This window comes from Chionomys nivalis, chromosome 12, assembly GCF_950005125.1.
Source record: "Chionomys nivalis chromosome 12, mChiNiv1.1, whole genome shotgun sequence".
In the NCBI taxonomy this organism is placed as follows: domain Eukaryota; kingdom Metazoa; phylum Chordata; class Mammalia; order Rodentia; family Cricetidae; genus Chionomys; species Chionomys nivalis.
Window position 1 is genome coordinate 36,036,859 of NC_080097.1, and position 144,179 is coordinate 36,181,037.

Sequence of the window (144,179 nt, forward strand, 5' to 3'; positions counted from 1 at the left end):
AAATTGAGTGGAGAGGACAGAGTTCCCATAATCCTTCAGCCCCCAGCTCTACTTCCCCTGTTATTAACACTTTGCATTAGTGTAGAATGTTTGTTATAATTGATAGGCTAATGTTGGTACACAAATCTTATCATTCTCAGGGAAGAGGTTAAGACAGGGTTGCACTATGTGGATCAGGCTGACCTCAAATTCATCCTCCTCTTAGATAATGGTCTTCCACTGAAAAGTTTGACTTTCTAGGATGTCTCCTATTTGGACTCCTACAGCATGTAATCTTGCACAGGTTTGTTTTGCTAGGTAATGTGCCAACAAAGGCAGCTATATGTCAACTCATACTTTGAAAGTGTGGTTCTTTTTATCATAGAATAATACCAGTATATGGACATACCATGGTAGGTTTATTTCCCTATTGACAGACATGTTGGTTTCTTTAGTTTTTTTTTTTGTTTGTTTGTTTTTTTTGTTTTTTGTTTTTTGAGACAGGGTTTCTCTGTGGTTTTGGAGCCTGTCCTGGAACTAGCTCTTGTAGACCAGGCTGGTCTTGAACTCACAGAGATCCGCCTACCTCTGCCTCCCGAGTGCTGGGATTAAAGGCGTGCGCCACCACCACCCGGCTGGTTTCTTTAGTTTTTATTATGATTAAAGCTACTATAAATATCATGAACAGACTTTTGTGTAGACATGTTTTCAACCACTGAGTGCTTTTTATTTTTATTTGTGAATGTGCTTGTGTGTGTGGATACATGTGTGTGTACATGGAAATGGATGGAGGCCCAGAGGTTCATCTGATGTCTTTTTCAATCTTTCACTACTATATTTTAGAGCGGCTCTCTCACTGAGAGAGAACTGGATGATTCAGTTACATTAGTTGGCTAGCAAGCCACAAGGATTCTTCCGTTTCTGCCTCCCAGCTATGGGATTGCATCTAAGCACAGTTATGGCTGCTGAAGATCTGAATTCAGGTCCTCATACTTGGAGAGGCCATGACGGTAGATGGGTGGTCATGAGAAGAGAGAGAAGAGATTCTTAAAGATCTCAGGGGGGAGGAGAGAGAGAAAATGACATTCAGGGGACATGAAACAAAAGATAAGGCTATATGACACATACATGAACATATGTGTGTGTGTGTGCTTGTGTGCGATCCACAGGAGGGGAGCAGGTCAGACAGGAAGGGCAGTGGGGCAGGGGATGAAGAACAAAGGATAATTACGTGTATAAAAAAAGCCATAATGAAGTCATCACTTTGTATGCTAACTTTGAAACTTATTTTACAGAGGGGAGGATGTCTCTATGGACAGTAACATGAGGGAGTCAGAGATGAGGGAGCCAGAGCTTCCTCATATAAAGAAGGGTGGAGGATACAGAGTACACAATGCTCTGTAATCAATACTTCTCAAGAATCACCATTTATTACCCACCAAAGGCGGCACAAAGTGTTTCATATGCACTGAATCGTTTAATATTCAGGAACCCTGATACCACCACAGAGAACATGAGAAGGACTGAGACTACTAAACTGTAACTGGGGGTCACCTGGTTGAGCCCCACTTTTCTGGTTTGAAATGCAGAAAAGTCAATGAAATACCCGCATGCCTTCATTTTTGAGCAGCCTTATCAAGGCATAGGCCTTGGCATGCAAACACAAAAAGCACAAGTTCAGTAAGTGTTTAGGGGAGAGTAGAAGCATATTTACATGTCAGAACATGCTCACAGATGGGCATGCATGGCTGTGGTTGCAGCGTTTATGCACCACCCTGCGCTGACAGGCTTTCTGTCTATTCCTCACATGTGACATTTCTCTATAAATCCATCTTGTCACTTGATAAAGAAGGTAAGAGGCATCTTCATTTCTCTGGCATCTTCCTACCCTCGCATCGCAGTCATGATTTGTTCTGTGATCACGATGGATTTTTCAGTCTCACAGAGACTTGAATAGTGGGTTTGAAGGCAGACAGCATAGAGGAGAGGTGACAGTTTGGAGATAGGACAGTCCTTTAAGAGGGCTTCAAAGTTCTTGGGAGCATTTGGGGAAGGTTATGTAGAGTTATGTAATGTTTCTAAGTCCATTTCCTTACGTTAGAAGGAATGCCGGAGAAACGATGCTAGCCCAATGGGCTCATTATGAGAATTAGAGTTAATTGCAGTGACTGCCAGTGAGATGCTTTAGATGATTGCATGAATTGTGGCTGGACAGAGCTCTCATACTCAGGCAGAAGCCATCTCTTCCAAGTAAAAGCTGATCCAGCGTTAGGAATTGTCTTTACTACACTTAAAAATGAGAACTTTGCTGAAGGGATAGATGGACTGCTAGTGACACATCTCAAGTCCCCAAGGAGGAACAGCACCTGACTGGAACACCCAATACATGAGAACATTCTTCTGTTCTCATCATGTGAGGCCACTTCTAGTTAAGAAGGTTCTGGTGTCCGCGGGCACACAGCTCAGATTTACCCTTCCCTTCACTGCTTTCTGTACTGACTTGTGTTGTTTCCCACCCGCCACTTGTAGTGTTGATGGCATTAAATGAGCCAAGGCATACAGGTCACTCTGCACCTCATTTGGTGTGGAAGAAATGGTACTTCTCAGAAGGTGTTGACTGCAGAGTGTTGTGCACCAAAGGGTGTATCTCACCCTCATTTAGAGGGTCAAACCTTGACCATAACCCCCATGTTACTGTCTTTAGAGACAAGGCCTTTTCTGCTCTAAATTAAGTTTCAAAGTTAGCACATAGAGTAGTGGGCCTCACTAAGACACAAATCCACACAAATCATCCTTCACTCTTAGCCATGCTGACAACCCATCTACCTGCTCTGCTCCCCATTGGCTGGTCTTCCCCGCTGCTCCGCACCACACAGCCCTTTCTTTAGTGTCCCTGCCATGTGAGTGTGGTTGACTTCTCTCTCTTTGCCCCTAAGATCTTTACAACCTTTCCCTGTCCTCTCAGGATTACCTTTCTTGACCTCTCCACGTACATAAATTTACATCGAGGTTCTTCTTACACAGTGATGGTCTTTCTGACTCTGAATTAGATGAACATGATGAGCTCCACTTGCGACCATTCTCCTGCAAATGTCAAGGTTTCATTTTAAAGAAACAAACTGAGTGAGATTCCATTGTGCATATGTTATCACATTTTCTAAATCTGTCATCTGTTCATGGACATCTCTGCTAGTTCCCTTTCCCAGCTATTGATACTAGCGCGGCAACAAACATGGGTATGGATGTATCTCTGCGGTATACTGACTTAGAGTTTTTTGGGTTTATACCCAGTCATGGCATAGCTGGGTCTCACGTTACTCCTTTTGCTTTTCTGAAGGACCTCCATACTGACTTCTACAGTGATAGCATCCATGTTCATTGACACCAGTAGTCTGTCCGTGTCCCTCCTACCCCACATCCTCACCAGCACGGGTTACTGTTTTCTTGCTCTTCACTGGGGAGATATAGAATTTCAAAGTAGTTTTAATTTGTATTCCCCTGATGACTAAAGATTTGTAATTTTTTGGAAACACCTACTGTGCCATTTGTGCTCCTCTTTTGAGAATTATCTATTTTTTTTATTTATTGACTGAATGACCTAGTTTTTTTTTTAATCTAATTCTCTAATACAGTGGTTTTCAACCTTCTTAATGCTGTGACCCTTTAATGTAATTCCTCATATTGTGGTGACCTGTAACTATAAAATTATTTTATTGCTACTTCATAACTGTAATTTTGCTGTTTCCATGAATCATAATGTAAATATCTGATGTGCTAAATATCTCATATGTGACCCCCCCCAAAGGGGTTGTGACCCATATGATGAAAATCAACTCCAATTTATAGCTGTCAAAGACTGTTGCATATATTATAGCCTGGGAGGTAAGACTTTTAGGAAGATAATTGAGGTTAAATGAGATCTTAAGGTTAAGACTATTGTCTGATAAGACCAGTGTTCTTATTAAAAAAGAAAGATACATCCAGAAAGTGTACACAGACAAACAGCTATGCAAGAACACAAGTAGGAGAGAGATATCACCAGACAGCAGCCCTGTTGGAGCACTGGTCTTAAACTTCTTGCCATGTGAGAATATTGGTGCCTGAGCCTTATAGAACATGGTATTGCTTATAGAACATGCTATCATCATCATCATCATCATCATCATCATCATCATCATCATCATCATCATCATCAGTAGTAGCCCTAGTAGTATATTTTTAATGTCAGCCTTAGAACATCACTGTGCAGGTTCTGAGGGGTGACTGAAGGGCATAGGTTACAGGGAAGCCAGATGAAGCTAATACAGCAGGAATCACTGTTTAATCATTGGAAACCCAGCAGTGTTGCTTGTTACAATCCCTTCCCATCGGATGAATTAAGACTTGACTTTCCTTCACTTAGAAACAAAGGGCTCTGCAAGTCTTGTGACTCTCCAGGATATCTTTATGAGTGGAATAGTTGCTAGGAGCGCGTATTGCATTCATGCGATCATGGCTTATGGAATGAAAATGTGCTAAAGATTTCTCTTCAGTGGCCCCACTCCTCACAGCTGCCTTAGATGCTCCTGGTTTAAACTACAAAGAGCTCCAGGGTGGAAACACTCCAAGAAAGGCACTCGCCTGCCCACCTAGAAATCACCCCAAAAGAATAAACTTCTCAAATGTGGTCCTTAGTCTTCTCATCAATAATTTTAGCTTCTGCTCTGTCAGACTCAATTGGTCTGGCTGTAAGTATAGCTTTGCAGGAAAGCTAGTTCTGCTTCAAGCGGCCATAAATCACTGATGAACACAGGGGAACTCGGATTTCTTCCCAGAATCTGGTCTCAAATCATCTCCTACACATGCCCCCGCAATGGGCATGTTTTAGCTGACTGCCGAAACACAGGAACATATCAGAAAGTCAATTGGCCTCTGACCGGCACCCAGTGATGCAATCTCTGCCTCTAACAACTTTCATTTGAAGTTGCAGAAGAAAATAAATGTAAACAGAAAATACAATAACATAAAAATTGGCCATGCAAGAGAATTCTTTTTCAACTATCTTCAGTCGTTCAGTTTTCCTTCACCACATGCCCACTATTCAGGAAAGGCAAACTCTCGATTGCAACTTCTTTGGGTTCAGTGCTCCCAGCTTGCCGTGACCCATTTACTGGAGCAGAAGAGGATTTAAGAGACAGAGATGCTGCCTCGGTTAAGACAAAGGGCTATGCATATTACATGAGGATTGTTTAGACTGTGGGTTATCACTAGTGAGTCCCAAACCCCAGAATGACTTTGTCCTGCTTCTGTTCAGCCACTAGCATTTCCATTAAGAATTATGAGCTTAGAGAAGAGATGTGTGTGTGTGTGTGTGTGTGTGTTAGTTATGCATGTGTATGCACACATGTGTGCAGACGTCTATACCTGTGTGTGTATGCAGAGGTCAGAAGTTGACCCTGGGTGTCTTCCTGTCTGGCTCCCCATCTTACTTTTTGAGATGTGATCTCTGATTGAGTTTAGAGCTCACTGATTGGCTAGATTGACTGGACCATGAGCCCTTGGGATTTTCCTGTCTCTGCCTCACAGCTTTAAGATCTCAGGTGCATGCCCCACGTCTAGCTTTTTATATGTAGATGCTGAAGATTAAAACTCAGGTCCTTTTACTTGTAGAGCAAGTGTTTGCCCACTAAGCCATCTCCTCATCTCAGAAAGACCAGTGGGGATTGAAAGTGAGGATCACATGAAAATCAGCACGGAAGAGGAAATGAGGGTGATGATGTTCAAGCTGACGCCTGGGTTTCAGGAGGCATGCATGTCTAAAGAGGCAGACAGACACCATAATTTAATTGTGTTAGAAAAAAAGTCATAACAGATCTGCTCAATTGCAAGGCAATTGGACTAGCGGATAAGATTAACTCCTAGATTGAATCAGTTGTTTCTCCTGGCATGCTCCTGCAGTCGAGGGACATACGTACAAGTCCTGTGTAAGAGACCAGGCTGCAGGATGGGAAAGTCAGGTACTTTCTGCCCCTGCTCAGTATAGGCGGGGCCGAGTATTATACCCCAGATGATGGTTCCTTGTGTCCTGAGAATGGTCAATTTTAGGATACAATCAACCTCTTCTATTCTATTTCTAGATTCCTACTTGACAGATCATCTTTCATTCATTTAAGACAATCCACACATCTCTCCAATGGGTCCCCTCAGCCTTGGGCACTGGTGTAGTAGAAACAGCTCTTGAGACTGTGTAAAACTTGGTCTTGGGTCTGATTTCTGTTATACACTATCTTGGATGACAAACAGTTCAGCGTTTAAAGTATTTATTTCTGAATAAGTACAGAGGGGGGCTTTCCTTGTTCTGCCATGCTCATGAAGTTCTGAGAAGAAAAATGAAACCACATGTTTAAGCATTTTGTGGTTCCTTTGGGCTGCAGAAAGGAAGGGTGGGGAAGACGGGCTGAGGTGTGGAACATAGCTTCTATCCATCATTAGCGCGAATCACACTGGGGACACAGGACAGTTTTGTGCCCTTGCTTTCCATTTCTAGTAGCAAATGGCTAATTTTGAATCAAATTTCATTCTTGTTCCTTTTAGTCACAGACTACATTTCCCAACTTTCCTTGCTGTCAGATATAGCTAACTGGGTAAATCCCAGAGAGTGGACTGTGGATGGAGGTGATGATTGCTACTTCTGAGATTGACTCTAAACATTGCTTGGAGCATCATCTATCCCCAGTTTATAGTGTTCCAAAGACTTATTAAAGATTTCTCATTCAGTGAAGTAACCAACAATTTAAGTTGCTAACTAGTCAAATCTAAAGAATGTAAGTATTATTGCCTTAATAACTTGATGCTTTAAAAATAAAACAAAAAGGACATGGGCATGTTTTGATGTCAGAGTGTGTTTCCTTGAAATGTCTGAGAAGCCACACTCATGAAGTCTCATCAACATGGTTGTCTAGACAAGACTCAAACAAAACAAAACAAAACAACAAAAAACCAACACACCAATAGACATGCTAACCTGAAAGGGGTAAACTGCCTGGGACCGAAACCCTAGACAAAGATCTACAGGAAGCTAAGGAATGGTGAGAGCAGGAGAAATAGTCTTCCTCAGAGAGAAGGCCATAAATTATTTATTCAACACCAAGGGGTCAACCGTGAAATCATGTACATACAAGTAACATTGTACAGACTGAGAAGGTTGTATTTATACACTTAATAATATATGTTTGTATATAATTATATGTATATATAAAATCAATGAAAAAAAGGTCATGAATATGAGAGAGCAAGGAAGGGAGGAAAGGGAAGAGAGAAAGGGATGCAATTATATTTCAATTTCAAAAAACCCAAAAGAAACATAAAAAGAAGAAAACAGAAGATTAGAATGGAAATTAACTGGAAATTGGATTTCCCACTCAACAGAAGGGAAATTGTGCCTGGCACTGGAAACCTACCAGGCTCCCTGGGCTAGTGAGGTCATGGACTTTTACTACGGTCACTTTGCCAGACCAGCGTAATTCCTCTCTGCATTCGAAATCTTATCCTTAGACCCCCAGACAAGTTTAACTACCACCCCTCACTCAAGAAGCTTCTCTTTATAGAAAATAGGGAGTCAGAAACCCACAGCCGGACACAAGGCAGAGAGCAATGGGTCATGGGGAGCTTAGCCCTAAGGGAAAGAAAGATCCACATCACATTTCTGGCTCAGAGAACACCAGGGAAGACCGCACAGGAAGACTGTAAGAGCCAGAATACCAGAAAGTCTCTTTTTGAAATGGCTGCATAAATAATATCGGAACAATAGCAATATCAATGTACATGTTTAAATGGAAGAGGAAAGACGTCTAGAGAGAGAACTACAGGCAGCTACTCTTGCTGGAAGGAGAACCAAGCCTCCCAGGCTGGAGATCCTCTGTTGTTTGTTCAATGCAGTGTAGCCAGCCTTGAAACCACACACACACACACACACACACCAAAAACAGACTCAGGAGGCTGTTACATATATTTGTCGTGTGTGTGTATCACATAGCGAATAAAATAGTCAAAGAGAAAGGCTGTCAATTCACGAGTGGGAAGCATGGGAGGGGCTTAAGGGAGGGCAACAGGGAGGGGCTGGAGGGAGGAAAAGAGGGAATTGATGTAATTCTATTTTAATTTAAAACATTAAAATATGACACCAACTCTGAAAAAAAGTACTTGTCAATGTAAAGCCAAATGGGAGTTTCATTTAATTTTTAAAGACCCATAATGACTCACTAATGGGTTATATGTGCCTTTTTAAGCAGGCATACATCCTTAAACCAGGGAACCTCCTTAGATACTACCTACCTCCTTTCCTGGTGCACACTGATTTTCATGTGACACTTACTCTTTTATCACAGCAATAGTTGAAGACTCAGATTCAAAAGGATATAGCATTATCAAAATTAATGTAGCATGATTTATTTGCCAAACAACAAAGCCACCTTGAGCTAGTCATTTTGCAGGGTCTGGCAAGATGCGCACTATTGCTAGGTTTCCTGTAAAATGTGGACTATCTTGTGACACTCTGTGAGGTCACTGCAACACCCTGGGATTGACACACAATTTAGAAATAGTGGCTCACTTCTCTTTTTTCATCAGCCAGGTGAATGGAATGCCTATTGGGGATATAAAGATGGTGAAAGGTCAGATGGCGCCTGGGTCGCTCCGTCTCCGTGGGAGAAGCATCCAGAATGCTTAACAAGTAGTGCCTGCTCTCATGTTGGCTTTTGACATGCTGCCATCAAGAGCTTGTTTATAAAACAACTGGTCTACCATGGCACGTACACTCTACAGATTTGTGAGCTATCACTGGGGCTGCTTTTGTAACCCTAAGCCATCATGCACAGTGAATATGTCTCTCATGGAGAGTTAACACAGGGTGACTCAGTCTCTAGCCTTGGTGATCTGGTTCATATGGAACACTCCAGTGAAACATAGGCGGTGTCCTAGGAAAGGGGGCTTTTCCTTGGAGGCTGCAATTCCTGAATCATTGGGACATTTGTAAAGTAAGCAAGAGTCGCCATGTGACAAACCAAAATGCAGGTGCGCTCGGTGATTTAGCCAATGCTTGTGTTGTGACAGAATAAAGCAGTCTAGGAAACAATGCATGTTCATCTTTCTATCCGTGTGAGGATATACTGAACAGCCAAAGGCAAAGTCACCTTCCCAGGAAGCCAAAATCAAGCAGACTCATAACCCTTTCCCCGCAGGACCATCAGAGCTTGATTGTGGAGCATCACTGTTCCAAGGGGCATGGAGGATTCAGTGCTGGGACCTTAGGGGGCGTCTCCTTCGAAGTAGGTCACATTTTCCATTTCAGCTTTGTTTCTTGACCTACCTGGAGAAAATGACAGTGCAAACACAGATAACCATTTCTGGGGAACTTTCAATTTTATCTGTAACATTTCTGAGTGTGTTCCCTCCCTTAGGAATCTGAAGCTGATTTTCCTTTTCTCCCTTCTGTCTTAGTTTACTTTCTGTCGCTGTATCCTACGCCACGACCTGTGAGGAGTGCACAAAGTCCTGAGTGAATGTGTGTTGTTGATGTGAACACAGCCATGCCAAGGACCCCAACACCTTAGACCTATGGGGATGGTAAAGCCTCCCCTGGGTCAGGCTCAGGGAAATCACCAAACATTCACCTAGTCGATGGGCAGTGTGTGCAGAAAGTGTGGACTGCAGCTTCCTCCTCTGAGATGTTTACAACTTGAGACTGCGCCCCAGTAGAGACCTCCTACTGAGATTAGACCTAAACCTGCCTCTTCCTCCAGCTGTGTACCATAACCCCCTGACTTGGTTCAGATGTGTATAATAAACACACCGAGGCCGTCTCCATCAGAGCCCATGACCCACATGTTCCCAGATCTTTCAAATATGTATCTATGTTTTTATCCTTTCTTCTTCACTTTGTCAGCTCCACCCCAAAGCAGTACAGTTCACAGCAGTGACCAGAAGCAACCTGGAAAAGAAAAAGTTTATTGGGCTTACAGGTCCTTCATGGAGGGAAGTCAAAGCAAGAACTGAAGAAGAGACCATGGAGGAATGCTGCTTACTGGCTTATTTCCTGGGCTTGCTCAGCTAACTTCATCTTATAACCCAGGCTTACCTACTTAGAGCTGTCATAACCCAGAGTACATCAGCTAGAAATCAAGAAAATGTCCACAGACATACCCACAGGCCAGTTTGGTGGAGGCCATTTCTCAATTGAGATTTCCTCTTCTCTTATGTCTAGGTGTAAGCAGAGACAGCATGTTTGTTTTCCTGGCCTCCCAGACCTGAATAATCATACAGAAACTATATTAATTACAACACTGCTTGGCTGATGGCTCAGGTGTATTTCGAGCTAGCTCTTACACCTTCAATTAACACATTTCTATTAATCTACGTATCACCACAAGGATGTGGCCTATTGGTAAGGTTCTGCCACCTTTCTCCTTCGGCAGCTACATGGCATCTGCCTGACTCTGCCTTCTTTCTGCATTCATTTAGTTTTCCTACCTATCTGTATTCTGCCCTGCCATAGGCCAAAGCAGTTTTTTTATTAACCAATGGTAATAAAATATATTTGCAGCACACAGAGGGGAACCACACATCTTCGAAGTATGTGTCTGGTTGACAATAGCTAACCAGCATATCTTTTCATGCACAGTCAAATGTGCTTACCTCCCTGTAACCTGCCAGCATATGTCTCCATTGCATCTTGATGATCTACACACGTTCTAGGGGTTCTTTGGCATTGCTTATGATGCCCAGAACTTTCACTTTTCACCTGGCTGGGGAACTTTCTTCATTCCCACACACCTCTAACACACTGCTTTTTGAAGATGAGACAACCCATGGAATTTCATTGGCCCCATGAGTTTGGAAACATTCTAGGAAGAATGTGGTTCTCCAGGAGTTTTCCCAGAGAATGGTTTGGGACGCCTATCTAACATTGATCATGTGTGCCTTTAAAATCTCTTTCCATTGTGAGTTTCTCCGAAGAGGAAACTCTACACTAGTCTGTGATTGTGGTGTGTGTGTGTGTGTGTGTGTGTGTGTGTGTAAAACTATACCAAAATCAAATGTAAGAAAACATGGGTACTTTTTATTTTCTGAGTTTTGCTTTCATTGCCATCAAATCAAGCTGAAAGGTGGAGAGGGAGGTACTGAGGGTGGACATTTGGTATTGAGGGTGACAACATGGTTGAAGGGTAAACACTTGGGTGTCTTAGGTGTTCCAGTTTCATTCTGCTGCTGGGACAAACACCATGGCCAAAAACAACGCAAGAGAGGAGCAGGTTTATTTAGGTTTGTATACAGTCCATCATTGAGGGAAGTCAGGGTGGAAACTTGAACAAAATCTTGAAAACAGGCTTGTATGATAACCCACGCAGCATTACCTCCAGCCAAGGAACTCCCTCATAGCCAAGAAAGTACAGCAGGACTCATGGAGGAAGGCTGCTTTATAGTTGGCCCATCGGCTTATATGCAGCTAGCCCTTTTATATCGTTTAGGACCACCTGCCTAGGGATAGTACTGCCCACAGTTGGACTGGGCCCTCCTTCATCAATTAAAAGTCAAGCCAATCTCATGCAGATGTGTCCATGGACCAATATGATCTATATTCTCTCTCTGGGGACTCTAGGCTGTGCCAAACTGGCAGTTGAAAGTTAAGTAGGACAGTAGGTAACACGCCTGGCATGGAATCCCAGGTGTATCAGAAGATGAGACATGGCTGTGGTTCTGTCCCTGTGAATTTAGGTGAAGTAGTTATTTAACACAGTTTTTAGATCCCTGTTTGTAGCAGGTAAAGAAGAATGACTTTCTACTTTGCTCATGAGCTCCACAGAATTTTGGCTTTTATGACCTTCACCCTCTGGTGTCTTACTCCTAAATACACTATAATATCTGGTAAAAAGAAAAATATCTCTGCAGAAGTCTTAGTTACTTATAATGAAATGAACCTGTACTATATGATTGAACCCAGTGTTGTCACATTGACCTTGAAAACAGAGATCATCTTAGTTCAGTACAGAAGTAAAAAAGATTGTAAGCGTAGGAAAGTCCTGATACATTATTTCTGGCTGATAGTGTGTGTGTGTGTGTGCGCTCGTGCATGCATGTGCATGTGTGTGTGGTGGAAGATGAATTTGGAAAAGCATATAAGCTCTATCAGCAACCAGCAATCTCAGAGAGGACCGTGCACTCAGAATGTGAAGGATGGCTGCAGTGGACACTTATATTTCAGATAGGAGACCTTGCACAGAGAATTCGGTCAAGCTGGCCTGGGACATCTCACCTACAGAAAGAGAGAGCTGATGGGCCTGTGTGGCTTCAATAAGTATTGGTAATTTATTACAGCAGAAGGAGGAAACTAATATTTGTCTTGAAGTTTATTTGGAGTCAGGGATTACAACCGCATACTAAAGGACCATGTTGCCTCGAAGCTTGGGGAGACAAGCTTGATGAATTTGGGTATGAACTGAAGTAAAAATATATGTGCTTGGCCAACAGTGTGCAATGATATACATTTGCATTTCCTTCTTGGGACCCAGTGGACATGTATTAGTCACCCACAGTGTACTATGGTACACGAAATTCATTAAAACATATATTTTACTTTTTACTTATTATTTATCACTCTGTGACTGTCTCCCACCCCCTCTTCACCAGTCCCTCTCTCTGTATGTGTGTCTGTCTGTCTGTCTGTATGTATGTATGTAGAAGTCAGAAGACACTTGTTACAGACAGTTCTCTTCTTCTCCAACTGACATTGGGAGTAAAACTTTCTACTAGAGAGTTTTCACACTCTCCAGCCACCATAGGAGAGCCAATATACAATATCTCTAGCAGGCTTTCAAGACTACAGATTGACTTTCTCTTAACAGGACTCGTAAATGCATACTGTGTCGTTATAAGATCATCATGACATCTTGAGAGGGCTTTGGCTTTCTGCCCGGACTTTGGAGGTTAAGAGGAACATTGGGGTGATGGCACCACTCTGTGGTTCATTGACTCATGAGGCTGTGAAAGCTTTCATGACACCCATCTGTCAGCGACAACTTTGGGGTGCCTACTGTGTGCAGAGCACTGCACAGTATGGGGAGCATCTGGGGCACCCACTGTGTGCAGAGCATTGAGCAGTATGAGGGGCATTGGAGCAATAAAAAGGCACAGCTTCTGGTCTTGAAGAGCTTTGGATTTACTGGGGCAGCGAGGAGAATGAAACAGAGCAGAGTAACACAGTATAGGAGCAGAGAGATGACCCAACACAGAAGAGCAAACTCCCAGGGCACTGACCACCCTTTTCCTGGCTGGTTAGCTGTGTGAGGTTTGCAAGCTTGGGTCATCAGAATAAAATGGAGTTAGATGGAAATGTGGAGATTTAGGAGAAGGAAGAAACCTGGGGTGAGAAGAAGATACAGGAAGAGGAACAGGAAAAGATGGAGCAAGGAGGAGAATTTGGAGGAAGGGAAGTCATACTGATATAAAGTGCAGGAGTTGGGAGGCCTAGGAGTTGGGAACGAGAGATGAAAAGTGAAGCAAACCACCGAAGTGTTAGGGAGGGAATCAAATTTCTCTTTGTCCCTCATAAGTCTGTAATTGGCACAGACCCCGAGAACAAAAGACAGATTAACAAGAAAAACACAGGCGGACTCATTAAGTCACACAGTATGAGTTATGAGAGAGAAACCTCTGTAACTCAAAGCAGTTACCCAGATTTATATAACACCCTGAAACAATAAAATCTAGAGAAGTGACAAGCAGGTTTAGCTTCTGGAGGTGGGAGCCCACGGCAGGGTAAATCTATGGGGTATGTGAAGAGAAGAATGCGTGCTCCTTCATTCTTCTGGTTCTGTCCTTGAGCTGAGAAGAGGAGTGGAGTTTGCGTGCCATTGTAGGTAGAAAGCAGGCAATAGGGTTCAAAGAGATCTTTTGCTATGTGCTATTACTTAAGTATTTCAACGGGTAAATATGTATGTCATTGAGGCATATTTGGGATGATACTTTTTGGTTTCCTTCTGGGCATTTTGTTGTAAGAGTCCTGAACCTAGACCTGGGAATTTGGTGTCAGGGTACAGGTATACAGTGGAAGCCAGAATCCTGACTGTTTACTTGTGGATGTTTGTTTGATTTACTATCATTACGCATTTCTATGTGTTATGGTTTCCGATGTTGTGTTTTTAGGGGGCTTCTGTGTGTGCCAATGTATACATCTCTACGTCTGTATGTGTTTCTTGTGCTTTTTCTTTGGTTCTTTGTTTTACTGTTCATTTGTTTTCTTTATCCTAATTCTAGTTTGTTTGTTTGTATCTTATTTTCTTATTTTTAAGTGCCTATTTGTTTTCTAATGAAAGAGAGTAAGAAAAGATGTAGATTTGGATGGGTGAGGTGAATTTGGGAGGAGTTTGGGGAAGGGAGCATAATAAGGATGAGTATTAAAAATGTGTTTTCAATTGAAAAGATAATAAAGCATTTCAAAAAGTTTTGAGAAATGTCAGCTATCATAGAATGGAGCCAAGCATTGAAACAAAAGAGAGGAGGCACCTTCCTCTGACACTCAAGGACCAGAAGATGGAATCAATCCACCCTTCCAGCGGGGAACATTTATGCTCCAGGCAATGTCTGGCAAACTGCCTCTGCATAGGACTGAGCGCTGAACCAGACTTTCCTCGGTATTCAACAAGGCGATAAGGAGCCATTTTCCATCTCTAGGAGGTTTGCTTCTTCAGAGCTGAGAGAGCCATGAGAATTCAAGAGTTCTAACTCACTCTGAAGAGCCAACTTGTTGCTAGCTGAAGTCAGGTGAACCATCAAGTCTACCTCTACATCACAAGGTCAAAAGCTGGCCGCGTCCCAGGGATAACTCCCGAGGCAGGGATAACTCCCGAGGCATTGCTTTCATAGCTCTTGTTACTGAATGGAGGTTCAAAGGACTGGCTAAACAAAAGAGGCCCCTTTGTACTTCAAAGCGTCTATGCAGCCAGGTTGCAGATGAAAGACATAACAATTAATTTTGAGATTCCTCTTTAATTCTGATGGATTTTCTGAGCAAATGATTCTGATTCCAACAGCTGCTGGGCCAGCGGTATGTACCTGGATGGATCGATCCATTGCTACCTCTAGAGCAGCAAAGAATATGTCTTTGTTAGTAGAGCAAAGACTCCCGCTTTCAAGAGGTAGAGTGCTGGGCACAACATGTATGTCATGGAAAAAAATATTCAAATAAAATGCACAGATGCTTTAAAAACAGTAATAAATCATGTGGCGGGCCAGCACCTTCCCATTTGCATGGCTGTCTGTTGAGTTGAAGGAGAAAAATAAAAACCTAGAAGCCAGCATAGAGCAAGGAACAGTTCAAGGTGTCTAGTTCTGTTTTATGGCTATTTCAGACCTGGCCTGGCCTTGTAAAACAATGTAAATGTGAGTGAATGTGGTCACTGTCTAGTGAACATCTTGATGAGAGGCGGTTGATAGGACAGGTATCCCCGGGGCTCATTTGATTTACTGTGGGTAAGGAGAGTCTGAGCTAAAAATGCCCAGGAATGGGAAGGGATGAACAGCCCTGCCCTCCAGCTCAAAACTAGTAACAAGTACAGCGAGGAGGTGGAGCAAAAATGTAATCACTTCGTGGAGGGGATGATAAAGCAGAGGCTATGAGAAGAACCAGAGAACGTGGAACCAGCAAAGGCAGGGAGTGTTTTATTTTAATTTTATTTTTATTTTATTCTTCTTTCATATTCTATATCATGACCACAGTTTCCCTTCCCTCCACTCCTCCCAGTCCCCCCGCCCTTGTGGGTGGGATTTTTATTTTCATTTTCAAAACTTATTGTCTTTATTTCGAGTCAACAAATAAAAATGCAGTGTATTTGTGGTATGTGGCATGGTATTTTGATAAACACACACACTATAAAATCTAATGATCATGGGCATTATCTTGTGATCTGTGGTGGTATGCTTTTGGTTATAACACACATCTAAGACGGGGTCATTTGGCTCACAGTTTTGGAGGTTTTGGTCCAAGGTCAGTTGGTCTTGTTGCTTTCGGTCTTGTGGTAAGGCAGTCCACATCAGGTCAAGGAGCTTGTAGTAGAGAAAAGGTGTGTACCTCGTGATTGGAAAGTGACAACAGGAGGGGAAGAGACCCCGCCTTTGAGAATCCAGCTCCACCTCTCCTGGTGAATGACCAGACTACTAACGCTAGACCCCCAGCTCTTTAAAGTCTCTCAGACCTTCCAGTTGTACCACTCTGGGGTCAGGTCTTTCATCGGTGAGCCTCTGGGAAACAGATAATGCAGATGTGGGTGATCACACCCTGCACATTTATTTGCTCTAGGAGCACTTGAAGTCTACCCTCCAAGCAATGCATTCCATTGTTCTGGAATACAGTGTCTATGTCATATCACGGATCTTGTGAGCTTATTGCTTCTGTCCAATTAAAAGTTTGTGTACCTCGACCAACATCCCTGAAAACTCCTTTCTCCGTCAAAGGCAGTAGAAGTTTTAGTGATGAGACTAAAATGATTCACGTTAGACTAAAGAGAAAGTCTGTCTAATAACAGAGCCACCGATGATCATCAGATGAGGAAAACTCTGTCTGCAGAATTCCTTCATATTTAATATGTAGAACTTAGTAAACATGAGCCAGGAATACTATATGGCTATTCATAAAAGGCCTGTTGCCTGAGCCTAAAAGGGAATCCTTTGGAACAATCAGATTGCTTACTCCTTTGATGAGGCTCTTGCTGCTTACTAGAGAATAGAAAGATGGCTTGCAGGCTTAAGGAATTTGTGTTTTGCATCAAAAGATTTTGATGCAAAAAAGCAAAGTGTAAAAATATGGAAAATAAATGAGCAAATGAATCAATGTATAGATTGTGAGCCTTTGGATGTTTCTGTTAAATGAATCCAGATGGCAGCAAGCTTGCAAAACACAGTGAGAGTGAGATCTGTACATCATCTGTGTAGACGTTAGAATAGGATGTGTCTTTCATTTGGAAAACTTTTATTTCATAATCTGAGTATTTATAGTGGTCAGTGGTATTTTGGTGGCTTTTATAGTGGTCAGTGAGACTTTGGTTGCTCTGCCTATCTAACTCCTATTAACTGACATTGGCCACATATGTCAATGCAGCCCAGAGTGACAGAAATGAAAGGGTGTGAAAAGATGCCTCCATGTGCCCTGAATCCATAGCTCTCTTTGTCCATTCCATGCAATGTCAGTCAGTGGCTGGCATTCCTTCTCCAGACACAAATCCAGAATCCAAAAGAAGTCCATCAGGCCCATCATTAAAACATGCTCAGCCAGTGGTAAGCTAGAACTTCCCGGATGCGCACTGACTCTGTGAGGCTGTCTGGGAACTGTTTTTGATAAAGGAAGAAGTACCTGCTGGAAGTTGTAGGCAGCACGTCGAGACCCCAGTTTGGCATGCATCTGCAAACTGCCAGCTTATCCAGAGAGGGTCTGGCTACAATTCTGCTCAGTGTTCTAGCTTCGAAGTCTGACTATGTGCGGCTGCATTAGTTAGGGTTCTCTAAAGGGACAGAATTGGTAGTGTAAAAGGAATTTGAGTGGCTTACAGGTCATGTAGTCCAACAGTGGCCGTCTCCTGACAGGAGGCCAAGAATCTAGTTGATTTTCAGTTCACAAGGCTGAATGACCTTGTGGTCCCAATTTGGTGCTGGAGTCCTGGAGAATTATTAAGAAAGCTGCTAGTTTTCAGTCCATATTGGAATCTGGAAGAAGCAGGTTCTGATACCATCTAAAGAATGCCACAGCAACAGGATGGGTTAGCTTTCCAGTGAGGGTTAGGGCAAACAGGCAATGATCAAAAGCTTCCTTTTTCCATTTTTTTTTTTTTTTGTGGGATGGCAGCAGAAGGTGTTGCCCATGTTTAGGGTGGGTCTTCCTACCTCATATAATCCAATCAAGTAATCTCTTACAGGCGTGTCCAGCTGTATGTATATTAATTGATTCCAGATGCAGTTGGGTTGGCACCCAAGATTAGCTATTACAAGGGGCCTGGGAGAAATCACTATCTAGGATTTAGTTTTCATAGGCATTGATAAAAGAACTTTGGCTTCACCCTTACTGGCTAGTGTTATGGTACTAGAGGGTGCCCTGCATGCTGCCAGAGGAGAAAGGAACATGCCTTTCATCTGTAATAATGACCTGCCTGAACGATATGTTGGTGCAATAGTGGCACAAAACACTGTGGGAGCAACCAATTATTATCTGACTGGATTTAGGCCAGTTCCGTGAGATGGAACCCATGTCTACTATGGTAGAATAAAATAATTCCTAATAATATTCTGCTATGCCCATAGATTAGTGTCATCACTGGTCTATCAGAGAAGATCCCTCCCTGCACTAGATGGGAACTAATACTGAGATCCAGACACTGTGCAGAGAGTGAGGGACCTTGGGCCACTCAGTCCTAAATGCTGTGTCTTCATCAAACTCTTCCGCTTAGGGTTTATGGGACCTTGTGGAAGAAGAGGCAGAAAAATTTAAAAGCCCAAGGGAATGTAGAATAACAAGTAAAGAAGGTTTTGTAAACACAGTAGGACCAATGCACATATGAACTCACAGAGACTGTGTCAATATGCACAGGGCCTACACAGGTCCAAGCCAGATGAGATCCCAGAGCTGAGAGGGGAATTGGGCACAGCTCCCATCCCTAACCAGAAGCTATCTCCAACTCACAACCTCTTGCAAAGGAAAAATTCGTTTTCTACAAAGGAATCTCACTGGTTACTTAGACCACACTTAAGGTCAGGTCCCATGCTCAGCAGCAGATGGACAACACAGTAAAATGAACGGGATGCTATTTTCGAATATTTTTGTTTGTTTGTTTCAAATTGCTTTGTCTGAATATTTCTTTTTTTCTTTTCTTTTCTTTCTCTTTTTTCCATATCATGACTTCCAATTTTATGTTTTATTGTGTGTGTTGGTTCTGTTTCCTTGTGCTCTTTCCTTGTATTTTTTCTTTTATTCTGCTTTTGTTGTTGTTGTTTGAGACAGGGTTTCTCTGTGTAGTATTGGAACTTGGTCTATAGACTAGAGATCTACCTGTCTCGACCTTCGTGTGAGGGAGGCTATGGCTGGGATTAGAGGTATATGCTAGCCACACTCAGCATTATTCCAGTTTGTTTTTTAAAAACTTGTCTTATTATTGTGTCCGAGAGAGAGAGTATAGATTTGGAGGGCAGGGATGGGGAGAAGGGGAGAATCTGGGAGGAGATGAGGGAGGGAAACCATGATCAGAATGCATAGTCTGAAACATTATTTTCCGCTAAAAAAAATTAAGAATAAAAAAAAAAGAGCTTGGATTTCTGAAATGGAAAACTTGATGCATAAGAACTTATTGCAAGCTCACACACAAACAAAGACGTCTTTGTACAACCATGATGACTCTTGAGAAACACTGACCTCACAGCAATCTGTCTTCTTCCTCCACCGAGTCTGCTCCATAGACATCACTCTCACATCCTTAGGCCCGGATGGCTCTGCAGTATGGGCCATAGTTGCACTACACTGTTACAGGCAACCTGGCCTTTCCCAGATGCGGCCCAGGCACTGTCCCTGGGTTCACCACTCTTTAGATACTTGCTAGCAAGCCTCTATATTTGTTATCTTTCTTGTTGCTGTAATATTAACACCCCACAAAAGAAACTCAAAGAAGGGGGTGCTTATTTTGGATAACAGTTTGAGGGCACAGTCTGTCACAGTGGAGAAGTCATGGCAGCAGGCGCTTGAAGCAACTGGTCCTATTGAAACAGACACCAGGATGCAGAGAACAATGAATCCTGCTGCTCAGCTCATTTTCTCTTTATTGAATCCAGGAGCCAAGCCTGCTGAATGGTGCAGTCCACAGTGAATGTTTAGCTTCCTAGCTCAATTAACATCATCTAGCTATTCCATACGGGAGTGCCCAGAGGCATGCCCCGAGGCACACCCAGGGGCATTGTCTCCCAGGCAATTCTAGAGCAGATCAAAGTGACAATCAGAATCGACCATCAGATCTCCCAACAAGACTTCATAGAAGGGAGCTATGATTTTTCTGGATTCTTTTGGGGGTGCTGGGAGAGGAAGGGTCAGCATTAAAAAAAAATGTCCTGAAATTGCTTCAGAAACTACCTGCGTGCCATCCTTCCAATGTTAAAGTTGAGGAGGGTTCCAGAGCAATTACAAGTCACTTACAGAGTGATCGGCTTCATATTATAGGATTGGAACCAGGAAGAGACTCATTTTGGCAGAAAGATAAATCATTTTAGCCTACATTGAAATCACTCTCCAGCTGCTAGAGAGAGCCACACCAATCCTCAAAGTGTTCTTTAACAAAAATCCCGTTACAACAGTCTCAATATTTCCAGAAAAATAATAAGTAATTTATAATAATTGTATGTTTTTTGTTCCAGAGATCTTTGAAAGATATAACCCATTTAACCCTGAATCACACCTTCATTCCAACTTAAAATAATATCCAGCAATTCAGGAGCTAGGCAGAGCGTCCCCAGCCAAGCGTTGCAGAGAGGTCTCGTATATACTGCATCATCTGTATCAGATGTATGCTTTCTTTGTGCATTTCGTTTAGTGTTATTAATTAGTCTTGTGCTGTGTTTGACTATCTAGACAGGTATATTAAAATGCTCAAAACAAATTCAAATGATGATTGCTGAGTCCTCAGCGGAGGACAGAAGTCTCATTCTTAAGTAATTTTCATGGGGGTAGGAAGTGTAGCTTCTTCCAGCAGAGGAATGCAATGACATAAAGTGATGTGACAGATGGCTAGGCCATAGCCCACCCTAACTAGCACTCATTGGCATATCAGGCTGTATTTATCACACTGAACACAGGGTATGCCACAGAAGCGTTGTCCCCATTAACCTCAGGCAGGAAAAAGAAAAGCATTGCTTTGCCTTGATGAGAAGACATGGTGGAAAAGGGTGGTCAAAGGCTGAAATTCAGCCATCCTATACTGAGGAGCCTCCTGAAGAGAATGGGGCTCAGAAGGGCACGGGCCAATGTGAGACTTCATGGCCATGAAGGACCTCAGGGATGGGAGAGGGCTTAGAAGTGGAAGCGAGGAAAGAAATTTATTTCTATCTTTGTCCTTGAAGAAAAGTCATTCCCTAGGACTGATAGGGAGACCTTTGGTTTACGTGACATTTCAGTGTATACTCTGTTATCTCTGTTGTAAAAAGTCTTTTTCTTTTATGAGGAAGGTAGATAGGATAATGTTTAAAGAAAACAAGTTCAAGATAGCTTGAACGTGAGAACATACAGCATTTCTTTATCACACTGCCTTTAAGGATGGTGGTATAAAAACAAGAAGACATTGTTCTTCTAGGGTGTGAGATCACCAGTTGAAGGGAAATGACTTCTGCCACTTGATTATTGTACAAACCATAGTTCTAACTTTAGATCCTTCCTTGGAGGTTCACACCAATCCATCTGGGGGCCTGTAGGATACACATTCTGGAGGGTGTGCTTGGGGCAGGGACTATGTAGCAAAATACCCATGTTGAATTTAGGAGAAGACAAGAAAAAGAAATTTTCATACAGTTGGAGAAGAGTAAACTAAACCTAGAAGGCAGGAGGCACCCTGCTTTGGTGCGTGGGGTTCAGGGTGGTCATGACATCAGAGGCAGGACTTGAGGTTGGAGAAGGGAAAGTGGTTCAGCCACGGGAAGCCATGGGATGTATGGGGAGACATGTTGGGATGACAGACTTTTCAAATGCCTGGAGAAAGTAGGGTTTCTCCCACATTTGATGAAGACACAGTAGGATTTGAGTTGGCTGATGATCTGGTACTCTTCAATGACTGTAAATTATCTACCTATTCCTCTCTCTTCTTATGAATGGCACCTGACATCTTCTCATTTGGAAGGAAACAACACATCTTTCCATTTTCCTTCTTTTTGCTTTCTCCCCTTAAGCCCCCAAATCCATCATCTTTCTTCTAAGGGATTCACAATGTCAATCCTTTCCCCTAAGACCTCCTATTCCTCCTGTAGGTTGCTATGACAACCTACACACACACACACACACACACACACACACACACACACACCCGCTTTGCCTCGATTCCTGTAATCAATAGTTTACATCACTGTTGGAGTGCTTTGTAGAAAATGGAATCTACCATGTTATTCCTCATCACTTAAGACTTCCTGTCTACTCACAAACCTCAGGATCAGCAGTCCCTTCACCTCTGAGTGTAGAAATCACATCATCTGACTTAACTTCTGTCCAACTTCACAGACATCCTTTGTGAGTGTGTGTTGCATGTGTATGTATGCACATATATATGTGGGTATATGGGTATCTCTGGAGGCTGGAGGTCAATGTTGAGTGTCCTCCTCTATTGCCTTCCACCTTATTTATTAATTTGAGCCAGGGTGTCTCACTGAACCTGGAGCTTATCATTTTGGCTAGACTGGCTATCTAGTAAGCGCCTGATATCTGCCTATTCCCATTCCCTCAGCACCAGGGTTAGAGATGATTGTGTGGATGGGTGCTGAAGATCCAAACTGAAGTCCTCCCACTCACACAGCAAGGACTTTACCCACCGAGCCATGTCTCCAGTTCCAAGGAAATCCTGTTTGCATCTACTCCCTTGTAAAGATTCTAAGATTTCCCACTCTGTGGACCTACCTTCATTTATTTGTCCAACTCTGAAGTTCTGTGTTGTGTGTGTTTCTTTCCTAATGTCCCCCTACACTTCCTCTTCAGCTCATTCTTTCCATGCTACAATTCTGAGTGGTACGTCCTTCCAAAACTGCATCCATGCAAGGTGGGAAACCCTACATGCTCTAGTCATGCTACACCAACCTCTTCCCCAGCGCCGGTCACACAGCATTTTTATAATAATATAAAATGTGATATGGAGGGGGTTCAGACTCTCCCTTCATAAAATTATGGTTTTAAAGGAAACTGTGTCATTTACATACAGAACCCATTTGTGTTCTTCTTCAGGTTCAAAGCACTGGAATGAACAATTTCATCATATATTAATCTGAGCAGTGTCCTCAGATACCACACTGATGGTAGATCTCTTTCTTCTCAAAAGATGTTCAGGACATGATCTCCAATGCTGGCAGCTTTGCAGGGTCAGGGTCAGGATATTTGTTCATTTTAAGTCTCATCCCTGATATACAACGGGTGCCCAATTTACTGTGTTTGTTGCTAGAATGAGTGAATTAATTGGTGTCATGTCTTTATTTTGGCATCAGTACAATTTTTCTTCACCATGAGAAATTATTACCCTTTTTTTTCAGTTTCTTGGACATGAAGATTTCTGGTAAGTATTCATTGGCTGTTTGACATTGAACAAATTATTAAGCCTCTCTCTGGCTCAGTTTTCCCTTCTGTAAAATGATGGACTTAAAAGAAACCACCTTATTAAATTTTCATGGGGGTTAATGAGTTTATCTACATTCAGCATTTAAACTGTGCCCAGTGTGTGGTAAATGCCCAGTATATGAGCTCCCTATTCCCCTCTTCCTTTTCCTCTTCTTCCTCTTCATATTTATCATAAAAGTACTTCCTTTTACTTTTATATATGTCACCCCTTGAAAACAATCCTTCAGTCCTGTTTTCCTCCCACAAAGTCTTTAAGAAATGATTGTCTCAGTAATGTAGGGGCTATGGGGCTGATCAGGCTTAGTTCTTAGCACAATGTTAGATGGCTCCTGGGCGCTAGATGAGAATGGCACTTCTGAGTTCTTATGTTTAGAATTCTTAGGCTTAGGTCATCCTTTTCAGATTCCCAGCACTGCTGTGTGGTGTCCAAGAGAAAACAGGTTTTGGTAAAATATTCTTAGCATGCCTCTACTACACTTCAGTGTTGGATAAGAGTTACGAGCAGAATAGCAATGGCGTTCTAATATTTGTGCATGGCATCCATCCATTTGCCTTCTGAAACTGACATCTAAGCCAGATGCATGTCATCTCAGATTTAGAAAGGACCTTCTGAGGCAGTGGGAGGTGCTTGGGTGCTCTGATCAGTACCTGAACACGTGATTACTATGGCACTTCTGTGGAGATGATAAAATCCCTGCTAGGGGTTGGAGGGATGACTCAGTGGCTAAGAGTGCTTGCTGTATAAGCATGAGGACCCAAGTTCAAATCCCCAGCATCCACATAAAAAGAAAATCTGGGCATAGAAGCTACACATACCCGGTAGCTTAGTATTGTGGGAGCAGGAACTGGAGTGTTTCTGGCTGTCAGCAATCCTCCAGGTTCAGGAAGACTCTCTGGAGAGTGATAGGTCAAGACATCTGATACCTTACTATGGCCTCTGTATGTGAGAAACAAGGACCTCCACCTGTATATGTACATGTTCACAAGCACACACACACACACACACACACACACACACACACACACTTTCCAAACAATAAGGCCAATCTGATTGTTCTAAGAGAGGTAAGTTGAAATGTACAGATTACACACATTTATTTTAGACATGATGGTTTGCATTTCCATTGCTGTGCAGTTTAACTAATGATAAAAAAGGATCTCGTTGCATCTGTGATGAGGCTTGTGGGAACCAAGAACACAGTTCAACAGGTATGTTAGTATAGATGTGTTGTTTGAGCATCATCCAAAAGATGGCACTGTTTATATTTCTATCATGTTTAATTGCCAGCTTTACGTTATCTGGGTACATTAATGAAGCAAATGAAGATGGAGCAAAGATATCATCCTCCACACAAATCAAACTTCCACCTTATTATAGGCCTTTTCAAACTCTTCATCTTCTTTCCCAGCAAATGAACATGCCCAAGCCGTTAGCAGCAATAACGCGCTGTCAGCAAAACTTTCGCTCTCCAAATACTTATTTCTTCTATTTTAAAGGAGATTATGAAACCCACTTTAAAAATCATTACAGATGTTCTGCAAAAGATGGGTTATCGAGACACATTTAACTTTTCAATCTTGAAAAGTTAGATTTTCATACGGAAGTACTAGTTACTAATCTTTTAAATGTGACAACGCAGGAAACACACTGGCAGCTGCAGTTCTCTGGCTATTTAAGAGCAGAGTCCTTTGAATTTGTTGTAAGGTGAAGATAAAAGCTCCTGGTTGGGGCAAAGAGAAATTAGCACTGCGGGTGGTGCATAATCCTGAGATGGAGTGAGGGCATTTCTGTACCGGAGGGGGACACAGGGAGGGTGGTTCTCTGGGGTCTTCTGGCAAGGCAGTCCTCATTTAGAGTTGACTGTCCAGCATGGCTTAAAATTCTCACTGTCCTTCTAAGTTACTCCATTTGCTGCTGATTGATCGACAGAAGCAATCGGCAACTCTAAATTCAACGAATCAAAAAGATGCAGGTGTTCCAGAGCTTCTGTGTCCTGGAATGGCTGGAAGCCAAACATCCTGATGCTGAGGGCGGTTGCTTACATTCAGTGTTTGTCTTGAGTTTAGGGGAAGAACACATGGTTCAATGTGAGGATACAGAAAATTCCTGATACAGACCTTTCTCTCATGGCAAGAATCATTGTGAGGGCACGGCCTGGATGTACCTTAGTGCACACACACACACACACACACACACACACACACACACACAGAGTGTGCGGAAATGGTAGCTACTTCACCTCTCATAACCACTTACAGTCTCTCCTAGACCAGAGCTTTGGAGATCAGAAAATGTTTCTCTTTAATACAGAGATGCTCCGGACTGCTGGAAAACAGTGCTAAGATGTCTTCAGTACTGGAGGAGGGGTTTGAAATGTGCCAATTGTCCACACTATCAGAGGGTAGCAAGGGAGCCGGCTGCCCAGGCCCATGTAGAAAATACTTTCTAAAAAACCAATAAGGGTATCTCTTACACATGCATAATAAATGCTAGTATTTTATGAGAGAAGATGCCAGGAAGTATGGCCGTGTCTCTGTGTCAGTGTCTTCCCATCTTGCCTCCTTTTAGTTCTTCTGAATAGATACAGCCATATCTACAACTCTGTGACATTCTCTCAGTGACTTCGGTATAGTTAGTAATGTGTACTGGAGTGACCTGGTCATATTTCATAGTTTTTGAAGAAGCAAGCATAAAGAAACAAAGGTAGGTGTCATCGTTGATCAGCTCATGTGTAGGCAGTCATGTTGGTGAGACTTCAGGGGTGTAGCTTCAGACATTACTAGGAGATGCAATCTTGTGATGGGGTGTGTGGAGGGAGTCCACAAGGGCTCAGTCCTACCTGAAGAGCTACAAGCAGCTAAGGGATGCTGAGAACAGGAAAAATAGTCTTTTTCAAACCCAACCCTGATTAACTTTTCCCATGGTGCTCATCCTGCTTCCAGCCTGACTATGGCCCTCTTCGGTCTATTTTAAGTCAGAAGCTTAGTTCCATTGGAGTCTGCCACACTGTTAGAATGGGGTTTGTGAACCCCTCTTCAGGGCGTGAGTGCTAGCAGACCAGGGCTCTCCTTCCACGGGAGCTGCCCAAAACTGGCAGTAAGACTACAGGAGGAGGTGCCCTCTGATCTCAACTCCTACGTTTCAGGTTGACAGTTGACTTCCTGTTTCTGGTTGTTATGTGATTTTCCCAGGCAGATAATCACAGATGTCCACCTACCCAAGACAGAGTACTGATGGCATACCAGACACATCCTACTCACGTCTAGGTTGGCGAACCAATGAGTCTATTTCGTTATCCATGGACGTGTCTTTATGATAGTATTGTCAGTTTGATGGACTAGAATTGCTTGGGAGACAGGCTGATAGGGGGCTGTGTCTGCAGGGAATCTCTTGGTTATATTGATTGAAGAGAATGTTGATTGATCCAGGCAGATCCATCGTGCCTGTGGTCAGGGCTGTTCCCAGGGCAGGGGAGCCTGGACTGTATAAAACTGGAAGTGTTTCCTAACTGTGGATGTGATATGAGCAGCTGCCTTTAGCTCCTGCTGACTCTCCTTCCCTGCTAAGATTGACTGTGCTTTGAACTATAAGCAAAAACAGATGCCTTTCCCTTCCGTTGTTTTTATTCATTTATTTATTTATTTGGTCAGAATATTTTATCACAGCAACAAGACAAGGAACTAAGATGAAGGATGAGGGGCTGCTTGCAGGTGCATGAGTGATGCTGGCAGCTCTGTCACCAAAAGTTCTCTCCAGCATCACTGGAGCTCTCTGCCCAACTTTCAGGCATTGCCACAAGGACATCTCCCCACCTCAGCGATGGTTTGCAGACACCACGGTACCTGGGAGCATCTCTGTGAGTCTTGTAAGTTTTTTGTGAGTTTTCGTGAGTTTCCTCTTTGTATTCCCAGGGAATGGTCCAGTCTGGGGAAACAACTACACAGCACACCATAGAAGACATTCGGAAGTGGCCACCATCCCATCACAAGCAGCAGAAAGTGAGACAAATGGAGGAATTCACAATTCTTTTTAACTTAATGTCAGCCAGCTGTCCACCACTATGACAAAGTACACCAATAATGAGGCCAATAAAGGAAAACGTTTAGTTTGTCTTTTTAGAGGGTTCAGTCCATGGCCCTTGGTCCTCTGGTGCTTGGCTTGTGGTGGCAGATTATACAACGGATGGAACATGTGGTAGAGGAGACCTGCTCATCTTTCTGCTACTGTGGATGGAAAGAGAGATACAGGAAGGCTTGGGATGTCAACATCTGTGTCAAGAGCATGTCTCCAGTGACATAATTTCTTTCCCCTTGATCCTATCTTCTCCATCTTGTACCACATATTCGGGATCAAGCCTTTAACACATGAGACTTCGGGGCACATTCAAATCCAAACCACATCCGTTCCCAAATAGAATGATGGCTCAATTCTGAGATGTACAACTAGAGAATAAATCTAGGAGCAAAAGGGAGGCTATGCTAAGGTGGGAAAATTCTGATTTGTGTTGACAAGTCTGGGAGTCAAGAACTCTGGGGAGCGTGTCATGGGAAACCTCTAAGAACTCAATAAAATACTTCCAGTGGCCATCAGAAAAACATACACTTGTACTCCAAGCAGGAAGAAAAGAAAAAGAACTGTCTGGACATATGTGTGAACATTCTGTTTTTAAGAAGGCTTACTCCCAGCAGAGATTGTTGAACCAAAGCCTAGCATATTGGACTTTTATCAGAATTTCAACTGTCCTAGAGGAAGAGATGCAATTCCAGTGCATATAGCCATCCTGTTACACTTTGAGAGCTTGAGCTGTTAAAGGACATTTAGCAACTTCATAACATACAGGCACAGGCCCAGAAAAAGATGAAACCATCATTTCATGACTGCAAAATGCTTCACTTGCCCTCACCACACAGCATTGCCAAGTCTGCTCACAGCAGATTGTTTACCAAGTACCTGTTGGTATAATACCATGTCTGGCTATGAAGTAATAGATTACAAGAGACACTTAAAGGAAAAACTCAGCTTAAAGAGAGAGACCAATAGTCAGAATGGGATTCGGGTTATGTCAAGGATGAGGGAATTAATTTATTTAAGAACTTAAAATAACTGTAATTGATATGTAGGGTCTTAATGCATGGATAGGATTTAGAAATGAAGGTTGGTGTAAACTGAGGCAAACATCATAAAAGACAAAAACAGAGTGACAACAAACATGATTCCATGACCATGAGTCATTAGTAGAACTCAGAAGAGGAATGATGGTTGCCAGGGGCCAGAAGAGTAGAAAAATGGGAAGTTATCATTCAACCAATGAACATGAAGCTTTAGTTAAGGGTGAAGATGTTCTGGAGATCTGCTGAGCAGCCTTTTCCTATAGTCAACAGTAACATGTGCACATTTAAAAATTCGTTGAGGACTTCTTAAATTCTCAGATGAATCGTTCTGACAGTCTTGTCAAATCAGCAAGACCAAAGACAATGACAAATTGTAACAGAAATGATGAATGTCTTCAGTGGGTGATTAGTAGACTAGACACAGCTGGATAGCAAATAGCTTGGCTTGGAGAGTTATTATTAGAGGCTCCTAAAACTGAAAATTGAAGAAGAGGGTATCAAAGAACTGTGGGGCAGCTACAAATGACTGCACATCATGGGATTTTAAGAGCAGAAGACAGACGAAAGAAACAAAAAATATCATCTAACAATAATGGAAAATATCAAACCAAAGAGAGAAAAAAGACTCACACATATAAATAACATATCATATTTAAATGATAAGAATTTGAGGTAAAATACACCCTGAAAGAAACCAAGAAGCTGGAGGGAAGCCGTTTCACTAACAGAAAAGCAGAGAATTACATCTGACTTCTCAGAGGTCAGACAAGCAAGAGAGAAGAGTGAAGTATTTATAGTGTTGAGAGAGAAAAAAGAAAATGCACCCTGAAGTTCTGTACTCCAGGAAATTATCCATCTCAGGAGGTGAAGAAATAAAGGCTTCCCAAGACAAATGAAATTGGAAGCAATTTGATGCTAGTGAACCTGCCTTGACAGATATGCTAAAATCGTTCTTTAGAGAGAAGGGGAAAGATAAAGATTCGAAACAGATTTCTACGTAGAGAGAGCACATGGCATGTTTGCACATTTCCTCAGGCCTAGGAAACCATAGAGTCACGAGCTGAGTGCTGGTGATGAACTCTGGAGAGTCATTTCCAGTACGATGAGCCTTGCCTTGCCTGCTCATCACCTGGCCTATCAGGTGCACCTAAGACCTGAGGTTTGTGTCATCTTTAGTAAACATTCACTCATTAGTAAATAGGTAATAATACTTAAGAGGTTGAAATTAGATAGTTGTGAAAAGAAATGCCTGGCTTCTGAACCCCACCAGAGACTCAGTAAGTCACAGTGAGCATCTGTATGCTCCACAGCGTTGTGTCCCCTCCACCTGGAAGGCTGCCTTAGCCCCAACTGACTTATAAGCATCCTTTAGCAGGGTGACTGCACTCTTCTTATTGAACATACATGTTAATTATATGTAATATATTTTTATCACAATTATGTATAATAATAAGTACATATAATAAATATATACAATTTGGTTTTATGTAACCCAAACGGGCTTTGAATTCAGTATGAGCCAGAGGATGGCCTTGAACTCCTGATCATCCTGCCTCTGCTTCCTATGAGTTGGCTTTACAGGTTTATGCCGTCAGACATTGATGTCATTTTCTACATTACAAAACATTATTTATAGACAATTTACTAGAATACGTATAAAACTACTACAGGATCCAGCAATTCCAGTTTTGAGAATCTACCCCAAACAACAGAAAGCAGGAGTTTGCAAATCCGTGTTCACGACATCAGTGTTTACAGCAGCCGAGTAAACGTCTCCCATGGTGAACAGATGAATATAATATGGTATCTAAATACAATGGCATATCATTCATCTCCAAACAGGAAATTAGTTTTACTATGTGTCACAAAGAAACTGTGATGGTTCGCATATAAAATGTGTCCCTGAAAGGCTCGTGGCTGTATTTGGAGGAGATTGGATCACGTCTCAGTGGATTAACTCATTGATGAGCTCATAGCTAAATGAGTTATTAGGATGTGGGGCCTGACTGGAAAAAATAGGTCCCCTGAGTGACCCTTAGAGATGTGCAGCTTGTCCTCGGACCCTTCTCAGAGCTGGCTCACCACGCTCCCAACTCTGTGCCCAAACCTCTGAAACAGAGACCAACTTGAGTTAAGTTCCTCGGGTATTTCGCTACAGTGACAAAATTTAACGCATGACTGGACCTCGAGAACATTATGTTAAGTAAAACGAGGCAGTCGTGAAAGGGTGGGTGTTAGAATAAGGAAGACAAATAGAAAGGCGAACAGTAGGTGCCAGGCTGAGAGGCTGGCAGGGTTTGGAGTTGGTGTATGACGGGTAAAGAGCTCCTTCTGGAAATGACGAAAGAGTCCTGATGCTGAATAGGGGAGAAGGTGCGCAATCGTGATAGACCTGTCACTGAGTTACGTGGTTAAAACAGTTAACTGTGTGTCATTTATGTTTTATCACCCACACCCACTGAGTCTAATATAGGATAGTTCCAACCAGCAAGGAAATCTTCTCTGCCCAACTGGACAGGGCAGGGAGTGGGGTACAGCACAGCAGCCCAGCCTGCCCTCCCGACTGCCTGACGCTTGTAATTAGCACCGAGCCTGCCTTCCTTACCACCTCACCGGGAGGCTGTCAGCCCCTGTCAGATCCTGGCTGGCCGGCAGAAGCTGTGATCCTGGGCTGTAGTTGTCTTTTTAGATTACCTTGTTGCAAATGTGTAATCATTTGCTCTAACCTGATTGTGTCCTCTGTGTACCCACGGACGCATGAGAAAGCGTGAGTGGAATTCCGCTGATTTATACTCTGGCTCCTCTCCTCATGTCCCACCCCTGTCTCTCCCTTCTACGTCTTTGGCTGTGTTACAAGCTGCCACGCCTTGGTCAGTGCAGGCCAGCTGTCAGGGCAGAATAAGCATCTTGACGCTCACGTGAGTGGTCGGTTCATTGACGGCATCCGTCTCAGAAGAAGCCTGTCGACTGTAAATCAAAATGATGTTTCCCTTCCATAGCTGCCAGAACTGGTCTTATCACTGAGAATCGAATCTGTTCTGTAAGCTCATAGATCATCATTACCTGCAATCTAAATCCCGAAATCAGAGTAGACCCAGGCATTTTATTGATGCCGAGAACGGAGCAGAGAGCCCAGGTCATCCTGAATCGCCTGCGCTGGCTTGGCTTTGCTGACAACAAACATGTCACTGACAAAATTACCAAAGAAAAGACGACGCTGTGAGTTCAGCGCAGAGGGTAACTCGTCGGTGACGGGGGTGGCGTATTTTTATCTTTCTGACTCAATGCTAATGAAATTGGTGAAAATATCATCCGACTGGAAGGGCGCTTTCCAGAGAGCAGGGAGAAGCGGAAAGCATTGAAGTCAGCGAGGTTTCAAAGTCGTTTTTCTCTATCCAGCCACGATTTAATCACAGCGCCTTAACAAGGGTTGAGGACTTGGGGGCCCGCAGCCATAACTAGCAGGCCAGGTCCCTTACTCTGCAGTGTAGCTTATGGGCAAGTCTGGGAGACCCAGACAGTCTGTCACCCTCGGAGCTCAGATGTTCTCCAAGTGCAGTGGGAAGAACCACAGTCCACAGCCCTGCACCATTTGGAGGATTAGGTTCTATTTGTCAAATGATTTCAGTTCTAAGAATAGAAAGAATTATAAACAGAGGCAATGTCTGCCATGTTACAGCAGTGGGTGAGCCGGAGGTGGGAAGGGGAAAATGCTCAACTTTGGGAGCTTGTTGTTTGCCTTATTAATGAAGTTGGGGGAAATTATAAAGGAAAGTCCCAAGTACCCCCTAGGGGACAACTGTTCATATAAGGAATGTCCCCAGACGCTTGTTTTGAAGGCTTGGTCTCTAGCTGGTGGCATTACTGGGAGATGGTGGGAGCTTTAAGAGACATGGCCTCAATGGAAGAAGCAGGTCACTGGACTGCCTTTAAAGGGTATATTAGGAGTCTGATCCCTGATCCTAGCTGGTTTCTCAGTTCCAGGATATGGGTAGCTTTCTTCTGTCCTGCCCTGTGGTTCTATTTCTATCTTGCCACAGGCCTAAAGAAAAGGAGGCAGTCAACCATGAAGTGACATCTCTGAAACCAGGAGTCTGAATCAATGCCCCTTCATTTTACTTGTTTTCTCAGGCATTGGGTCACAGTTAAAGGGACCCGACTATTGCAGTTCTCCTCTGACCTCGTCCCAGCAAACCCCACCCCCAAAGATTCCTTCAGCTTCCATCAGTACCACAGCCTGGTGACCAAGCTTTTAATACATGAACTTCTAGGGGACTTTATCCAAACTACAGTAACCACTTTGCACCCCCATAATACGCACAACTAAAATGTGTCAGTGTCTGATGTATTTAAAAACCTATATATTCAACATGATGGCTGGATAACATTAGAGAAGTCACATGAGCCCTTAAATAAGTCCTCACCAGCAACGTGACTTCGAGGTTGTGAGAATTCGAGATAATGAGGTAAAGAACCTGGCGCTTGGTGAGCGTTAAATAAGAGGCACCTGCTGCCAAACTTATCCCTTTCTTCCTGTTGGTTCCTGTTTGTCTTGGTTTTGGTTTTCTTTGTTTTGTTTGTCCACAGTTTTTTTCTGTTGTTGCTGGTAAAGCACCTGAGTGACTGGCAGGTGGAAGACTACACATGAGCAAATAACGTCCGAGAATCCAGGCTGCTCACTTTGTACAGAGGACAAGAGACTAGGTGGCGAGGATGCTCTGAGTCCCTTGAGGCATTGGTGTCAGAGCAGGTGCTTCGCCTGATGAGTACCCCAGGTGCCAAGATGCCCGTGTTGGAAGGCAGCATCAGTCTGACACATAGTTTTGGCTTCACTGACTTTCTGATCTTCGCTCCAAACTGCGCTGTAGTCGGAGACCTTTTCTCTAATCCTGCCTCCCTTCTTTTGTTTCCCCCTGGGGTTGGGATGGCACTGAGGTCTGACCACTTTTCCAGGCTCTTCTGCAACCACCCCTCCTCGTTTTCTCCTCACAAGCGTTCTCTATGCTGAGTTTCTCCTTTTTAGAATACCATAGCAGCTGCATCTCTAAGGCTCCATAGGGTGTTTGGCGGGTCTCTCCTGGAGCATAAGCCTTACCCACCGTGACTTTCACTATGCAGTCCTTCCGTGTTCCCCGTACTGGTTCCCCAATGGCCCACATGTGCAGTCACTCAGCACTCTCTTCTCGTTCTTTCTTGAAGCTCTTGGTCACATTCTAGAAAAGGGGCTGGTTCACACTTGGCAGCTTCGATTTTGGTCTTGAGGTAATCTAGGCAGGAAGAAGCTCCCTAAGGGTGTTCCCAGTCCTCGGTAGGTGGGTTGACATATTTAGAGGTTTTGATATGCGTGTGTATGGTTACTCTTTCTTTTCTTTAAACCAAAGGCCTCCCACCAAGGAGCATTCCTCCTTGACAGAATCGCGTTTTAATGCGGATTCTTCACCGTTCGCCTTTTCTGCCTTAATCAATAAGGCACGGGGAGCAAATAGCTTGACACCTATTAGCTAAACCAGTGTGAAAACATTTATTCTTGTGCCTCCAAGTCTGCTCCGGGAACTGAAGCTAATTGAAACTATTTTAAGAGCCCATGAATTTGGGACAGTTTTGTGCCACCAGCCTCAACTGGGACACCAGTTCTTTCGAGTGTTTCTGTCTTACTGGAACATGACTTGCGACGTTCTCACACTCCACCGACATCTACTGGTTTCTAGCTGAGCATCTCAGTCACGACAATGGTTCAGGCAAGGAAGGGTTTTCAACTGGAGTGAAGGTAAGGGAAGGCTCAAGTAACCTCTGGAAGATCATTGTAGAAAGGCAAGGCAGATGATCGGCAACGGGGACACAATGGGCCAACAGCTCAGCCTACAGGTACAGGGTACTGGTAGATGGTAAAAAAAAAGCAATGTGTAAGCACAGGGGTACCCAGTCTTATGAAGGTCAATGTGGTAGCTCTTTGTTTCTCGTTCCCCCGCCCTGCTCCGCATTGGTGATGTTGTTTTGGGTGGTGGGTTGTTGGCTGTGCCTAGATGGAGTAGGTCACTGGGGAAGATTCTTGGAGAAGTATTATTCCTGGCCTCTTCTTCTTTCATTCTCTGCTTCTTGGTTATCCATGCCATGAAGAACCCTCCTGTCATACACTCCCACCACCACAATGTCCTGTTCAAGCACATGGGGCAAGCAACCATGGACCGAATCCTCTGAGACCATTGAGCCAGATTAAACTCTTCCTCCTCAAGTTGTTTCTCTCGGGAGTCTGTTCATAGCAACACGGATGCAAATGTTTCGGGTGTCATTTCCTAAGAAGGAAAGGCATGGCCAGAGAAACAGCAGAAACAGCAGTGGGGACAGGGGACCAGGAAGTTAGCTCTCAACAGAAGACTGACAGAAACGCAAGACAGAAGGTCAGGAAGTAGAAATGCATTCTGAGGCCTGAGTGCTTGTGACAGCCGTGGGACAGTATTCAAGGAAAAGCAGTTCATCCACCTGAGAAGGGAGAGTGCATCAGTGTCAAACAGGGGGTTTAGAGAGTGACAAATGCCAAAGGCCTGTAGAATGACATGGGGTGGGGTTGAGGGGGACACATGACATTGCCATTGCCACTAAAAAGCAAAAGAGCCCAAGGCCTTTTAGGGTCCCAACATCATGCCATCAAAAACAGCACTTTGGATATCGATTTTCTTCCTTTCGGCTCTCAGTCCTTTGCTTCCGGATGGTTCCAGCACAGAGAACACGGAGGCTAACATGCACACAGAGGAATCGTGGCTGGCATTCCTCTGCAACTCATTGGGTTCTTTGCATCCTGGCGGTTCAGTCTCCCTCTCATTTGGATTGTGGTACGGTCTTTCATGTCTCAAGACCATTGAACATCTAATGCCACTCCAATCACGGAAGGCTCAGACTAGAGTTTCCATTGATGTCTCAGTGCTAAAAGGAGCACCACTCTTAGGAGATTTGTGAGTGGAAGACTCCATGACTGTACTGGCTGGTTCTGTATCAACTTGACATAAGCTAGTGTCATCAGAGAGAAAGAAGCCTTAGTTGAGGAGCTTCCATCTCTGGGCCGGTGGTCCTGGGTTCTATAAGAAAATCAGGCTGAGCAAGCTAGGGGAAGCAAACAAGGAAGCAGCGCCCCTCCATGGCCTCTGCATCAGCTCCTGCCTCCAGGTTCCAGCCCTATTTGAGTTCCTGTCCTAACTTCCTTCAATAATGAACAGCAATATTGAAGTGTAAGCTGAATAAACTCTTTTCTCCCCCACTGGCTTTTTTTTTTTTTTTTTTTTTGTCATAGGGGAAAGCCTAATTTGAGACCCTGACTATTGTGTGCCACCAACGTAGTAGTTGGTCTTTTTTCTTTCCACGGTGCATCCTTGTTTCCCTTTAATAAAGAAAGCAGAAGCATTCCTTTGTCCTCAACAGCTCCTGCTACTACAACTACCATGATGCTATGGGCTTTACTGGTTCCACCTATGCTCCACCCCCATTGGCTACTCTGCCTTTTCCTGCAGGAGCCTCCAGGTGTTCTGTCTCTGCTCCTGCAATGACACCCCACTGTCAGGCCTTTGCAAGCTCCTTCTCCTTTCCGAGAACTTCAATATTAACTGCTCGTTTGCTTAATTACCCCTGTTGCTGATATTCACAAAAAGACTGAAGCTGTAACAGATGGTGCCTAGGGATGAATGGATGTTACGGAGGCAAAGCCGTCAACATACCTATCTCCATCCCATTTTAAAGTGCACATTATGTCCCCCTGTGGACAGCTGGCAAGGAGCTAAGCTGATGTGTGCTGCAGGCGCCCGGATGCACATTGAGTTCAGTAATGCCTTTTCCCTCCCATGATTCTCCCCCGCATTTGGCTTCCCAGGGCTTTTATAATGATCTCTGTCTCATCTTTAAAAACCATTCCACCTCATTTAAAATGTGGCATAAATGATGTGGTTTTGACAAATTAAGTAATAATAAGAAAACATTTTCAATATTCTGTATTTTTCCATTAATCTCCAAAAAATAGTGATTATAAGAACGCCATTTTCTCTCCACAGTTAACGATGTGTTGGGCCTGGTTTCATTAAAAACCTCATTATTCAAAGATTTATAACTCAGTTCAAGAAATCGCTTTTGAAGTTGTAAACAAATCTGAGCTCTGTTTTGGAGCTCACATTTAAAGTATTTTGGAGGGGGTTGACTATCCATCGAGGGCACCTGTAACAGAGGAGTACATTGGAACAATGAAACGGTGGGGCAAAGTCAGTACAGTGGAACTTCACACAGACCCCAAAGGACAAAGGGTTAGGAAATAGAACAGAGATCTGGAAGCTAGGCACGGCTTCGTCATGGCTCTGGTTCCAAATATCTGCTTGCGTTTGAGTAATTCATATAAATAAGGGTGGGGCATAAGATTTTGAGATACTTTTAGACTTTAAAAAAATAGCAATTGATTATGGTTAATGTGGATATATGATGTAGGATTTCCTTCTGTATGCTGTGAATATCATTGGTTAATAAAGGAACTGCTTGGCCCATTAGCTCTAGCTTTTTATTGGTTAACTCTTACATAGTAATTTAACCCGTTTCTACTAATCTGTGTATCACCACAAGGCTGTGGCTTACCGGCTAAAGTTCCATCTGGCTTCAGTGGGGCTACATGGCTTCTCTCTGACTCCACCTCCTTTCTCCCAGCATTCCATTTAGTTTTCCCCACCTAGCTCTGTTCCCCATAGCTCTGCTATAGGCCCAAAGCAGTTCCTTTATTAACCAATGATATTCACAGCACATAGAGGGGAATCCTACATCACCTCCCCTTTTCTGTTTAAATAAAAGGGAAGGTTTTAACTTTATAAAGGATTGCTTTGAGCCTATAGCAGAACAGGGCAGAAAGAGTTAGGCAGGGAAAACTAAAATTAATGCTGGGAGAAAGAAGGGCGGAGTAAGAGAGACACCATGTAGCCCCGCTAGAGACAGGCACTGGAACATTAGCTGATAAGCCACAGTCACGTGGCAGTACACAGATTAACAGAAATGGGTTAAATTACTATATAAGAGTTAACCAATAAGAAGCTAGAGCTAATCGGCCAAGCAGTGATTTAAATAATACAGCTTTTATGTGATTATTTCGGGAGTCTGGGAACCAACAAGTGGCCTCCTCCAACAGATATAATTCCCCATTATAAGGAAGTAGGGACCATTGGAGAATAGAAGTCTGGGACCAGTGTCATATAGCTACGTATGGACTGCTGTATCCTACCCCAACCCGAAGGACTGCACACAATATGGCCTGTGAAGAGAATGCCAGAGGTAGCTAGAAGTACTGTCACTAGCCAAAGACAGGACAGTCTGGCAGAGAGGGGTGGGGGCTTCCGTGACAAAGCAAGTAGAGAAGGGTGAAATAATGGTCACTACGGGTAAAGAATACATGTACTATTGTTCTCAGAGAAAAAATTATTACCAGAGAGAGGGAGGGAGCACAAGCTCACATATATATAACAAGCAATATCCTACACACACACACACACACACCACATATATAACAAGTAAATTTACCTTAAATTTTAGGTTAATAAAAATAAGATACCTGGATGATAAAATGTACACTATGGATCAAACAATTCAACATACATAAAAGCATTCCTTCAAATGGAACATCACAAATATGGAGAGAGAGAAAGGCCCCGTTGAGTGGAAGAAGATTGCTCATAGGATGCTGTTCATTGATGGGAATGGAAGACATGGAGATGTGTTTGCAGAAGGATGTCAGAGCAGAGAAAGGGACTGGCATCTGCTGAAAAAGGAACGAGATCAGCAAACCACCCCAGCAGTAGAGTTTAAGAAATACTGTCATGGCTGTGGTACAGGAGCAAGGAACCTATCGTCTCTGTAGCCTGTGTTCTAGTTGAAGAATGGACAGTGGGCTGTAGTTGCAGGAGCATCCCTTGCTCCAGCATCTTCAGAATTCTATATGAGCACACCTACCTGGCCCAACCCAAGGTGTGCAGAAAATTATAGCTGCAAAAAAAAATGGTGCTTGGTCAGAGGAAAAGGCTGGGGACAGATTTACCACTGGGGAAAACAATGGCAATTTAGTTATTTCTGGTTTGTGAATGGATTGATGTGTCACTTACACCCAGAAGGGGCAGCAGGAGCAGCGTCTAAGGAACCCTGCTTTAGATCAGAGCCAAGTCAACTTTTCCTGGAAAAGGTGAGTTCACTCATTGTGTAGGCTGTGTGACTCATGGTCTCAATGGTAACTAGCTCTGCCACTATAGCAGGTAAAGTGATAATTCACAGGTGAATGAGCATGACTAAATTTGGCCCATGGCTGTAATTTCCAATCCTTGGTCTAGAAGATAATTTCTTATCTTAGAATATTATAACCCCCTACTCCAAATGTGCAAACATTGTTGTTAACTGCTTGATGTGGGATTCCCCTCTGTATGTGATAAAAATATTTTATTACCATTGGTTAATAAAGAAGCTGCTTTGGCCTATGGCAGAATAGGATATAAGTAAGTGGAAAAATTAAATTGAATGCAAGGAGGAAGAAGGTGGAGTCAGTCAGACACCATGTAGCTTCCCAAGAAGCAAGAGGCAACAAACCACAGCCTCATGGTAAAATATAAAATAATAGAAATAGGTTAATTTAAGATGTAAGAGCTAGCTAGAAATACGTCTGAGCTATCGGCCAAACAGTGTTGTAATTTTTGTGTGATTATTCAGGTGACTGGAAAACAAAAGCAGAGTTTCTATTTGCAGTTAACTGAGCTTCTAACTTAAATATGTATATCCAGGTGGGAGTGAGAGTGGGCAAAGACCGTGGAACTGGAAAGGGAAAACTGACGGTAGAAAAAAGAAGGTTTTAAGAGAGGAAGGAGAGTGAGGAGGACAACAGAATCCAGTGGAAAGAGGGAATGGCAGGAATGAGAAAGATCCAGTGGAGAAAGGGAGGGTAGAGGGGTTGGGGGGGATGGTGAGGAAGAATCAACTGAAGGGAACCACGTATCAACCCCCCCCCACACACACACAAACCTGATGTTCCGCAGGCTATTTTGAAACAAAACCATAGGAACCAGTGACTCCTATAAAAGTAAAGAGAATATTGGCAACAAGTTTATCTGACAATGAAATAACAGGCTCCTTGTGTCATCGGATTCAAAAGAAAATTAAATAAATAAAAAGACCCCTAATGTGCCGCTCCACTTCCAAATCTCTTGAGCCTGAAGACTTCATTAACTCAGACATTTTCAGTGGGACCTGTGACAGATCAATGGGCACTTTGCTTGTGTCTTTATCCTGGAAGAGGAAAGAGAATAATCTAAAATTGCTATGTTTGAACCAAATCACAACCTTTTATAAAGCTGTCACATCCCATCAACATTGCCAGAAGAGGGAAGCCAGAAGCATCATCCCTTTGAGGGAAGCGTATTTTTTTCATCATGTCGACTTCAATGTTGTCCTGGAAAATCACAAGTTTATTCTTCCACGTCTGCACATTCGCCAGCTATCACTCTGTCTCTGTGATTATTAATAAGGACCCCATTTACCTTCCTGGAGAAGGTCAACCAGTTCAGGTAAATTTATGGCCATAGTTTAATTACACAGAATTCAAGATTCTTAATGTGGAACTTCAGAACATCCATGTTTAGGCCTAAGAATGCCTGATGTCTGCACCCATGTTAGCTGGTCTCAGCTCACCAACTTGTGACGTCAGTGAGGAGGCAAGACAGACAAGGCAGAAGGTGAATTCTGACAGTGCACACATTTTTGGGTGGGTAGGCAGATATCTTCGTTATGGTTCTTTAGAGTCACAGAACTCTATCATCTATCTATCTATCTACGTGTGTGTGTGTGTGTGTGTGTGTGTGTGTGTGTGTGTGTGTGTATGGAAATTAGATTGACTTACAGGTTACCTACAGTCCAATTAATCTGTAGGTGGATTTTTCTGTACCTCCTGCCAACTCCCAAATCAAAACTTGGAAACATTATTAATTAAGAAAGCTCTGTTGATATCTTAGGCTTGTTTTTAACTAGCTTGGGCTTATTTTTAACTAGCCCTTATAACTTGAATTAACCCATTTCTATTAATTTACTTTCTGCCTTGTGGCTTTATTACCTTTACTCTGTACTGCCCATGCTGGTTTTCTGCTTCGTCCATCTGGCTGGCCACCCTCCACTTATCTGCCCTTCTTCTTCCCAGTTTCCTGTGTGCCTGAAAATCTTGCCTAGCTATTGAGCATTCAGCCATTTATTAAACCACTCAGAACGACACATCTTCACAGTGTACAAAAGGATTATTCCACAACACTAATCCACAGTGTCTGGCTGTGAATGGAAAGTCTAAGAATCTAGCAGTTGCCCCGTCCTACAAGGCTGGGTGTCACAGTTGGTCTTCAGTAGATGCTGAAATCCTGAAGAAGTGGGCTCTAATGCCAGTGAAGGAATGGATGAGTAGCAAGGCAAGGGCAAGCAGGCAAAAAAAACCAAAACCTTCCTTCTTCTATGTCCCTAGATAGGCTTCCAGAAGAAGCTGTGACCCAGATTAAAGGTGTGTCTTTCTGCCTCAATATCTGGATCAGAGCTGTGTCTTCCTGTCTCAAAGATCCGGATTAAAAGTGGATTCACTCTAGTGAATATAAACCAAGTAGAATATTTCTCACTGGTATACCCTCCATTTCTGGATTGTAGTTCATTCCAAGTATAGTCAAGTTGACAACCAACAATAGGCATCACAGGGGACTTGCAGAGGACCTCATTGCATCAATCAGTCTATCAACAGGTTACAGCTTATGGTAGTTACAAGACAGAAAGTATCAGAGAAGGGGATGGAAACATTTCTGGTTTGGGTTCACAGTTGGCTGTTGCCAGAAGTGAGCAGTGGGTGCTCAAAGATTGTTAGGTGTGGACACATCCTTGTTAAAAAGAATCTTAAGAAGAGACTCTCCGCCGACCCAAAATAACTCCCATTAAACCATGATGGAGGAAGGTCATTTGTCAATAAACAAGCTGCCTTGGCCCATTTGATAGGCTACCCCTTAGGTGGGTGGAGTAGACAGAATAGAATGCTGGGAGGAAGAGGAAGTGAGCTCAGATGCAAGGCAGCTCCTCTTAGAGACAGACGCCATGCTCTCCTCTCCAGAGCAGACGCGATGAAACTCCAACCCAGGATGGACGTAGGCTAGAATCTTCCCGGTAAGTGCACCTGGGGTGCTACATACATGAACAAAAATGGGCCAAGCAGTGTTTAAAAGAATAAAGTTTGTGTGTCATTATTTTGGGGCATAAGCTAGCCAGGCAGCCATGAGCTGGGCTGTGGGAAGAGGCCCACAGCTCCCCACTACAAAACCAGATTAGACCAAATTAAAATGCTGTTTAATAAAAGCAGTGCTCTGGGGTGGCTGGGAGAATTGGAGGGGAGGGGGCAGAGAGAGTGGAAGCACACACGGAAACCCAAAACCACCTGTTCCTTTTTCCAGCATGGAGCCTAAATAGCCTGTGGGAGTGGTCCATGGTTCCGAGGAAGGCAGAAATCCAGAGAAACAAGCTGCTTTGGTTCCAGGGATCAATAACTTTAGTTTCTACGATTGTCATTTTAACCAAAACAGAGAGCTTTCTCAGATGCTGTGCCTGTGGCTGACACCAACAGGGAATTTTACAACGCAACAGAGATTCTAGAATCAGCTGGGATTCTGAGATGGAGTGAGCCTGCATCTATGAAGGGTTATCCTGTCTTTGCAGAATAAGAAACTGGAGTCCACAGAGGTGAATTTACAAAGTGTAAGTATGAAGGTCCTCTGAACATCTCTAAAGGTCCCTAGTGATTATAGGCCCTGGTGATGCTATCAGGAGGGTCCCAAAACCTTTGGGAGGTGTGACCTAGAGGCAGCTCTTTCTGTCACCAAGGGATTGAAGTAGAATCATGCTGTTTTGTGAGAGAAATGTCTTAAAAAGAAAAACTTGGCCCCATCTGCCTTCTACTCTGAGATGCCATTTGATTGCCTACCACTGTCCACCAATGCTAACAGCATGTCCTTGTACTCCCCCCCCCCCATCCCCGCTGTGGTTCAAATAATCCTTTTCTGCATATAAACTTTATGTCTTAGATATTTCATTTTGCTTATGGAAATCTGACCAACACACATAACTTCTTAGAGTTTAAAACCAAATATCAAGGCATTCATTGATTAAATTTTCTAAAAACCAAACAAACAACCTCAGAAGTGTTTTAGCAATATGAAGATTTGAGAAGTCCACTTACTCGTTTTAAAGACTTTGATTAAAACTCAATTTTCAACCTAAGCTGTTGACTTTCCTCTTGTAGGCATCTGGTGAGTACTTAAGCTTCAATGCAATGTGGATTGCTCCTGCCTAGCTTTGCTATGTGTCCACTGCTGGAGTGCTTCATTATTTGCAAATGACCAGGTGTCTGTAACAATAAACGAAGCCTCAAAGGTAGTGCTTCAAACAGGAAGCCAAAGCATAGGCCTGAGAGGTTTTTGTTTTTGTTGCTGTTTATAAAGACAAAAAGTTTGTGTTTGTAGGAAAACAGTCCCCATTTCTTATACCCAACTGCACACTGTGGAGTGACTTCCACATCTATCAGCGCCAGGACTGAAATTATTATGCTCTGGGCATCGTAAGGGAGATCTCTACCCTGGCTCTCCTCTTCTCTTAGGTGGGTTCTTGCCAACCTCTTTGGGCTGAACATTTGAAAAAGGATCTTGTCAGCAAAATCCGGGAACTGGTTATCTTGGTAAATAATGGGAACATCCTGTCTCAAAAGAGGAGATTAATGCTACCTCTGTGGAATGGACTCTTGATGTCTGGAGAAAATTTAATACCAGAGGCCAAAGTTTCAGTAAAGCTCCTTGGAGAAAGCAGAGTTTGCTTGGAAATTTGGACTGTAGAAACTTGTGGTGCAGGATAGAAAAATCATCCCTTATCACAGGGTAGAAAGAGATCTAACTTCTGTTATATTAAAAGATTATTAGTTTTTCTAAAACCGAGACAGTGTACACTTGTGTAATTAAATGTGTCCAGCAAATCTAAGGAAAATACAGAAATATCACCAACATTTAAAAGAATGTCCTTGAGAGAGGAACATGAAATATATTTAATATAATGCTGATCAAATGAATATAAATCTAATATATATATATATATATATATATATATATATATATATATATATGACATAAAATGAGTCAAAAACCAGAACCATTTTTTTTTCTCAGAAAAAGTTGGGAAACTAAAATTTAAAACTTTAAAGATACATGGGATTTGGGGTGATTCATTTTCCTCAAATTAAAAAGAATGATAGCCTAGGGTTATTTTTTTTTCCAACTGGGAAAACCTTCCATTTTTTTTTATTGAATATTTTGCAAGTCAGAATATTGTCATAGGGCTTCACAAAAATCTATATGAACCCAGGAATTTATAAATAAGTTTAGAGATACCCACAATGCCATCTGGTGGCTCATTTATATGTATTAAAATGATGTCAGAATCTAAGAATGGACTAGAAGAACAAAACTGAAAGGCTGACCTGAAATACACAGTTTTCAAGAAAGTTAGGATGTTGACCTCTGAAGACTGAACATAGCTCTTCCTTCCTCCCTTTACTTCTTCCTCAAATTATTGTGACATTAAATACAAATAGTAATGGTAGTAATGGCAATAAACAAATAAGAAAATCAGAAATACCAAATTTATGGGCGATACACCACAGCTATATGATAGAGTAGCTAATAAATATAAAAATGAGAATATTGTCAAACAGCCAGGGAATCTGCCAACATCCTTCCCATAGGAAAATACCGTTTAAAGAAACAGTTGGGCAAGACTGGGCAATGAGAGGCAGTGTGTTCAGACTTACAGACACAAGGGAGGTAGTTAGAAATTAATTGAAAGAAATGCCAGCACAAGCTCTATGCAGCAGCCACAGGAAGGAGGGAGTCCAAGGTAGAGACGATGACTCCAGGCTGGTTGTGCCCAAGAAGAAAGACAGCATTGTACAAAACACAGGCGTTCTAAAACATCCCTTTTTAACAAGGCAAAAAGAGAAACTTTTTGTGGAGAAGAGAAGGCTGTGAAGAACATCAAGATTTATAAATTAAGAAAGTAAAATGGATATCAAGAAAATAAATAACCCAATTAAAATGCGATACAAATTTAAGCAGGGAATTCTCAACAAAGGAAACTCAGAAGACTGAGAAATACTTAAAAGAAATTCTCAATATCCTTAGCCATCAGAAAAGAAAATGCAGAAAATCAAAGCTACTTTGAGATTTTTATCTTACATGTGTTAGAATGGCCAAGATCAACAAAACAAGTGGCAGCTCATGCTGGGGAGAATGTGGAGCAAGGGGAAACACTCCTCCATGGCTGGTGGAACTACAAACTTGTACAGTTACTATGGAAATCAATGTGGTAGTTCCTCAGGAAGATGAGAACCAATCTACCTCAAGATCCAGCTAGACCACTCTTGGGCATATCCCAAAAGATGCTTCATCCTGCCACAAAGACACTTGCTCAACCATGTTTTAATGCTGCTCTCTTCATAAAAAACAGAAATTGGAAACAACTCAGATGTCCCTCAACAAAAGAACGAATAAAGAAAATGTAGTACATTTACACAATGGAATCATTCAGCAGTTAAAAAAAATGACATTATGAAGTTTGTAGGCAAATAGATAGAACTAGAGTGAACCTGAGTGAAATATTCCATACCCAGAAAGATAAATATGTATTTGCTTCTATTTCAATATAGCTAAGCTACAACCCATAGAACCACAGAGGGTAGGTATAAAGTAAGGGACTAAAGAGAACAGAAAGATCTCATGAGGAAAAGGAGATAGAATAGATAATAATTATGGATGGATGAGTGGGAACTGTAGTGGAAGGATCAAGTAGGGAGGGGGGAGAGGGAGTTATGGGTGGAATACAGGGAGAGACAGCTAAAATGGTGAGGTGTAGGAGCCCCACAAGGACTCAGTTCCATCTTGACTTAAGGTCAGAAAGCTCAAGCTTGTTCTTGCTCCTCAAGGCCAAATAACAGGATGGTGCATGTCTTTAATCCCAGCATTCAGGAGGCAGAGGCAGGCAGATTTCTGTGAGTTCGAGGCCAGCCAGGTCTACAGAGTGAGTTCCAGGACAGGAACCAAAACTACAGAGAAACCCTGTCTCAAAAAAACAAGAAACAAAGAAAAGAAGAGATGTTTGGCAAAAGATGTGGTTTCTAAATGTTTTGAGAATTAAGGAGGTGATTACGCTTGTTTGTTTCTTGAATCATGGTAAGGAAGTCTTTTGCCCTCCCATTTTTGCTTTGGGTATAAAAGGGTATGAGAAATAAACTCGGGGCTTCTCCAGTATTCACTGAGAGCCCTCCCGGTTTTGTCTTCTGTCTTTTATCTCTTTCTTTCTTAACCTCACTCCTCTACTCAGGTACTGACCCTGACAGGGGGCACTTGAGAAGAAGTATGGAAACCTAATACAGTAGAAAGTTCCTAAAATCTATACATATGTGAAGGCAATCTACATGAAATTGGTAAATAATTGGGGGGGGGGTATGAACAGAGTCCCAGCTGGCCGTCTCTAGTCACCACACAAAGCTTCCAGTGCTGGGAATGGTTTGTATTTAATTGTGTCGTTGGGAAAAGGAGCCCTATAGGAATTCCCAAACAACCCAGGTTGTTGCCAAGACTACAAGTTTCTCCCCACAAACTGACAGCAAACCCCTATTGCTGAAAACCACACCTACAAAATTATTGACTTGGAGATATCAAGTTCATGCCTACATAGAGCCTCCGTGTAGTGATACTTCATTTGTATTTTATTAAATAAAGCTTGTCTGAAGATCAGAGAGTAAACAGCCCCACTGGTCAGCCTTACAGACATGGCAGTGGTGACACACACCTTTAATCCCAGTAGAAATAATGCCATAGAAACTGGGTGGTAGTGGTGCATGCCTTTACTCTCAGCACTAGAGAGGAATATAAAATAGGAGGATACAGGTCTCAGACAGTTTCATTCTGAGGATTCATGGAGGTAGAATTGACATTTCAGTCTGAGGTAGAGGTAAAAGCCAGTGACTGGCTGCTTTGCTTTTCTGATCTTCAGGTTGAACCCCAATATTTGTCTCTGAGTTTTTATTATTTGTGCTACACCTCCACTCCTACGTTCCAGCATCTTTAGTTTAGGAAGGTTCTCTGTATATTATCAAAAGGGAAAAGTAAACACCAAGTTAGCCACAAACTCTTTTATCTACAATGGCGTAATGCTTGCAAGACATGCTGGGGCAACGGTGGTACAAAGTTTGTGGAAGTAACCAACCAATAACTGATTGAGCTACAGGCCCACTTCATGAGATGGATTCCATACCTGACTTCTTGGGTGGTCAAGGAGAAAGCCCAAGTACCTAGGGTAAAACCCAATAATACCAGTTTAAAAATGGAAGTAAAATATAGCATGATTTTGGATATATACAGTATAAGAAAAGTGACAGCATTATCTTAGTGGTTGCTGTATTCTCTTTCGAAAAGTAAGCATGGATACATGGAATTGTACTTTCTTCTTAATGAATCCAACCACAGCCCACCATTTTAATATATAAGAATTCCTTACATATTGCAGGATAAACTCTTGAAGTTAAAATACGTTCTGGCTTGTGCCTCTACAATGGCATGCCAGCATTTGGCATGTCACAGACACCCAGCAACTAGAGTCAGACTGACTGATTTTGGCAGTTGGCATTGCTTATAAAATAGAGATTGCACATTGGCCCTGCACCTTCAAAATTCAAAAATTACACAGTAGTTCTGAAAGTCAGATTGGAGCAATGTGATGTCTAATCTTGGCTGTCAACCTGACTGCATACGAATCTAGCAAAAATGTAAGCAGCTGGGGATTCCTGTGAGGGACTTTTATCAGATGACTTGAAGCATGAAAAATCATCCTGCCTCATGGAATGACCAGCTATGAACTTCTCCAACTTGCCAGTGTGAGACAGCCATTGCTGGACTACCAGACGATCAGAATGCATTCTGTTAGCCTAATAAATCCCATATGTCTGTATGTATATATATGTATATATATACATATAATACAACACAACTATACTACATACATACTACACAACTCACACACACACACACACATATATTCCAGCATTGTGTGTGTGTGTGTGTGTGTATTCTATCAATTTTGTTCCTAACTATTACAGAGAGTTTATTCTTTCAAGTTACAGATATAGCTGACTCGGAGACCTTTTGACTTTGATGCAGTCTCAGTTTCAGTATTTTTAGAACTTCAGTGAGAGACCTTCTGTTGACTATAGCATTTGCTACTGGAAGGAGCAGGTGCTAAGCTTTGTAATTTGCTGAGAAAGAATTAAAGAAGTTGGGGGTGGATGCCTGCTTTCCAGGTGGGGGGTCAAGACAGCCTACCTGTTAGGAATGACAGGCTGCCAATCGTGGCCCTCCTATCTCAGATTCACCCTATTTGCTGGACATAGTCAAATGTTAAGATACAAGAGCATGGAGAAAAAGACAGGCCTCTTAAGAGTTGCTCTTTTTGCTTCATTTTGTAATATAATTCATAGGTAAATAATCACCATTAGACAAGCTTTTGTTGTTCATCTGTAGAGGCAGGGAGACCTCCACCCAAACCATGCTTTAAATGTCACGACTGATGATGTGACACATTGTCTCAGGTGGAAGCAGAAGGCTGTATTATTCATATAACTGAAATACTGGGGCAATCGAGGCAGGCTTCACTGGGGATGGGTGGTATATTCGGGAAGGCAACAGGTTTGGGTCCTATTGCAGTTAGAAGACAGAGGCCTGGGTGAGGGGTTGCGTATATTGCTTGACTCAGTCAATGGCACCAAAGGATGGGATGCCATGGTTTTCTTCTCACCCAGTCCAAATGTAAGGCACAAAAAGAAGAGGGAGGGATGGGGTGATAAAACATTTATTTTAGGAATAAGGTTTCTTGTTCCCAAAGCCAGTGCTTTATGTTCTGTTTGCACCAGGGTCAGACAATCAGAGGTTTAGAACACTGGGTTAGCGGGAAAGAAGAGGATTCAGACTTCGCTATTCTTGAAGAAAGATCATGGACAAACATCAAAAGACAGGAGATGAGACAGGAATCACAAAAGCTCACATCTAGACAAAATATCTGCCATTAACCATTTTATCATTATGTTATTATTGCTAAGCAGATATTATGGAAACCTATTTAGTTATTAAACTATGGCACTGGCCTGGTAATGAAATGCCATCCTTGAATTCTCTAAAAGGAAGTAGGTTGCTAAATCTCTGTAGCTTCTGGAACTCTCTAACGAGCTATGGTTTTAGAGTGTGGTGGGAAAATACTAGATTTCAAAAAGTAATAATCAGAGCCATGAAGGACAATGGCAGGAGAGAACCTTCTAGATAGCAAAGATCGCCTGGAGGACCAATCAATGTCTTTTTTGTGAGTTTTACTGTCTTACCTTATTTCAGATGGGATCTTTAAAAAAAAACGAAAGCTTCTGGGGGCTGGAAAGATGTCTCAGTTGGTAAAACAATTGCTGAAGAAACATAAGGAGCAGGGTTCAGATACCATACAAAATCCAAGTAGGTGTGGTGACCGCCTATAACTTAAGTGCGAGGGAGGCAGAAGCGGGAGGTGTATGAGTCAAACTAGCTAGCTAGACTAGTTGGAATCAACGAGTTTGGTTGAGTGGGAAACTCCGTCTCAGTAAATAAAGCGAGAGTGACAGGAGACATATAACATCAACTTCAGACCTCACATATATACACACACATACACATGCACTAACACACACGAGCCTAACACACTTTGGATTTTCTTCTTCTCAGAGACTGACTGTGTTCTATGTAGAAAGCAGCATTTTTCAAAGACCCTGCATGGGGAAGAACATGGATTTGGAGAAACCAAGGTGGGCACTGTCGGTGGCCTGTTCAACAACTATTCCTTGTTTTACAAGTTTCTTCCAAGAATGCTCCTATCACAGTGCATCCGGGACTTCTACCCAGCATGGGCAATGTGTCAGCTAAGCTGACGTGACGGCTGTTCTCGCTTTGTGGCTAGCTCAAGGGATGGAACAGACTGTGATCCTGGCTAGTGAGGACCAGGGGAAATCTTCCTCAGAGAACTTATAGGAAAAAAAGTCTTCACTCTTTAAAAGTGACACAGGCAAGGACTTGATCCTCTCTGTCCTTGCAGGCTGTTTTATAAAACATGGTTTCTGAAACTCCAAGAATTGGGTTGTAACTATCAGGAGAAAGCCATGAGAATTACAGAAAATTATGCCCAAAGGCTAAGCATTCTTTAGATTTGAAATAACTAACAGAGCCTACTTATTATGTGAAATAATAAACCCTTTATTGTGTGAGGGACTTTCAGCTGGTGTCAAAAGACAAAATTACAAAACATTTAGTTAGAGATCTAATTGGTTTTTATTTGCAATTCATGAGTCCGAGGCAGCTCCCGCTCTCCTGAACCGAACGAGAGCTCCTGCTACACAGTGGTGGAACAAGGAGTTTTGAAAGGTGGGGGACAAAGAAATCGGACGTAGAAGAAAAGCTGCTTGGTTGGCATCAAGTCCCTTCAGGTTAGAGATTTGGTAAGGGCTGAACTGAGCGGTTACCCTTGCTCTGTGGACCCTGTAGACGAGCAGTTCCTGCTTCCAGGAAAAAGCAATCTGTTTTTCTATGCACTTGCATCCAAAAACTTCAATTGCTCATGTAGCACTTAGTAGGGGAGGTGCAATTTTATTTTGTTAGAATTTGGTGCAGTAATTCAGGTGTGAACAATGGTCTTCCATGGATTTTCATTTGTTTCGAGACTGGGTCTTATGATATAGCTCTGGCTGACCTGGAACTCACTATATAGGCCAGGCTGGCCTCAAATTCACAAGAGATACACCTGCTTCTGCTTCCAGAGTGCTGGCTTTGAAAGCGTGCACCCACCATGCCTGACTTTTGGTTTTTTTATGACTTTTAACACAAGATATTCTTATACCTGCTGCAGCCAGTGATGATCTATTGAAAAAGCTGTTGTAACATTGTCCATGCTATTTTATTTACTTATTTATTTAGTGAATAAGTGTATATGTGTTTGCAGGCTCAGGCATATGTAGAGGCCAGAGGACCATTAAGGGCATTGTTCCTTAGGTGCTGTGCACCTTTTTTATTTTATTTTTTTTTTGAGTCAGAGTCTCCTGCTATCCTGGAGCTTGCCAAGTAGAATAGGCTGTGTGACTGGCCAATTAGCCCCGGGAATCTGCCTGTCTCCAGCCTGTCAGCCCTGGGATTTTAAGTGCAGATCACCCACTTGGTTATTCTTTACTTGAGCTCTGGGTATTGAAGTTGCAGCAAGCACTTTACCAACTGAGCTATTCCCCAACTTACTTGCTTCTTCTAGTATTTGGAATTATCATATAGAAAGAGCATGGGTTACTTGGTAGTTATAAAGCCCATTGGAACCTTTGGCTCAGAACTCGAAATTTTGGCCCATTATTCTCAGGTACTTGCAAGCCTAGGTCTTATGAGTCCGTATGCATATCCATTCACTGGTGTTTGCCTCTCTTCAACCACATTAACACACCCAGCCAACTTGCTGGCCATATAGGGACACATGAGATCCTGCCTTTGTATGCCATCTTGGTGCACAGAGCATCGTTAGTGCTGACATTTGAATCAAACTTTGGACGGAGATTGGTCCATCTGCTTTTGCAGATGATGGCAAGCTGTCTCTTGTACACATGTGACCAGCATAGCCAGGGGCAGTAGAGTTTCATTAACATCTGGCTACCTGATGGAGAATTCAGTTTCAGGGAGACACAGCCTCCTGGAAAATTCTGTAGGATTTGCATATAACCTCTGCACAGACTGCAATGCAGTTTAAATTGTCTCTGGCTTGCAGTGAGAGTGTTCTCTAAATACCCGTTAGACTGTGCAATGGGGGGAACAACGACAAAAAGTCTGTCCGTGGGCAGTGTAGCCTCTAAGTATTCTGAATGGCATTTGACTCACAGTTAATTGACTCTGGAGATCTAGTACCTGTGGGTAGGGGGAGTGAAGTCGGTTCCAGAAGTATAACCAGCAACTGCTGCCTATCTTGTATGCCACCACAGCATCCTGTTGTTGGTTATATAGCATAATTGTGAGAAATCTATGACACTCACATATAGCTTCTTCTCACTGTTTCAATTTTCCTCCTTTTAGGTACCCAGTAGAATTATTTTTCCTCAATCTCTTTAACCTGAGAATAGTCATGTGGCATATGACAAGAAGTAAAACGTAAGTAGATTTAATATGGGGATTTCCTGAGTGGACCTGTGTAGTTAGCTGTCTAAGTCAAGGCAGTTCACTATTTGTCTGGGTAGTGATGGTGCTAAGACATGATAAAGGAAACCACCATTAATCTAGGTCCCTAAGTGAGCAAAACAGGCAGAAATTCCCTGGGAAACTGGGCCAATGCACTCTGTGAGTGATGCTGTGTTGAAGCATTGAGCTCTGAGCATTGCTGGTTAGCACAGTGTAATGGAGCCAGTTTCCAGAGAACCAGACTTATTTGGAAAGAGTGTTGAATTTGGGGCTTGAAGATGAAGGGGTTATCTGTGTTCTACCCAGGAAAAAATACCTTCCAGGCAGAGAGAAGAGCAGATACAAAGGCCCTGTGGCTGGAATATGCCTAGTGTATCCCAGAAGACCTGACCAGTCATGTGACGAAAAGAGAAGCAGGAAATGAGGTCAGAATCAAGAAACTGAGAGGAAACGGCTGCACATCCTCTAAAGTCATTCATTCTAGAGAGCTTGGCTTTTAATTGAAAGAAACACGGAGATGATTCAGGAGGTTGAGCAGAAGAATAACAACTGACTTAAGTTTCAATAGTGTGGAGGGTGGGTGGTGATGACAAAAGTGGGGGTGAAAGGTCATAGCTTCCATCCAGTCAAGGGATGATGGTGCTTATGGAGCAGCAATAGAAGTATGTATACATACACACACATACACACACACACACACATCCATGTGCACACATCCACATATATACACATATGCACACACACATGCACATACACCACACACAAATATGAATATACATACTCAACATACACATGCACTTGCACATATACAAGTACACACACATGCACACACATATAAGTGTGCATACATATATACAGATACACAAATGCATATTTACACACATGCATATGCACATGCACACATACCACACACAAATACATACACCCACACATACACACACACATACATACACATAAATACCCACATACACACATATGCATACACACATGCATATGCACACACATACAATACACTACACACAAATAGACACATGCACACACATGAACACATTTACAGATGCATACATAAATACACACACCCAGAGGTATTGATGGTAGAGTCTGCAATATCTCCTTGGCAGATTAAATGTGAAATGTGAAGGAATGAAGTCAAGGATGACTTCGAGATTATCTGGAGACACAAAGGATCTATAGATATGGAGACAGACCATGAAGGTTGCAAAACAAAGGCAAGGGAATTTGGATCAACTCATTTTGGTTTTGTGAATGAGTACATACATTTGGGGATTATGGAGTGAGATAACAGATTTGGAGGCAGATGACTAATTAGGTGTGTGGGGGTACTGATATTTGAGGGACTTCCAGTTAGCTCCCCAGAGCACTAACACTCAAGGATGAATGTAGGTGATGAAGAGGAGGGTAAGGAGGATCAAGAGAGGACCAGGCAGAAGGAGAACAAGGACACAAAGGGACCTGTAGAATGACATTGCATTGTGGGGATGAAGCACATTACTGCAGCTGTCCAGATGGTTCAGAGACATCTGGTTTGCCCTTTAAGCAGAAGATGCAATGATTTCTTGGAAATGAGCGAAAAAACCAGACCCACTGTGGAGCATGGCTCCTTTCTCTGACTTCATGCTGCTTTAGGTTAGGTAATGCTTCAAAGGCAAGTATTGGAACAGAAAGATACACAGATTCACTGGTTAGACTAGAGTAAGCCTGAAATAAATTGACTATGCTAAGCAATAAAGAAATAAATGGAGCTAATCCGCTGATAAAGAAAATATGTTGTGATCTTATCAGAGAAGCAGTAATAATAATCCTCTACCTTTGCAAAGTCCTGTGGTAGAAATAAGAAGGTGCTCGGGGACGTCCAAATGGGAGGCCTATCTTTAAAGTGCAAGCCGCATTTATTTTAGATACATGTGCTAATCTCAGGCACTTATGAAAAGAACAACAGCAGTGATAACAAAACAGCACAAACCATAGGCTGTTCAGTTGTTCAGCCTTAAACTGAAGATGCCCTGAACTCAGAGAATTCCAGCTGCGCAGACACTTGAAGCCCCCGTGCACACTGGCCTTTTCATACGTGCTGTTTCCTCTCAGATTCTTGGCAGGACACCATGAGTGGTGTTTCATGCCCATGATTATTAAAAATCCTTCATAAGGGGTTGGAGAGGTGGCTCAGCGGATGAGTGTACAGACCAGAGTCTGGTTCCTAGGTCAACTACTGGATGACCCACAGCTGCTTGTAACTTCAGCTCTAAGAGAACAAACATCCCATCTTCTGGCCTCAGCAGAACACTCCCCTGACCACACATGCACACACACACATATGCCCTCACACACATGCACAAACACATACACACACAAATAAAAGTAAAATAAAATTTAAAGTGATGTATAAAATTACTTTGGGCCTCATGTGCATAAGGTGCATAGAAATGAATCGTGTGTTGAGCCTGTGTCTCATTTCTAAGAGATCTCATTATGTGTATACTAATGTTCCAAAATATAAAAAATCTGTTACCTCACTCTGTTCCAAATAAGTGAGAATAATGGATAAATATAATACTGTATGTTAAAATATAATACTTGTATTGAGAAAATTTCCAGGCATTACTGTACATTTGGGGACAGAGTTTCACTCTGTATCTCAAGCTGGCTTTAAACTCTTGATTCTCCTGCTTCAGCATTCTGGAAGCTGAGGAATGAGCCACCCTGCCCAATATTCATTTCTGCTTTCCAACATCCTGGCTACATAAAGAGCAGTTTGGGTGAGCAAGTAGTCAGTCTTGTTTGTGGTCAGTGCCTCACAAGATCATCATAGAAGAGAATCCAAATGTGGACAGCCTCAGGGGCCAAGGATGGGAAAATGAGGGACAGTCAGGTCCTCCCTGATGTCACATTCTCTGTTTAATAATCTGCTCACAAAGGCCTTTCTGAACCATCCTGTCTGTGAAGGGTGTTTCTAGAACTTTCTCCCTGTACCTATGAGAGAATGATTATTTGTTATAGTGCTCTTTCCTCCTATTAGACGGCACCTGTCATGAAGACAGGGACCTATGGCTTTGCTCAGTCCTTGATAGTGTCACATGTTGCAAATACTCAAGAATCTACAGAGAGCAGAAGGGGACAATAAAGGAAAGAGGAAGGTTTATGTATGTAAAACACCAAACTTTTCACCTACTATGTGAAAGATCAAATACTAGTCAATTTTCTCATTAGACTTGTGATTCTTTGTCTGGCACCTTAACTATTCAGTGTCTTAGGTTATTGGATGGTTATAATTTATTTTGTAAGACTCCTGTTCCCTTGCCTTTTTATGGTTCATGTGTGCCTCTGTTGGTATTTATGTGCAAGTTGATATGACTACCTCTTCTGGCATGATTGGCACTCTTTTTTAGTGAGAGGCTCAACATCCAATATTACATACGGAGGAGGAATGGGGCCATTGTAACAGTAACAGAACTAAACCAAAGCAGATATAGAAATAGCCAAAGCTGATTAAGGCCAACTACTCTACAACTTTTACAACAGAAACAAAAATGGCAAAAAAAAAAAAAAACAACAACAAAACAAAACAAAAAACCCAAACCAGACCAAACAACAACAATAACAAAACCCTGCTTTATGAAACCATGAGTTGAAACATCAACGTGGGTAGAGGTAGAGTAATAACTGGACGAAGCAAAGGGAGACAGAAAATGAGGGTAAGCAAAGTTAAGTCAAAGAGGTAAAGGAAGAGGGAGGGCAAGGTAAGCAAGTGGGACAGGGAAGACTCAAGAAGAGTCGATGCTTCCACAGCAAAGAAAAACAATACAAAGTTAGATAAAGGAAAGGAAAAAACTTAATGACTTGAAATAATAAAGTTAAAATTATACCACTAGTGAAAGGAAAAAGAATAGAGAAGGGAAAACTGAAGGGCTAACAGCACATTAAGGAGACAAGGCTAGAGTAGCTTGTTTTCAGGAGTTTGATACTGAACCCTTGGGGTGTGGGAGAGGCCTCAGTTGGAGTGTTTTGTCTCACACGTAGACTGAGCCTGAGAGTCAAAGGGCAATTGTAGAAAAGGGCCTCTTCTCCTCCTTGATGTTACAACTTTAATCTTTGAACCTGGTTGTAAATGACATACTTTGAACAAGGTTTCTTCAAAAGTCATGGAATCACACGGCATCTAGTTTAAAAACTCCATTCTGTGTGTCTGCTGGTATGTCTAGAACCACTTCCTTGCTTCCTTCCCTTCTCCTTCCTTCCTTCCTTCCTTCCTTCCTTCCTTCCTTCCTTCCTTCCTTCCTTCTTTCCTTCCTTTTTTCTTTCCTTCCTTCTTCCTTTCTCCTTCCTTCCTCTCTCCCTCCCTCCTTCCCTCCCTTCCTTTTTTCCTTCCTTCCTGCCACTATTTTCAGCCCACTCTGTTGGCTTGCTCTTCCTCAATCTTGTTGACATTTTGAGCTGGCTCCGGACCTTTGATAGTGACTCACTGGCCCTAAGATCTCAAAGCAGTCTGCTGTCACAGCCTGAGAGTCTCACTGCACTCTGAGGTTTGCTCTCCTCTCTGTCTCAGTCTCAGAATCTGCACTTGGGGACAGAGGCACAGATTCTTCTTCCTCACTTCCTGTTCCGCTTCTCTGTCGGGTCTGGAGGCATTTCAGGCTTTCCGGTTTGAGCTTTGTTGGAAAAAGCTAAAGCATTTCTGTTTCTCCTTTCCTTCTCTGTCAAACAGTTGCTCTCTCTGGTGGCGTGTCACACTGTGGGGGCTAGACTATGGAGCAGTGGGACTGGGCATGCTACTGAAGAAGCACAGAATCTTCTGAAGAAACTTTGATTATAAGCTCACCTTTCCTTCCATATTGCCAGCTCTGTAATCTTCACAAAACGTCACCCCACTTCATGTCTGTTCTGTAAAACACACCACTAGGAATTCTAAACCATGGGTTGTGATGGCGATGTCTCACTGTGGTTCCACATCAGACACTTTAGGAATAAACTGAATTAAATGAACACAAGCTCTAAACATAAAGGACTCTATCTTTACAATCTTATTTTCAACACTTCTTCTTAGCTTCTTTCTCTAAGTCTGTCTCCCAAATCCCTTTATTTTAATTAAACCAGTTATGACGATTTTCAGCAGCATTTGTGGTAGGAAGTTCTCAACTTTGCTGTCTGGTTGAGTGATCCACACAGGCTGGTCGCCACCACCTTGCTTATTTATTCCTCCAGAAAGCTGGAAAGTCAGGTCTGCATTCTCCAGCTAGATGCCTCCAGCCTTTTCACCCAGTTCTCGGTGGTCCCACTCTTTGCTGGTAGTCTACCTGTTTCCTGGTAGAGAAGTAAAATCCATACTCATGCATTCTCACAATCTTACAATCTCGTCTAAATTCTCTCTCATGAGTGTGAGTCAAATCTCCAAGCATTGGAATCCTCTGTAGTGAAAGCCGCAGGTTTGGCCAATAGTTGTATGACTTTACCATGAATTTTGTTCAAAAGTTCATGGAGCAGGGGTTGTACCTCTCAAGCCAGAGTAGTAAATGCGGAGCTGCAAACTGGTTCAGACCCAGCCTGACCACTTGAACATGTCAAGCTGTGGGCATTTAACACTAACTGTCACTCTTTTCCTATGATTGACACAGAGACCATTTACTGTGCATCCTGTATAAAAATCACAATTTGAATTGGGAATATCGACTTCTCAAAGTGGAATGATAACCAGAAAGTAGATATTATATTGAAGTAATCTTCAATTAACACAATATGCTTTAAAAAAACAAACAAAAAAATTTGTTCTCAGTCTGATAAGCCTGGAAGTGTTCCTGGGCTTGTATAAGTAAATCATAGTAATAACACTTTCCATAGGGAAACTCCACCCTATAAGGTTTGGGAACATCTGAGATCTATCTGCTCGGGTAATCCATCTTGTCCACATCTTTGTCTCTACTAATGTTTGGAAGGATTGTGGCTTTATGTAAAACAATTGAAAACTCATTAGAGAAGTTACATTGTGAAACAAATACTTTATATATTCTAGCATATAATCAATAATATGCATATGATAGTATTCTATGACCAGTTTCCAGCTTCCCATTCTATGAGTTGGAGTTTGTGTTTAAGAAATTTCCCTGATGTGGGATTTGGTTGGACTCTTGAATCAACTATATATTGGTAATTCTGTATGATGTGGTGACAATTTTTTCGATTTTGATATAGCCACATAACTTTTTCTCAATAGAATTTGGAAGTAATGTCTTTCAGCATTACATACAAAGGGATTTGCGTCTTTCCACACTTTATACAAACTGCTCTCATTACACATGGTCTCCAAATTACGACCATCTGACTTGTCATTTTTTTTGGTTTTACTAGAGTGTGGAAGATCCATGTGTTCGTTCAGTGGAAGTTATACTTTGAATTTTGACTCCCCACTCCAGGCTAGCCGTGTACAGTATGATACCCTCTCACGATCCTGGGAAGCTACAGTGCTTAGTCGCCCACATGATCATATGAGAAGCCCACTGTCAGTCCAGAGTGCTGTGTTGCTAAGCTATGATGTTCAGCAGGTAAATATTAAATCTATTTCCAACTGAGAATGGGCTAAACTTATTGCAAATCTAGAAGTGTCTGTAGTCACTTATTAATCAGTCCAGGAATGTGGCATCCCGCTGTGTACCCCGGCAGCCCTGTGTGACCTACCTTCCGCCTGCATATCCTGTCTAAACTGTGATAAAGTGATAAAATTCTTGCCTCCTTTCCAGCATGAGAAATACTTTTCTGATTGAGGCTCCAAACTGAGATCTAGGCTCCCTTCTGAGTAGAAACATGAATGCTGCTATGCCTTCTGGTTAATTCCATTAAGGGTCTGGCCAGGCTGCTCAGCTCGTTTATACTCACAGCAATGCGACTTGAATTTTAAAATTAAGCATGTCCCAGATAACATCCCCTGAGATTCTTACTGAGAAACGATTCGAAGGTGAGGTTCACTGGACAGCCCTGTAGCACACACCAGCTCTCTTGGATACGCTAACTGTTCATTCGGGACTTCCAAGCTCTGGAAAATTCTTGAGGAAGGACATTTGGCTTAACCTAAATCTTCTCTGACTTAATTTGGGTTGGAAACTTTTCTTATTTGTTTCATCTTTGTCCAATCACCGTCTTTAGAGACTTCTGCGATACACGGGCAACGCCGCTGTAGGGTTTGGAGGCGAAGGAACGGTGCTGATGTGCGGTCTCGTCTGAACATCACGTTGTTTCTGAGAATGTGTTCTGAGACCGGAATCTGATTTTGTAGGAGAAGAAACAGATTATTCAACTAGCTAGGTAAAATGCAAATGTTTGTGTTGCCAGCTCATTAATAGTCACCCTGCAGGCTGAACGACATGCTGGTACGGCATTGTCTGTATAAGAAATATGAATTTTGTTTGCTCAAAAAGAAAAAAATTAAACCAGTAGGACTCACTCTCCATCTCTCTATATTTGTTTCTGTCTTCTGTCTGTCTGTCTGTCTCTCTCTCTCTGTGAATACATATGTATGTATAGACACTGACTTTGGGGTACATGGCCTTGATTTGAACCCAACTACAGTTCTGTAAAGATGCAGACAGGTCAACTTAATAGATGGCTTTATGACTCAGCATCTTAAAGTGTGGATCACAGCTCCACATTTACTATCCGCCTGTGGTGGTCATGAAAAGTTTGGCAACAACTGAAGGTCACTATGTATATAACCACCAAAGAGAACTAAAAGTTAAACAGGCAAAGGATCTGAGGTGTTTCTGTCAGTGTCCTACTTGCTGCTGTGTTGCACCATGCGGCTTCCTTACTGTTTTGGTTCTGAACATACAACGTAAACTTTGCATTGTGCTGCCACCACACTATGCCATAACAATGAGTGTTGCATGAAGTAACTCGGTATAGATTTGAGACGATTCTGTGTTGCAGACTGCAGTGCTCGTTATGTGGGATAGAATATTTGTTTAACGATGTGAAGATGTGTTGCGTTTGTCTTTGCTGCATTTGTTTAACTAGGTAAAGATATGTTGCTTCTGTTTATGTTGCTTCTGTTTAGCTAGGTAGAAATGCATTGCTGCTTTACCTTGTCTGCTTAAAGCACCTGATTGGTCTAATAAAAAATTGCTATTTGAGTTGCTTACTTGAGTTTCAAAAAAAAAAAAAAAGAAAGAAAAGAAAATTGTTATCATTCTTAGCATTGATGATTATAAAATCAAAATATCAATCAATTCTGAATTCTGAAAAACATTGAAGATCACTCCCTGCAGTATCAAATATTCAGTCAAGAATTAATTCCCTTAAAAAACAAGCACAATCATCTCATCAAGTATGCAAATTTGCTCTCGTCTTGAATAAATGGTAAAATTACATGTGTACCAAAGGATTATCTTAAAATAAATCTCTTATGATTTATCATCAGAAAAATTTTGACTTGTAATCCTATTTACTTCTATATACTAAGAGTCATGTAAACATTTCTCAAGAGCTAAGGGGCCCTGAGAAGGAAATGTTTAAGAAGCCCTAGACTAGAGGATGATTAAGGTCACAAGTCCAGTCCCCAAGACTTATACCCTCAGAACCTCTCATGTTACAGAAGTCATCAAATTTTTGGCCAAGAAATGGAAATTTTAACTGGTTTGAGCACATGCCCAGAAACAAAGACTTTCTTGGTTCTAACCCAGTACTTCAGAAATTTGGGGCTAGAACCCACGACAGCAATTCAGACATCAATCAGAGGAAATAAGCCATGAACTTCCTCCTCTTCCCTTTTCCTTGGATGCAGAGAGCTATGTTGATTAGTGAATCCTGCACCCCATAGGCTGACTGGCAGCCCCAGTGGGAGGCAAGCTGGCCAGACTTTCCCTCCTCCAACAGTAACCACCAAAGGGACATGCTGTGTAAAAGGCTTCGCCACTGTCAGTCAGCCGTCGAAGTGTCTAGCTTCCTGCTGCCGCTTATTAATGGGCCCAAAGCTTGTTACCCGGGAAATTTCCTCCATACAATCTTTCCCGAACTTGTGCTGATGGAACTTGAGCAATCCAATTGCTTTTTATGACTCTAAGTGATCTTTTAGCACAGCTTCATTGCTTTCATAGCCAAAAGCTGCTCAGAATGGAGCTTTTTTTTACCCAAGCCCATGTCTGATGAATATGCTTACATACCCATTATGGAGGAATTTTAGCCTGGTAAGGCATCCTTCCATTATTTCTAAGCAGATTTGAATGATTCATAGCAATGCAGGAGCAGAGACTTCGGTATTGCTTGTTTTTCTTCCCTGGGCCCTTGTGAGGATTTGGGTTAGGGTCCAGCTGAACTTCACAGGACACCATGTGCAATCCCGACTAGCTTGATACGGAGGCCACTTACCTCGTGTAGGCAAACGGAGTGCGTAGTCAGGCTAGCCCGGATATTCTGACTTCAAAGTAGTTGGGAAAATACAAAGACCTGACAAGTAGTTTTTGGGGTTGGTGGGGGGATTGATTTTCTTTTGGTTGGGATGCTCGCTGAGCATGCGTGCCCATGCTAAGGTGGGTTTGAGCCTCCCAGCCCATGGGCAGCGGGGTCTAAGCCTGGCACCCTGGCCACTACCTTCCCTTCCATTCACTGTCCTTATTTAACTAATCCCTCCCTTCGTCTCCATTCAAGACTGACTGCTTTAGCAGTTAGGCATAAAATGTGAGTTATACCTAATTGTAATTAAATTTAAAAGGTTCTACAAATACTTCTGTCATGCAGAAACGGGCTTACTGGGGGAATTGACTTGTCCAAAGTCACACATGAATTAGATGTCAGAGCCCCAATAATTCTCACTTTAGTCTTTTTTCCTCTCTACTGCCCTGCCTCTCTGTGTTGAGAAACCCCAGAGAGTGAGAGAGGAAGGTGTGTGTGAGGAAGGGCTTGGCTAGTGGGGGTGCTCAGAGGCGTGCTCCGTACCCCAGGCAGCAGGGAAGACTGGAGGGCTGTGTACAATCTCTACCTTAAAGCAGCAACACGGTAAAGTCACTAACTGCTCATGGCATCAGCATTCAAGAAGAATGGTCCCTGTGTCTTCATTCACAGAACGCTATCTGAAGAGCCATGAAAATGAAGGTTTTTTTCTTTTTTGGTGGTTTGCAGAAAAATCGCTGTCATTTATGATTTGCTGTCCCTAAGCAAAAATGGACACTTAAAAAGCTAATTATAGAAACAGTTTTGCCCTTTCCAGGGATATTCAGATTTCACCTATGGTGATATTAATGAGTTTGATTACAGGGTACTGGAGTCAAGACTGTAAGAACCACATTACCGAATCTTTCTAAAAACTTAAAAAAAAAAAAAAAGGTAATTTTGAAACACATCTGGTCCTAAGTTGTTTTTGCCTAAAATATCATTGGACAGATTTTTTTAAATAAATTATTATTACTAAAAACTATACATTTTCATTATTTTTTTTTCATTTTTTTATTTTATTTTATTTTTTTGTTTGTGGATTAAACATATAGTTTATTGTTATCCAAGATGTGTGTGAACTTTTTAGGGTTATTTCCCAGACTGTTTTATTTTTGGACATTTTCTCCATAGTAGCTCCTTGATATTATTTATTTATTTATTTATTTATTTATTAAAGATTTCTGCCTCCTCCCCACCACCACCTCCCATTTCCCTCCCCCAATCAAGTCCCCCTCCCTCGTCAGCCCTAAGAGCAATCAGGGTTCCCTGCCCTGTGGGAAGTCCAAAGACCATCCACCTCCATCCTGGTCTAGTAGGAGGAGTATCCAAACTGCCTAGGCTCCCACAAAGCCAATATGTGCAGTAGGATCAAAAACCCATTGCCATTGTTCTTGAGTTCTCAGTAGTCCTCATTGTCCGCTATGTTCAGCGTGTCCGGTTTTATCCCATGCTTTTTCTGACCCAGGCCAGCTGGCCTAGGTGAGTTCCCGATAGAACATCCCCATTGTCTCAGTGTGTGGGTGCACCCCTCGCGGTCCTGAGTTCAACTATGTTCATAGCAGCATTGTTTGTAATAGCCAGAAACTGGAAACAACCTAGATGCCCTTCAATGGAAGAATGGATGAAGAAAGTATGGAATATATACATATTAGAGTACTACTCAGCAGTAAAAAACAATGACTTCTTGAATTTTGCATGCAAATGGACAGAAATAGAAAACACTATCCTGAGTGAGGTAAGCCAGACCCAAAAAGAGGAACATGGGATGTACTCACTCATATTTGGTTTCTAGTCATAAATAAAGGACATTGAGCCTAGAATTCGTGATCCTAGAGAAGCTAAATAAGAAGGTGAACCCAAAGAAAAACATATAGGCATCCTCCTGAACAGTAACCTTCATCAGGCGATGAAAGGAGACAGATACAAAGACCCACATTGGAGCACCGGACTGAAATCTCAAGCTACATTTTCATTATTACTGCTCAAGCAATGTAGGAAAAATTAGGAGGAAATCTCTGGAAAGTTTTTGGATAGTACCACACAGAAATAATTACTAACGACATCTAAGAAACATTAACTGGACTATTTTTCTATGTACGCAGACAGCAAAGTCATGAGGCAGCTTTTTTCAAATAAGATTATAATACATAAACATCTTTTCATCATGAGTACTTTTTGTTTCCAAAATATTCTCCAAGAGAGCTAATGGAAACGGAATGAGAATAAAGTCAGACTGTGAGTGTGTATTTAGCAACATGCTTCAATCCCAACTAAACTCCCATTATAAATATAAGAAGATTAATCCTCTTATTTTTGCACCGTGTCCTCTTCTCTCAGCTTCCCCCTTTTTTAAAACTGGGATTTCCCTGCCATCTTTTCAAGTCTCACAGGTCTCTAGACCTAGGAAAGTGGGATCCATGCTGATTACATACATGACCCTTTCCCATGTACCCTTCAGTTATGGATGGATTTAGTCTCTGGCTGAAAAGGGAGCCCCGCTCAGAGATTTTTCTTACTGAGTCTCATGGCTTCTCTCCTGGCTGGAAGTGTCTAACATTTCTATGCTTGATTCAGAGGACAACTTTGCTAGACATGAAACTCTTGGAGCTTCAAGATTTGTAACAATATTTTAAACAATCATGGGAGCAATAAATAGACCTTAAAGCTATTCTGATTTTTTTTAAAAAAAAATTGCAATTTTCCATAGAGATTCTTGTAAGATCTTTGCTCATCACTTAAAATCACTATGTTTTCACAGACTCAGGGTTTTATTGTAAAGGGTGTTTTTCAATGATAGAATCAATCTGTATACTGTTTTTATCTGCCATAATTTTTTCACTATCTAAAAACTTACATTTAATTCCTTGCCTGGATTTAAACATTGCCTTTTTCAGTGGCATGCTTTCTGCTGTGTGTCTTCAATATGGTTTTCATTCCTAAAACAATTTCCATTGTTTTCCTGCATACCACCAGTCTATCTTTCATCTCCCAAAGTGTGGCTATCCCTTCGCACGGTCTTTTAGCATTTTCTTGTAGGCCCATATTTCTACATGGTATGGCGACCAGAATCTCAGGCCATAGTTTTCACCTGGTTTTCACAGGAGGTGGTCGATCACCTAGTCTGTCGCCATCCTTAAAAAGGGGTCAGGATGTTGTTCTGCTCCTTGTTTGTAATTTGGAGGATGCCTGAAAAGAGATGTTAATAGAGCCTGCATGACAGAGCTGGAATACAGAGCAGGAAGATAGGAGACATGACAAAATGGGCATAAAAAGGTGTGGTCAAAAGTGTGTTTGTGACCACAGCCATTTACCTGGTTACCTAGGAAACAAAATGCTAATAAATTTACCCTCAGTTTATGTTTTGGTATAAAGGCTGTTTGGAAAATAAACGGGGAGAAATTTTTAGGATGCAAACTCAAGATTTCATGAGGGACCACTGAGAATCTTCTTCCGGATAAAGCCATGTGAGTTGTATCTTTAATCCCATGCCTTCCCTTTGGTCTGGAGAAATAATTTAGGGTCTGGGCTGGCACTGGACCCCAACATAATGGGGCTGATTGGTGAACCCCAAAAAATGCCAGGGAAATGACCAGATGCACAGAGAAAAACATGAGGAACCCGCTAAAAAAAAAAAATTTCACCACAGGTGGATACGTGAGTAATGAGAGCTCAAAAATAAAAAAATTAAATTAAAAAAATGTGAAAAAGCAAAAAATTTAAATCGGGAGTAAAAAAATTATAAATAATAAGTTATATAAACGGGATAAAAAAGAGGATTCAGTTATATATGTTGATAGCTAAAACAGCTAAATAAAACAAAAACAATGACAAAAATATTTAAAATCTGTAGGCATAATAGACACAAAAATACAACTTTTATCACTTGCTTAAATGGGTAGGAAAAGTGAAGGAAATACGGCATTTGGCCCAAGAATTGCCTAGGTTACTGCTGAAATTAAGGTGCCAAGTACAGGTGCAGTAGCCAGCTAAATCTAACCCACCTGGGGGTAAAAGGCAAGCAAGAGTAAGTTTAGAGAGGAAATTTAACCCCAAACAGTCGGTAGCTCAGAGTCAGCCAATAGAACAGAGGAGGGGATTATGGTACTGACCTGATGATATTTGATATATGGGGTTGGAGAGATGGCTCAGTGGTTAAGAGCATTACCTGCTCTTCCAAAGGTCCTGAGTTCAATTCCCAGCAACCACATGGTAGCTCACAACCACCTGGAATGAGGTCTAGTGCCCTCTTCTGGCCTGCAGACATACACACAGACAGAATATTGTATACATAATAAATAAATTAATAAAAAGATATTTGTAACTTCATATAAGATGTTAAAAAAAGTTGATATTGACCAATTATGCTGAATAAGGTATCTTCAGTTCCTTTTGAATAACAACAAAATTATCTTGTATTCACGCATCTTTACCTTGAAACACCCAGGGCTGATTCTAGCACAGCCGTCTGTCCTTGCTCTAGCATCTCTCAGCTCTAATCATGCATTGTGCCAATCAGTTCTGTTTGTAACAAGTCACGTTGCTTCAGTGGCCCCCTGGAAGCACCTCCTATAGAAAGAAGCAGGCTGGTCTTTCTACTGGGCCAGAATGAGGATTCTGGGCATGAAGGCTTGGAGAGGACATAGTGTGCCAGGATCCACCAACTCTTTGAATTCCAACTTGTTGATCACTCTGTGATGAGGACATAGAGGCTAACCTGATTTTCTGCCTCATCTTGTGTGAATTCTATGTTGTCCATCTAACATCCCATGGGAATGGAGGCTGCAGCTGTTGGAGATCACTTTGAAAGCCAAGTATCCTAATTAGGGTTACTATTGCTGTGGTGAAACACCATGACCAAAAAGCAAGTTGGGGAGGAAAAGGTGTATTTGGTTCACACTTCAACATCACTATTCATCATTGAAGGTAGCCAGGAAAGGAACTCAAACAGGGCAAGAACCTCCCTCCAGGCAGGAGCTGATGCAGAGACCATGGAGGAACGCTGCTTACTGGCTGGCTCCCTCTGGCTTGCTCAGCCTGCTTCCTTATAGAACCCAGGACCACAGCCTAGGCATGGCACCACCCACAATGGACTGGGCCGTCCTCCATCCATCACTAATTAAGAAAATGCCCTACAGGCTTGCCTGCAGCTCACTGTTATGAAGGTATTTTTTTTTTCAATTGAGGTTCCCTCCTCTCTGATGACTTTACCTTGTGTCAATTGACACAAGCATCCTTCACAAGTGACCCAGTGTCAACTGGACACACAAACACATCACAGTAAAGTCACAACCTTTCCTTTCTCATTCATCCCTAAGACCACACACTAATATAAACACCACAATAGAAAACATTTTGCAGACTTAAAAAGTTCACAGTCACAGTGCACAGAAGGCACACATTTGTGATCTCAGCACTTGGGAGGCAGAGGCAGGAGGATCTCTGTGAGACTGAGGCCAGCCTGGTCTACAAAATGAATTTCAGGATAGCCAGAACTGTTACACAGAGAAACCCTGTCTCGAAGGAAAAAAGAAAGAAAGAAAGAAAGAAAGAAAGACAGAAAGGAAGAAAGGAAGAAAGGAAGAAAGAAAGAAAGAAAGAAAGAAAGAAAGAAAGAAAGAAAGAAAGAAAGAAGAAAGGGAAAAGAAAAGAAAGTTCCATAGTCTAACAAATTCAAACACTTTAGCAATTAAGTCTCTTTTAAAATTGAATATCTCTCAACTATAAACTTCTATAAACTCAAAAATAAGTTAAATATCTTCTTACTTCCAAAAGGGAAGAACCAGGCACAGTCACAATAAAATCAAATCAAAAAAAAAAAAAAAACCCAAACTCCAACTGTAACTTGGTACCCAGTACCTGAGATCAACTCGTAATCTTCTGGACTCCTCCAAAGAACCTGGGTCATGTCTCCAGCTCCATCCTCTACAGCACACACAGTTTGTCCTCTAGGTTTAGGCAGGCTCAACTCCCTGCTGCAGCTATTCTTGGTGATCATCCCACGGTACTGACATCTTCAAAATGCTGGGTCTATTGTTGCAACTGGGCTGCACTTTCCCCAATAGCATCTCTGGGCTTTCCTCAAGGTGCCAAGTCTAACCTTCTCAGCAAGACCCCTATAATCCTGGGCCTTTAACTGCCACTAAGGCTGCACCTTCATCAATAGCTTCTCCTGAACTCTCACAGTGTCAAACCCAGCTGCTCTCCATGACCCCTAGAACAAGTACCACTTAAATGACTCTTATATTGCCAAGTTCAGCCGCTAGCATGAGGCCACCTTGGCCACCTATTGGAATATAGCTCCTGTGTGCTGACTCAGAGAAAATACTTCCCAGAAGGTTCCACCTGGCTGATGCTCACCTCCTGTTCATTACCCTTCATTTCCCAGCTCCAGCTGCAGCCTCAGTTGTCCCAGCAAAGCAAAAGTTTGACTTCAGTGGTTCTGGCATCCCACTGATGCTGGTTCTTGAGCCCCAGCTAACCAGAAACAGAGATTTTCAACTCCAAATGGCAGATGGCCCTGACAGTGTCTTTAAGGCACTCTCCAACTCCCTCTGCGATGTCACAAGCTAGGCCTCCATCAACTAAATTGCTTTTAGCGTTCTTATCGTCCAAGCTCACACAGAATAGCTCATCAAGCCGTGAATGCTCAAAGGCTTTTCTAGGCCAAAGTTCCAAACTCCTTTCATTTCACAATCCTCCCCCAAACATGGCCAGGTTTGTCCCAGCACCCCATGATCCCGGGTACCAGTTGCCATCCTAGTTAGGGTTACTATTGCTGTGATGAAACACCTTGCCTCCAGGCTGGCCTGCAGCCCGCTCTTACGGAGGCATTTTCTTAGAGGACTCTAAGTTATGTCAAGGTGGAGTAAACTATACAGCAAGCAAGGGAGAAATTTACCACACTGATAACATGAGCTTACTTAAAAACTGGTTTTCTGTTTGTTGTTTCATACCTGAGGTCTGAAGGCATTTATGTAAGCTCTCAGCATCCTTCCCAATTTTGGTCCAAACTTTCATGGAGTCTGGAAAATATTCATTAGAATTTTTGGTTCAAAGTCACAATCATTTTCTTTGTTTGTTTCAAGGAAACTGTTACTAAATTGTCATATGTAAAATTATTTTGTTATTTTAATGGGTTCTGAAGTAAAGGAGAGTACAAAATGCGCCATATTTGAGCAGAAGCTTCTCTCTATAGCAGATGTTACTATATTTACTCCCTGGGTTGACTCAATGGAAGAAAACCTACTCTTGCTTTAAACTATGTTGACTGATTCTTTTGTAAACGCAAGTCCTTTGGTTTCTGGCCAGAGCACGATAGGAGGCTTGCTTACAACTCACTCCCAGTCCCCTGTGTCCTCCACTCCACATGGTCTCTGCTGGTGCAGAAGAGAAGGGCTGCATCCATCACATAAGCACAGGCTGATTTGGGGCTTGTTCCCTTCTCACATTGTTTCTTTGTAATTAAATACTTACTTAAATGTCTATCAAACATGCCTTTTGTTAAGCCTGTCATTCTTATCTGGAATCCAAAGGACAGCATAGTTTATCTTCTTGTCTTTTTTGTAGCTCAGAGTAAGTAAAATAACTATTATATGGCTTGGATAATAAATGGATATTTTAACAAAATGTTTAAAAATGAGGGTCAGATATTACCTCTAAATGTCATTCTTTCAGTTCCACCAATTTTAGTGATTTTTGTTTTGCTTTGTTTCATTTTGACTTTTCTTTCTCTTGCTAGCTATTTCCGCTCGTCAAAAACTTTGGTTGTTTTTATGGTCACAGGTGCATCAGTGGTCCAGGGCAGCTGTAACATGACGCATGGCAGAGAATAACAGAAATGAATTTTTCGGCAGACCTGTAAACTAGAAGACTGAATCAAGCTGTTTGCAGGCCAGGGCTCCTTTCACTGGATGAAGGAAAGCATCCTTTTTCACTCCTTGCCAACATCTGTTGTCTGCCATGTGTGGGATTCCTTGGTTTGTGGATGCGTCAACCTTGTCTGTGCCTGTGTTCTCTCATGGTATTCTGTTCATCTCTCTTAATCTTCTTGTATGGAAAATTAGGACCGTGCTTGGAAACAGAACAATTCCCTTTGCTCCAGTGGGACACAACTGCCAGAGGGACTAATTATTTCTCTCTGTTCACTTGGGTTGCTCGGGTGTAGACGCACCTGGCCCGTGATGGGTGCTCAATGGGTTTGTCCAGAATGAATGAATGAGTGCATCAGGAGTGTACATCTCATTAATCATGTGTGTGACAGCAAAGGGTTAGGCAAGTCACATTTTATGAGGAGCAGAATAAACATTCATTTATTCTCTAGGCCTTTAGAGCTGCCCATCAACTGTCATGTTATCTCTCTCCTGTAATGAAGGTATCTTACCGGGCTACATAGTGAACACAGATTAGTGGGGTAAGGGACAAGTCTCTTTTGCCCATCATGGTAAATGCTCCTTTCTCTGAAAATATCTTAAGAATGGTTTCCCATCCTCGGGAAGCTAGGTGCTGCTCTCTCAGGGAAATTCAGCTGTCCCTCGCCAAGGTCTTCTCATGGTTTTCCGAATACAGAAATGAATGAGAGGATGGACCTGAGGTAGCGGCGGATAGAGTTTGACAATGCTTGCTGAGTAAAGCAAAGAGATTGCTACATGCCATTGACTTCTGGATCTCTCAAGGGCAGGAGGAAGGAGGGGGAAATAAGATCAATTAGATAAGTAGAGGGGAAATTGCCACTTAATCAAGCACCTACACGGTGAAGCACACAGTTCTTTGAGGAGACACCATTATCTTAATGGAGTTCTTTAAAGCGTCTGCTATGAAGACAGAAAGCCCTGTCTTCGGCAGTGTGCTTCTCTTTGCTTGTTTGACCACAGGATTATCTGTTCCATTCAGTCCCCCAGGGAACTGATGCGCGCACCCATTGTTTCTCATAGAATTACAAAGAGAGGAAATCTGTCCAAATTATCTAATCAAATTGTTCTCGCTCTGGCCAATATAAGTGCTTAAATATCTGCTCCTTAATACTTCTTTCTCTAATGATACTCACTTATCTAAAATTACTCCTTAATTGATAAGATGTATGAGCAAAAATACTATTATGCAGGAATGTTAAATGAACTCAAACCATTTAGAATGTTTTCATGCCAACCCCTGAATTTACTTAATCTCTAGTGAGCAGTCTGAAAGATGGGGCCTAATCTTCACCAAACGGCAATCGGAAACAAACTGGAGTAGAGGCGTCTAGCAAAGAGCGAATATCTTGTTAACCTTCAGTGACTTTGCAGCACAGACTATAATTGTGCAGGTCTCAGTTTTTAAATTTTTATTATCTCATGTGTATTAGTGTTTTGCCTGAGTGTATGTGTGTGTACCATGTATGTACCTGATGCCCTTGGAGGTCAGAAGAAGGCTATGAATTCCCTGGGAATGAAGTTACAGGTTTTTGTGAGCCACAATGTGGGTGCTGGGAATCAAATGCTGGTCTTCTTTCTGCAAGAGCAACAAGTGCTCTTAACTAGTGAGCCGTTTCTTCAGCCTCTGCACTACTCAGTTTTGAGGAAAGCACCATCCCATTATGTTTGGAGGAAATGGTGCCTTATGTGGTCATGTCCTGTAAACAGTGAGGTTAAGACTTGCATTATTCGGTGACTATGGTAAACTGTCATTACGTCATCCTGGAATAGTGACTTACCAAAGTAAGACTGCTCCATCAGGAAATGAGTGACAGAGCCTCATGGAGCCAACATCGTCTAAGTGGTAGGTCCTTGACTGAAATGTTGTCATGTAGCACACAACTATGTTTCATTCAGTTGACTAAAAGGCTGCTAAAGACATTAGTTATGGGGCTGGAGAGATGGCTCAGTGGTTAAGAGCATTGCCTGCTCTTCCAAAGGTCCTGAGTTCAATTCCCGGCAACCACATGGTGGCTCACAACCATCTGTAAAGAGGTCTGGTGCCCTCTTCCGGTCTGCAGGCATACACACAGACAGAATATTGTATACATAATAAATAAATGAAATAAATATTAAAAAAAGATATTAGTTATCAAAAGTCTTACACATTGAATAATTCTAACAAGTTATTTTAAGCAAGTTTGATGAGGTATAATTTAAATTTAAATAGTGTGCAAACTCTACTTTGTTTTGGATACTTAGATGAATTTCACCAGAAGAACACGTCTGTCTTATCATCACCTCTACTAGGCCAAAGAAACTGAAATTTCCACCACCGCAGTCTTCAAGCTCCTCTCGCTTCTAGACTCTGTAAAAGGCTGATCAGTTGTTTTCCGTGTAATCTCCCCTCTTCAGAATGCCGGATTCATGAAATCTTCATAGAGTTTGTAGGCCAATTTTTCTCTCTCTCTTGCCAGCTCCCAAATCACCACATGGAAACTTCATATTAATTATGAAAGCTCAGCCCTTAGCTTAGACTTGTTTCTAACTAGCTCCTATAATTTAAACTAATCCATGTTTTTATTGAGTTATTTTCTACTGTGTGGCTTTTATCTCTATGCCATTTTATGTCTGATTCATTCACATCTCTCTGGTTTCTCCATCCTTCTTCTCAGCATTCTGTCTGCCATGCAAATCCTGTCTATCAATTGACCATTTAGTTTTTTATTAAATCAATCAGAGTGACACATGTTCACAGAGTAAAGGAATATTCAACAGCAATAGGAAACCATTTGAGTTTGGCATCTTTGATTTATCACAATGTAGTTAAGTTTCACTCATGTGGTGGCATGTGTTAGTAATTGACCCATCTTCCTTTCTGAGAGTATTTTATTTTATATCATACCAAAGATCATTTATCAGTCAGTTTATGAGCAATGGGTTTATTTGCAGGCTTTGTTTTCAGGATTATGAATTGATTTGGTTTGTTATTTTCTGCGTACATATGTTTTCGCCCCTCAGACTTAAGCCTGGGCTTGCTGGATAATACAGTAGAGAGGAGAACCAGAACAACTGGTGACTGGGATAGACCCTTTCACTCCTTTCAGAATGGTGTTTTGTAAGTTGTAGTCCTCAGAGTAGCACCAGCCTCACATGAGAACCTATAGATGTGCAGTTACTAAACCTCATCCCAGACCTACTGAGTCTGGAACTTTGGGGAGGAGGTGAGGCCAAACCAAGAGCTTTGCCAAGCTTCCTAAGGGTTTCTGCCTCCTAGTATTTGAGAACTATTAGTCTTAAACAGATTATCTCTAGCCACAAGCTTACATTCTCCATTCAGAAAAGCAGGAGACTTCTCTATAAAAGCCAGTTCCTTTCATATCTTAGAAGAGACTGCAGCATCACCTCTTGATTCACGAGCGTCTCTTTTGGGGTTCCTTTGCTTTGTCCTCTATTCTTGCCTCTATTACCACTACTATGGTCTATCAGAATTCACATTGTGAACAATTTTGGTAAAAAGATAAGCTCACCTAGTCTTTTTTTATTGTTAGTGACCCTGAAAGGCTTCTGAGAACCGTGTTCTGACCCTTCTGCCCTCTGTGGCTCTGTATGACAAAGTGGTGACTCTCCTGGGCTATACAGAGACTCCTAGAGAGCTGGAGGATGAGCAGGGAAGGGAGAAGAGCATGTCTATTACACAACCATTGGTCTGTTGGTCATCACTTCTCCAAAAGTAACCACGTTTGTGAATTCTACACTAGTGTCACTGCAGGAAGATGGATCACAGATGCAATGTTAAAGAATGAACTTCATAAGTGATAATCTTTTCTTTTAATCTGTATGTTGACATAATGACATTATGTTGACAGATGACAGGATTTATACATTTAGAAGAAGTCAGAGGAAGAAAGGAAGGAGAAAGATGGGACTGTAAATGCATCATTTAAGTCAGGTTCTATGCTAAATTATATATATATACATATATATACATATATATATATTAAGAAATAGCAGTAGCTTCAAAAACATGCACTCTGACTTTAACTTAGACTCAATATAATTTAGCCACATTCTCAAGCTGAATATTTTGCTAAACTACTAGTCATAAATAACAGAATGCTCTTAGTTTGTGCTCATCACTATTTCCTTTGTATTGGACAAACTGTTTTGAACTTACCTGTCACTTTCTAATACATTAAAACCCTGTCTTAATCTTTTCCCTAAACATATTTATCTTAAAATTCATTATGCACCAGACATAGTATAGTTCCTAACTGTTACCTCTGCAGACATGATAGCTCATGACTGTTATCTTAGTGATAGATAGGCTCTCCTAGTTTTCATTCTGTTTCTGTGATAAAACGTTTACCAAAAGCAACCTTGGGGACAAGGGTTTATTTCAGCTTACACGCTATAGTTCATCATGTGGGAAGATAAGGCAGGAACTGCCTAGGAACGCAAGGCAGGAACCTGGAGGCAGGACCTGAAGCAGTGACCGTGCAAGAATACTGCTTACTGGCTTGCTTCCATGGCTTGCTCAATTTGCTTTCTTATTTCACCCAGGACCACCTGCCCAGGGTACCACCTCCTACAGTATGCTGGGCCCTCCCCTTCCATATTAACTCTTTTCTTTTCTTTGTTTTGGTTTATTGAAACAAGGTTTCTCAGTAGCTTTGGAGCCTGTCCTGGAACTAGCTTTTGTAGACCAGACTGGCCTCGAATTCAGAGATCCGCCTGCCTCTGCCTCCCAAGTGCTGGGATTAAAGGCATGCGCCATCACCACCCAACTCCACATCCATCTTAAATTAAGGAAATGTCCCACAGACATATCCTTTTGTAGGTGGATTTTTCTGTCCCTTCTGCCAGTTCCCAAATCACAACACAGAACTTCTTATTAATTATAAAAGCTCAGTCAATAGCTTAGGCTTATTCTAACTAACTCTTATAACTTAACCCATTTCTATTCATCTACATGCTGCCATGTGATTCATGACTTTTACCCCTTTTCTTGCACATCTGTTTCTTCTCATCTACTGGCAATTTTACCCTTCTTCTTTCCAGAGTTCTCTCTGTTTGGCTCTCCCACCTATATCTCCTGCCTAGCTAATGACCATTTAGCTTTTTATTAAACCAATCAGAAATCACCTTGGCAAAGACACATCTTCAGAGAATACAAAAAGATTTTTCTACCACATCCCCAGACCAATCTGATGGAGGAGATTGATCAATTAAGTTCCCTCTTCCCAGGCAACTCCAGTCTGTGTCAAGTTGACAAAAATTAATCAGCACATAGTCTAAGGTGAGAGATTACCTATGAGTTTGAGGCCAACCTGGAATAGGGAATCCCAGAACAGCCTAAGTTACAGAGAGTCTGATTTGAATACAAACAAACAAACAAACAAAAATGAACAAATAATTTTCACAGTGAGCAATAATCATTCAATCCATTATATTTAAAACAAAACAACAACAAAAGTCAACATCTAGCTATTAAACTCCACAACAACAGCAAACCAGACTGGGACCAAGGAAAGTTATTTTCATTGAGTTGAAGGCAACCTGGCTTCTGCCAGTTAAAGAATCATTCTCAGCTTCTCCAATCTATATTGATCTTCTCTTCAATCAAATTATGGTTCAAATCACAGGCTTCCACATCTGATTATATAGCATTTCTCAACGATTATGCATTTATCACCTTTTCCCTTGTGTTAAACTGAATGTCTTCAACTCACCTGTCAGTTTCTAGTGCATTAAAATTATGTCTTAGCCTTTTCCAAAACAGATAATTCTTAAAATTCAATGTGCACTAGATAGACAGGGTGTTGAAGTTTACAAAAATGGATAGACTCAGGGAATTCTAGACTTCATGAATCTCACAACTAAACACATGGGGAATTAAAAATTCCCCCTAAAGCTCTTGTAGAAGGATAAGACAGCTTTTGTAAGGAACAGAGAAAAGAGAGGGGTTCATCTTACCTGTGGAGGATTGGAAATAGGTCGTAAGAAGTCACATTTGAGCAGAGCTGGAAAAACAATGTAGTGTTTTTTTCAAAAGTCCTCAGCTACTATTTATTAAACCTTCACCAAGTGCTATGATGTAGAGTATTCATAGGTTACATTATTTGGCCATTGTAATCACTCTATTCATTTTATAGATAGCACAGAGACAGACTAGAGTAACTCATAAAATACTATATGACCAGTAAATAAAGGAAAACAACCAGCCAGCTCTAGTTCAAAAGCTTAAAGATTAAAGTTTTTAATCTCCATATAGCAGGCATGAGGATTCACTCCTATAATCTCAGCATTAGAGATGCTGAATGAAGATGGAACTGAGTTTGAGCTAACCTGATATCTCTGTCAGGGTTTCTATTCTTGTGAAGAGACACCATGATCATGGCAACTCTTATATAGGAAAACATTTAATTGGAGTGGCTTACATTTTCAGAGGTTTAGTCCATTATAATTATGTCAGTATGCACACAGCCATGGTACTGAAAATGGAGCTAAAACTTCTACATCTGGATTTGCAGGCAGCAGGAAGTGAACTAGACACTGAGTGCACCTTGAGCATAGGAGACCCTAAAGCCCACCCCCACTGCGATAGACTTCCTTCAATAAGACCACACCTACTCCAACAAAGCCACTCCTTCTAATGGTGCCACTCCTGATAAGCTTATGGGGCCAATTACATTCAAGCCACCACACTTGGGCTACATAGAGAGTTCTGGGACAACCTAGACCATAGAGTCGAACCCTGACTCAGTAAAGATTGAACAAAGACATAATAAAACGTTTCCACATAGTTTCCACAATGAAAAAGTCAGTAGTACCTTCCTGATAGCAGGGAAAGAGTAGGTAAAATGCAGCTACCCGGAAAGACAGCTGTCAAATGATGAATTCTGCTGAGTCTGCAGTATGAGCAGCGGGCCAAGAAGTCGAAATGACTGCATAGGATCTGGTGGAGAAAAGTTATGAATGCCGTGACAAAAAGTCTCCAGTGCAGTGGTTCTCGCCCTTCCTGATGCTGCGGCCCTTTATTAATACAGTTCCTCATGTTGTGCTGACCCCGGCCATAAAATCCTTTCCGTTGCTGCTTTTCATGACTGTAATTTTGGTACTCTTATGAATCGTAATGTAAATATCTGCATTTTCCGATGGTCCTGAGTGGCTCCTGGGAAAACGGTCATTTGACTACAAGGGAGTCGCGACCTGCAAATCGAGAAACAGTGCTCTAATGCAAATTAGGAGAACAGCAGAGTTGGGGATGTTGGGAGCTTTGCGTTGGAAAAGCACTTAGTGATCAAATGGAAAGAAATGAGACCACTCTGTGACATTATTTACTAAAAAGCAGAGTAGAGAACAGGTTAAGGGCAGAAGGAACGGATGCACGCAGTTGACCATGTCGAGTTTTCTGTGCCTGTGGGACATATCCAGTTAGAGGAGCCTGGTGGGAATATAATCTAAGGAACACAGAAGAGCATCTAATGGCCTGTCAGCCCTCATTGGGTTAACAGATAAGCACCATTTTGAAGAGGTTTGGTCATGAGAAATTTGAATAATGGAATGTTTAGAACTCTGTTCTTTCATTCAGCATGGTGAGAGAAATTGTGAGTCGATGCAGTATAGTGAAATGAGTCCTTCTAGCGTTGTTTGTGGGTGAAACATCGGTCCTTTCTATATCAGTAAACAGATGCCAGCAAAAATGGAGAGGGGTTTAAAATGTAGATTAAATTAGCCTCTTGGCAATATTGCTTACAATATTTCTTTACCTAGCAAATTCCATTTTTAAGAATACTTCAAAGATTCTTTTGAGGAATTCTAGCTTCTTATTGTTTGGCCCAAGTTCATGCAGTTTTGCTACCATGACTTTTTCTTTTCCCTTATGTTGGGGTACCTTTCTTACCCCACCTGTTCTCTTACTGCTTGTATATCCTTCTTTGTTGCAGAATATTTGGTCACACTGTGAACCAAAGATTGCATTATTCATTGGGAGTAAAAAGGTTGTAGCTATGGTGTGCCACAGCCCTAGCACACAGCTTTAATCCAAGAGCTTTCTGCTTATTGTAAAGCCGATTAAAGTCAACCATAGGTCAAGTGGTTGAACAAGCAACCAGCTAACAGGAAATGAATAAGAAAACTCCATATATTGGCATAAAAATAAACACATGGATCAGTGGAATCACACAGAATACCCTGACATTAATCCAAACACCTATGAACACCTGAGTTTTGACAAAGAAGCCAAAATTATACAATGGGGAAAAAAAAGCATTTTCAACAAATGGTGCTCACATCACTGGATGAGGACATGTAGAAGAATGCAAATGGTAAATAAGACAAAAGGCAGCATACAGAATGAGAAAAGATCTTTACCAACCTCACATCTGACAGAGGTCTGATCTCCAAAATATATAAAGAACTCAAGAAACTAGACATCAAAATACCAAATAATACAATGAAAAAATTGGGTACAGATCTAAACAGAAAATTCTCAACAGAAGACTCTCAAATGATCAAAGACATTTATGGAATTGTTCAACATCCTTAGTCATTAGGGAAATGTAAATCAAAGTGACTCTGAGATACCATCTTACACCTGTCAGAATGGCTAAGATCAAAAATGCTGATGACAGCTTATTTTGAAGAGGATGTGGAGTAAGGTGAAACATCCATTGCTGGTGAAAGTGCAAATTTGTACATCTTCTTTGGAAATCAATATGGTGGTTTCTCAGAAAACTGGGAATAAATCTACCTCAAGACCACTCTTGGGCATATACCCCAAAGAATGCTCAATCATACCTCAAGGGCACTTGTTCAACTATGTTCATAGCAGCATTATTCGTAATTATTAAAACCTGTAAGCAACTTGGATGCTCCTCAACTGAAGAATGGATAAAGAAAATGCAGTACATTTTCACAACTGTGTATTTACTGAGCAGAAAAAAAAATGCCATCATGAATTTGCAGGCAAATGGATGAAACTAGAAAAAAATCATCCCAAGTGAGGTAACTCAGACCCAGAAAGACAAACATGGTATGTACTCACTCATAAGTGAATATTAGTTGTAAAGCAGAGGATAACCAGGCTACAATCCAGAACCCCAGAGAAGCTAGGTAATAAAGGGGACCCTAGGACACACATGGATTGTCCTAGGAAGGGGAAATAGATAAGATCTCCTGGGTAAATTGGGGTTGGGAGGAGAAGAGAGTGGATGGGCATGAGAACATAAAATGGTTGAGTTGGGGGAAGGACGGAGAGGAAGAGCAATGAAAAAGTCATCTTGATGGAGGGAGCCATTATGGGGTAAGGGAGAAAACGGGTTCTAGGGAAATTCCCACGACTCCACAGGGATTGACCCCAGATAAGACAATAGTGGAAATGGTGCCTGAACTAACTTACCCATGTAATCAGATTTGTGACTACCCTAAATGTCATCCTAGAACCTTCATCCCCTAAATGATAGAAGCAGATGTAGAGATCCACAGCCAAGCACTGGGCCAAGCTCCTGGAGTCCAGTCAAAGAGAGGAAGGGGGGATTATATGGGCAAGGGGAGGGGAGTCAAGATCACCGTGGGGAAACAGGAAGAGACAACTGACTGGGCTAGTAGGAACTCATGGACTTTGGACTCCCAGCTGGAGAGTCCGCATGAGACCTAACTAAGATCTCTGAATTTATTCCTGGTGCGTGAACTGGCTTTTTGAAGCTCATTCTCAGTGGTTGGGATGCCTTGTTCAGCCTTGATACAGTGGGGAGGGGCTTGAACCTGACTCAACTAGATAGGCTTAGTTGACTGACCATGGGAGGCCTTATCCTCTCTGAGGAGTGGATGGGGAGTGGGTGGGGGTGGGGAAGGGGAAAGGAGGAGAGGGAGGGGGAACTGTGGTCAGTATGTAAAATGAGTAAAAAGTCTAAAAGAAAAAAAAAAGAAAAACCATAGAGAGTAAGAGGGAAGAGGGTGAGGGGTTGCATAGGAAGCAGGAAAGAGAAGCACTGAGCTAGCTGGAGGAGTTTTGTTTGAGATGGCGTAGGAGCTGGGTCTTTTCTGTTCAGTGGCATCAGCGGAGGAGGAAGTTCAGCTGGGTGCTTCCTCTGTCTCTCTTCACCATCAGTCTTTCACCCCAGTAACTGGCTCCAGAATCTTTATTGCTAAATTCAAACTATCGAGATTTTGTTAAAAACGCTTCCTTATTCTTTGCACTCCCTCTGAAGATTCAGGCAGACCCTTTCTTCCATTTTGAAGCACATTTTCTCCTAAGCATCTCCACACTCTATGGCTAGCCCTCATGTGTCTCGATGATTGGCAGATAACTTGCTTAGAGGATTGGAAACAACTAAAAGTGACATTCATGGAATCAAAAACAACTTGGCTGGGAAATAAATCTTGGGCTGGGGAAAAATGGCTCTCTCTTTGCCAGGCAGTAGTGTTATAATTTATCATTTATTGAGGAAGAAGTATGCATTTTGAGAATTGCATCAGACTAAAACTGATTACAGATATTAAGCAACGTCTCGGTGAGCCATTACTCACCGTGTATGTGACAGCCGAGTGCCTCTGGAAGGCAGCCGCTGATGAGTCACTGAGTATTCGGCTGCACCGCTATAATTGTTAGCATCATAAACAACGGTATATGATGGGGGAGAACAGATTATAGAGAATGGAGTGTTTCGTGCCGGCGCTTCTAGAAAGAAGAAACAAGACATTATTTCACTGTGACTTTAACTATTGATTTGGGTTTTTGTTTGTCTATAGTTCCTAATGGTTATGGCAGCTCCAGAGACGTCTTTGTGGCTTATTCATTCCAAAGGCCACCGTAAGTGATGGCTTGTGCCGTCCCAATGATTGCTTCAGAAATGAAATGAAGGCTTTCTCAGTGCAGCATTAGGAAAGATCCAGGAGACTGAACAAGTACCATGTACTCAGAGTAGACCAAAGACTCCAAATCCGGGTGAAATGGACAACAGGAGCCGAGGGCTGTGGACATAAGACAGACAGACAGCTCACCCAGGGGCATCATAGGGCATCACTCACACCCCTGACTGAGGCTTGTCACTTTTTAATCTGTGTTATGTTTATTTCAGAGTATGTTTTAGTTATTACACTGGGGTATAGATACTTTGACAGAGATTTTATTCTGCTACTTTTCTAGAATGTGTTCCATGGTGAATAAAACCACAAATTCTCAGATAAATGACATTAGTTATTATGTTTACTGTGTATCATCTCCATTTTCTTGGTTTTCTCTCTCTGTATCTCTCTGTCTTATAAGCATATTATGTATCTATGTGTATATATGTACGCGCACAAACACGTATGCTAGATTAACCAATGCATAATTAGACCAAGAAGGTTCTTAGAACAACCATGTATATGGACTCAATTTCCTTCTAACAGTTTTTGAGGTTTACTGAATAAAGGCAGACTAGTACTTAATAACATGTATGTGTCATTGCTAAAAAGATTCATCTTTGAGGAAAAAGTTTACCTTCTAGAGAAAACATTTTAAAGTCAAACCTTTGTCACTTGTGCTGCTTGGCAGTAATTGGGACTACATAGTTCTTTCTGGGACAGCTAATTAAGTGAGAATATTTGCACAGCTAAAATAGCCTGTCAAGATAAGAATATAAAGGATCACAAATGTCATATTAGTGTCTTCTGTTTTACACACACACACACACACACACACACACACACACTGCAGCGCTAGCTTTTTAAGGAAACAAATATCTAGAGAACCTTGTGAACAGAGTCTAGAATCTTCTTTTAGGGGACCTCACTCACTCACTCACTCACTCACTCACTCATGTTAACCGTCTCCCCTCACACATTCCTTGTATCCTCTGGCCTTATCCATCCTAAACTTTCTGTATTGTCATATAACGCTCATGTTAATTCGGTGACTTGTTTTCTTTATTATTTGTGCCTGTGTGAGCAGGTAGCAAGCCCTTGTGTCGCGGTGCATGTGTGGAAGTCAGGAGATCACTTTCAGGAGGAAGTTCCTAGCTTCTGCCTTGCTGAGGTGGGGCCTCTTTGTCTCGTGCTTTCCATGGGGCTAGCTGTCTTCAGCCGCGTGTCCTGGAAATTCTTCCCTGTCTGCTTCTCACTTTGTCAGTCTGAAGGCTGCAGGTGTGCTGAGATCATAGACGCTATGCTGTGGCATCCTGCTTTGTTTGGGGGGCGGGTGGTCAAACTCAGGGTCCACAGGCTTTCAGAACGTGTGTTTTAACATCTGAGCCTTTGTTTCTGCTTGATGATGAATTTAAATAATTATGGCGAGCCAGGGAGAATTTTCTCTCTGCTCAGCTGTCAGGAGCTCAGACTCCAACCTGGTTATGTTTGCATGGGCAGGGTAGCCAAAGGGGCTTCCAGCCTTCACCCCAACCAGGAGGGAGGAGGAAAGACTGGCAAGAAAGCCCTCCTTTTCCTCAGAGGAAAGCATCAGAGCCTCGAAAGCATTTACCGGCCTCTTCTGTAGCATCCTGAGAGGACTGGCGTCGAGGAAACCGGCGAAAGGCACACACTCCGGGACTGACAATTGCCGCGAGCATCGGGCTGTTCTGAGCCTGGCCCAGATGCCTCATAGTTTTTGCCAGCATGTAGAATTCAGCAAAAGCTGAGCCATAGTATAGGATCTTTCTGACGCATGGTTTTAAAATAAGATAACTGAATCAGAAACATAGTTACACGGTAATAACATTTGGGGGGAACAAATATCAAAAGATGATATTTAAAAGCATATATAAGTGTGTTTATATATGTATATGATATGTATGTATACATGTGAGTGTATGTATGAGTCTATGTGTGAGTGTGGGTATGTATATATGCATTGTGTTGTATTTGTATCTATGTACGGGTGTTGTATGTGTATGTGTGTATATGTATGTGAGTGTGTGTATGTGTGTGTATGTATGTGAGTGAGTGTATGTGTGTGTGTGGACACAGTTCATATGAGAAAAGTAAAGGCAGACAATAAATGAGGGCACATTTAAGAAAGAAAGAACAAAACCAAATACAGAAAAATAGAAATTAAAAGTTCAAACAAGCAGAAATTATTCCATGAGAACATACGGGTGAAGAGGGGAAGGAGAGCATTCTTTGGGTAGATTGGAGCAATGTTTGAGCTTCTTGTTAAATGATAAAAAAAATCAAAGACGTCACAATTACAGCTATTGAGAAAATTTCACGAGAACACCATCTCCCTTGTAAGCTGGTTAAAAGACAAAATAAAATATAAAGACTGGAAAGGGGAACGCAGATGATATAAACCAGAACAATAGCCAGGGCCATTTAGATCATGGAAGGATTATTTCTTTCCAGCGAGAAGCTCTTACTTCCTGTCTAACTTCCCAGCCAGGATCACTCTATTAATATGTAATCATATGTAAGTGGATGAAGGTGAGGAGTTTGGAGCATCAACTCTCATGGGTGAGAATGAAGTTAAACATGAGCCATGGGTCCACAAGACCCGGCCTTTAAAATCCCCAAACCATACTCCAAGGCCTCTCTTCATGGGCCACCTCCTTCAGGCTGTTTCCTCTGATCCTTCCTACTGCATAAAGCCTTTTCCTCCTGTGAACACACACAGGACTGATGCATTTTTATGAGTCATAAGCTGCATGTTCACCTTCATGCTTATAACAAGCCTTATTACAAAAATGGACTGAATCTCATTCGGCTAAGTAATTCTGGTAATAGCATGCAGAGTGCTAATGATTGATCGCAGACCAAATGACACTTGATAGGTAGTCAATATAGTCAAAGAAACCGACTCACTTTAGTTAATGAGAACTACATCTCTTCCAAGAATTTCGGTGATCTTGGAATAGAATAGTCTTGTAAGAAGAGCAGACTCTAGAATATAATGTACACTACTCCATAAACAGGGAGCAGAGAATCCGAGCAAATGCTCTCTGCTCTCAAGCCTTTTATAGCACTTACAATAATGCAAGCATGCCACCGTAGAGAGCTAGCCTTTCTGTAAACAGTGGGGTAAAATTTATTACATACTCCCAAGGAATGCAGGAAAATGGATTCCAAAAGCCACATCCTCCCCAAACAAAGGAAACGTGGAGATTTCATCCGGGAACCTGTACACATCCATACAGGAAATAATTTTGTTAGGAAGCACATTTGGGAGCATGCTCAGTTAAAGAGTACATTTCTGAGCATGCTCAGATAGGAGTCACAACTCAGGAAGGAAAGATAGCAGTCCCATTTTCAGCCATGCTTTAGGTAAGGAACACACGATTGAAAAGTTAAAATGGCAGAAGGGAACGCCTCTGGACATCTTCAGCTTGTACCTTAAAAATTTATCTACGATAAAGGAAAGAATGTGTGGATGTTTATTAATATGGGAGTTCACCAAAGATGTCTATTTCAGCTATCAGCTAACAAATTACCCCAGAGACACTTCACTCTTCATTCAGTCAGGAATTTAACATCATTCTCCTGAAGTACTTACAGATGGAGGTGGCGGGGGTGGGGAGTCGGGTGGGGAAGGGTACTAGTCCAAATTAGAGAGTGAAAAGCCTTTCGGTGTTAATGTGAGACAGATCGTAGGCTCATCAGGAGAATTTTAACACCACAGCCTGAGGACCTTTCACAATCAATTTACTGTAACTTTTTAAATTTTCTTCTTCTTCTTGAGACAGTCTTAAGACATGAACCCAGACTGGCTAGGAAGTCATTATGTAGCCCAGGCTGGCCTTGAACTTTCGATCCTCCTGCTGAGATTCTAGACGTGTGGGACCCCTCCTGGATGCTTTACTACAACATTGTAAGGGTCATCTAAATGTGACGTAAGCCATGAATAACAACAGTGAAACTGACGTTCCTGACTTAAGTAACCCAGAGAATACAGAATTAATACGCCAGAGAACTCAGACCAAAGCACAAGCAAGCTGGCAAGACAATTTAAAGCACGAGGCAAATGGCTATTTACTGTTGAGTCTTGTAAAACAATTATGTTAGATGTGACTCTAAGCTCTGGCTAAGACACAAAACAGAGAAAACATCCAGATGACTAAAGATACATCGAAAGACAGACCAGCTAAGAATGGAAAGCAAAGAGAGTCAGTTACTGCTTGCTTCTTCCTTTTTTTTTTTTTTTTTTTGTAGTGAGTTTGTAACAGGCATTCACAGGTTTTTGTGAATCTTTTGGGTCACGCTCTTTACTCTGATAGGTTGGATGCAGTAAATCTAAGCTATAATATAATCAGATTAAATAAAGCCCTGTCCAAACTGAGTTAGGCTAGTCCTACTGGGATGCTGGTCTCCAGGTTTTTAAAGACACCCAATTCCACGAAGGTTTATGTGTTCATATCTCGTGTCAATGTTATCTGCCCTATATATTGATTATGATTAGTTTCTAGTTCAGTCTCTGCCTTGTGGCCTACTTTAGAACTACTTCTGCTGTAGCGAGCCTTCTGGATAGCATTTTAAGTGGTTGAGTTTAACTTTCCCTTAGGAGGTAGCTCTGATGTGGGTTAGAGCAACAGGCAGCACTTTAAAGCAGTTGTCACAAGCTTTTTGATAGCTTGCCTGAAGCATAATTAATAAAAACTTGGAGAGAAATTGGGGTTCAGCCTAAAGACCCGAAAAGCAAAGCAGCCAATCACTGACTCTTACCTCAACTTTAGTCAGAAATGGCGATCCTGCCTCCAGGAATCTCAGAATGAGATGGTGTGTTGAGAGCTATTTCCTCCATTAGATATTCCTCTCTAGGACTAGAATTAAAGGCAGGCACCACCATGATTAAAGGCATGCACTGCCTGGTTTCTATGGCAACTAGTGTGGCTACTGGGATTAAAGGTGTGTGTTACCATAATCTGGTCTGTAAATTGACCAATGGGATGGTTTTAATCTCAGATTTTCAGGCAGTCTTTATTTATTAAAATACAATTGAAATGCCACTACACTTGCCCAAAGTACCCTTCGGCTTATAGTTGGCCTTGAAGTTTTGTAGGGTGGAGAGGAACACTGGGCTACATATAACATCCCTCATACTCTTGGTGTGGGAAATCCTGCACGGCACGAGTGGAATCAATGTGGACCCACTGTTACTTTGAATGGATTGAACTAGCTGGATCTCGTAGTCGGTGCTTTTAAAAGTCTCTTGGTAACATCTCCAGCTTTTCCTATTCTGTATGGAAGGCTCATAGCCACCTGGAGAGAGTTTCCACAAAATCTCAGAAAGAAGTAAGTGTTCTTGGGTTACTAGCATGCTGGTAAAAATGACCTGACAGCTCTTCACGGAGCCATTGTGAAGTTGGGCAGTTCATCTCATTATGGGCTTGCCCACTTGTTGAAGGAATACCAGCCCACTCGAGCAAGTGGCTCTGTTAGGTCTTGCCTTTCTCTCAGACACCCCCAGACTTGCAAAAAAAAAAAAAAACCTGCACTAGATTACATTCTTAAAGCTAGTCCCCATGATCCCTTTTTTGTGCAATCCCCCCTTCTAAGGCTCACTACCAAGTTCCAGCTATCAATACATTGAAGTTCAGCAATCAAGAGACCCCCTTGGTTCAATTAATTAAAATGTTTAATTAAAATGAAACACCTCATCATAACACCAGGTTTCCCCTTGTGCCTTTATAAGCTGCCATTTTCCTATGGACCATGTCTTTCTCCTCTCTATCCAGAGACATCCTCTGTTCTCCAGGACAAATATCCCTACCCTTTCTTCTTGCTCCCTTCCCCTTCTCCCTCACTCTCTATATCCTGTCTATGTCTTTTATTCCCTTCCCTCTGTCCCTCTGGGACAAAGAAATCTTCTTTGGACTGAAAACTTGATCTTGGGGTTGCTGAGTCGATACTTTTTACGTCTTTTGTACAGGGTTGTCATCAATTATGTTTAAGTCATGGATCTCATTTCCTTAAGAAAATATGTCTTCTCTGAAAACTTCTTCTCCTGAATCCGACTTAGATATTCTGCCATATGTGTCTAGAACCATCTAACAGCTCCTTCTTACATTGTGCTGTGTTTATATCAGAATGTACTTCCAAGTCTGTGTCACTAGACTCCATAATTTTATGGCCTACATTATTATCATTAATGTTGTATTTATAGCATCCAACACTGTACCAGGGACAAACTAGCCACTCACAAAGGGTTGAATTGTGGAAAGAATGGATTTGGGAATCTGCTGTGCTGAGAAGTCCTGAATTTATTCTTCACAATAGTACGCTGGCAGAAACCTTTATTTTAAATTGCCCCTTGTGTAGCTACTTATGTAGCTTGGTGGTAGAGTATTTGTCTAACCTGAGGAGTCCCTGGGTTTAACCTCTATTGTTCTGTTTGTCTGCAAGAGTTTTATTTGTATTGTTCCTCTGAGTTAGCCACTTAAGCTGTTGACCCCACTGAGGATTGTTCCTTATTATGTAGATTTTATGTTTTGCTGCTGTGATATGAGAAGTGCTTGGTGTTTTCTATTACTCTAATCCTGTACAATGGAATGTTCAAAACTTTGCCCCCTGGCTACTCTATCCTAGAGTTCCTAACAACTCCGAACAGCCATCACAGTCTGATGCAAATAGGTTACTGCATTAGCTTCCTGTGTCTGTGTAACAAATGGCCACAGACTAAGTGACTGAAAACGTGGTGGTTTAAATGAGAATGGCTCCTATAAGCTCATAGACTGGAATGCTTAGTCACCAGGGAGTGGGACTCTTTGGGAAGAAATAGGAGACCTAGCCTTATTGTAGTAGGTATGGCTTTGTTGGTGAGGGTATGTCACCGGGAGTGGGCTTTGAAGTTTCAAAAGGCCAAGCCAGGCCTAGACTCTGGCTCTCTCTCTATCTCTGACTGATACCTGTGCATCTGAGAGTAAAGCTCTCAGCTACTGCTCCAGTGCCACGCCTGTCTGCTTCCTGCCACGATGCTCATGGACTAACCCTTCTGAACCTGTAAGCAAGCCTCCAATTCAAGGCTGTCTCTTATAGGCTACCTTGGTCATGGTTTCTCCTCCCAGCAATAGAACAATAAATAAGACGAGCAGCATTACGTTTGTATTCTCCCGGTTCTGGTATAAATCCAGCATCAAGGTTGCAGCAGTACCACCTCTCCAGAGGCTGTGGGGAGTTTACCTTGCATCTTCCACCTTCTGGTCTTAGAATTCCATGGCCAGGAGCTTAATCCCTCCCATATCTGACACAATCTTCATATTGTCTTCTCCTGCTCTGTGTATCTTTCATGTGTTCTTGCTCACAAAAGCTAAGTGTGATGGTGCACACCTGTGTTCTGAGCACTTGAAGGCTGAGGAAGGAGGATCGTGAGTTCAAAGCTTACAAGCTGGGCTACAGCTACAGCAAGACTTTGTGTCAAAGACTGTAGGGGAGATGAAGAAGGAGAAGAAGGGGGCAGAGAAGACAGAGCAGTATTTTCCATTTACCTACCTGCATAACCCAGGGAAGTCCCATATTAAAACCCTCTAGTACACGAGTAAAGACTCCTTTTCCAAATAAGGAAACTCTACTTCCCAAACATGTATAAGTTTGAGGGAATAGGATGTGAATATATTTTGGGAGGATCCCCTCATCCAGTGACTGTAGGCCTGATTTGCTAGCAGCATTTTTTACCCTCTCGGTAGTGCAGAAGTGCTCAGTAGCGGCAAACATTGGAGCATCTTTCTTTACACTTGTGATTTAAATACTATTTTCTATCACTTTTATGTCCTGAGTAGATCTAGTACTGGTGTGAGACAATGGTCTGTATTCTGTTAATTATATTTTAAATAAATACTTACTGGTCAGTAGTCATGCAGGACGTATAGGCGGGACAACCAGACAGGAAGTAGAGGCGGGTCAATGAGAACAGGAGAATTCTGGGAGGAAGGAAGTCCTAGTAGGCAGTCCTGTCTCAGCCACAGAAGAAGCAAGACGTGACTGTGTTGCCAAATAAGGTACCGAGCCATGTGGCTAACGTAGATAAGAATAATGGGCTAATATAAGTTATGAGTTAATAAGAAGCCTGAGCTAATAGGCAATCAGTTTATAACTAATGTAGAACTATGTGTGATTTCTTTGGGATTTAACAATTGCAGAAACCTGGCAGGACAGAAACCTCAGATAACACAGTACCTTTAAAAAAGTTAAGCAGTGCAGAAGTGCTTAAAAATAAATAAATAATAAAATTCAAATAATAATAATACTATCAATTATTACTATTACTGCTTTTCAGAGACAAAGCCTTACCTTGCTCCAGGACTGGCCTCAAACTCACTATTGCAGCCAAGTCTGGGTTAAGAACTCCGGATTCCCTGGCCTCTGCCTCCAAAGCACTGAAGTTCCAGGTCTGGGCCATCAAGCCCTGTTCAATATAATTATTCCTAACAGTGTTGACTGAAGAGCCTACAGGGACAGAGAGATAAGATTTCCCTGTGCTAAGTCAGTATATTAACTCTGAGAGCTGGATAAATCGCCCTATTTTGATGACATAATACCACTTTGCATGCTGTCTTTCTTTCTTTTTTTTTGTAAAGAAGTCAGTATCTTGGAAACGATGTTTTACTTCCCATGAAGGAACATATCTCTTGTTGGGGACATTTTTTGAATTTATTTATTTTTAATTCAGCAAAGATACTGCCACTACAGACTTTTGTGAGGCAGGTTCATATTTTGTTTCAACTTCAGCGTTAAAAGCCTATGTAGGAAAATAGGTCATGGGTAATCAATGATCAAAAAAAAAAAAATAGAAAGAGTGAAGACACTGTACATACAATGTAACAGTTTTTTTAAGAGAAATGTATACTTTGTTTTAAAATTGAAAGAAGCACTTGGGAAATAATATGAAATAATACTATCTACTGTAGTATATGCAGGGTTTGATCATAGGGATTGAACTATATACCCCCCATCATATGTCTTTATCTGCCATTTTTTATTAATAAGACCATTTATATTGAAATGGGTAATCCTGTTGAAAGTGAGCTGAGGTACAAACAGATGATCTGTGCTTGAGATGAGTTCAGACCTCGGCCTTGACTGTGCTTTCCTGAGAGCTGTGGTTCTGCTCTGCAGGGGTATTGTGGGGTATTGTGGCACCTGGGGCGGGGGGGGGGCGGCTTTGGCGGCAATGTGAGTAATTGCTGGAATGTTTTTTCGGTACATCAGAAACATAAACAGCCTGGTCCTCCTTTGGGTAGAATACTTGCTCTCTTCGTATAGGGAGCCATTGCCTTCAGTTTCCCCTTTCCCTTGGGATTAGTTTATATTTAGGGAAAAAGCCAGATATGTGCAAGATTGAGAATTATCACACTGGTGACTCGAGCATTCCAAATGATGTTTGTTGTAGAACTTGAGACAGAACAGGACTTCCTGGAAGGTAGTTTAACCTTTGGGTCTCACTGGTCTCTTCCGAGGCATCATGCACTAGCCTCACCCCAGCCTCTGCTGTTCGTTTGCTTTTATAAAGGTTGCCCAGTTTGTTCTGGAGGTACCTGTCACCTGGCTTTGGTAAACCAGACCAGGGAAGGAGCTGTACCATCTGTGATCAGGACAGGCTTTCTAGATTCTCAGCCTAAGAGCTTGGGCAAGTTTCCTCCAGAGAACTTTGAAGGAGAGGACTGGAAAGCCAGCAGAGCTCAGAGGGATGCAAGTGCAGAGACAGATCTGGAAGCAGTGAGGCATAGGGGGTGTGGCCATGAGCAAGCAGTATGTGTGGAAAGTGGGGGGAATGAGAGGGAATGGGAGAGGGTAGAGAAGGCGGGCACCAAAGTAGCAAAGAGAAGCGACTGAAGGGAAAAGCTGATGCAGGAGGGAAAATGCAAACTTTCCGTTCCTGATCTTAAGCTATTGTGAAACCACAAGGGAGGGTGTGGCGTGCTAGATGCAATGACTGGCACCTAGTTCTCCACACATTCTGGCATCATGCTCTCTGAGACAGTATCTAGCTTTCATACTTCACCTCGGACTCCAAAGCATGAGTTTTCTTCGAATATCATGTGTCAAGCAATATGTTTCCATGTTTCTTAGAAGGGCAAAGGACCTTCTTTGCAAAATCAAGTACTGAAAGCCAGAAAACCTGCTTTTATCCTGGGGCATGGGGGCTGGACTACCCAGCAGGTAATTAGGTTGTCCTCTGGGAACCTTTTAGCTAAATGTTAGAGTCATTTTAGAAGTTAAGCAATAGGAAAGGGTTCCCCCAGCACCCTTCATTTCTGTTCCAAGATCTCTCCATTCCAGATGATAAATTTATAGCACTCTGTCCCTATGGATCAGTCAAGAGCAGTTCGCCATGACAACCCGACTTCTGTCTTATGATCAGTGTTTCTGACCGCCTCAAACTGGTGGAAGTGTGGAACCAGCCATGTTGATTTCCTAGTGCTCTAGGTACGGCTACAGCTTCTTCTCTGGCCCCACACTCCGGCGCCTGCGGGTCTGTTATTTAAACAATGCAGTGCCACAGCATTTCCTGTTATGCACTGTAGTCTCCAAGTCACACTCAGTTTAAAAACATTGCCTCATTGTCTTGCTTAGTTGAGTTCCTCTTAGCAGTTGAAGGAAATTATTTGCATTTATTAACTACATTAGAAACAAATTTCATACTTCAGTGGCAATAAATGGTTCATTTATTCCTACTGGGACAAAATATCTTCTCTATTAGGAATAATTTCATTGTTCGTGTGCCTCATTATGTTTTGGGAGTGTGACATCTACTCTATATTGTTTTTCAAGGTGATCGCAAAGCTAGGAAGTACTGGCTCTGGAAGAGATCCTAAGACAGAAGGATAGAGATTTCTGTTAATAACCTAAAATACAATACTTATTCATAATTCAATCATTTTCAATGACAAGGTTTAGTAATTGGGATTGTAGGGAAAAGAGAACACAGGGTTTGAAATGAGAAGACAGAGGCTGAACCCACAGCTCTTCTAGTTCCCATATTGAGTCTTTGTGTGGTGCTGAGTGGCTGGCTCATTTCCTCCTGTTGGAGAAAGCTGCTGGGCAGGGCAGGGGTGCTTGTGAATCTCACAGGGTTGACAATGGAGGAGGCCCTGCAAACGGAAAGTCTTCTCTACCTATGAGCAAAAGGGGTTCATGGTGAACTCCATGACAAGAAGGTTTTCTTTGTTGTTTCTAGTAACAGAGGACAATGGCACTGTTCTCAGAACTAAACACTCAACATGTACATGGAAACAAAATGGCTGCTCTCCGCGCCTTCAGAACTTCATGTTTACCTCACTGTTTCTTTGTGAAGATTCCAGATTGAATCTGTGGAGACTCTTAAGCTTTGTTCATTATCCTTGTCTCTAAAGCCTTAGCAGAAATGAGTCAAACTCAGGAAAATGAACTAATAGCAATTTAACGTGTCTTGAAGGCCTAGACAAGGTGAAAAATGAGAATCATTTTTCTGATTCTCACTCATTTATGGAGTTACATTCACAAATTTTTACATTTTGAAGGAAATGATTATAGTAATCAGAATTCGACTTTTTATGAGCTATAAATTAGAGAAGTTGTTTAGGCATCAATATAATTTCATCTAATGTGTACCTTTAATCCACCAATTAAATAGCATATATCTAACCATCCAGATCTGTGTGCCCCCGTGTTTAATCAGTTTTAATGTTCAGGAATTGATTATGTTGACTACACAGATGTGAGTGGGTTATGCATAAAAAGCTACAGGAAAGGATGAATTTGAAAGATTATGTTTGAGAGGTAGAAGATGAATGAAGCAGGATATTTTGTTTTACCTGAGCACTTCTTCACCACAGTCCTCTAACATTTTGAGAGATTGAGGCCTTTAACATGCAGAGAAAGGCTAGATTGACAACCCAACAAGAGCTTCCACAGAAGGCCCTAGAGTCCAATGTAACAAAGGTACTACCTTCTAGCTCTATGTGGGGCATAAGGGATTTCCCCTCCTCCATCAAGGGAGCTTGACATTTGGATCTCACTTTCACATGGAAAACTGTTTCCCATAATACTTCATAACACATGTCTTAGTCGCTGTTTCACTGCTGTGAAGAGACACCCCAATCACAGCAACTCTTATAAAGGAAAGCATTTAATTGGGCCTGGCTTACAGTTCAGAGGGTTAATCCGTTGTCATCATGGCGGGAGGATGGAGGTGTGCAAGTAGACATGGTGCTGGAGAAGGAACTGAGAGTTCTATGTCTGGATCTACATGCAACAGAGAGAGACTGGGATGGCCATGTGCTCCTGAAACCTCAAAGCCTACCTGCAGGGGCACATTTCTTCCAACAAGGCCATTCCTCCCAATCCCTTCAAATATTCCCACTCTCTAGTAACCAAGCACTCAAATCTTTGAGTCTATTATATGGGCATCATTCTTAGTCAAACCACCACAACTTATTTTAAATATAATGTCTATTTTAAAGCTTATTTTGGGTGTGGGTATTGGCTTAGTGGGTATGGCACTTATTATGCAAACATGAAGACCTGAGTTTGGATCCCCAGAATTCATGTGAATATTTAGTGGGTATGATAGGCCCCATTCATTATCTAAGGTCACAGGAGGGAGAAACAGGAGCTTCTGGACACAAGATGCCTAAAAAGACCAGCAGAGTGATCACTAGGTTGAGTGAAAGACCCTGCCTAGATATACAATATAAAAAGCAATTGAGGAAGATGCCTGAAGTCAACCTCTGGCCTCCACATACATGTATATGCATATGTAGCTTCAAACATATCTGGACACACATGCATACCAAAAATAAAATAATAAAGCAAAAGTCAATGTTCCCAGATCTCCATGAGAGAAAAATTAAAGCATGCATTCATGATACATATTTTTATACAATTTATTTGATTACTTCTGGATACAAGCACAAACGTCTCATTCTTACCATAGTATGTGAAAGGTGTGTGTGTGTGGGGGGGGTTGCACCAAGAGGGAGTGGAGGTATATCCCACAGAGTTTGAGACACCTGAGCTGCATTTACACTCTTTCCACCACTAAGAAGGCAGTCTCAGACTTATTTTCTGTAAAGTGAAATCCTTGGGTTATTTCTAGAGTCCCTTTCAACAGTCAGTTTGGAGGATTCTAAGCATTCCTCATGTTTAGTCTTTATTTAGCACCTGCTAATGTGGGTTTGAATGAATTGCTTGATTTTTTTCCAGCTTGTGATTAGACAGTTTCCTCTGATTTAAAAAAAAAATGGTCAAATGCTTACACACAGCAAAAGATACAGCGGGGTGCAAGCACCCTTGGCAAAATGTCTTGGCCTTGGCCATGGAAGCCATTGCCTGGCAGATCTTCAGAGGATTATTGGGTTCTGTAGAGGCTACATCACCACTGGCTGTCTATTTACCAGGGTAATTTAACAGTCTGTAGAGACAGAGGGAGATTGTAGAAAATCAAGACGCTTGAACATGAATTTTGTCAGGTAAGTACATAGAGTATTTCTTACCTGTGGAAAAGATCAAGCCAAATATTGTATTTTATTATCTGGTAAGAGATTCTGCATTTGCTAGTAATTTCAACATCTTTCATTGTCTGATCTTCAAATTCCTTAAATTCACTATAACAACTTACTGGTTTCCCCTTTAGAGAAAGAAAGAAAACATTCAACTAGAGTTCAATTTATATTAAGACTTGTGATTTTTTTTATCGTTTTATAAATAGTACTTGAGCAGTAATTTAAAGAAAGGTGTATGTGTGTGTTGTGAAATGTGTGTGTGTGTGTGTGTGCAGGAAAGAACAGAAATGCAATGACGTCATCCTTGCCCATTTGTTAACTTTACCACCACAAATAATAAGCTATCCCCACTGGGCTTTAGCCATACCCACATTAAATCAGTATATAGTGTCTAATTTAGAAAGTTCATAGTAGCCTAGGTGGATTGCTTTACTGCTTCACGGAGTTCAAGAGAGATCACAGAAGCTAGCATTTAATGTAATTACAGAATAATGATTACCGCATGTACAAAACATTCTGAGCATCCGAAACATAAAAAAGCTGGAACAAAACCTGTCTTCAAACTAGATGGGGGTTAGGAAATGGCTAATTGGTTTAATTGTCGCTTCCTCCCACTCAAGGTGTTCGGTCCTTGAACCTTTCTCTTGCCTGGATGAGGAATCTGTTGGGGGGGGATTCTCTCAGTGGGGGCAGTGTGCAGAGAGAGGGCAATACGAAATGCCTTCTATTATCTGAACTTGAGAAATCAGAATGAACCGTAGCTTCCATCTGGAAATTTTGCTGCTTGTATTAGCTAATGAAATTCCAATTGGCCACAATCTTTCATGAACTACATATAGCTTTAACCTCTGTTTCTTCTGTAAACTCAAGAAAATAGGGATGGGACAATTATCACTTCTAATTTGGAATCAAAGACATTGCAATACTAAAGCAAGAATGGCATTCTGAGTCCCCTCCCTTTCTCTCTCCTCCCCTCCCCTCTTTTTATTATTTATTTATTTATCTATTTATTTTTTAGAGACATGATTTTACTAAGTAGCTTAGAATGGTGTTTAAACTCTGATGGAGGTGGTTCTTGTATTTTATCTGTTGCTTTCATTGGTTAACTAATAAAGAAAACTGCCTTAGCCCATTTGATAGGCCAAACCTTAGGTGGGTGGAGTAAACAGAAGAGAAGGCTGGGAGAAAGAAGCCGAGGGAGGGAGTCGCCATGATTCTCCCACTCCAGACAGACGCAGGTTAAGATCTTTCCTGGTAAGCCAGCTCGTGGTACTACACAGAATATTAGAAATGGGTTAGATCAATATGTAAGAGCTAGCCAATAAGAGGCCGGAACTAATGGGCCAGGCAGTGTTTAAAAGAATACAGTTTCCGTGTAATTATTTCGGGGCATAAGCTAGCCATGCAGGCGGCCGGGTGCCGGGGACGCAGCCGCACCGCTCATATTACAACAAAACTCCTCGAGTTTCTGCTTTCACCTCCAAAGTCAGTGAGCTAACATTACAGATTCGAAAGGCCACTCCTGGCTCTGACGCCATCTTAATTTGTCCAATCTCCATTAACCTTGAAATGTGCTAATTGCCTGTGCATCCCATCTGATCTTTAGTTCTACTTGCCTGGATTATCTGCAGGTAGTCACAAATTACAAATTAACCTCCCAAACCACTCTTCACGTCTAGCTAATAGGTTTTTGATTCATAGACTGAGTAGTTAGAACGCTTATTGAAATGGAAAGCTCATGAGATAATTTTCAGCATGGAAGGGGTGCTGGTGAGTAGATAACCAAAATATGATTTATTGTGCATAGATTATGATAAACTGTGTAACATCTATAGTACAAAACCCCAAATGAATGGATTTGTGAAATCAAATTTAAGGAGCTGACAATTGTCTTTCCTATCCTGTTTGGAAGTCTTAGAACGTGATGGGTGTTGTGTTGTTTACTTTCTACTAGGATAAAGTAGAAAATTGTTTACTTTCTACTAGGATAAAGTAGAAAAGAGAGTAGGGCCTTCTTGTTGTTTGATTTCTGAGAGCTTAGGGCACTTTCTTATTATCAAAAGCATCTGTGATCATAGGTCATCCTTGGGAAGGAAGAAGGAGAGTCTGAGGTGACTCCAGGACCATCATGAAACAGCCAGTTCCCTGGAGCTGTGCAGTGCTAACTTGTACAAGCATATCTTTCAAGTCTGGGTGAAGCTAAGCTTAGTGGCGAGAATCTGACTTTAAGCAGAATGGAACATGGGTCTCCTTGGGATGGCTAGATCGCAGAGACTCCTGTACTGAGTGAATCTGTCAGTACAGCCTACATCGTCTACCCAGCCATGAGCAAGACTGACTTGCACTAGCTCCTGTGGAGATGAAAGATGTAGGTAAACATCCCTGGGGCAACATGCATTCCTACCTTGATGCAGCTAAAAAATAATTTGCTCTGGGCAGCACCGGGAGCAGTGGAAACATGACCAGAAAGTTCTGTTTTCCATTCCCCAAACTGTACAAAATATTCAGAGAAGTAAAAAGAAGCCTTCCGGCACACACATCACTCCACACTCTAAGAGGACTCGGTGTACAGCCAGCCCCATGCCGTGTTAGTTAGCATCATCGATTTGGGCTCTTGCTCAAAACACGTATGGGTGAGAGAATCTGTATCCCTAACCATAAGCTTTCGGCAAGGCACCTTCCCCTGCACCTGTCTTCTTGCAGGAAAGCTCTTGCTTGCATCCATTCAAGGAAAATCATTTGTATTCTTTGCCTGTGTCTGCTGGCAGCTCCTTGTCACTCACTCTCCCTCTGAGACAGCCACCTACCAGCACATTCACGGAATCACAAGCATCAGCCACATCATTTACCTCCCTGATGAGAAATGTTGCTGTCATTTGTTGCTGTGTCCTAAAAATAGGAAACAGAAAATGAAGGCCAGGAACGAGGAGAAAGTCAGTGTTTTGACTATTACAATTAGCTGGATTCCTGCTAATGCAGGTTTTATGGATTTCGTCTTTTTCTTATCTTTTTGACATCTCTGCAAGACTGACTCCTGCTGCTGCAGAATATAATTATGGAACTATCCTCAGTGATACAGGATATTGATTTGCCTTCTCCGAGTAGTAAATTCTTACTGACAAGAATTATCTTCTGTCAATTTCTTTTGTACAATGCCTAGCACATGCCCAGACAAATATAGTAATTTTGGACATATGTTTTGATTTAAATCATTTTGATTTAGTGACTTAAAGGAAGTTATTGAACTTTTCTATTTTAATGTTTATAACAAAGAGCATAAGTAATTATGAATTAAATGTTTGAAAGAAACTTTCTTATGTCATAGAGCATTCCAATATATTAATTTATACAGACTGATTAGCATATAGCCCCTGACAGATAGCTGATGATCGATAAATTAAGATTATGTGTCATTATTTTAATCAGTATAAACTCAAAATGCTAGGATTAGCCTTAAGGATGTATAGTAAGGTCCAACGCCATGTATAGATATATACATGTATAGACATACAGACATGCTGATGTACAGATGAGGAGAACCTCTTGGGAAACACTTATATCCTGAAGGAAATAAAAGAAATTCAGAGCTTCTACCTTTCCACCTGTCAAGGCGGCAAAGGAGTTTGAGGGGTGTTTTTCTCTCTCCAATGTGAAACATTTGTCCCCTAGAGACATGTGAAGATGACCCGTGAAGGAGTGTCCCCCAAGTCCTGATTGTTGCTAAGGCTGGAGTTGAGAACTAGACTCCAAGAGCAATGGGTAGCTCCAGTGTAATAGATGGCTGATATGCGGTCTTTATCTTTATATCCATCTATTTAATCTTCAAAATAGCCCGACAACATACTTCCCCAGTGTTAGTTGGTAGGTAAGGCTCGGGACTCTACAGCTACATGAAGAGGTTATCACAGTTAATGCAGGTTTATCTATTCCACAAGCCTAATTTCCCCCTTCACTGTACTAAGGTGGAAAAAGGTTTATCTTGACCTCTTCCTTAGAACTCTAAAACAAGCATTAAATGCCACCGGCTTCACCTCCATGTTTATTTATTCTCGCTGCACTCTTCAGCTTTGACAACCCCTGCCATGGTTAACATATTAATGTGTGAGCTGAAGGATGGAAGGATGCAGTGTCCACGCCTAATGGAGAGGAAAAGTCCCCTGCTGTGCAAAGGCAGAGGACCGCTGCCATGGGGGGGGGGGGGGCGTGGGGCAAAGTCTGTCGTGTTGACAATCAATACATGCTAGTAAGACACTACAACTAATAAAATAAAAAATCTCACATGTTCAGAAAGAGGGGGAGGGGGAGGGAGGGAGGGAGGAAAGGACGGAGGGATGAGGGATGGAGGGAGGGAGGGAGGAAGGGACTGAGGGAGGGACGGAGGAAGGGAGGGAGGAAGGAAAGGAGGGAGGGAGGGAGGGATAAGGGACGGAGGGAGGGAGGGGGGAGGAAGAAGGAGAGAGAAAGGCACCACTGCCAATTCACCACTTCCCTGTTGTAACAGAACCATGATTTCCTTGTACTCAGACACCAAGACCCACACTCCCGCCTTCTCAGACCCATAAGGTCACATAAGATCATGTGCTGCTTGCTGATCACAATTAGAAAACAGCATTGAGAATGACCCCAGTGTTCTGCAAAATGTTTTACTCTTTTGCTCTTTGAACATCAACCCAGCTCCCAAATAAATCACACAAGGAGGCTTAGTCTTACTTATACGCATCAGGCCTTGGCTTGGCTTGTTTTCTCTCCAGTTTTCTTAAATTATCCCGACTGTATTTTGCCTCTGGGCTTTTACCTTTCTCTATTTCTGTATACCTTTCTTTATTACTTTCTCCATGGCTTGCTGTGTAGCTGGGTGGCTGGCCCTTGGTGTTCTCCTCTCCTTGTTCTCTTGTTCCTCTTCTTCCTCATTTCTCCTTCTATTTATCTCCTCTGCCTGCCAGCCCTGTCTATCCTTGCTCCTGCCTCGCTATTGGCCATTCAGCTCTTTATTAGACCATCAGGTGTTTTAGACAGGCAGAGAATCACAGGTTCACAGAGTTAAACAAATGCAGCATAAACAAAAGCAACACACCTTAAAATAATATTCCCCAATGATGTGGGATTCCCCTCTGTATGCTGTGGATATGTTTTATTACTATTGGTTAATAAAAAAGCTGCTTTGGCCTATGACAGGGCAGAATATAGCAAGGCAGGAAAACTAAATTGAATGCTGCAAGAAAGAAGGCATAGTCAGGCAGATGCCATGTAGCTGCCTGAGAAGCAAGATGTGAGGTAACAAACCACGAGCCTCGTTGTAAAATATAAAATAATAGAAATGGGTTAATTTAAGATGCAAGAGCTAGTTAGGAATATGCCTGAGCCATTGAGCAAACAGTGTTGTAATTAATATAGTTTTTGTGTGATTATTCAGGTCTGAGCAGTTGGGACTCTAAAGTACATTTTCTTTTTACACCCCAACACCATAGATCACATGAATAAACAGAAACATTTTGCAGATAGAAAAAATATTTTATGTACTAGATTGCTCTTCCTCATGAGGTTTGTTGAGGGCAGAGACTGTGTCTTTACCTTTAAAGATGCCCCTCCTCCACCTGCTATCAGAGTACTTATACATGGTGGGCATTCAGAATATTGCTAAGTGACTGGATCACGAGCAAGCACTTATTATCAGAGAAATGTCATCCGTAAGAAGGATTTTTCCTCTTTGTCTTTCAATCTGCGGGCTGTCTCACTACTATACTCTAGGGACAGTGTGTGTTTCACTCAGGAAACATCAAAAAGCAATTGAGAGTGTTTTATGGTCTCCCAAATGTCCTGCTATCTTTGTTGAACAGGCACAGTGGGGGTACTCATTTCTTAACATACATTTGTTATTGAAATATCATCATAACGTTATGGGTGATAAATTGGTAATATTTAATACTTGAGCTTTGGCTTAAAATATTCATACTGACTAATGCTCTCACACAAAAACAATTAAATGAACAAAGGGGAAATTTTTTCCTCCCCACTGTTACCTACTGGGATATTCATTGCAAAGGATACAGATATTCTAAGTTTACTCAGAATGCTATAACAAAATAGTTGAGACTATTAGCATTCCGAGCTAGGGATTCTAAAATCAAGACTTGATGTCTAATATGGACATTTCCCCCCGTCCAAGATATCACCTTCTTGATGTGGCTGTGACAAAAGACATTTTATAAGGACCCTAATCCCTCATGGACTTACAACTGTCTTAATTTTCACCTCTTACTGCGAATTAAACTTTAACATGAATTTTGAAGACATACAAATATTCAAACCATAGCACATATACAAGCATTTTTGCGTTTTTAATTCCCTCTCACCAACTATTCTTTTTCTAACATTAAATATAACCCATCCGTATATCCGATTGGCTTTACCCTTAACATACATCCACAGGCTGACTTAACTCACCAGCATCGCCACTACTGTGTGGTTTTTAGGGACATGGACTGATCGTGAGATCACATCCCATCCTTACCACTTACTCTCTGACTCTGTGCAGTTCCCTTTCCTCACCTGTAAGGTGGAGATTAGCACAGTAAGTCCCTCAAGGGGTTTTAGCAGCACTGAATGTACTAATATGAGTGAAGCAGTCAAACTAGCTCTTGGTCCCCCACCATCGCCTGGTCGTTATCATCCTCATCCTCAACCTCATTGAGTAGTGGTCGTCTCAGTTTTTACTTCCTTGCCCAGATTTTATGGGATCAGTTCTTCAAACTCTAGTCAAAGAAACCTTTAAAACAAAATCATGTCCTTCATTTTCCTAAGTCCCGAACTGCCTGTAGCACAACTATAAAGACGGTCAAAGTCATTATCACGCTGCCTCTGGCTTTGTTGGAGCTAGCTCCTGCTTACCCTCTGAGAACGCATTCTTTTACTCTTCCCTTAGTTCATAATGCCTGGCTGTCCTTCTTTCTGTCCTCAGATTTAGCACTTGAAATCATCTCTACCTGAGATGGCTTTCTCAGTGTATCTTTCTTGATGCTATTTTCCCCTCCTGTTTTCAGGTCCCTCCTCGAATGACACAGTTCAGAATAGAGTTTCCTTGACCTTGTTGCCCCGAACAGCAGTTTGTCACTTTTCATTCTCCTTTCTCTTTCCTACTTTATTTTCTTCCATGGTTCCCACCACTTCCTGACACCATGTATTTACTGCTTCTGTTTTTATTGCTTGTCTTGCCTAGTAGAATGTAAGCTGCATGAAGTTAAATGCCATTGTGTCTAGCATTAGCTTTCCAGGCCCTCTGAATTTAACACTCTCCGGGCCCCTTTCAGTCTCATTATTTCATGAACTTTTCCCCGTTACAATCAGAGCATAGTTACAACCTCTGGACATCATCGCTCGGATCTACATACAAGTTCATTTGCATATATACTTCATCTCTATTGTCCATCTTGCAGTTTCTAATTATTTAGCCCTCACATAAGTATTTCCTGTACCATTGCCTTAAACTGTTTCAATGGAAGACTTGTGTCTTTCTTTTGTTAATATGATATAAATATCTGATATGTATACTTGTGAAAAGTGCTTATTGGACAAATGAGTTAATGAATGAAATTAAAGTGTGCCCTGGTGATCTGAGCACTAGACTTTCAACCAACTTCTTCTCAGTCTTTAGGTTCATTCTAAACTTGGAGAAGGATATTATTAAACAGAATACATACTACATATCTGGTGAATATCCTTTTATTTCTCATGACCCAGTGGTACTCACACACCATCCCATAGACAGTGACATATACTCTCTCTCCTCCATCCGTCCATATATTTATGATAGCAGCGAAGTCAGGGTGTGTGCACAGGTGGAATTCTTGACCTGCAGTATAGCTTGGGGACTGACAAATCACATTGTCTCTTCAGCAGCAATTTGATGATGCACATCCCTGCCCCACATCATTCCATTATATAGACGAAGAGACCCCATCTCAAAAAGGCTAAGTTCAGATTCTAAAGGGGTGGCAAACATGTTAATAATAAACATAAATCCCAATCTAATGTGATGTATTAGGTATAGAAGTGAATGGGAGATCCTATCAAATCAAAGCATTCAGTTCCCCCTGTTGGAAAGTAGCTTGTTCAGAGGGGATTCAGGTGAAGTGACCTCTGTTTAACTTTGCTGAATCAATGGAAATGATCTAGACAAGTGCAAAGGCCAAGACCAGTGCTCACGCAGAGGCTCCAGAGCATGAAACTAGAGAGAACAACTCCAAAACGGTAATGGGAGCCAAAGCCATTTAACTTCAAGCCAGTAGACGAAATATTTCTACCACAAACACATAGTCTGCCATACTGTAGCTAAGTTCAGGAGTCCCTTTGTGGGGTGAAGTGCAGCTCTCTTCGATATAACTGCCCCACGCCCGCACAGGGTTCATGCTCTCAGCTTCAGGCTGTTTAGGTGGCTACTGAGATTTCTGTCTGGATTGATACTTAGAGATGCCAATTTTTGTCTGTATTTTCAGAGCATCTCCCTCTAAACAGACAGCCACAGGGTGATAGTGCGAGCAAGCAAGAAATGATCCCTACATAGCAGAACTAGGAAAATTCTGGGCTCTTGGATGAAGCATAGGCCACTATCAGGTCCTGGAGAGCAATAGTCCTCTCGTTAACTTGAATCTCTGTATATTGTGAAATCCATCCACACATAGATTCAGAAATGAGGTACAGTGAGGACTGTAAGACGCTATGAGGATCAAATACGCTTATTATATAAGAAGTGGAGACTCCAAAATGCCCTGGTTCACTAGCTAAAGCATCTTTTCCACTGTCTAATTTTTTCCCTTTCTAACTGCAGGCTGGCTGCTGGCAAGAGCTGCCCTCCACCCGCCAGCTTCTGCATTGAGTCGAGAAATCAACATTGTAATCATGCTTTGTTTCCATAGCAAGTGCTCCCAGGGCTCGGAGCAAAGCGGCCCTTTCCAGCTCCTGCCAGAGTGTGTGTGGCAAAGGAAGATTAATTAGCTGCTCACTAATTGACAGTATTTCCCACCGCATCTGCTTGTGCCTGATGTGAGTTGAAATGTCTTTATTTAAATGTGTGACGCTGATTGAATGTGTATAAAATTTAATGCCCTCTTTCAAACTTCTGAGTTCCCTAGTCCTGGGTTCTCGCTCTTTAGACGGCAGAGATGGTCAGGGGCGTGGGCCCAGATGGAGTCTGTGGGAGTAGAGGCCTGAGGTGCAGCCTGGTGACTGGCAGATCACACCGACTCTAGAGATTTTGTTTTACTAAGATGTTAAATGAGATTCATGGGTTCCTGTGTTTCCTGGTGTTCCAGAAGGATCAGGTCTCCTAGGATATCCTATACTTTGTAAGAATGGGGTTGAGTAGACTTTGTCACCCAGCAGAACTTTCTGTCATGGTGGAAAGGCTCGGCAACCGTACCATTTATCTCCCAGGCAGAAAACACCTGGTTTGTTTCTCCCTGGTCACACCTTGATGCAAACCCCAAGCGGTACAACTTGTAGAAACTTGATTGTAAAACTGGAGTTTAAATGGTATTTGTTTTTAATTAGTTTAGATTTAAATAGTCCAATGTGGAGGAGAGCTAACATTTAGGATCTAGTAGCTGCAGGGCTGAGGTTTTGGTGAAGACTTCGTTCTGCTAGAGGATGCTCTTCAGGTCAGATGATGTTTTAGCCCCATTAGCATCTCCCAAAGTGTCAGGCAAAATGTACAGGGGAAATGCACCAGGCTGATTTCTCTTCTCTCCACACCAGGGAGATGATGTTTGGTCCCTGCTAGGTAAAATAGTCAGTCAGGCTTGGATAATGGCATTAGCATCCTCGGTTTTAGGACCTAAGATAATTTAACCCAGAGAGTTTCGAGTACACTCCACCGGCAGAAGACTTGCCTGAGGGAAACTATCGTGGAAGTACATTGCAGAAAAGCAAAAAAGGTCAAGTGTACTCTGGTTGCAGCAAGAGTACAGATGTTCTGGGCTCTGTCCACCCAACTTGTCCCACGGGCTGCTGATGGACTAGGAAGCTTCTGCTGGCCCCACGTTTTCAGGCCATGGTGAGAGTAAACATCAGAACCTAGAGAAAGATTTAAATGAAGTTAATTTTCTCAGCCTGGTAAGTCTCTATTCTTTCACAAACCAGAAGGAAAAGTCAGGGATTTCCAAAGACAGATCAGAGCTCTGTCAAGGCTACCTCAGGACTTCAGGAGGCTCTGGGGATTGGGGATGGGGGAGAACTTTTGTTAACGTGGTCTTCAGAGTCTGTCGCTAAAGCCTGAGGGGTGGTGATGCTGCTGCAATGTGTGGGTAACTACATGCAGGACAAATTTGAAAAGCAGGAACCATCAGTTACACATGGTGAAATTTTGAGGGGCCAATGTCAAGGTATGACCTCTGAGACATGACCCAAGGAGGTTGCCTTCCATGAAAGGGGAATCACTCCTGCAAGGGGAAAATGTGAAATAACCAGGAACTAGGGGTTTCCAGCATCTTTTATCTCAGAATCATGTATGCCACACCATGTACAAGGAATCCCACAAGAAGTGCCAACATCTCTGTCTGTGGCTCCTGGAGAAAAGGGAGGAGCCGATCACACAGTTCTCAGAGCAGGCATGCAGGCCAGGGTTTATAGCAAAGGGGTGCATTGCTCCCTCAGATGGGGGAGGCTCTCATGGTCCCTCGATTACACTTCCCCAGATGTTAAGGTAAGCAGCTACCAGTAACCTTCCAGAAAGCTGAGTGACAGGCAGCATAGCTGTGATTTTTCAATCTTTCTCAACCACTATAAAGCAAGCAGTAGGACCTGCTAGACTCTAAGTCAATATTTTAACTAAAGACTACAACTGTGGCAGCCATGTTACTGTATATATGTTCCCCCAACTCTCATTTTGATTTAGAGCCAAAGTTGTTGGCAAGGGCTTTGTCTTTTGCCATATGTTTGGACAAGTATGGCATTCTGAGGAGGACTTATCACACAAGTGCCATTTGCGATTATTTTTCTTGGCTTTATCACATTTCTGATCGTCTTTTCTTGCAGCTCTCCCAACCAGTAACCTAATTACGGAAATACTCTTTCTATGATATTAAAGCCAGGGGTCTGTCACCCCAACTCTCTAGGCTCTTTTATCCAAGATGGCCATCTATGTCACTGTCACACAGAACAAATGAGCACCCTTCTCATTTGTTTTATTTTTTTAATGTAAACATTGCTTGCAATAAGTTAAGCATTTTGAGAAAGTCCTTTATTGCTTGCCTTAAAAGAATATTTATATTCTTATCCATATCAACATCTTTCTATTTTTCATTCAACCATATAGTGGTTTGAATTAAATGGCCCCCATAGGCTCCTATATTTGTATGTGTGATTCCTAGTTGGAGGACTATTTAGGAAAGATTAAGAAGCATTGCATTGTTGGATAAAGGTGATAATTGTTGGTAAGTTTTGAGATTGCAAAAGCCTATCCCACATCCTTCTCTCTTCTCTCTCTCTCTCTCTCTCTCTCTCTCTCTCTCTCTCTCTCCATCATGCTTGTGGCTCAGATATCAGCTACTGCTCCAGTGTCATAACTGCCTGCCGCCATGCTCCCCACCATGATGTTCGTGATTCATTCTCTGAAGCTGCAAGCAAGCCAATAACTAAATGCTTTCTCTTAAAGTCTCCTTGATCATGGTTTCTGTCTCTTCACAGCAATAGAACTGTAACTAAGACAAGCCAGCAGGTTGAGAGGCCTGTAGCAAATTTCCTCAAGATTTAACCTTGAAAACAAAAGCTGGCCAGATAGAACCCATCTTTGATTCTAGGAGACATCCTTGTGATGACTTCCAGAAAGACTCTCAGCTGAGGGCCACTGCTCTGGCCAAGGGCTTGGCATGACACTTTTTCAGGGAGTGTCTCTATTAATTGAATAGAGACATTCAATTTGATTCATTAGAGTCACTATAGTATTTCTTCAATCTCTAAGCCAGTTTCTTTCAGAAAATCATAGCACCGAATTATTTCTCAGGAACCTTTCAGAAGTAGAATCTGTAAGGAGGAGACTCCTATTTAATTACTCTTGGTCTTGTAAGAATTCTGAACCTCGTACATCTTTTTGTCACCAATACCTAACACAGGTTCAGGCCCATGGCTAATAAATTATGAAAATATAATGATAAATTGGCTAATAAATTGAATGCAACTGAAAACAAGGCGATATTTTAAAATGAAAAGTTGTATAAACTAAAGCTGCTATAGTGATCGCTTGGTACCTGTCTATAATCCCAGGACTTGGGAGAGGGAGGTAGGACAGTTAGGATGAGCCCCTGGCTACATAGAAAATTTGTGGCCAACCTGGGATACATGAGATCCTGCCTTAAAGCAAAACAAAGGCAAAAAAGAATTGAAATAGATTCTTTTCTGTCCCCACCTTCATCTCTGGGTTTTTCCTTGGGTTATAGTTAAGCAATATTGATTCTGAATATTTTAAATATGATCCAAGCAAAATCTTCCTAAGAAATAAATTGAAGAAGACACTAGATGATAGAAAGACTTTCCATGCTTATGTTATGATTGAAAATAGTACAAAACAGTAGTCTTACCAAAAGTGGCCTATAGAGTCAATAAATCCCATCAAAACTCCAGTGATTCACAGAACTAGAAAAAGGAACCCGAAAATTGGTATGAAAATGCAAAAGATCCTTAATAGCAAAGCAATCATAAGTAGAAATAACAATACTAGAAAGATCACCAATACCTGAGCTCAAATAACACTACAGAGCCATAGTAACAAAAGTGTTGGTACTGGTACAAAATCAGACATGCACAGCAATGAAATGGAATAGAGATCCAAATAAACTCACACCGACACAGTGATTTTTGACAAAGATTTCCAAAGACATTATCTTTAAAAACTAGTATATGGAAACTAGATATCTAGCCGTAGAAGAATGAATGAATCTCTCGCCCTATATAAAATTAAGTTTCTCATCCCTGATGTGGGATTCCCCTCTTTATGCTGTGAATTACCATTAATGAATAAAAAACTGCTTTGGACCTTTAGCGGGGCAGAACTTAGCTAGGTGGGGAAAACTAAACTGAATCTAGGAGGAAGAAGGCAGAGTCAGAGAAAAGTCATGGAGACACCAGAGTCAGACACGCTGAAACTTTGCTGGTAGGCCACAACCTTGTGGTGATGCACAGATTAATGAAGATGGGTTAAATTAAGATGTAAGAGTTAGCCAATAAGAAGCTAGAGCTAATGGGCCAAGCAGTGATTTAAATAATATGGTTTCTGTGTGATTATTTCGGGGCTGAGCAGCTGGGAAAAGAATAAGAGGCCTCCTTACAACACAACCTATATAAAATTAAATAAAAATGGATCAAAGGCCTTAATGAAGACCTGAAATGCTGAAACTTTAAGAGGAAAATGTAGATGGACCACTTAAACATACATGCACGGGCAAGGTGTTTCTCAAAAGGACTCAACTGATAATACAGAAAATGACTCAAGAATTGACCAATGGGGTTGCATGAAATTAAAAAGATCTTAACACAGCAATAGAAACCATCAGCAGATTAAAGAGAATGTCTACAGATTAGGAGACATAATTTCTCAGTTACATGTGCTGGGTTAACATCTAGGCTACATAAAGAACAACAGAAGTTAAAACACACAAAAGCAACCTGTCTAAACAGCAAATGGACTAGCCATCTGGATGGATGGATCTCTAAAGAAGAAACACAAACAGCCAATGAATATTTGGAAAGGAGTCCAACATCTTTACCTACCCAGGAAATGCAAATGGAAAGTCCTTCGACTCCATCTCTGCCTAGTCAGACTGACTAACATCAAGACTACAAGCAGCAACACTGGTGAGTATTGGGGGGAGGGAGGGAAGGCCGCTGGTGGGAATGCCAACCTGTGCAGGGACTATAGTAACCAGCACAGAGGTTCCTCAAAAACCTAGAACTGGAACTGCCATAGGAGCCATGTCGTACCTCTCCTGATCAGACACCCAAAGCCTCTTAAGTTTTACCACAGAGATAACTGCACATCTGTGTTGCTTGGTGTACTAGTCATGATAACTTAGATGAGTTCTCCATCAGCTGGTGAATGGATAGACTAAGTGTGGCACATGTTACCAATGCCATTTTACTCAGTCATAAAGGAAAATGAAGTCAAAACATTTGCAGGAAAATGAGTGTAATAGGAGATCATTACACGAAGTGAAATAATCCAGAAAGACAAACACTATATGGCTTCTTTTATATGTAGTTTCTATGTGTGTGTGTGTGTGTGTGTGTGTGTGTGTGTGTGTGTGTGTGTGTGTGATAAGAAGAGAGAGAGTATGCATGAGTGCATGTGTGTGTGTTGTGGTTATGGAGTTAGAAAGGGACATGTGTGACGGGGTAGAAAAGATCTTAAAGGGATGAGAAGAAAGAGAAGGGAGGTAAAGGAACATACATGGTGTGAGAGCAGAAGTGGGTGGCAACTGGACATGAGGAAAGAGACCAACAAGAGGTAGAAGGGGGAAGAAAGGAGGAGGGGAGTGGGAAGGGTGCTGTGGGAGTACATTCTACTCCTTCAGTCAATAGCCTTTAAGATACCAGCCCACTTGGGTGTGGTCTCTTATACTGTAAAAGCAGTGTAACCATATGCCCTGCTCTTGCCTCTGGCTCCTGCTTTGGGCTGCTAGACTCTGTTCCTGTTCACTCAGTGGACTGTTGTCTAGGACAGTGATCTCTAAGTTTTCCCTTTAAATAAATAATCCTTTTATTATTCATAATTCTGAACTGGTGTGGGATTGTTTTGTGACTTATGTCATTAGAAGGGAAATGATAAGAACAAAGTGTTGATATGTGTGAAATCACCATGATGAAATCCATGACTTTATATGCTAACTCACAAATACTAAAACTAGTGATGATGATGACGGAGGAGAAGATAAAAGACCGTCCTTTTGAAGTGACCTCTCAAGTATAGAAAGTAAGATCCTTTGCCTAGTGCATTCCATCCTGGGGTTCCACAGCTCTCATTTCTATCTAGGGATGGAAAGACCATGTTGCAATCCAGAGTATCTCCACAGCAATAATCCAGGACGCTGCCTGTGTTCCTTGGCTGTGCTGGCTTCCTCGGGGAGAGTTTCTGTTGGTGGTTAGTTCCCCATGGAGATCTGTCAGGTTAAGCCCTTGGTCTCCATTAGTTCATAGCTATGTGTTCCTGTAGAATCTAGGTTTCCCTCTGTCCCATTTCAGTTCAGTTTGTCGCTCCACCTGCCAAAGCAAGAGCTGTACATTCCGTCTTGTTGGTGAGCTCCCTGCTCCTAAAAGATGTAGGACAACTGCCTAGTCTACCAAGGAAGGACTGCAGTAAAAATGGGAAGGACTGTAAGTAAAAATCTCAGCCAGAGTCCTCAAGCACCTTGGGGTAGCAATCATGTGTCAACTCTGGGGTTACCCTCTTAACACTTTGCTTTTGTAGTTGAGAATAGCTCTTGGTTATGGGCTGTAGCTGTTAATAAATTCGTCACGTGGAGCTGGGTAAGCAGAGGCAATTTAGAACTAAGGGGTTCGCATGGCTCATTAGTTTTCCCTCTGCCGCAGACCTCTGACTTAATAAATCTAACGTGTAAGGTACGAACTATTTCTCAGAGAAGACTGAGACCCAATGGACTGGTGACACCTTTTTACACACCTTCCTCCCTGGAACACTCTTGCTTGCCACCAGCTATACAAATAAACTCTTTGGAATCATTCCCCATGATTGATTGAAATGATAAAAGTGAGAGCTATTGAGACTCTAAAATGGAAGGAGAAACCTCAGGTTAGAAAAATGGAGAACTTATTTTTTTTCTTCGTTCCGTGAAATTACTTACATCCTCTCAGGACCCAGCAGAGGATTTTGCTTGATATCTGCCTACAGTCACGTGAAATTCATTTTCCCAGTTGCTCACAAGGACGTGATTAATGAGGACCTGGAAAAATCACCCCTCAGGAAGCCTGCTCGTTACAACCACGGCCTACTTCTCCGAAAATGGACTCAGAGGAGTCTCGTTTGAGATGACTGGAAGAGAGAGTCAGTTATGGCAACCCCTAGGACTTGGGGGAGGAAGATGCCAAGAACAGAGCTGAGGTAGAGGTTTGGGTTGAACACAATGAGAAAGCAGTTAAGCCGTGAAACTTGTTATTATAAAAAATATACTAAATCCGGCAAATCCTGACAAGTTTGCATAAGGACAACATGATGGCATGTGGTTAATGATGTGGCACAGGCTGAACAACTTCCTCACGTTGACACAGTTAGGCTGGGGTGCACATCTGAGTAAGAACAAGAATGATATTGACTTATGGTTACGAAGAGAGCTGTTTGGGAGCTGGCACCAGGCTGGAGTTTGTTCTTTCGACTTTCATCTCCCTGCTAGCTTGTCTTCTGTTTTGAAGAACAATGCTGTCCCTTGCATAGTTTTCATTTCGGAGAGATCTGCAGTTATCTTTCCATAAAGCAATGCTTCCCTTTGTGATCGGTTGGCTGATGAGAGCATGTGTGAATGTAATTAAAATATCAAACCCTTTGGAAGGCTTGGTTGTTGTGAAGTTGGAGTCTTCTCTCCCTTGACATTCCTCAGCCACTCTTCCCTGCAGGTCATAGAGAATCTCTTGATGGATCCTGCTGCTCTCTTCTTCATCCGGTGCCATGGTGTAACTCAAAAGAGCCATGAGATTTGTCTGATCCAAAACTGATGCTCTGTGGTCCACCTTAAGCCCCATGTCAGAGAGGCAGGGATGGCAGTCATTATTGTCCTGCTCTACGAGGTCAGTTGGAGAAATGGGGGAGGGCTGTCCGTGGATCCCCAACAAGTGAGCATAGAGCATGGTGAGACCCAAAGTTGAGTGTTGTAGCCTAGAGGACTGGTGGCAAATCCAAGGAGGGTTCGATGAGGATGTGAATGAACAGGAAATGCTTCTCGGAGTTTGCCATGAAGGCATGAAGCAAAAGCACATAAATAACACTCTGGTCTCAGAGTCAGCCAGGCCCAAGTTCAAACCCAGTGACACTCAGCACTTTACCCCAGGTACACACTAATGGCATCACTAAACCAGGAAACTGGCACAAAACTGTAAAAATCTGGGGCTGTTCTTCCTGGTGATAGAACCCCAAAGATAAATGGTTGCCTTGATCCTGTGGCCTAAAGTACTACAACATGGAAAAATTGCAAGAATCAGACAAATTTATGAGAACTGGCAAATATCTCTTATTTCTGTGGAACAGCTTAATGTTTTTTGAAAAGGTAACTGGTATTAGTATTTTTTCTTTGTTCATTCTTTTAATAAGTACTTTAGCAATTACTTAAAATTTATCAAAAGTATGGTAGGAATATCTAATAAGAAAACCCTGGTAATTTCCCTTATGTATTTTGAGTCAAATTGGCTAAAGATGTAAAGTAAACGGTAATGTTGGTGTAAATCTATGAGCTGTAGAACGGGCCATACAGGACATATTAGTAGTCGAGCTAAGATCATGTGTGGGGTCTGGTGGGGTTAGGGCTGTGAGGATGGACATCTGTGAGAAAGCAGCTTTTAGATTGTGATCTAGAGGGTTTAGATGAATTTAATATCAGGGACAGAAAGGGTCCATATAGAAGAAAATATGGCAGCAGAGACCTTGCAGCCATTGTGGAAGAGGATGGGCTGCCAGAGGGCACATCAATCTGAATATACGTCTGGGGATACAGGCCCTGAAGGTCATGTCAAAGAGTTGGAACATCCATCAAAGCCAAGGGAAGTGATTGAAGTATTTTAATATCTCTCAGGTCTGGAAGGGAAAATGACCTGAAACAGAAAAGGGATGAAAATGTGAAGACCACACTTTCCAGAGTCCTTGAAAATCCTAACAGAGGCAAGAGATGGAGTGATGGTGTTGGACACAGAGACGAGTGTCCGGGACAGCTAGGAGGTAATATCCAAAACATAAGGAGAGACTGCCTATTAGAAGGTGAGAAAAATGGCACCCAGAGAGAAAAACCATGCCAAGGAAGGTCAGTGACCTTACAGACTAAATGGCCGTCAGAACCTTTGGATATACAGGAGACTTTACATTCTTGTTTTCCTTGGGTGCAGAAGAGGAAAGGAAAGGGCAGGGTACCTATTCTCTCCTTTTGTCAATAGAGGGGTACTTAGGAAGTGATAGAATATTCTGGAAGCCTGAGAAAGACCTGAACTGTAGGAATATCAGAGCTTTCCCCTCAGAGGGAGCAAAGATTTTCATGGGAAGTTCGGGGAAGCGTTGGAACTCATGGATGATGAAGACCTCTGGGGACTGAGAGCTGTTCTTGGAAGCATCAGTATGAATAAAACATGGCAGAGGAATGGTACAGGCTGATTTGTGGATCTCAGGGAAGGGAAGCCCCCACCCACCACACCTCCACTCCCAGTCCTTTTTGGCCAGAGACGATTGTTAAGTCTTATACTCACCGGCTTTGGTTCTTTGAGAAGAGTGACCTCCTTGATGTTTGATTACAATTTCACATTTTTGTTTTAAGTTGTGCTGGCAGACTTTTCAAGGCATGGAGTTGGAAACGGTTGCAAGTGGGTGATTATTTATTTCCCCAACATCCTCAGACAAGACCGTAATGGATTCACGGGGTCAAGCGCAGCTCAGGGAGTAAGTGCTGTCCTTGTCTTAGGTGGGGGTATTAAGCACATTGTGGGAGACCTCAGACAGGGAGTCAACTCACACATGACGTGATGCACTTGAAAATTCCTTTCGGTACTGCTTGTATGCGAAGGAGATGGTCATAGTCTGATCCTGTAGGGTCATGTGTGCCGACTTCAACCCTGCGTCTACATCTGGCTTACTCATTTTTCTCCGACTTGGAATAGAGCTCTTGAAGATGAGCCAAGGATAACTCCCAGGACTGTGATGCTCTGTAATTGGCAGGAGTCGGTTTGCTCCTTTTCTTCTTCAGCAGCTGCTTTTTCTTCAGGCTGAGGGCTCGCCCATCCTGGGCTCCCTCCTTCCCACGGTGGCAATGGAAGAGAGAGTCAAGGAATACAAGCTGTGGGAACTGATCCCCACCATACAGAGGACAGGATGAATGCAGCAAGCTAGCCTGTGTGAAGCAGGCTCCTCCCCTTCTTGTTTACCTACCCCCTCCAATTTAATCTTTGCCCTCAGCTACTGTGTTTGGCTGCCTGGAATTTCCAGCCAACCCCATGTAAAATGTTGCCCGCACTGCTGAGAGCAGGCCTCTGGGGGAGCACTTTATAGACTTATGGGGTGTCATTTTTCCAAGCCCTGTCTCTCCCCATCAGATGCATGTTTTATTACCCTGCCATCCTTTATTCCAGCTATTTCTGTACACTCATCAATCTTTTCTCTGCTCAGTTGGACGCAGCACGTCACCCTAGAGGCGAACATTTATTCAACATCCACTCCATCAGAAATGCAAATCAAAACAACATCAAAACTACTTTTTTTGTCAATCAAGCTGGCAAATCTTGTTTTTTTTTTTTTAGTATTAATACCCAATGTTGTCATGTTTCTACAAAATTAGGAACTGTAATTTTCTACTGGCAAGGATATAAATTGCTCAGACTTTCTAGAACAGGGCTTCTCAACCTTCCTAAAACTTTAATACAGCTCCTCATGTTGTGGTGACCCCCAGCCATAGAATTATTTTTGTTGCTGCTTCATAACTGTAATTTTGCTTCTGTTATGAACTGTAATGCAAATATCTGTGCTTTCTGATGGTATTAGGTGAACTCTGGGAAAGGGTTGTTTGATCCCCCAAGGGATCACAATGAACAGGTTGGGAAGAGCTGTTCTAGAAGGTAATAGAACAATTTTTTCTCACATCTTGAAAATATTCATATTATTTGACTTGGCAGATATACCCTGAGAGCCCATGCTCAGCTCTCAGTTTTGTTTTTGAGATGATTTCATGAGTTTGTATTATTATATATGCTGACTCACTTACCAGTGAGAAATTGAACCCAGAGAGGATGGGTAACTTGTAGAAGGTTGCACAGTAAATATTAATGAAATGGAAATGGCACAACTGCAGATCTCAAACATAATAATCACATGTCAAATGATGTTAGAGATATATTGTTATACTGAATACAGACAGTTTCAACAAAGTTATTCTTTGTAGAACCAGGCACATAGCATGTCTGCAAATTCTAGCACTTGGGAGGCTGAGGCAGGAGGATCTCAAGTTCTAAAGCAGCCTGAGTTTGGACTAGATAGATAGTAAGTTTATGCTGAGCTGCATGGGGAGAGCCTTCTATTTTTAAAAAAGAAAAATAACTAACCAACCAAATAAACAAACAAAAAACATCCCATAACTCTTCAAAGACAAAAATGGGAAGCAACCTGGATATCCATTGATGAGGAGTTAAGTATTAACAATTCTAATACAATCACACAGTTAGAGATACACATTAAAATTATCCTTGTGGGCTGGAGAGACGGTTCGACTGCTAGAGTGCTTGCCACATAAACATCAGGATCCCTGGTACTCAAGCAAAAAGCTGAGCCAGGCAGTATGTGTCTGTGGTCCCAGTGCTGGGGCGGAGCTGGGGGTGGGGCTGGACGTGTGGGAATGTAGGGACAGATTTCTGAGGCCCGCTGCCAGCTAGTTTAGCCGAAGGGGTGAACTCCAAATTCAGTGAGGAATCCTATTTTTAGAAAATATAGTGGAGAACAAAGACACCTGAAGTCGACTTCCGGCCTCCACACACACAGACACGCATGAGCAAGGAGCCCTGCACACAAATGCACACACACAGGCGTTACAGAACAGCGTTAACTACGCAGGGTTCACATAGACAGCTTTGTGAGCTCCTACAGCAGAAGATACAATGTAATCTCAGCGTTATGAATGGAGCACACAGGCATGGATGAGACCAGAGGATGTAAGCCAAATGCTAACAGTGCTAGTCCCGACTACTGGGAAGGGAACAGTCTCCATTGCCTCCACCCTATCTGTGTTTTCTCATTTTCTGCAGTGGCCCTGGATTGTTTTTAGGGCAGGGAATGATTTGAAAGTCAATGTTGACTCCATTAGCGCTCCATTTTTTAAGTGCTTGCTGTCTGCCCACTGGGAGGCAGGTGTTTAGAGGGTCATTCACAGCTCTGTGAGGTCCACGTGGAAAACTAAGGTCTGCACGGCTTGGCACGGATGCGGAGTGGTGGGCACTCTGGGCTCCTAGCCTCTCTGGATGATTCTAGAGCCTGAGGTTAAGTGGGTGAGAGCTAGGGCTTCAAAGCCAGCCTCTGAGCTGCTGGCTAGCCATGAGTGTACTTCTTCCGGCTGGTACCTCAATCGCCTCTTATGTAAATTTGGGTAATAATGGTGTCTGTCATGTAATGATGAGGATTAAATGAAGTAATTATGTAAGGTGCTTGAATAGCACGAGGCGTGTTGCATTCAAAGGGCCAGTGTCAATAAAAAGGCTGTCTGGTTGGTGCTGGGCAGCCAAATCCATCCTGAACTGCGGTCAGTTTTAGCCACTTAACTGGGTGACCTTGAACAAGCTCCCCAATTTCCCTGTACCCGTTTCATTATCTTTTGTGTCAAGTGCACACTGCACAGTAATGGCTCGGGATGATGATTGCCCTAATCACTCCATCAGCCTGTCTGTGATTTCTCCCCACTGTGTGACTCAGTTGCCTGTCGGGAAGGGGCCCTCTGCTCAGACTGAGCTGTGGCCTTGGGGCTGCTGTAGCAGAAGGACTCTTGCAGAGATCCAGCTTCGGGGAAAGCTTAAATACAGAGACACACGGCCTCTTTCCGTGCTACTCAAGAGCGGGATCTGTTTGGATTCTACCACGGGAAAAGAAGCTCTTGAGTTTCACCCGTTTCTCCTCTCTTTACAACAGATTCGTTAGCTGCGCGATTAGAAGAGCTCCCCAAATGTTTGTTTCTTTTAATGGTGTTCGACAACAACCACCACATCCATCTGTCGGCCGTTTACCTCCACCTCCAGAGCCTGGAATGGCTGCAATTCTCAGAGCAGCTGTGAGAAAGGAAAGGCGAGAGGGAAGAAGCAATTCAGCGGCTGCAAGGATTGCGGCTGCGCAACAGGAGCAAAGAAACTGCCGCAGTCATCAAGGTGTCTGCGTCTTCCGGCTAAGGGAACACAAGGGAAGCCAGAGATGAAGCCTGGCTCAGAGATTTGCCTTTGAAATCAGAAGCCTCTAGTGATACAGTCTCCTACCCTGTTCCCCGTGTCCCATGTACCAGCTGGGCCAAGAAATATGTTTGTTTTTCCCTGGACCACCCAGAAGGTATAACTTGGAATGATACCTTGTCTAGCTCTGGGAAGAGAACCGCTGATGGTAGTGGCTTTTGGGGATGTGACCTGGTCCAAGATCACTGGTGCCTGGGATGATTACGGAGGGGCCGCCCAGCTCAAGCTAAGGGCTAATAAGGGCTCAGTACCTGGGGCCAAGCTCCGTGTGAATTACAATGCCCTGTTTTGGGAGCTTCTTTGCCTGTGCCCAAGCCTGACCCATGCTGCAAGCCAGACAGGAAATGAGTTAGTGTTGACTGGCTGGGAAAGCTGGTCCTGGCTGAGGGCCTTACATAGATCACATTTATTTAGACAACATTTCTTTTACAGGGTTTCAAGGAGAATTGGTGGCCTGGAGAGATCGGGAGATCATTGGGTGGGAAGTGCGGAGTGGGGCGGGGGGGGGGGGGGGGGGGAGAACTCAGGAACAAAAGACGGCTGAATTGAAGGTCAGTTCACCAGCACAGTGTGTTCTCAAGAAGGGCAAGTCATAGATGTTCTGGGTAAGAGCTGGTATATTGAGCCCCATGACCAGGACTCAGCCCACTGTCTGCTTTACTGCCTCTCATGAGCTAAGTAAAGCTTTCATATATTTTTTTTAATGGTTAAAGGACAAAACAAAAGAACAACATTATGTTTATTAATGCATAAAAATTATACGAAACTCAAATATTAATGTTGATGTGTGCTCCATTGCTGACCTCATGCTACCGCAGAGTTGGAGAGTTGCTATGGAGAGTCTCTCCATATGGAAGTGGCTCTTCGCAGAAAGTCTTGGAGAACCCCTGTTCTAGCGCAGTGGTTTTCAGACTTCTGTCCCAGTGAAGAGAAGGGGTCTGAGGAGAATGGATTCCTGCAGAAGGTCAAAGCTAGAGAAGCAGAGAAAACAGACACAAGAGGAATGCTGTAGCGGGGGAGCTTGGCAAACAGGGACCACTTCGTGACTGAAATATGTGTGCTAACGAAAGGCAAGTTGTCAAGCTCGTGACTCCAGCTTTTAAAAATCTCACTCTTCGAACTTGATGCCCGTGTCTCAGACAGAGGAAACGGTCTCATGTTTTGGTCACTCACCAACTCCTGCTAAAGCCTGCCAAAATTTGGTGGCCGTGGATTTGGGAACTGTCTTTTTTTCTGAGGGTTTGGTAGCTGAGACGGGTTCCACCAGAAGCTTAGCTGCTGGTCTCCTTAGTAGCTGCCTGAGTGGCTACATTTCACCACTGGGTCAAGAGGGACCCTGGCGTAGCTGGGCCTCCCTTTCCCTGTGGGCCTCTCCACATATCTTTCTAGGAGGGTGCCCACACTTTCCCCATGGTGGCTTAGGGCTCCCAGGAGCACAGGGGTAGAAACCACTTATCTTTTCAAGGGGCAGCTGTAGTGCTATGTTCCCCCCACACAAAGTGAGTTATAGCCAAGCCAGACTGCAGTGGCACGGGGGGGGGGGGATTTGTGGAACAGTGCAGTCACCAATGAGAAAGTCCCTTAGCAGCCACCAGAGAAACAGATCAAAGTAGCATTTGCCCAGGAAAGGTTTCCCCAAACAAAAGGAAAAAGAGGGTATTCTCTAAGGAAAGAGAGGACAGGGGTAACACTAAAACTGCTGATCATTTTGGGGGTATTTCCTGAGAACATAAAGTACCAGAAGCATTTATGGAGTAATAACAGGTGTTTTTCCATTTCATTCCTTAATAGTGTCCACACAGGTTATAATTGTATGTATTTTTAATTTGACCAAATTTGCCGAGTTACTGGCAATTATCTCAATTGCCTGTTCATGAAAAAGCTCACCAAAGAGGTGAGCTAAGATTGCCTTGAAGCTAAGCAATGGACTGAGTGCCTTCTAACCTTCTTTACATTTTAGCCCGTGCACACTGGTGCGTCCCCTTACACGGCTATGCTGCTGACTGCACTGATGTGCACTGATGTGCAGTTGACCTTGCGTTGGGGGAGAAGGTAAAAACCAAAACCACCATCTGCTTCCTACACACCCTTCCATTCTGCCCCACCATGCCCATGCGTTTGTAATTACAAAGACTTTTCAACTTACAGTGTAAGGCATCTTGGATTTTCATTTAATACTCTTGCCATACAAACAGGTACAACGCTAACTGTTCATTTTAATGACCTCACAGTATTTTATTGCGTTACTTAGCTAATCTTCAATTATAAGACAATTAAAAACATACGTTCACACAAAACCTTGACTATCCACTATAGTGTTACTCATAGCAGCCCCCAAGGCGAGCAGTACTAATGACTATCAGCTGCTGAGTGGATAAGTTGGTCTGCATGAAGCAATTTTCTGGGCGATAAAAAGAAATGAGGTACTGTGATGTAGTATGACATGGACGAGTCTGGGAAACACTGCTAAGTGAAAGGAACTAGATGCAAAAGGCCACCTGTATTTGGAGGTGGTAGGAGGCCACTTAATTGTTCCCAGCTGTTCAGCCCTGAAGTAACCTCTCAGAAACTGTATTAATTAAATCACTGCTTGGTCTATTAGCTCTAGTGTCTGATTGGCTAGCTCTTACATCCTAAACTAACCCATCTCCATTCATCTGTGTATCACCCATCTGTGGCTGGGGCTTATCAGCAAGGTTCCATCCTGCGTCTGTCTCTGGCAGGGCTACATGGCTTCTCTTGACTCTGCCTTCTTTCTCCCAGCATTCAGTTTAGTTTGCCCCACCTACCTCTATTCTGCGCTGCCAGGTCCAAGACAGCTTCTTTATTAACCAATGGTATTCACAGCATACGGAGGGGAATCCCACATTAGCCACCTGTGTTATCTTCTCATTTCCGCAAAATGGAAAGCCACTCACATAAGAAGCAGGCTTACAGTCTTTTATGCATGGCATCCTATTCTTCCTGGTTTGGGGAGGGGCTTTTCCCTCATGGCCTTACTACCCTTCTGGCACATTCTGCTTCACTTATGCCACCACCTCTCCTCCCTGATCATGGTGACCTTGGTGACTCTCGCATTCCCTCACTGCATTGCTGCGCTCACAGCTCACAACTGCCTTTGTTGCAGTCATTGCTGAAACTGAAGCTTACATCTGTTCCTCCAGGCTGGATGCTGCTGCTCTCCAGACTCCCTTGGCCTTTTCCCTTGTTGACTTTCTTCTTAGCAATCTCACAGTCGCAACCCAGAATCCCTTGTTTCCTGCCATTCCTCTGGGGCTTTTTGCAAGTGTTCCCTCTCTAGAAATGTGCTCCACACTTCTTCAACTTCCGAGTTCTTACTCATTTATTCAGACTGAGCTCAAATGTCACCTCTCGCAGGAAACCTCTCAAACTGTGTGGGCTTTCTTCTGGGATCTGACGCACACTGAGAATGTTCTGAGCACTCTTCATGTTGGACTTCACTAATCTTTCAGGTTATAATCTCATGTTACACTGTTTATTTTGAAACAGGGCCTCGATATGTAGATTAGCCTAGCCTGGAATTCGCAATCTTTAGGCTTAGTTTTCTGTTTACTTGGTTTATAAACCAGAACCACCCCACTCAGTTTTTGTTTGTTTATTATTGCTTTCATATAGAGCAATTAGCAGACAATGAAAATTCATTAGGAGTCAGATTGCTCAATAGCAATGGCAACGAACACTTTTTTGTGTGCTTACTGAATACACCATCTTGACTACTTCATTTGTGTGAATTTACTTAGCCTTCCCATAGGCACTTGGGGCAGGCACATTACTATGCCAAGTCTTTAAATGAATGGACTGAGAAAAAGAAAATCCTTTTCTCTAAGTTAGCTAAGGCTACACAGGTATCAAATGTTTGTGTGTGTGTGTGTGTGTGTGTGTGTATGTGGGTGTATGTATATGTATATATATATATGATAAAACACATGTATAATAAATAATATATAATAAAAGATGAAGATTTAAAAAATTTGGCTCACATAAATTGTGAGAGGTGGTAAGTCTGAATTTTGTAGCGGAGGTAGGAGGCTGGAAATCCAGGCAAAAATTGATGTTACCATCTTAAGCCTCAAATGCACAGGGTAGCCAATAGGCTGGAACTCAGACAGGGTTTCTAAATTGCAGTCTTGAGGCAAATTCTTTTTGTGTCCAGAAACCTTGGCTTTGCCCATAAAGATATTCAACTGGAGTTGGCCTACCTGCTCTAAGAAGTATAATTTGTTTTAAGTCAACCAACTATAAACATTAACCACACCTAAAACACCTTCCCCTACCACTTCTGCACTAATGTGGGCTGCAAAAATGGGTACCAAAAGTCCAGTCAAATTGATATATAAATGAACTAGCATGTTGCTTATGAGTGATGGGTACCAGGGCTGGGAAGAGAAAGACTCAAAGCAAAGAATGTAGGTTACCTCCAGCTGAGGAAGGATGTTAAAGTTTGTTCCGTCATGGCTTACATTGTCTTATTTTCTCTTCACTTCTGTCATTGTCCCATATCCTCTCTTTCCAATGCTCCAGATGCTCCCCCACCTCCCATCAGTTGTTTCTGACTTTCAGCTTCCTGGAAGTCCACCCTGCTCTTCTGTGCTCAGAAGAGATGTTGATAAGAACCCTGGCCTACTCCGCAATGTCCGTGACTCTCCTCATTAGCTCTGGACTCCTCAGAGGCTGGATAGCTCATGGCTCATGGAACTCCAAACCTTGAAGGGTCACTCAGTGGCCAATATGGTCAAATTTTCTTAATTTATTGATGAGGAAGGTGGATGTGATGATCTGCTTGCATCTGTGGAGACCAGGACAAGATTTCAGCTCTGTGCTGTTAAACTCAAGATTTCTAGATGTTCTAGACAAGAGAACTATTGGATTTCAGAAGCTGAAGGGCCTTAGGGGAGGAATTAGATAGTGCCTTAGGTATGGCAACGAGAACTCCTTCAAGATTCCTACACTTCTTGAACTAAACTTTTAAATTTGTGAAAATGGTTAAATCACCACATCTTGAGCTTTGATACCCATCCAAACCACCCAGCTACTTTTGAGTGTCATCAAGCCTGGACATCTGTATTTCTTCTCAGCATTCAGATGATGTCTAGTCTACCAATTCACAAGCCATCTTTTGACTAAAAGGGAATAATGAATGTCTCCAAGTCCACCTTAAATTTTACAAGTGTTTGGTGCAGTGAGTCCAGGCTTGGAATGAACCTGTCGGGGGATGCAAAATAGGAAGAGACACAAATTCAGTTGTTCCTAGTCTTCTCTGTACATTTTTTTTTTGTTCCCAGTACTTCCATCTGCATAGGGTCGCAATATATTGAGGTTTACCTGCAAAGGTCTTGATTTATAACTTTGCTGTGATGAATAGGGGCTCCGTGTTGGAGAATAAATTATATGATCATCCATTTCTATGTTTCTTTTGCTCATCATCGGTGTTTATAGAACACAGAAGTCCTTACACTTGGCATCTTCCAAGCCAAGAAAGGTGAGTCCCCAATAGTTCTTCCGCACAGACTGCCAGGACCTCAGGCTCTAAGTTTCTATTTTCCTTTCTTGCCGACAGTGGGTTGGGTTCACGGATTGTTTTGGCTAGGCCCTCTCCCTTTCCGGCCTGCCCAAGAAGTGGGACCCTGGGAAAAACTGCACACTGTTGTTTGTTTTGTGGTAAGCAGCAGAAAAGCTCATTCAGGGAGATTAAAAACTAAATGGAAAAATACCTCATGGGTGATCTCTCCACTTCCTAGGCTCAGGGAATCAGTGTGTGGGTGTGAAGTTCCCAAGTTCAGGGGCAGCCTCTGGCAGTGAGCGTCTATTCCCACATAACTAAATGTGTCCCTAAAAGTGCCAGCAGATCAGATCTGGCCCTAAATGATGAGCCTACCCCTTGCTATTTCTCCTATCTACAGTTCATCTGAAGACCTCTTTAATGGATCTCTGTCAAGGGACTATATCCTCAGAGGCTCCAAAATATATTATTAACTCTCACCTTCTATTATTAAGCTAGTAGCCTTTGTTCACATATCCATCCATTTAACAAATAATTTCTAAGGGTCTACTGTGTGCCAAGAAAGCTCATAACCCATTACTTGGCTGAAATTAAGAAGCGGATTATGATTTACCCTGTAGATCTTAATTCCCAACTGAAAGAAACTGGGAGACAGTCAGGGTTGTCAATGGAAAAACCTGAGTGCAATAGATGTGACCTCCATTTTTAAAAACCTGTGAATGGTTCAGAATGTAAGAGCCTGTGTTCGAGGAACAGAAAAGAGATGTGTAATTAGTACCATTTACAGAAGTTAGTTCACTGCTCCCATGTTCGAGTCTCTGCTCATTGGTGGAAGATGAGGGATCCCTGGGACTGCCTTGGCGATCAAATTACAGCCCACCTCACCCTTGCTGTAGCCAGCTTCCCATCACTGCAACAGTGTACCCGAGAAAGTCAATTTAGAAGGAGGGAAGTGTTTCTTTGACTCACCTTTGCAGAGATTTCTGTCTTGGTCCATTGGTGGCATTATTCTGGGGTCCTGGGTGCGGTTAGAGAACCTTGGTGGGAAGCAGAAAGCACTGCAAAGTCACTCACCTCAGGATGATTAGGAAGCAGAAATCTGGGATCCCATCCTTCCCTTCAATGGCGCATTGCCCAGTTCCCTAACTTCCTGTCCCTAGGCCTCACGCCCTCAAGGCTCAGTCGTCCCCTGGTATGCAAGAGGCTGGGGATAAAACCTCTAGCACCAGGCCTTTGCAGGATATTTCAGATCCAAACTCCATGGTCTGCCTTGTGGCGCAAGCAGTTGAAAGATACTCACGGGGCAACAGGGGTCCTCATGGTCAAGACCTTTTGTCTAAAGCATCCATACAGCCTTGCGGTACTGGGCAGATGCCGTTTTGATGAGCGAGTATCTGGTGGAGAAGTGGGAGGGGAGTACCGGTGGAATGGTTTGTGTGTTAAGGTAAGTGAGGGCAGGGCGGTGAGGAATGGGTTCACGCTGAAAGCCTGCTTGTCACCCAGGACCAGTGTGGCATCCAGGCCTGGGCTGCTGCCTAGAGCCATGTCTGGATCTGTCGTCCTGCTGCAGCCAGGGTCTTTCTTGACATCCATGACCCACGTCGTCACCATGGCCATGTTGCTACCATGCCTGTGGTCTGGGCTACCACGTCTGACCATTTTGGTATCCTGGTGTGTGCCGTCACTGAGGCCATGTTGATCTGAGTGGCCAGTGCTGCCACCAGGGGACATGATGACATCCTTGCCTGGTCTGCTGGTGGGGGGCCTGGCTGCAGCTAGGGTCTGTGCTGATATCTATGACTTCAGGAACCACTGAAGGCAACGTGGGTGACCCAGATATTATCAGACACCTTTAGTCCGTATTGGTATCTGAGGACCATGCTGTCACCAGGTCATGCTAATCTGAATGGCTTGTGCTGCAACCCAGGGCCATGGTGACATCTAAGCCTGGGGTATGGTCATGTCTGGGTCCGTGGCCCTATGGTTGATATCCATGGCTCCTGATACCATCAAAGGACATTCAAATATACGGTTGGGGATGTGAGGGCCATACATACCAGAGTGGCCTGCATTGCCACAAGGTACCATGGTGATGTCTGGGCCTAGACTGCAGCTGAGAAGCATGTCTGGGTTCGTGGCCCTATTGCATCCAGGGTTTATGTTGATGTCTGTGATTCCTGATACCACTGAAGACCATATTGATGCCAGGAGTCTGGGCTGCCACCTGGAGCCAAGATGACATCCAAACCTAGGCTATTGGTGACGACCATTTCTGGGTCGTGGTCCTACCATAGCTGGGGGTCTGTCTTGATGTCCGCGACCTGTGGTGTCACCAAAGGCCATGGATGCCTGGGATCTAGATCACAATCTGTAGCTAGGTTGGTGCCCAAGGCCTGTGCTGCCCCCAGGGTCATGGTGCTGCCAAGGACATGTTTGGGTCTGTGATGATGTCTATGGCACGAATGACCACAGGGGTAACAGGAACCATTCATGTTGGAATACAAGTGCTGTGCTATGCCAAACTCACCCCTCACTAGTCCTGGGATAGCCCCTCATTGGACGCCTAAACAGAAGAGATGGTTCCATCCCTCTATGGGAGAGCTGCCCCCTCCCACTCAGGAGAGATGGCCCCACTTCTCACCACAGGCTTGGGAGAGTTGGTCCAATGGCATGGGTGTAAGGGAGCTGGTTCTGCCCCTCGCCTGAGGGGGCAGTCTCAGTGGCTTTGACTGATCAGCTCAACTACCATCCAGACCCACATCCTGGGCCTTGGGTTCTCCCACCTAAACATCTGCTCCCTGTAGGACCTGCTGGAGCATGTGAAGGAACTGCAGAAAGATTCCCACAGGATCTCCACGACGGGGGCAGTAGCAGGATATCCCAGAGGAATGATGGTGTGTCAGAGGCCTTGAACCAAACCAATAACTCATTGCAATAAACATTTTGTGAGGGAACAGGTGGAAATATTAATTAAAAAAGAATAAAAAAAATAAACATTTTGTGAGTGGGGCTGATTGGACAAAGGGTATCTATACTACATGATGCACCACAAGTCCCAATGCCACCAGGATGAATGAAAAGATGCTGGAAATATGGAGGAACAGGTTGGTTTTTTGTTTGTTGTTTGTTTTGCTTTTAATTGATTGGGGGTCATGTTACAGGACTGAGAGGTGGATAAGGAGGGACTGGGAGGTGAGCGGGATTGGGGTTCATGATGTGAAATCCCCAAAGAAGTATGTAAAAAAAACAAAAACAAAACAAACAAACAAAAAAACCCAACAACAACAACAACACTAGTCTTTAATCCCAGTATTCAGTAAGCAGAGGAAGACCAGTCTCTGTGAGTTTAAAGCCAGCTGGGTCTACATAGCAAGAGTTCCAGGGAAGCTACATAGGGAGACCTTGTCTCCCAAAGATAATATTAAAATAAACAATAACAGTAACAAACACTAGCAAACAGAAACAAAAGGACCCAGATTCTAACCTCCTGCGTCAGAACTATAAATATCCACGTGGTCTTACTTCTCCCATTGTTCTAGCCTTAATATATGTGGCATAATTCACCTGTCTACGGTGCTTATTGTCTTTCTTCCTCCATTAGGATGTGTACGCCATAAATTTATTGCTTATTGTCTTCCTTCCTCTGTTAGCATGTGTACCCCATAAATTTGTTGAATAGATGGGCTTAGACCTACAAAATGATCTTAAACAGGCAAAATCCCAGAGTGAACTAAAACTTGCAAAGAATGTCAGATCAACAGGAAGGGCCATTTAAGATGCAAGGGCACAAGGAATAAGAAACAGGGAAGTGCACGCAGGGCTGGGGATTTGAGTGCAGTTTACCAGGTGGCAGCAGAATTCCTCAACTCCTATTTTACCCCTGCCTTCCCCAATAAGAAAAACAAAATGCAAGCTTGAAGGCGTGAGACAGAGCCAGTAACACGAAGGAGGAATTGCAATTCGGAGCACGCACCATGCAGTGCCCACAGCACCAGGCAGCTCGGCTACTAAGGGAACTTTAATCAACATCTTGAATAATAGCAAATGTGAGAGAGGCCCCAGAAAGTATCCGAGTTTTCAATGCTGGTACCAATGTTATCTATACATCAATGTATTTATCTACCTATGTATATATATATGTGTGTGTGTGTGTGTAATTTATTACACTTTTGCAACTTATTTACAATATAATGCAAATAAATCTTCGACATGAACATTCACCACGACCACATCTGTTGCTAAGCGGCTATATGCCATTATATCAGCGATGTTGATTGGAAGGTACTCATCAGTATTTGGGTGCGAGAGATGGATGTCCAGTAGGTGAAACATCTCCGAACATGTTCTGTCCTAAGGTCACTCTTATTCACATACAATGTGTGTGTGGCATTCTTCTAATGACTCAACTAAAGGAAATGAAGTCAGGCCTGCCCAACCCAGACTGGACAAGCTCCTGCTGGCACCGAATGCTGACCGTCCTTTTTCTTCCCCTAAAATCTCATAAACTGCTATGAAAGCTATATTTCTGCTGAGGATCGATATCATACACACGATGTATACGTTTCTCATTCCTCGGGCAAAATACCTGACAAGAAGCAAGCTGAATGAGGGACGGTTTATTTTGGCGTGAGTGCAAGGTGGTGTGCTCCATCACGATGGGGGAAACCATGGCAACAGGATTTGGAGGCTGCTGGTCCTGTCACATCCTCAGTCAGGAAGCAGAGTGTAAACAGGAAGTAGAGCCAGGCAGTAAGACCTCCAAGCCTGCTCTCCATGCCCAGCTTCCTCCAGGCAGGGCTCACCTCTTAAAGGTTCCACAGACAACACCCCAGCTGGTCACTGAGTGTTCAAATACATGAGCCCATGGGCAACCTTTCGCATTCAAAGCACAATGTATGATTTTATTGATAATGCAAACACTGGGAGGTAACTATAAAGAAGATGGCATAATTCATAATCAAGATTTCCCTGACAGAATAGCCCCACTAGGCTCATATATCTGATGCTTAGTTCTCAGCTGGTGAAGAGCCTAGAAAGGATTAGGAGATCTGGTCTGGTTGGAGGAGGTGTGTCACTGGAGGTGGGCTTTGAGGTTTACAAAAGCCCACCCCAAACCCGGTCTCTGTCTCTCTACCCAGTCTCTGTCTCTCTGTCTCTCTCTCCCTCCTTCCTCCCTCCCTCCCCATCTTTCTCCTTTCTCCTCTCTCTCTCTCTCTCTCTCTCTCTCTCTCTCTCTCACATTTGCAGTCCCAGGCCATCTCTCCCCCACTGTTCTAGCACCAAGCCTTCCTGCTCTACCACAATCAGCATGAACCACTCTCTGAAACTGGAAGCAAGCCACCAATTAAATGCCTCCTTTTATACGTTACCTTGATCCTGGTGTCTCTTCACAGCAATAGAAAAGTAACCAAGACAACAGAATTTAATCAATTATAAAATTAGCATGAGAAACTTTAGCAAACATCTATTTTACCATTACCAGATGGGAGGAATGATTCTCAGATGACTTCCTTGTGATGGTTAGTTGGTGGCAAAGGTAATACACACCAAAACAGCTTTTCTAAATGTGCCTTCTAAGGAACCAAAACACTCACAGGCAATATAGTCAAAGGACAGTTTCCAGTTCATGGGACGTGACCAGACTTGGGGGAGACTTCTCTGGTCACTCCTGTGGCGTGCCGTGTAGGGTGAGACAGTTTGACAATTAGAGGCCATCGACACAAGCCCAAGACGGAACAGACATCCAGAGCTGACATGAGCTTTGGCTCCAATTAGCCTTAATTGAGAAATCCATCAGCTGGTGCCTTGACAGCTGCTGAAACTAAACTGGAGAGTAGGAGGAATGCAGTCAGTTCCCAGGGAGGCGAGGATGAAGCAGAAAGCCAGGCAGGAGAGAACACTTGGGGGGGGGTATACAGATTTATCTTCTTCATAGAAGAGGCAAAGGGTGAACATAAGCTGGTGGCAATATAGAAAGCACGAAGAAGCACTTATGCAAATAGGAAGCCTCAGACCTCGCCATTTTCCCTATCCAGGTTACACCAACAACAGCATAGAGAGTCTAGCTATAGCAGGCTCCGGGTCAGACTCTGGGACCATCTGCCTGGGTTTAAATCCTTGAACTACCACTTAATATCTATGTTGTCCAACCTCTTGGGACTCGGAATTTTCCATCTATTGAATAGGACTAATGGCATTTGACTCACAGACGTGGTATGAAGATTGGACAGGATTGTACAGAGAGTTGGGAGTGCTTAGCATACTCTATGTTTGGGTGTAATTCTCAGCACTGGAAGAAGTCTTAGATTTGTGCTTGAGTCATAAGAGTCATGCATGTTTATCATGGATAGAGATCCATTGCATTATCTTATGTAATGTTAAGAATAGGCTTAGTATACACCGCAATGATTAAAATCATTTTACACATGAGAAAGCTGAATACTGAGTGGCTGAGAAATCTGCTCAAAGCCGCTCAGGTAAAATAATATGGAACCCATTAACTACTTTAGGCTTTCTGGTTCTAGTATTTGAGATCTTAACGGATGTGCTTTACTGTCTTGAGGCTGACATCAAGATACTGGCGAGCCCACCTCAGCACTATTCACAGTGTCAGTCCAGAGCGATATCACCCGAGTTGGAGGAGCTGGCAGTTATAGTGATGTTTTATTTGTGTGTTAATAAATAAAACTTGCCTGAAGATCAGAACGCAGAGCTAAGCCACTAGAGGCCAGGGATGGGTGGCACACACCGTTAATCCTAGGACTCAAGGTCACCCTGGGCTATGTGAGATTGAATCTGTCTAAAAAGAGAAACACAGCTCACACAAAGGTGATCCCAGCACTCAGGAGTCACAAACCTTTAATCCTAGCACTAGGGAGGTGGAGACAGGAGTGATATGGCTGGGCAGAGAGAGGAGTATAAGGCAGGAGGAAACAGGAACTCATTGAAGTCTGAGATTTGGTGGTGATCAATGCAATCTGTCCTCATGGTGAGGACAGATCACCCCTTTGTTTGTCTGAGCTTTGGTAGAGTTAAGAACCCTCTAGTGACTTGGCTGCTCTGCTTTTCTGATCTTCAACTTGAACCCCAATATCTGTCTCTTGGTGTGTATTATTTATGCTACAGGCAGTGATGGCCACAAGGACAGATCTCCAGTGTTAGAAGGAGAGGCTGGAGTAGCAACACCAGTTAAACTCCCAAACACGAGACAGAGATGGAGGGGCAACTATGAGAGGCGACACCACAAAGCTTAGCAAGTTGAGTTGTTGGGAAATAACTGCTTCATCCAAATGCCACAACACAAGGATAAGATAGGATGAGAATTCTAGCCTCACTATGAGGGAAAAATCAAGCTATAACTCACGAAGTCACTCTTTGGGCTTCATAAGGTACACTGAGTAGGACTCGTATGGACCAAAGCAGATAGAAACAACAGGAAAGAAGAATAGTCTACTATGGTTTAAGATGTAGTTTGAGTGTGCTCTATAAGGGTCCTGTGTTCAAATTTAGCCCCTCTTATGAGGTAGTAGAGACAATGCAAACTTAATTATAATGAGAATGGTGTTAAGGTCATTAAACCTCCATGATTAAATTCTGGCAGAGACAGACAGACAGATAGATGATAGGTAGGTAGATAGATGATAGATAGATAGATAGATAGATAGATAGATAGATAGATAGATAGTAGATAGATAGATAGTAGATAGATAGAGAGATAGTAGATAGATAGATAGATAGATAGATAGATAGATAGATAGATAGATAGATAGATAGATAGAACCCATATACGTATATTCCCTAGCTCTTGTCACAGGCTGTGCTGTACCTTCTTGGGACTTGCCAGCAAGAAGGTTATCCATAGACATGGCCCTTCAGCCCACACCACCAGATTGTTAACTCAAAAATGTTTCCAGTCTTTAAAACTTGCCCGCTTGGACCTAGACCAGTAACTTAGTGACTAAGAGCAGATTCTGCTCTTGCAGAGAGTCCCAGTTCAGTTTCTAGCACCTGCATCAGTTGGCTTACAAACCCCTGCAAGTCCATCTTCATCTGAAACCCTCTTCCTGCCTTAGTGCACACATGCGCTCATGTGCATGGACACACATCCACACATGTGTTTAAACATATATGTGATTTTAAAAAAAAATCGAAACTATTCTGATACATTGTGTTGTTAGCAACAGAAAACTTACTAAGACAAGACTCAGTGGAAAATTTGAACCACCGAATAGGTTTCAGTCCGCTGTATCTGTGATTTGGCTACAAAAGGCTTCCTTAGTTCCCCAGGGGTGATTCCAGCGTATTTTAGTGGACATTCTCTGAACCAGCCGTAGTTTTGTAGAATCCCCTAGGATAGTTCCAGTTGGATTGTGTGTGTCCCATGGCGGATGTGCACCTTAGCATCTTATGTCACTATGCTTGTGGCTGCATTGCACGCTTTCACCAAGCACCATAGAAGCTGATCACAAGACTTGTTTCTATACACACTACACCAAATGACTTGAGGGAGTTAATAATTACAAGTAACTAAATATGTGCTGTTCATTCCAGGTGCCTAGGGTAATTGCAAAAGAGGGGAAACAATAAAAACAAGGAGGACCTTGATCCCCATTTGTCTCACAAGTAGCCCCCAGGATCTGCCTCTGTGTGGAAGCGATGATGCTGCAGTTCCTAAGCCGTGCATGTTAAATATGTTTCCTATATGTTAACATGAAATTCTAACAGTTAATGATCCATCTTCTCAATGGGAGTCTTCTCGCCATCTCGGATGTGATGATTCATTCAGAAGGACTGCCCAGCGTTGAGGCATTTAGTCTCCTGGGTTATACCAGCCAATTCTGCAACGGCCTTCCGTCAAAAGCCTTCCTAACAACTACCAGATTTCCCTTGTAATAAATGCAATCTTCAGTACTCCCCACAGAAATTAACTGCTTATGTTCAAATAAGGGACCTCAGTCCTGTATCAAAACATTAGAAAATATATTTCTAGTCATGTGTTGCAAATAAAATAGCACTTATATGGTAATGCATATGAGTAGTGCTTCTATATGTATTTATAAATATGTAGATGTCATTCTCTGTGTAAAATATATGTTTCTGTTTCTGTTGTCTTTTGTGATTCACCAGGAAGCTACAAGTCCAGGTTGTTTTGGTTATAGGGTTACCTGCGTGGCTAAGTATGTGAGGACTTCCAGAAAAATAGAAATCTCTCGGGCTTACCCACATGACTCAGGAATTTTTAGTGATCTATTTCTAACTAGTTGCTGCAGTAGCTTTATAGAGACAAAAGGATTGAATTTCCCAGTACAAAAACTTTCCTGTTTGAGGGGAATTAAGCATGTTCTATGAGACTCCATATAGAATAGTCTAGAAATAACTGTTAAACAAATTGAACAAAATGCGATAAAGCCAAGACAGGATAGCATAAAGAATAAATGCCTTGGTGCCATACAAACTTGGGCATAAATCCTAGTTCCACGGTACATGATATATATAAATTGTCACCTTACTTCCCAAAGTCTTCATTTTTTTCCATTCAAAGAACTATAATAATAATATTTATCTCAAAGGGTTATGAATAAATAAAATAGTTTATCTTCAGCTCCCAGCACAGTTTCTGGCATATACTAGACACATAATAAATGATAGTTCCTTTCTCATTTTCTTTCCTCCTCCTTGAGGTGTAAAACAGAAATAAAAAAGGACAATTATCTCCTGAAAACCACTACAGTCTGGTGCCGTTATATTTTTTTGAGGTGTGGAGAGGTCAGATGGCCACCTGTGGCAGCTGTTGGTGCTTTGGTCGGAAAGCCATTATTGGCCGTCTTCCCTTTCGGCAGCTCTCTATGTTTGCTTAAGGCTGGGTAAACACCTTTCAGCTTCCGTAAAGGTCAACCTGTCCTCCAGTCTAAACCCACGCCTGCAGAGGAGTTATTTGGTTATCCCTCATCAAATATGCATACTTCCTTATGGCCTCTGCAAGAAGAGTGTTCTTTTCTGCCCCATTGATTTTTAAGTTGGCATGGTGCCAAAGAACATGCCAAGTGCATGCAGAGACTTGCTCCTCAGAGAACCACTGACCTCTGTCACACAAAAACCTGTGTCGGGTAGACCAGGTCCCTAAGACTGAGTCATAGCCGGAAGAGATTTCCTGGATGACCTACGTTTCCTTGCAACCCATCCCTGCTGAAACCCCAGATAGCAGAGCCATCACCACATGTCATCGTGTGTTTCCGAGACGATCTTTCACGTGTTTATTCAGCAGGTACAACAATGACTGATGTACCAAAGAGATAGTGGGGAATTAGTTAGGAAGCTTCTAGAATATAGTTTTTTTTTCTCCCTTGGATAAGGATAAGGAAGAGTTATAAGGATGACCTTCTGCTCAGTGCCACATTGAGTTTTAATGGTGCCCCCTTAACACCACAAGGAATCACAGACAGCAACCCCAAATCAGTGACCCAGCGCCACCGATTGTCTTCTGTCATTTGTTTCAAAGTGACGAGAACAAACGAGCCCTGTATGTGTGAGCTGTGAGTTGCTGGTGTCACTTCTCGCCTGCAACTAACCGATACCTGATTGAAATGAAACCCTCGAAAGCTTAAGATGTTTTCTGTTTTTATGACAGTACATTTGGTGTACATTTTGGATCTAGACTGTCTTTCTAAGGGCTGCAGACCTGGCTCTTTGAAGCGCCATGTACTGAAGCCTTAAGAAACAACCATGTCACTAGTGGGAATATTTAGCATGGTGGTTCTCAACCTTCCTAATTCTGTGACCCTTTAGTAGAGTTTCTCATGTTATAGTGATCCCCAACCATAAAATTAGTTTTTGTTATTACTACTTCATAACTGTAATTTTGCTACCGTTTTTGAATCACAGTGTAAATATCCGATAGACAGGATATCTGAGATGCAACCCCCCCCCAAAGGGGCCACAACCCCAGGTTGAGACCCACTGTTTCAGCAGGCACGAATGAGTGACGTCATTGCAGGCATGCTCTATAAAGGGGTTGTTGGGAGTGTGCCTGCTTCCTGTCTTCTTGTTTGATTTCTAGCTGGCATGAAATGAACAGACTTTCTCTGTCACACGTTCCCAGCATAACCATAATGTATGGTCTAATAACAGGTCAAACAAACCTCTGAGGCTGTGAGTCAAAATACTCTTTTTCTCCTTAGACGTTAGCTTGGCTGTGGTGGCGGAAATAAGATATCATAGACCTCATAGAACTGCTACAAGGCTTCAATGAGCCCATGCACATTAAATGTTCAGAATGGTGCCTAGTGAACCACAGTCATGAAGGAACTGGCCAGACTCATAGTGAGTACCAGCTTTTAGGATGCTGAAGTGCGTGGAGAGAAACATGGAGGATGTTTGGAGAGGTCTGTGGAACGGTAGGGGTGCTAGTGAGACAGTATATAGTGACTGATACCATAACTCTGAGAATATTAGCTTTATACGGGGGTCATTGTCACAATACAGGGCTTAAATATTCTGTATAGTATTTACATCAGATTATTCTATTTCTAAGACTTCTTAAAATGAGGAATGTTCCTTCTTGAGTTTGTTTATTCCTTCATGAATTTTTATCCCTGCAGCTTCTACTTATTAATACTAATTTTCAGGGATATAGAGAGTAAGTATAGTTAAATGTATTAACTCTTTTATACTTTTTCCAAAAGGTTTCCCATATAGAACTCTGGGGCTTTTAGTGTTTTACCAAATTAATAGTTCTTCCACATATACTAGCTCACTCTATGATTGACACTTCTGTTTTAGCCCCCAACACAATGCACATATATTCTGTGAATGAGCACAGCACTGCAGACTCAAGCATAGCACTGCAGTCCCGGTGTCTCTCTTCTTTTACAAGCTACACTTCTGCTCATGCAGTCTATGCACATCAAAATCCCCACTGAGGTCTCACAAGCTCATCCTGAATTTCCTCCCCTTGTGTCTAAACCCCAAGATCCCATGCAGTCTTTTAAAGTTATCCAACGGTTCATTAAATTCTGCTCCATCAGATACAGTCATTGTTATAACCAGCCAAGGTCTCCTTCTGTCTTAATTCTGTCACCTATTATATATATATATATATATATATATATATATATATATAATATATATATCCATCCTATCTAGATAGCTGTCATATAAAAAGTATGATAAACGTGTCGATGATGTCTTCATTCAGGTCCTTTGCAAAACTGAAAAAGACTAGAGAATGGCCACTGAAACCTATTGTCATTGATCTGTTAGTTATTAAGGAACCTTTGGTGTAAAATTTAAACAAGTCCAGAAATAATTACAGAAGAGAAGATGAAATATTATAATGGCCAGGAAAACAGAAGTTTACTATAAGATTATGTCTCCTAGACATGTCAGAGAAGGTATGCCGTGAAGTTTCATCAACATGACAGCCTAAACAAGGATGACATCAAAAGACATGGTGACGTTAAAGGGAGAACTGTCAACCCTAGACAAAGAACTACAGGCAACCAAGGAACACTGAGAGCAAGAGACTGGGAGGAGAGAAGCGAGGGGAAACTGGGGTCAGTAGGGAAAATAAGTGGAAAATGTTATTTAAATAAAATAAATTTAAAAAGGAATACAGAGAGCAGGAGAAATAATCTTTCCCAGGGAAGAGCCCACCAATTGATTATCTAATGCCAAGGATTCAGCTCTGAAAATATACATTCATTAGATGAACTGAGCATTCTCTTTTTTTTTCTTTTTTTTATTAATTAATTTATTTAATTATTAAAGATTTCTGCCTCTTCCCCGCCACCACCTCCCATTCCCTCCCCCTCCCCCAATCAAGTCTTCCTTCCTCCTCAGCCCAAAGAGCAAGCAGGTTTCTCTGCCCTGTGGGAGGTCCAAGGACCACCCACCTCCATCCAGGTCTATTAAGGTGAGCATCCAAACTACCTGGGCTCCCACAAAGCCATTACGTGCAATAGGATCAAGAACCCATTGCCATTGTTCTTCAGTTCTCAGTAGTCCTCATTGTCCATTATGTTCAGCGAGACCGGTTTTGTCCCATGCTTTTTCAGTCCCCGGCCAGCTGACCTTGGTGAGTTCCTGATAGAACATCCCCATTGCCTCAGTGTGTGGGTGCACCCCTCGCAGTCCTGAGTTCCTTGCTCGTGCTCACTCTCCTTCTGTTCCTCCTTTGGATCGTGAGACTTCAGCCCAGTGCTCCAATGTTGGTCTCTGTCTCTGTCTTCTTTCATCGCCTGATGAAGGTTAATATTCAGGGGGATGCTTATATGTTTTTCTTTGGGTTCACCTTCTTATTTAGCTTCTCTAGAATCACGAATTATAGTCTCAATGTCCTTTATTTATGGCTAGAAACCAAATATGAGTGAGTACATCCCATGTTCCTCTATTTGGGTCTGGCTTACCTCACTCAGGATAGTGTTTTCAATTTCCGTCCATTTGTATGAAAAATTCAAGAAGTCATTGTTTTTTACTGCTGAGTAGTACTCTAATATGTATATATTCCATACTTTCTTCATCCATTCTTCCATTGAAGGACATCTAGGTTGTTTCCAGGTTCTGGCTATTACAAACAATGCTGCTATGAACATAGTTGAGCATATACTTTTGTTGTATGGCCAAAAGACACTTAAGATCGTGCTCAACTTCCTTAGCAATCAGGGAAATGCAAATCAAGACAACATTAAGATACCATCTTACACCTGTCAGAATGGCTAAAATCAAAAACACCAATGATAGCCTCTGCTGGAGAGGTTGTGGAGAAAGGGGCACTCTCATCCATTGCTGGTGGGAATGCAAACTTGTGCAACCACTTTGGAAAGCAGTGTGGCGGTTTCTCAGGAAAGTCGGGTTCAACCTACCTCTCGACCCAGCAATACCACTATTGGGAATATACCCAAGAGATGCCCAAACATACAACAAAAGTATATGCTGAGCATTCTCTTTTAAAGGTATTCCAAGTCGTGCTGATAATCCATTGTCATACACTGGACAGGATTTTAATTCAATTTGCTTCTTTGAAGATCAGGATGTTCTTGGAGAGGTTTTCCATGGTTTCCTGGTTTCTCCACTCTGAGAAACACTGTGGATTTGGAGATGCCTGGGTGTGGTTGGGGTAGGCAGGTCTGCCCTTTTTTAGGGACCTCTTTAGGAGCCTCAGTAGAAAGTCAGTGGCTTGGAAAAGTAAAACTAACATCTTTCTCCAAAATTATAGCTGTGAGGTAGAATGGAGCTGATGCCTTTTCTTCTTCAACCACGCTCCATTTCGGGTGTGAACAGAACATACCCCAAGGACACGGAGAATCAAGATGCATGAATTTTGTCAGTGGACAATGGCTGGGCAGAAGGGATAAATTCCTATTACAGCAGAATTTGTGTTACTGGAATTTCTCGTTAGCTTCAGAGACCAAGGAAAGAAATCGCAGCCTTCAGGCGACCGTGAATTTTAGTCCCGGCATTGCAGCTGAAGACCTGTGACATCGAGTTTGTTTGCAGAGAAACGCTCCTAGTCTATAATGAAAACACACTTTAAAATCTTATGAGGGGAAGAGGGAGCTGGGCGGATGGTTCTGTCGTAAAAATGATTGGAGTGTGAGCTTGAGGCCTGGAGTTTGGGACCTCTAGAGACCCACAGACGTGCCAGGTGAGTGTGGTGGCCAGCCCATGATTCCAATCTTGGAAAGCAGGTGGAAGAGCCCAGAATAAAGCTGGCTAGCAAGACCAACTGTGGCTGTCAGGTCTGGGTTTGACTGGGACATCCTGTCTCAATGTACAAAGTGGAAGAGCAATGGAGGGTGATTTCCAACATCAGCTTTGGGCCTCCAGAAGCATCCCCTCCCCTCTGTGTACCCCCACACATGCAAAGCATGCATACACAGCCACATGCATACCCCTTCCATACGTATACCCCCACACATGCAAAACATACATATACAGCCACATGCATACCCCTTCCATATGTGTACACACACATGTAAAGCATACATGCACAGCCACATGCATACCCCTTCCATATGTGTACACACACATGTAAAGCATACATGCACAGCCACATGCATACCCCTTCCATACGTATACCCCCACACATGCAAAACATACATATACAGCCACATGCACACACCACCCACACATGAAAAACAAATGATCCTATGGACTGGAGAAATGACTTAGTCAGCAAAGTGTTTGCCATGGAAGCACGAGCCACTGAATTCCATTCCAGCATCCATGCTAAAGAAAAACAGAGTATCACGACACACTTTATAATCCCAGTGCTGGGCAGGCAGGGACAAGATCACTGGGGCTTGACGGCAAGACAACCTAATATACTTGACAAGGTCTGGGCCAGTGAGAGACTACTTAAAAACAAAAGCAAAATAAAAAAAAAAAACAAAAACAACAAGATAGAGACCTGGAAGGGAACAACATCTGAGGTTATCCTTTTACCATCACACACACACAGGCATGCATACATGCATGCACACACACATACATACACACAGAGGCATGCACACACATGCACATACACACATTCACATACATGAACACAGACACACTCACCTATACATATGAACATACATATGCACACACAGATATTTTCTATTTTTATTTAGTTAATTAATTTTGGGGTCAGGGTCTCACTTTGTAGCTCAGGCAGGTCTCCAATTCTAGATTCTTCTACTTCAGCCTTCCCAGGATTATAGGCAAGTGCTTTCACACTTGTCTTCTCTCATTATTTTAAAAAGTAACCTGATCTTGAATCTGGCTTGGTTGGCAGCTAAAGGTGTTCTGGTTTTAGGTGACACTTTACCTCGCCCTTTGAGTATAGACTCAATTAAATTTTCTCAATTTTCTGTCTCCAGTTGTACTCCATGGTAGATTATTTGTCCCTGAACTTTGAAATCTTGTTCCCGAATTCATTAGTGTGTATCTTACCAGATCTGCTTCTGTTTGGCTGATAATCACCATTTCTATCACTAAAAATGATCATCCAAGTTACAAAAACAGAGATTACTAAAGCCCATTTAAATGTCCTTGCTTGGAGGTCCCGTGGGATGAGAGTGATGAATATAGTTCTGGTGCTGGGTCTTGGAAAGCTAGGAGATCTGTGTAGGGGACAGAGAGGAAGTACCATGGAGGACTAATAGGCTCTCAGGGACAAGCCATCCCGAAGAGAAAGCTCCTCGGACAAGCTTGTGAGCCCCAGGGTGGCCCTCCAGGGGTCGAGAACAGCATGGATGGGCCTCCTTCCTCTGGTTTGTTAGGGCACGCGGTGGCGCTGAATGCCTGCATGGTCAACGGAGGCTTCTGCATCTGGTCACCATCTTCACAGAGGCTTCTGCAACTGAAGGTATCCTGGAGACGAAAAGAGGGAAGACAGATAACCAGACAACTTCCTGGTAGGAAGCTGTCCTCGTGGTTGGTCCAGGTAGCAATCATGTCTATGATATGTCATCATACCCTGTCTTGTTTTGGTGGATGGCTCTGTAAATTACAGCTAAACTCCATTTTGGACCCCAATACTTGCTCAGTTAGTAATTTCCATGAGGTCTCATTTCTCCTAGCCTACGAGAATACTCTGTTGCCCATGTTGTAGGCAATGCTGCAGGGGCATCACCAATACCTTAAGCCCGAGTGCTATTTATTGCTTTACCAATGCTTAAAGCATGGAAAGGGATACACATAATAAAAGGATCTGAAATGCCCTGAATTTACTTAGAGAGGCACAGAGGTTGGGAAGAAGGAGAGACAGGTGTGATCAACCCATAACAAGCAGCAGGCAAGCTACACACTCACATAACCCCAGCACTTCAGAGACCAAGGCATGCCCATCATAAGATCCGTCATCCTGGGGATGGAAGAAATATGCCATCCAGGAAAAGACACTTCTCAGGATCCTTGTAATCAAGAGTGAGCCCAAGACCTGTCTAGTGTCTTGTCTGTGTCTACGAAGGGCTTTATGTTTATTGAACACCACATACAGCAGTGTGGGAAAGAAGGAACCTCTTTCTCCAGACATTTTAAACAGTTTGACCAGAGGAAAAGTTGGTTTATTGACCCAAACTGACCCAGGACAGCAGTCAAACACCCAGAACTGAAAACAGATTATTAACTTACATGGAGTTCATGTGGTTTCCAACCTTCACTGTGGATATTAAAATGGTGCTTTCCGCGTTGCTGTTTTCTGTAGATTAAGTTATACTTAATTATCACAAAGCATGAACACACACACACCACACACACACTATTCTGGGCCAGGGACATGGATAAGGAATACAGTTTAAGATTAAAGCTATGCATTCAGTTTAGCTTTTAGGAGTGGGTAAGGAGGGGGAGTCCAAGGCATAGTAAAATTGGTTACAGTGTTTTCTTAGAGGCAGGGTAAATTTGAACAAGCTGAGTACGCAATGGGAAAACAGGTTGAATACAAAGTTTCAGATGGTCCCAAAGCATCTTAGTAATTTGATTGCAAGGTCTAGCAAAAAATTCAGATTCTGAAGGCAAGAGGCATTTGTAGAGGAGGGAGTTCCCACAAAGTGCATCCTGTCTTGACAATAAAAACTAAACCAAGGGGAACCAAGACAACCAACCAACAAACAAAACAAAAAGAGAAAAAGAAAAGATCATTTTGCATTCTTGAATGTGTGTTAAAACCTTCTGTTCTACTTTGCTTTTTATTACTGTGATAAAACACTGACCAAAGCAAGATGGGAAAGACAGAGTTTGCCTGATTTACAAGTGACAGTTCTACATGAAGGGAAGCCAAGGCAGGAGCCAGGAGCCAGGAGCTAAAGCAGAGGTCACGGAGGCGTGTTGCTTACTGGCTTGCTCCCCATAGCTTGCCCAGCTGGCTTTCTTGTATAGCTCAAGACAACCTGCCTAGGAGTGGTACAGCCTGCGGTGGACTGAATTCTCTCACATAAATCTTTAATCAAGGAGATGCCCCCCCCCACACACACACACACAGACCAATCAGCGGAACTTCCTCTTCCTAGGTAACTCTAAATTGTGTCAAGTTTACAAAAACTAACCATTGCTTAACCCAAATCCTGTCATGGGATCCTAGGAGACACTGTACACGGCCTCCCAGCCCATCCAGAGGCAACACAGCTCCTTTAGGAACTGCCTCTTCAGTTAAAGCTGTCCCTGCTTCCAGTGAGCCACCTATGCAGCCAATGTAGCTTCCTTATACACAACTTCTGCTGATCACTTCAAATCTACTTTGTAACGTACTTTGACTTTGTAGATCCAGCATGCCTATTGCTGGCTGATGCCATGTCCGAACTTGAGGGATTGGCCCTTTTGTCCCGGTTAACTCTGTAACAAACAGCTCAATAAATCCTTTCATTTAGTCTTAGGAGTTTGGGTTTAGTATAGCCTTTCAAACGGTCATCAATACTGTATTCTCTACAAAAATTCTCTTTGTAATTAGTTTTATTCCATTTGAAATGTTTCGTTCTAGCTCTCAGAAAAATCTATATTTTTTTTTGTCCAAAATTGAGGCTACAAAACATCTCATCACTCTTAAATCTTAAGATACTGTCTAAAAAGTTTAAAGCTCATTCTCGGAAACCATCTGCACAGCCAGCCGGTTTTCTCCCATTTCTCTTACAAAGTTTCAATCTTTAGTAACGGGTCAAACACTGGACACATTTGAAGTTCTTAAACCTCTTGTTTGACCTCTAGGATCCCAGACCAGAGTGCCTTCTGACAATATTGTGGAGGTGTGTTACACAGAGTCCACCATCTTCCAGGTTCATCATTACCCTACCATACCCTTCTTTTCCCATGGTGGTAGGAAAACAGCAAATGCATTTCCCAGAATCCCTTGCAAGCTGGCATCTAGGGATACATGATGCGGAAGTTTAGGGGAAGCACCTAGGTTTGGCTTGTTTTTGGTTTTCCCTTAACTTCTTCTTGTATCTATGTTAGTGGCAGCAGTAGTAGGGACAGCAACAACGGTGACAACAGTCACAGCAGCAATTGAGGCAGGAACATGGAAGCAACAGGATGCAGTGGCTATCAGAGCATGGAGTATGGACAAAGCTAAGCTTTCTTTTGTAGTCAAGGTAGGTTAGTGTAGTATCTTAGTAGTGGCTAATGTAATAGATAGGAGAACCCAGTCTTGCCTGTTTTACCCCGGCTACTACTAGTATTTCTGTAACTTACTGCCTTAGATAAACACCTTCATTATCAAACACCGGTGTCTGTTGGTATTCCCCTGACTGGGCACACCAGCACACTGTAATGGATGAGCGTGCGTCTGCACCATCAGCTGATGCGGTGGGCCCTGGAAGGCACCATATTCTGAAAGACATCCAGGGAAGACTTGGTGGGCAATCTCAGCTGTGCACACACAGTTTTTTTTATCTCCCAAGAGAGAATGGGCAAGTCCTCAGATCCCGCGTGAGGCTCCATGTTCTCCACTGCTATCTCCTGATCTTGTCTCTACTATGCTTATTTCCAGAAGGGATATATTCAAATTATTGACAAGAATGCAAACCTTTATGTCTGTTGAACGTTTTCATCTGTAAGGTGTGTGATTTGACGCTCTTATCTCCAGGAGCTTTTTCTTCCCTTCAGCCAAAGAATTTTCAATCCATGGTTTTTTTTTTTTTTTTTTTTTTGGTACCTCGCCTTTCATTTTCTCCCAGACTCTTTCTCTTTGCAGATAAAGTGTACTCAGGCCTCTTTTTCACTTCGCCCCTCCATATGTAACAATTTTAATTGATTTTAGCAGGTGTTTAAAACCAGTTTGTGACATTTCATACATGTGTATTATTGTAATTCTTTCCTTCGCCTCCCCTGCCCTCCGTCTCCTGTCACCTGTCCCCTCTCACCAGTGGTCTCTCCCTGCAAATGGCCTCCTTTTTATTTCCACGTCTCTCATACATATAACCAAGCTTCACCTGCGAGAGAGAGCATACGCATTTTGTTTGCTTCTCTTTATTCTTTCCCATTTCCCTCTCTTCCTCCCCACCTTCATATATATGTATATATACACACAGATGCACACACACATATATATTCTATGTATGAGAAAAGACATGATGTTTATATTTCTGAATCTGTCTTACTTTCCTTAACACAATCTATAGGTTCTCCAGTTTTCCTGCAAAACGAAACAGTGTTTAGTCTTCTTTATGGCTGAAAATAATGCATTGAATATATGCACATTTTTAAAATGCATTCATCTGTTCATCTATATGTATGTTGGTTCTGTATCTTGGCTGTGTAAATAGTACTGGAGAGAGCTGGAAGAGAGAATGGGAGTCAGTCAAAAACTGATGTACAAAAAATACAATAAAAATATGATACTTGGTAAGTATCCTAAATATTTATCCCTATAATCATAGATATGTGTAGTTCTTATGATTCATTAAAAAACTTTTTTCTTTCTTTCTTTCTTCCTTCCTTCCTTCCTTCCTTCCTTCCTTCCTTCCTTCCTTCCTTTCTTCCTTTCTTTCTTTCTTTACAACAGAGACCATTAAGAAACTACAACTGGTCAAAATGCAGAAAGCAGCTGACCACTGAGTGCCCAGCTCCAGCTGTTACATCTATAGCACAATCCCTGCTACCAAGGCTCAGGTAACGTCAAAGAAGACGGGCCCAGAAGGATTATAAAAGCCAGAGGATCAGGAAGTCTGCTGTAAGACTGTGTCTTCTAGAAATGACAAGGAAACCGCATGTCTGAAACCTTAAACAGAACTTTAACAGTGACCACAGTGGTTGACACGCCAGTGTGGCTGGGTAAAATCTCACGGGCCCAGACCCTAGATGGGGAGCTATAATCTTATAGTGGAATGTCTTTATTTCATCTTAATTTGAAAAGAACTTATTGGGTATGCGAATCTTGATTGACAGTTATTCCCTCTCAGTGCTGCAGTCTGGCTTTCCACACTTAGCTAAGAGCCCCGCTGCCTTGGGCATTTTGGTTGTGATCTCATTCATTCTTGGGGTTCTGCTTTCGGAGGTGTGTTGGCATTTTCCCTCACAGGTTTTCTACTGCTTATCTACTTTGCAGTTTTGACATCTTGACTGTTATAGAGGTTCTTCTCTGGCCAGGAGGATATTATATATTTGCAATGTCTATTTCATTTTCTTTTTTTAAATTTTTGACATATTTATTTTGTTTAAATAACATTTTTTATTTATTTTACATACCAACCAGTTTTCCCTCCCTTCTTCTTTTCCACTCCCTCCCCATTATTTTTATCAATCCTGAGAATTTCATACATGCATGAAATGTATTTTGATCCTGTTTCCCCTATTCCTTTTAAGTTCCCTAGGTGCATCCTTTACCTCCTGCCAACTTCACATCCTGCTTTCAACAGCCCCCAAGTCTTTGTGCTGCCCATGTACTGCTCCACGTGAGGGCATCTACTGGAGCACAGTTGACCAACCAAGGGCCATAGGCTAAAGACAACAGACTCTCCCTACCCCAGACACCATCCACTGTCAATAGCTCTCAGCTAGAGGTGGTGGCTCGTGATCCCCTCTCCTCCTCACGCTGGAATGTTGTCTAGTTTGACCTTAGGTGGCTATTTTGCAGGCAAACAAGCACTGTGAGTTCTTGAACGCATTGTCCCGTCGTGTTCAGAAGACAGTGTTTTGCATTTGTCTTCTCTGGCCTCTGTCCTATGCTCTCTCTGCCTCCTGTCCCATGATGGTCCTGTGCTCTATGGAACACAGGATAGAGATGACCCTTTTATGTCTGAGCATGCCATAGACACAACCTCTGTTTCTTGATAAGTGGTTAGTCTCTGCGTGAACCACCAGTGGACCGTGAGCCACTGCACCGACATGCTCCTCTGATGAATTCTGAGAACAGCCCTAGGCTATGGGTGCAGTGACACAAATTTAGAGGGCAGTTTGATGCTGTGTTCATTTAACATAAGAGGAATAGACTCACCTCTGGGGCCTAAGAGTTCTCCAGCCATGAGTTCTTGACCAGATTTATAGCACCAGATATGGGTTTCCTCCCGTGAAGTGGCCTTAAATCCAATTAGAAAGCAGTTGATTATTTCTGTAACAGTTCATACCAATGGGCATATTTTGCCATGCCAGTCATAGAGTTCACGGCTGGGTAAGACTGTTGCTCCTGGTCAGTAACAACTTGTTTGTTTTTTTTTTTTTCCCATGTCCTATGACCAAAGTGTGGACGTCTTTAACAATAAGGTCTCATCCAGCTCTTGTGACCAGCCAACAGCAATGATAGTTTCCTGTACTGTTTTTGGGGTCTTAGGACACCTCCAACCAATAGCTTGAGGATCAGTATCTCACACCTGGCACTGGATTTTTACACACTAGTCCCTGTGTAAGGGGGCTGCAGTTTGTGTGTGTGTGTGTTTATGTGTGTGTGTGTGTGTGTGTGCACGAGTACATATATGAGCTATATAATAGTAGGTTTTCAGATGGCTTTTTAAATCACCACTGGTGGTTTAAATCACCATTATTTTCCACCAACTCCTTCCCATGCTGTCCTCCCATCCCGCTTATCACTTAAATTTACCTTTCCATCGTCATTCTCCTTTCCCTTCATACCACCGTGTTCTGTCTCCCGTTCCCCCACACACTTAAAAGTTATCTTCCCCCTCCCCACCAATGGCCTCTTTCTAGGTTCCTAGCTTCTAAAGGCACTCAAGATAAAAACACAAACCTAAGGATCCCATGCTAGGGATCCACCTATGAGTTAGAACACACAGTGTCTTTCTTTCTGGGTCTGGGTTACCTCACTCAGTACAACGTGTTCCAGTTCCATCCTGCAACTTTGTTAACTTCATTTTCTTTAGAGCTGAATAAAATTCCATTGTGTATAGGTGCCGGGGTGATGTGTATAAGAAATGCCCCCCATAGTGTCGTCATTTGAACACTTGCTCCCCAGTTGGTGATGCTGTTTGGGAAAATGGTAGAACTTTTAGGAAGTGGAGCCTGGCTGGGAGGTTTGTCACTGGGGAACAGCTTTGCGGGTTTATAATCTGGCTCCTCTTCGTGTTGCTTCTGACTGCTGTGTGAGAG